The 144179-nt window shown below is 37.5% G+C and overlaps 4 protein-coding genes across 4 annotated transcripts; all 4 read right to left on the bottom strand.

Annotated features, from left to right (window-relative positions):
- Positions 1-20972: 20972 nt before the first annotated feature.
- On the bottom strand, positions 20973-65903 carry LOC140144041 (uncharacterized). The gene is made up of 7 exons (XM_072165865.1): positions 65554-65903; positions 55158-55850; positions 43213-43384; positions 27182-29956; positions 25780-26043; positions 24193-24299; positions 20973-23568 (listed from the first exon to the last, which is right to left on the bottom strand). The coding sequence occupies exons 2-7, from the start codon at positions 55476-55478 to the stop codon at positions 23044-23046; spliced, it is 4164 nt and encodes a 1387-aa protein (XP_072021966.1). The 5' UTR covers positions 55479-55850; positions 65554-65903; the 3' UTR covers positions 20973-23043.
- A 7440-nt stretch (positions 65904-73343) lies between these two features.
- LOC140144027 (uncharacterized) lies at positions 73344-75774 on the bottom strand. Its single transcript, XM_072165855.1, has 3 exons — positions 75573-75774; positions 74841-74985; positions 73344-74089 (listed from the first exon to the last, which is right to left on the bottom strand). The coding sequence occupies exons 1-3, from the start codon at positions 75624-75626 to the stop codon at positions 73920-73922; spliced, it is 369 nt and encodes a 122-aa protein (XP_072021956.1). The 5' UTR covers positions 75627-75774; the 3' UTR covers positions 73344-73919.
- A 21361-nt stretch (positions 75775-97135) lies between these two features.
- LOC140144016 (NADH dehydrogenase [ubiquinone] 1 alpha subcomplex assembly factor 4-like) lies at positions 97136-116909 on the bottom strand. The gene is made up of 5 exons (XM_072165843.1): positions 116721-116909; positions 108964-109032; positions 105836-105942; positions 99886-100050; positions 97136-98293 (listed from the first exon to the last, which is right to left on the bottom strand). Exons 1-5 carry the CDS (start codon positions 116854-116856, stop codon positions 98102-98104), a joined length of 669 nt encoding a protein of 222 aa, XP_072021944.1. The 5' UTR covers positions 116857-116909; the 3' UTR covers positions 97136-98101.
- Positions 116910-122118: 5209 nt separating this feature from the next.
- On the bottom strand, positions 122119-139323 carry LOC140144029 (dehydrodolichyl diphosphate synthase complex subunit Nus1-like). Its single transcript, XM_072165857.1, has 5 exons — positions 138918-139323; positions 128619-128750; positions 125479-125637; positions 124822-124921; positions 122119-123632 (listed from the first exon to the last, which is right to left on the bottom strand). The coding sequence occupies exons 1-5, from the start codon at positions 139198-139200 to the stop codon at positions 123542-123544; spliced, it is 765 nt and encodes a 254-aa protein (XP_072021958.1). The 5' UTR covers positions 139201-139323; the 3' UTR covers positions 122119-123541.
- Between the last annotated feature and the right edge of the window lie 4856 nt (positions 139324-144179).

The following is a 144179-nucleotide window of genomic DNA, read 5'->3' on the forward strand; positions in this document are numbered from 1 at the left end:
TGTTTTGGGCTTGGTTGTACTAGAGGAGGAGGTCCGTCCAAAATTACGGTAGGCCTACATCAGGCCTAACTAGGTAGCCTATAGGGTAAATTGGGGTAAATGGAACGCTTAAGCAATAAATCACTTTCTGTGGTCAGGAGGGTATCCATATATGATTTTTGTTTGTTTCAATAAGTAGATAATATGTTTTTACAACTTGTTTTAACAGATAAACTCCCATTTTATGGCTTTGTTTCTTGTATCGGTCCAAATACATGCATGGTCATGGTGTTCCAGTTACCCCAACAAATTGGGGTAAATGGAACAGTGGGTTGGGTAATTGGAACAAGGGGCATTACTTGCAAGGACCCTACATTCATAGCTATATTTACATTGAAAAGACATCAGAATATTTTATTTAACATATATTTTGTGACTAAACAAAAGATTAACAAAAATAATTTTGTTTTCATGTTTTTTTATAAACATGGTAAAATACCACGTAAAAAACACTTTCTCTCGGTACATAACAGAAAAAAATGGTTTTCAGATTTTTAGAAAATCAATAGGAGGCCTAATCTACCATGAATTAATTATTTGTAGTATATAATTTCATAATAATTAAACCAATTAGTAAAAAAATATTAACATGTTATATATATTTGAAGTCAGTCAACCGTGTTCCATTTACCCCAAGTGGATCTGTTGTGGGGTAAATGGAACACCAAACTAATTAATTAGCTAATTAGCATATTAATTTGCATAATTTCATCATTAAAATCTGCTATTTTATTGTTTAAAACATTTATGTTATTGTAGAAAACAAACATATTGCCAATATTGTAAGACAACTCTCAGCACAACATTCAAATATTTAGGAATCAATACCCTTAAATTAGTAATGTTCACTGAACCGTAGCACCACTTCAAGGTCAGTGACAACATTTGAGATTTTCTTCCACTCAAATACCGAGTAAACCCACGCTTGGGGTATGAAACGAAAGCAGAACGTATGGCGTTGGGGTAAATGGAACAGTCGGTATGATGTTGCCAAATTTTTTTCTTGATTGAGGGAATTGTATTCTCAGCGTTCCATTTACCCCACCGTTCCATTTACCCCAATTTACCCTAATCCGCCACTTATGATACGGGTACTGAGGCCTATGCTCCCCAGGAAAGAAGCTGAAAGACTCACCTTTTTGATTTAGCAGCTCCGAAAGAGCTCCGAAAGACCCCAGTGATTTTGATAATTTCAGCTCTATAAAAGACGGTACCGTATTGCTCATGTTCCGATGGTTTTTCAAACCTTGATTTCGCAGCTCATCAGCAGTACAAAGCTACTTCATCAACACCATATCAGCAGTAGATATAGCTACTTCATCAACACCATATCAGCAGTAGATATAGCTACTTCATCAACACCATATCAGCAGTAGGGGAGAGTGGGGTAAGTTGAGCCAGGGGGTAAGTTGAGCCACCCCCTCTAGAAAGAAAATTAAAAACTTATCTTACTTTGCAGTTCCACTTATTTGTATATGACATAACAGAGGCTTCTCAAGTGTAATATGGAATCACTTGCACATAGGGTAAGAAAGCTGCATTAGAAAGTTCATTTTTTGCACTTTTGTCGAACTTTTGGCAAAAACCAATTTTTTTCATGTTTCACCCAGAAAGAAAAAGGCTAAAATGATAGCATTCTGGATATTGAGGATGTGATATATGAACACTATTTTAGAAAACTATTTAAAACTGTAACAAGTTTTAGTCAGGTGGGAGGTTTGGTTGTTGACAAAAAGGGTCACATGGGGTAAGTTGAGCCACAGGCCATGGGGCAAGTTGAGCATAGGAAAAACCTGCAGAAATTTCCCCAATTTTTTTATTCAAAGTAAAATCTTGTCAGAAATTACTTGTACGCAATATTTAGATCAAACTACTTCTATATCAAACTATTTTTCGAAATAAATACCTGAAAACAACAATTAAAAAAAAGGCAAAATTGAATTTCACAGCTATGGCATATACTGTGCATTTCTATGGTGGCTCAACTTTCCCCCGCGACTGGCTCAACTTACCCCACCGTTGGGGTAAGTTGAGCCAATTTGCAAATGATTTTTGGTGTCTCACTGTGCGAAAGTGCAAAATATTGATTACAATTTTGTGGTATCATAACCAACTTAAACCAAGTAAACATATATGTTTCATTTGCAACACTGCATTTGGGTCCTGCTTTATTTATTTGAGCGTAGTGAAAGTAAATGTAAAAAGTGGCTCAACTTACCCCACTCTCCCCTAGATACGGTAGCTACTTCATCAACACCATATCAGCAGTAGATAGCTACTTCATCAACACCATATCTGCAGTAGATAGCTACTTCATCAACACCATGTCAGCAGTAGATAGCTACTTCATCAACACCATATCAGCAGTAGATAGCTACTTCATCAACACCAGCAGTAGATAGCTACTTCATCAACACCATGATATGCAGTAGATAGCTACTTCATCAACACCATGTCAGTAGTAGATAGCTACTTCATCAACACCATATCAGCAGTATATACTACTTCATCAACACCATATCAGCAGTAGATAGCTACTTCATCAACACCATATCAGCAGTAGATAGCTACTTCATCAACACCATATCTGCAGTAGATAGCTACTTCATCAACACCATGTCAGCAGTAGATAGCTACCGTACTTCATCAACACCATATCAGCAGTAGATAGCTACTTCATCAACACCAGCAGTAGATAGCTACTTCATCAACACCATGATCTGCAGTAGATAGCTACTTCATCAACACCATGTCAGCAGTAGATAGCTACTTCATCAACACCATATCAGCAGTAGATAGCTACTTCATCAACACCATATCAGCAGTAGATAGCTACTTCATCAACACCATATCAGCAGTAGATAGTGTGATGTGCCCTGAGTAATTTGATTTAATTTAATTATTTAACTTTGTTTACAAGCTGAAAGTATTTCATGAGATGGGAAACCCCCTTGTACGTGCAAGATAATGGTGTGGAAAGTCATTTTGGAATTCCCCCAAATTATTGTAAACAAAGTCAGATCTATGTTTGGAACTTGGAAATCCCCAGTTCAGTATATTGCACCATAGTCAGAAAAAAAAAACAGGAAGTGATGTAATGTGAAAGGTGAATGTGTATATAATTAATATTGGGAAATCCCAAGATTGCAGCAATGTTGTGAAAATGTGATTGAAGTAATGGTTTATTAATAGATGATGGGTTTTTTGCATGAGTACTGATATAAAAAGCTGGAGGCTTTTGTTGGGACTTTACAGAATGCCATGGGAGATTGAGATACTCCACATGTGTGTGATGGTCTTCGTGCTTCAAAAAAGAAGTACATTTTAACCAGTTTATATAGCCAATAATTGAGCTAATTTTAATACAGCAACGAAGGAGATAGCGAGCAAACAAATGTGCTCTTCCTCATCGAAGGATTAAAGTTCTTCTGTCGAATTGCTGGAATTTGCTGGTATTTTGAAGACAACGCATCTGTCAAAAACAGCGGAGCTGTGTTAAAGAAACCTGTTCCCTGGAGAAAGAGAGAATGGTGAAAGAAACACCATTTTTGGAGAAAGCAGCGCAAGGAGATATATTTGTGGAGAAAGCAGCGCAAGGAGATATATTTGTGGAGAAAGCAGCGCAAGGAGATATATTTGTGGAGATAGCAGCGCAAAGGAGATTGGAGGAAGCATCATCATTTTCGTATGAGGATTTTATACGCAAGGATTTATAAACGCAAGTGTACACTGGACTTCGCTGGTTTTCGCAGGACAAGTGAATAAGGATATATTACATCAGTCGTCCAGAACATTGCAAGAACTCTAGAATCACCAACAAGAAGACCGCTGGTTAAGTAGGCCCTACCGATAGAATAAAAAATGATTGTGTGATTTTAGTGTATATTGTTGTTATATGTGCCAAGCATACTTTGTTTTCAATTAAAAACTTAGATTGTGTTAGCTTAATCAAACAGTGTATTTGTGTTGTGCATTCGTGTGAGTTCGGGTAAAAGGTGATTTTGGCCTTGAGTCAAGTACGACTCGTAACAATAGCTACTTCATCAACACCATATCAGCAGTAGATAGCTACTTCATCAACACCATATCAGCAGTACAAAGCTACTTCATCAGCACCATATCAGCAGTAGATAGCTACTTCATCAACATTTCAGTGCTATCAGTAGCAGAACGGTAAACTGCATATCCGTCTTTACACGCTTTTCAATGGGAAATGAACTTTGCTGCTTGGATGATGTCACGGTACGCATTTATTTAGCATTTATTCCGTATTGAAAAGCGTGTAAAGACGGATGCAGTCGACCGGCCTCGTAGTCACTGCGTCAGATCAGCTAGGCGTACTTCGTCAACACCCGTATATCAGCAGTGTAGTGACATAATGCTCAAGTTCATCAACACCATATCAGCAGTAGATAGCTACCGTACTTCATGATCAACACCATATAGCTATTTCATTAACACCATTATCATGAGTAGACTGGCGGTCTACTTCATCAACACCATATCAGCAGCAGTAGATAGCTACCCGTAAAATGGGTATAACTGGAGCTTTCAGAGTTTTTAAACCACTGCTTCGCAACAAAAACAATTATTTTTCTAAGTAACTGATATTTAGGACATTAGGGTTCTCCTCTACACCTTGAAGTTGGTGCCCTAGGGGTAAAAATACCCTGACCAAAGTTACCCCGCATTTGGGGCAACTTTGGTCAGAGTATTACATTCCTATGCATGAAAGGGAAAAATACTATTGATCTAATTCGCGCTGTAGCCTATGGGCAAGTTGTTTGTGTGTGTGTGTGTGTGTGTGTGTGACACTTGACCCCTTGCAAAATTAACCGAGCACACATCGATTTTTATTTTTTCTCGAAAAAAAAGTAAAAATGCTAATTTTTTGTCAAAAATCCCAATTATTTATTCAATTTCGAGGAAATTCGACCTGAGAGAAATATAATAACTTTGATTATATCTTAACAAATTGACACCAAATATGACTAAAAACAATATTGCTGCTTGGAAATATGACCCAAAAAAGGGATTTTACAGAACAAAGATACCCGGTACCGGGGTACCCTTTCTGATCGTTCGAAGTTACCCCATTTTACGGTACTTCATCAGCACCATATCAGCAATAGATCGGATGCATTACATAGTGACGGATATGTCAAACCCGGGGTTCGTTACACGAGTGACGGATGTTGATCGCAAATTTATCAAAAATTGGCATGACATCAGAAAAACATCAAGTAGGTGAATTGCATTGGGCAATGTTCAGCAATTCATGTGTCTACAGGGTGTCCCAAAAAAATTACCAAGTGAATAAAATTGAACGTAAGTCGACACATAGACATCAGAATCAAACAATTTAAAATGTATCGCATAGCTTATGTTATTGTGCATCACGTACAAAAATTTTATTTGATTCGGTTGACTGGTTGTGAAGAAATTAACGATTACATAATGCGCGCATCAATGCAGTTCATTCCAAGTTTGATCAACAGGCGCTTTTTTCATACTCACTCAGCGCTTCCTAAAGTTTGTGTATCTCATTAAATTAGTCCACATTATCTATTTTATAATGACGGTGTAATGTTATTCATGCTTTCACTGAAGATAAAATAACAGTTTGTCCGAAAAAACTTTGATTTCTGCAATTGGAAGGTTTTCAACTTTAATTCTTAGGTTGTGCAAATATGTTATCTTTCCAAGAACATTTAAGCCAAACATGACAATGATAAAGTCCTTACAGCTTAACATGTGATTTTTGATAGCATGCAACATTAATGTTGAAGTTTGAAACGATTTTAACTTTGCATTACAATTTATTGGAACATTCCAAAAACATTAATGTGTGTAAGAATTTTTTAAGCCAGATGGAATTCTTTATGCAATAATTCTTTATACAACATTTATATCAACATTAACGAAAAAGGATATTTACAAGTACCGAGCATCATCTTACATGCAAGCTTTTATTTGTTCAATATCGTGCAGGTTGTCAAATTTGAACAAAACCTATTTAAATGTTTTGCAAGAACCAGATTGTTTAGAAAGAACGGAAAGGATTTCACCGAACAAAACATGAAGCCCATTGACGGTGCTTACCACTAGTGCGCGTTGTGTTGAATGATCTTTCTTTCAAACTTGGAATGAAGTGAATTGATGCATGCGTTATGTAATCGCTCATTTCTACGCAATCAGTCAACCAATTCTAGTAAAATTAGCGTATAATATGCACAATAAGATGGGTGACACGCTGATATGTAGATTTTTAGATTCTAATGTCTATTTCTCGACTTACGTCCAAAGTTATTCGTCCGGTAATTTTTTCTGGGACACCCTGTATTAAAAATAGATCTTTAGAAGTTATATTCAAAACGTTAAAATGTTGTAAAATCGTACATCTCACATTATGTTCTACCTAGATTGCCAAAATTATCTGTCACTATGGATTTCAAAAAATTTTTGCGAAAGCCAACATCCGTCACTATGGATTTTAAGCTATTATTGTAAAGTGTAGATCCGTCACTGTAATGCACCCGATACTTCATCAACACCTTATCAGCAGGACTCAATCTGATCCACTCAGGCCAAAGTCGAAAATTTTGAAAATTGAGTTACTATCATTACCATATATACTAACTTGCTCAGTACATACAATTACTGATATTGAATACCCGGGTCTCTTGGATAATGGGTGGCAAGCAGAGTTATGAACCTTTATATGTCTTTCTTATGTTTTTTATTGATTTTCTCCTCACTTTTTGGCTATATCTCAGTTTCATTATTAATTGCCGACTTTAGTCTGATTGGAACAGATCTGCATATCAGCAGTAGATAGCTACTTCAGCAACACCATATCTGCAGTAGATAGCACATCTCACCAAACTTATACTAGTTACCACCATTACTAACTTGCTCAGTCCATACAATTACTGATGTTGAATCTCCGGTTTCTTGAATACTTGATAAGTGGCAAAGTTTATTTGAACATTTTATACCTTTCTTATGTTTTTTATTGGTTTTTTTCCTTACGTTTTGGCTATATATCTCAGTTTCATTATATTGCCGATCGACTTAAGCCTGATTGGACCAGATCTGCACCATATATCTGCAGTAGATACGGTAGCTAGCTATTTCATCAACACCATATCAGCAGTAGATGGCTACTTCATCAACACCATATCAGCAGTAGATAGCTACTTCATCAACACCATATCAGCAGTAGATAGCTACTTCATCAACACCATATCAGCAGTAGATAGCTACTTCATCAACACCATATCAGCAGTAGATAGCTACTTCATCAACACCATATCAGCAGTAGATAGCTATTTCATCAACACCATATCAGCAGTAGATGGCTACTTCATCAACACCATATCAGCAGTAGATAGCTACTTCATCAACACCATTATCAGCAGTAGATAGCTACTTCATCAACACCATATCAGCAGTAGATAGCTACTTCATCAACACCATTATCAGCAGTAGATAGCTACTTCATCAACACCATATCAGCAGTAGATAGCTACTTCATCAACACCATATCAGCAGTAGATAGCTACTTCATCAACACCATATCAGCAGTAGATAGCTACTTCATCAACACCATATCAGCAGTAGATAGCTACTTCATCAACACCATTATCAGCAGTAGATAGCTACTTCATCAGCACCATATCAGCAGTAGATAGCTACTTCATCAGCACCATATCAGCAGTAGATAGCTCCTTCATCAACACCATATCTGCAGTAGATAGCTACTGCATCAGCACAATATCAAGTTCAAGTTCAAGTTTATTTCACCATCATATCATAATTATATACAATTATATACAGTAACAAAAGGTCGAGAAAACGATGGTAGGACAATCACAAGAGCAAAGCTCGAAAGACGTGATTGCCCTCAGTGACAAAAACAAAAAGACGCCTACAGGCAACAGACAAGGACGGGGGTGAAAAACGGCAGACTGAGAGGACTAGTGCAGACAGACAAAGACGTTGGCAATGGCAATGACATAATTATAAAAAGTCAATTGAGAAATGTATAAGTAAGTGTCTTAATTTTCAGTACAATGATACAATTTTATGATACATGGCATTTGTGAATACAATAAATTTATGAATACAAAGAAATCAAGTAATCTTTATAACTGCGTTTAAAAGAATTAGGAGACAGGGCAATTTTGATATCATGGCATTTCAGAGCAATGGACCTTGCCTTCTAATGGTATTTCTAGCCAAATCATATTTGAATATTGCAGGACGAAACAAACTCGATGAACGAGTGGAATAATTGTGGATGGCCATATTTTGAACAAAATAATTGGCAAAATTACAAGGCATGTTGTTAATACTGAAATTATACATAAATAAAGCTTTGGTAAGTTTATGAATATCAAAAATATTCAAGGTATTTAGCTGAGAAAATAAAGGTGATGTGTGGGCCAGCCACGTAGAGTTGGTACGTAACCTGACAATTCTCTTTTGTTTAACAAAAATAGAGTTCAAATTACAATTGTTAGGATCTGCCCAAATTATATTACAGTAGTTTAAATGAGGTAGAACTAATGTATTGTACAAGGTAAATAACGTATTACACTATACCTTGAAACAATATTGGCAACATAAGAATTATGATCATACCATGTCAGAGATTCATCGATAATAACACTCAAAACTCAAAAATTTAGTACGAGTTACTTAATAAGTTCATTGCCATCAATAAACATATGTGTATTGTGATATGTGCGATTATTGCTATGACGATTTTTAAACATAATATAATTCGTTTTTTGAACATTAAGGGACAACTTGTTAGCTTTGAACCAGACATAAATATTAATTAATTCATTATTAACAGAACAGATAAGTTCATCAAGGTTCGAATTGGACATAATAGCATTTGTATCATCTGCATAAACAAAAAAAGACAAATCTTTCGAAGAATATACAATATCATTGAGGAAAATAATAAAAAGAAGGGGAACCAATACAGAACCTAACCTTGGGGAACACCGCAATGAACAGTACTTAAATGAGATTTGCAATTATTGAACACAACATATTGTTTTCTGTTTGTAAGGTAACTCATGAACCACTCCAAGGCCTTTCCACGTACTCCATAATGGCGAAGTTTCTCAATGAGAATATCATGATTGATCGTATCGAAAGCCTTGGAGAGGTCCAGGAATATACCCAATGTATGGTGACCTTTATCAAGATGAGGAACGATCAAATTGTATGCCTCTAAGACAGCCATGTAGGATGAATAATTTGTTCTAAAACCAAATTGACTTTGATGAAGTAATGAATGATATGTTAGAAAATTATAAAGTCTCTTATGAATAACACGCTCAAATATCTTTGAAAACACAGGAAGGATTGAAATTGGGCGATAATTGTTACATAAATTGGAGTCGCCCGCTTTAAAAATAGGAACCACTTTAGCGTGCTTAAGCTCATCTGGAAAAATTCCAGTAGAAATAGACAAATTAAATATGTGAACCAACGGAGAAGCAATCAGGTGTTTAACAGATTTAACAATATCAGGTCTAATTTCATCATAGCCAGGACTAGCACCAGATCTAAGAGAAGCACAGATTTTGATAACTTCATTTGTGTCCGTCGGTGTGAGAAATAGTGAATTCTGTGGAGATGGAATTTTATTCAAAAATTGATCAAAAGGAACGTGTGTAGAAGTAATATTTTTGGCTAACTTAGGACCAATGTTGGTGAAGAAATCATTAAAACCATTGGCAATCATTTTAGGATCAGCAGTAGATAGCTACTTCATCAGCACCATATCTGCAGTAGATAGCTACTTCATCAACACCATATCAGCAGTAGATAGCTACTTCATGAACACCATATCAGCAGTAGATAGCTACTTCATCAACACCATGTCAGCAGTAGATAGCTACTTCATCAACACCATATCAGCAGTAGATAGCTATTTCATCAACACCATATCAGCAGTAGATGGCTACTTCCTCAACACCATATCAGCAGTAGATAGCTACTTCATCAACACCATATCTGCAGTAGATAGCTACTTCATCAACACCATATCAGCAGTAGATAGCTACTTCATCAACACCATATCAGTAGTACTGAGATTGCTACTTCAATACCATATCAGCAGTAGATAGCTACTTCATCAACACCATATCAGGAGTACAAAGCTACTTCATCAACAACATATCAGCAGTTGGATAGCTACTTCATCAACACCATATCAGCAGTTTGATAGCTACTTCATCAACACCTTATCAGCAGTAGATAGTTACTTCGTCAACACCATATCTGCAGTAGATAGCTATTCCATTAACAACTTCATATCAGAAGTAGATAGCTACTTCATTAACACCATATCAGCAGTACAAAGCTACAACATAATATCAGCAGTAGATAGCTACTTCATCAATACCATATTGGAAGTAGATTGCTACTCATCAACACCATATCTGCAGTAGATAGCTACTTCATCAACACCATATCTGCAGTAGATAGCGCATTTCACCAGACTAACTAGAGTAACAAGAGCTCTGAAGGTCCCACGATGATCTGTGATTATTGTTTCATTGGAAAATGGTGATTAAAAATATCTGACATCCTCTCTCTTCAAAGAAACTGGCAGAAATGTAAAGAGAACTAGTGAACATGAACACCTAAGCAACACCAATTCTGGCACCACGCAAAAATCAGCAGTTGCTGAACATGAATGGCAAATCCAAAATTACATTCACTGGGACAATACCAAAATTTTGGACATGAACACCAAGTGGTTTGAAAGTTCTTGGAAGCTTGGCATATCAACTCGACTCCAGACAACTTCACACAAAGGAGTGGACATTTTTCCTGAATGGAATAGATTATTTGTAAGGACTCCTGACCAAAATGCATTGCTCTCCACACAAGAAGTTCCCTTAGGCTGCGATCACATAGAAGTATTCGCTATGATTACCCCTCATTCGATAAGGCCGAGTTCACATATGAGTATACTATGTGAACTCGGCCTGATTGAATGAGCGTTAACGAATACCGTATACTTCTATGTGATCGCAGCCTTACTGACAATTTGCTGTAGCAGTGACGTAATAATCCGATTAACTACCATAGCAATAGATGAAAACAATTTTGAATAGATTGCTGTGCACTACAAGCAGGTTGCTCTCATGACCTGTGTATGTTTGCAATCACAGATTGAATACAATACTGTTCTATTCAAAGATACCAATCTTACAGGTGCGAGTGATTAGCATTTCTTTGGTTCAATGCATAGGTACCATGTGAACGTTGTAGTGCAGGGCAATCTATTCAAAAATTGTATTCATAAAATTGCTATGGTAGCCTTATGTCACTTCTACAGTGAAATCCTGTCAATCATAATTTTTGACATCCTCTTGTGACACTTCCTGTTCATCACTTTAATATTGTCCTCTTGAGTTTCCCGAATTCAGCTGATGCCGGTACAGCGTTCAGACCTGGCGACATTGCGCGAAGTTTCTTTTGTGTACACTCATGCTATTTTTGAGTTTTCTCACGCGGTACCTGACTTCGCGTTGATCCCCATGGCAACATGCCATGTTTCCAAGGTATGACTAAATCCTACTCCTCTTGTATCTACAAACCATAACATGCCAACTGTGGGTGCATGCTAACATCTTGTTCAGCATACAAGAGGTTATCCACTTCACTCATGTGTGACTTCTAACAAAAGGTGCTGATTCCCGTAGTATTCCTCATTCAAACCAATTCAATGCACGACCTCAGAGTTACCTGCATGACTTTGGCGGGCTATTTTGAAACAGTCATGGTTGCGAATGCTGGTACTTCTTTTGAAAGTCCTAAACAAGGTATAGCAGTCGTTGATAGGATATGCAGCTTATAGAACATGGATAACCTCTATATGATGGTATACAAATATTAACTGTCTATGAGTGTGATGGTCGAAATATAATCACGAGGTGAAAGATGGATTGTTCCATTCCACGAGCCGGAACGGCGAGTGGAACGGAACAATACATCTTTCAGCGAGTGATTATATTTCGACCATTACACGAATTTAAGACAGTTAATATTTGTTTTATATCACTGATGCATAAATTCTATTACCAAAATACTATTTAAGGTAGGAAATACATTTTTTCATCAACATAACACATGTTTTGCCGTGATATATTTCACATTTTGGGGTCCACCCCATAACTAAATCGGCGAGTCCAAGAGTCAGCGCACGGCTTGGCGCAGGCGCACTACGGCAGAGCACTATGATAGTAAATACTATCACACGGAGAGGGTGATGGTAAAAATGATAAATGGTAATCAACCAATGAACTGTCTAGAATTTATGTATGAGTGATATAATACAGAATAGCACTTCAGGTCTACATACTTTGACACCAAGTTGTTCGTTCAAAGTTGTTCATTCACTGACACCAAGATATGAAATCACACAAGACACAAAAATGTTCACGTTATTAAACTCAATTTTTAATTATTTTTGCTTGCCCTTGCAGAAACGGCCATTCATTTGAAGAGCGATTCATAATAACAACATAAATCTTTGGACATGCAAAAAAAGGGGAAAAAAAAAAATTTAAAAAAAAGAGAAAAAAAAAAAAAAAATTAGAGTTCTTTAGAACCATCATAAATAAATTTCAATGCCACAGTGATTACTTTTGAACTGTCAATTTCAAGCTTGTGAATATTCATCATGCATATAAATAGTGTGTTCTACAGTTCTACTGTACTAGCTCACAGAAGGAACATTTCACAAATGATCTAACTGCTTCTTGTCTATTTTGCATAGCCCCCTATTGATGCAAATATATGTAGCTGTTAAGCAGCTGTGTGATAGGAAAAATAAAACCGTTACTAGTGATATATCCCCCAAACCCCAAGGTTTACATAGTAATGTCATTATATTTGTAAGCTTTCCTCTTTGTTGAAATATACAAAACTGTTCTTTTCTGATTTGGACTATTCCGGTTGAAATCCATACACCCCATCTATGGAAGATACGACTTAAATCTTCCAAACTGAGAGTGCAAATTTCAAATGGGGTTACCTCAATGGGCGGCTCCATTTGAAATAAAAACCCACGTGTGTGAGATTAAAGTCACGTCTTCCATACGGGGTGTATTGATTTCAACTGAAACGGCCCATTATGTGCAATGCAGCTAGAAATTCTTACATAATAAGCCATGCACAAAAATACACAATTTTCAGAACCCCTTACTTGGTAAAATAAAACGTGTACAAATGCCCTTGAGGGAGAGTCCGAACCAAAAAATATACAATACATTTATACAAACAACTAAAAATACTTAAAAGAGTTGTTGATACATAGTAAACAAAACAGACAGGGTTACATACATGTACAATTTTTTTTAAAGTCTTGTGGTATTAACATTTTTTACAAAATGAAAAACATACAATTTACACTTTTTGGATTTTTCTCGGGTTGCTAATGATAGTTAATAATACAGGGTACTGATATAAAGTATATAGCCAAATTTGGAAGATGCTTAAATATACAATGAACACAGTGAGGACTTGTTGCTTACATACTCATCTTCAACTCTCTTTGAGAACAAGCCAAAAAAATTGATGATGCCCTATAAAGGTGTTTTGTTCATAGCTGACCCCTTCCCTCCCCATCTGAAACCTCAAGTGGGTCAAAATGGTATCAATATTTTTAAGAGCATAACAGAAATATAATCGACATCTACAATTGTACAGAATATTAAATGTCACTGGTGTTTATGGATAACCCACAAGGGGAAATCAATATTTTGCTGGCCTGTTTTCCACTGAAATGCTGGGCTTCCAGCATGCTGGAACAAGGCCAAATTCCAATTTGATATGTCAGACTGCAATTTGAGGTAAACTCTAATGAGTGGTTTTACTGCTTGACAAACACCATCAATCATGGGATTAGAACTAATATTGGATGATGGTGCATCTTAATTGTTTAATTCAACAGCTAAGTTAAAAACCATTTATCAGCAGCCTGCCAAACTAGTATTTTGTCTTTTCTTTATTAATTAGCTGTGGGCTAACTACAACCTTTTGTGAATTTGCCAGCGAAACGTTACATATAATCCGATTATCACTGTCAACTGGACCACGCTTTTGAGTCCTGAATCATGATCAAAATGATCGCAACACAAAGTCTATGACATCATGTACTATCAATTCCAAAAGGTGTGTGATCCAGTTACCAGGGAGTTATGTAATCACTTCGCTGGCGAATTAGTAATTAGCAGTTCCATCATCAACAATACACAACAGTCTCAACATTAAGCACTTTTTCTTTATAAATCCATTGATACAAATTATGATTACTTTATATATCCTACAACATCCTCACTGTGTTTATCGTATAACTCACTAAAAAAAACTTTTTTATATAGCTATTCTATATTGTTACTTCATTCATTTAATACAATTCATATCATTATCATTTGCACGTACACCTACTTTGCACGTACAGTATCCTCAAAACAGGACATATCCTCACATGTTCTCACTCTTATTTTATCAATCAAAATATATATTTAATTTGGAATAACACTTGGATTTACATCTCATTGGCTTTACACTTGTACTTTCTTGGATTTACAAATCTTTTAACTTCTTTTATATAGAACGGTCTCATCATATAACAAATTTGATAGACTAAATACAAACCAGTTTTGGGTCATCACATTTCCTTTGTACATACTGTAGGACTCCATTATATACAAAAGAATGGACCTACTCTCATATTTACCACATGGATAAAATCATTTACAGATTTGACATAAAAATACTTTGAAAAAACTTCTCTTCTCAAAAATATTAGAAACTTTCATGAATTAATGCTTGCTTATATTACACCTAAAACAATGAACACTTACTTATATGAAGGATTCCATTTTAAAACTACAATGGGCAACAACTATCAGACAGTATAGGTCTATTCCAGTTGAAATCCATACATACCCTATGGAAGACATGACCTTAATCTCCCACAAAGGGGGTGTAAATTTTAAATGAAGTCACCCATTCAGGTAACCGCATTTGAAATTCATACTCCATGTGTGGAAGATTAAAGTTGTGTCTTCCATAGGGGGTGTATGGATTTCAATTCGAATCTGGAATAACTAGTACGGTACAAAGGTTGATTATGTGCTTGAAATAAAAACATAATGACATATTCAACAGGCTTTTTCAAGGTGCATTTCAAAAATCATACAAAGTCCCTGTACATGATTAAATGATTATTACCCAAAACCAATATTTTTTGGATTTTCTCCATCCCATTTTTGAATACAACATTATGATGACATTAATTATAGACATGTCATGGCATTGAATAGATTAACTGGTAAACTGATCCCATTATGTTACCCTAACATAAGCAGAACCAGTCAAATTAAGAAATCTGCAACGTTTCAACTTTTTGGAGTCTTTCCCACCTAAAATTCACTTTATCCCCATCCCTCCCCCCAAACAAAAAAATCCCTGGTCGATGTGGCCACTGTCCATCACCCAAATCTTGTGGCCACTGTCCCTCGCCCAAATCTGAACCTGAATACATTGTTCACAGCTGACCATAATAAATAAACCGAGTTACAATTGAATATACAAAATAATGATCAATAATTGAATTTTGAAACCAGAATAAGTCAATAATAAATATTTTTTTATAAAAAGCATTTTTACATTATAACTTTTTTTTAAATATTGAATACTAATACCTGCATGCCAACAAGTTCGATTTCAAGCACATACCAATTCCCTCAAGCACATACCAAGTCCCTTGCAGACAAAAGTTGTAACTTTCACTTATGCTTCCTAGTAAATATTTCCTACATTCTAATTTTCTATCATGTTTACTATGCCATTACATTTGATTTTTTTGCACAAAATGTGTTTCTATTTACTCAAATTCTCAAATATGCATTGCTTTGCTGCAATTCCTAGGGTGTGTATCGCTAAACTTTTAACACAGCACAGTGTTTTTAAACAATTATTGCATTTTAAACGAGGTGACAGGAAAGTAATTACTAGGAAGCTTATCTTATACATCAACTGACTATAGTCGATGCCCATCGTCCTATCACCTCAAATATTCATACTAGGCTATTCCAGTTAAAATCCATACACCCTTAGGAAGACATGACCTTAATCTCCTACACCACACAGGGGGTGAAAATATCCCACACCACACAGGGGGTGAAAATATCAAATGAAGTCACCAATTCAGGCAACCCCATTTGGAATCCACATTCCCTGTGTAGAAGATGTCAAGTCTTCCCTAGGGGTGTATAGATTTCAACTGCAATAGCCCATTTCATTCTTTGGCAAAGTTCTCCTTTGTATTCAATTTACAGAAACTTCATTGGAACAACAAAAACCTGAAGCTGATAAGGAAGGTAAGACTGAATTTGTTGCTGAACATGTATTCAGGATATCATTTAGTTCTGATCCACTTAAAAATATTGCATGAATCCAACCAACATTATACAGATGTAAAGTGTGCTGAGGCTTGTGGATCAACATCTATGCAATGTGCCTGTCTGCAGCGCACTATAAATCACTGCGCTTTTTTATATCATAATTTCAACATTCGGAAGACATTAAATTACAGTATGAAGAGCAGCCCTTTTGGCAAATTTTCATTAAAAAAAGTTTGAATTCCAATTCTGAAAATAACTTCTTTAAAAATCTCTAAATCAGCTCTTGTTTCAACAGAAAAAGAGAACTTTACCAAAGAAGAATACAAATATTTGAAAGTACAATGAATACAACAATGGCCTATTCTAGTTGAAATCCACAATATGGAAGATGTTACCTTAATCCCCCACACAGGGGATATCATGTAGACTTCAAATGGAGTCACCCAGGCAGGTATCCCCATTTAAAATTCATACTAGTGAATGGAAGATTTAAGGTCACATCTTTCAAAGGGGTGTGTATGGATTTCAACTGGATTAGCCCAATAAATGGGGCATTTGCACACATTGTTCCCCTGTTAACACTCACCCACCAAGTTTTCCCCCAATTCCCCCCCGGAAAATAGTGTTATCATTTATCCCACATTTTTATACATACTTTCTTTGTTTTAATTATGTGCAGCAAAATTTTTATATACATATACATACAAAGCACATGCAAATGCTTTTTGTTTCTTTATAATATTCTTTATACACAAAATTATACTCTACCCACAGTAAATTCACTCGATACAGATGTACATAAATGTAAAAAAAATACATGTGTACACTGTTATATATATTAGAGGAAATAGATATTAACTGTTTATTATTTTGTGGATTTCTAAGCAGCTACTGTCAACAAAATACTACGACAAAAAAATAAAAATAAAAAGTGCTTCATTGGCTTTTAGCTGCAGCAAGGTGCGGGCATGCTTTTTTTAAAAGTCAATCCGGCGACATTTTCACTCGCATGCAGTACATCGGCGACATCAACAACGATGAAATAATAATAAAATTAATAAATAATTAAGATGAAGTTTTGTGTGTGCTGTGAACTAAGCACATAGATCAGTATTTGCGGAATTTCAAATGTGTGAAATGCATGGTATTTAGAGGGTGATGAATAGCTGTTGATGGCTCGTATTAAAATTATGGTCATTCCACCTACTAGAAAAATGGAATTTAAATACCGCTGGAATATGACGAGTATTTCTACCGGCATCAAAATGAACCAGCGAAGTGATTATGTTGTGCAATGTATGTCAGCGCCCATCAAATAATCACATTCTTGTTATAAGCTATGGAACACAGGCTACCAGACCATTTTGACAGGCTGTTAGATTCCAATGAACACATTACTACACCATCAAAATCATGCTGTGTTGAAATTGGTCTGTTTGTCTACCTTAATTAGGGTATTCGCTATGTGCGTAATTTACCATTCAATCACGGTTGGCACTGTAAAAGAATCTATTAAAACTAGCACATATGTTCTTCCTTCGCCAAGACCCTAGATTATTTGAGATATATTGTAATGTTGTAAACAAAGCAGTTACCAGTACGTTTCAAATACAAATGCAGCATTTCACACATGAGATCAAATTCCGTAATACATTGGTTCCAAACAAAGATTCTTTTCAATTTTCCGGGTCATATAATAGTTGTGGAACAGCTGCAGTCACTATGAACCAAAATGATCTCATCTCCAATGGCTGAGTTCAATAACCACCATACAATGAGCATAGCTCAGAAGTTGTGGAGCATGAGATTCTGTACCCATTAGACTCATAGGTCATTCTATGAATGTACAAGCCTATTGGGGTTATGGAACTATGTACTGATGGATGAGCATGTTTGAAATCCAAGTGAGTTTACAATTTACTTTTCACACTTCATTTGAGGTCGTCCTAAAACGTCACATTCCTCTTTCTAAAAAAAACAACAACAAAAATCAGTCCATACCATTTTCCATCTTCATAACTGAATTGTGAGGCAAAATATTGACCTACCAGGTATCTAATAAGGTGGTTTCATTCTCAAATGAAGCATGAATTTCTTAAACATGTAATATTGTTAATTACTCTTCAACCAGTTTCTGTCAACACCTGCCATTTTCACCATCAAATTCTAAACATCCCTTTCATGTACAAGCTGATCAAGGAAATCCAGCTGAGTAGAATACAAAAATCCATTCAGGTCAAAGTTCATCAGATGCAATGTTTGTCAGCAAACCTGACTAGTGAAAACAGCAGGAGATCATCTCATCAAGAATTTGAAGTTTCAGATTTTGAAAATAGAAATGGTTAGATTTAGCATATTTGTTAAGTAATGAATGAATTGAAAAAAAGGAAAAGGTCACAGTTCATTGAAACATGCTACGCTGTTATGTAATTTTTAATAAAATCTAAGAAACAATAAGTCATCGTATGGTTTCAAACTTGCAGTCTCGACCAGAAAATGGAGCAATTATACAAGATGCCGAAACAAATCTGTTTTTGAAAATTGCATAATTCACACAGGCTGTCGATAGCCAAATTATGTGAACACAAAATTGAGGAAGACTATGCAAAATCTACCGATTGTGCAAAATGTTGCAAAAAATGAGAGTGAAATTGAACAATGATTTATCCAAAATAAACCTATCTTCTTTCATTTTATTTATCAATATGCATCAGTATAATACTGCCCAATTTTCTAGGAGCAGCACAGCTAGCAAACCATTTAAGGCAAAAGTGGAAACACAAGTCAAATTTCTACTAATTCTTTGGTTTCATTCAAAGTAAGTGTGTGTCAGGAATCAGCTCAAATCCCTCTATGTGTGAGCTATTTAACTTCCTCACACCAAGGGCATGCAGATGGCAACTTTCGCCTTTGCCACTACCCCTTGGAATGATCATGTGACCGACATATGATGCCAGGACAGTGGTCACATACCCAACTTATTGCTCACATATGTCACAATTTCAATAGCAACAACAACAAAAAAAAGCACATGTACAAAAAAAGTACTGAATTATACACATGATTAGTTCCATGCTGGGCATGTAGTGGTATTCAAGTCAAAATATTTCCATCCATTTGTCATCTCTCAAGTCAAAATTATTTCCATCAATTTTTTCTCCAACTTTTCCTTCACCATCAACTCGAGAAGGCACTTTTGTACATTAATACAAAATCTCGTAAGACACAGTTTCTTTTTATTATTATTAAAGCATTTAAGGCAGCATTCTTGGGAGTAGGAAATCGTACGCATGGACACTGAATTATCTACAAACCGGTTCTTTCATTACGAAATCTGTTGCAACAACCAGCTTCTTAAAAAAGCCTTGCTTCACCTTGCCAATGTGCAACCAGCAAACTGAATCAAATGTTCAGGTCATACATAAAATATCGAGTCCATGCTACCAAAATCCTTCCTCCCATACGACTAGCAGCCGACAAAGTGCTCTATGCTACATGTGGTGATACTCTCCTCCCTTGAGTCACAGTTCAGTGCTCTGTAACTTCCCCAGCATGGTAGCTGGGAACAAAAGCTCATACCCAAAAACATCTGGGTGACTTGCTTGTGCCATATTTGCTTCATCTTTTGTATGACACTGAACTATACATGGAAGTATGAGTTGATCCCACCATGTAGCCTCTACTCTAGTACTGGTCTGATGCTTATTTGCTTCTTTTTGCTTTGTTTAATCCACAGCTTGAACTATGTAAATTTTTACACAATACCTACTGTGCATTTCTATTCACAGGCACTTCTTTTGGTCCCTCACAGTGGAACGTTAGTTTTAAAATGGGCAATTCCAGCTGAAATCCATACACCCTGTATGGAAGACATGACCTTACCTCGTCCACAAACGCAGTGTGAATTTCGAATGGGATTACCTGAATGGGCGACTCTATTTGAAATCTACATACACCCCCAGTTAAGATGATACCTTCCAGAGGGTGAATGGATTTCCACTGGACTAGCCCAATAGTCATGTTAGGCATGGCAGGATTATTATTGATTTTCTGTCAAGTTAGTTAATGCCATTTGCAAGATAATCTAGCACTAGTAATATAACATTATTAGGGCAGCACTTTGGAAAGTTAAGTCAGTTCCTTTTTGAGTAGTTGCAAACTTTGACTTACGTCAAGAATCTTGATCATGGTTGACTTTCCATTCCTGGCTAACTTCAATTTGTGATCATACCATTTGATCTTGATTTGCATTATTATATCATCAATGAGCTAAACTGAGTTAACATTGAGTAATTTGACTATAGCTCTATTATACTTAATGATAGATATTTTACCACTTATACTCAAATGATGTTATTACCACTTTCAGGCATCCCTTATTGTTTATGTAATACTAAGTTTTGACTGGCTCATTGCTGAACGTTATAATAAAACTTTTATAAAGTCAGATGGCTTTATGAGGGAATATTCTGCGTGAAGGTGACAAAACAAAACTAGTAAGTACTGACAGGGGTACTTGTTAAAGCTTTTTGTAAAGTACAGAGTTATTTATATTTTACAACTGGTACACAAATTAAAGAGAATATACACTGAAATTGTTTCACATATGTAATGTTGATAAATAAATAACTAAAACCTGACAAGCAAATTTACTTTACAGGATCGTTCAACCCTTACAGCGTCTTTACTGTTAACATTACATAATATCATGTAATTCATGTATGTACTCCATTCTATGACCAAATGTCACATTACATGTATTTTCTGTGGGATTATACAATGTCTATTACCTTAATACAAGGGCTGGTAATGGTTAAGTTACTCTAGTGCTGAATATCACTATGACATTATTGACTGACAGTATAATTATGTCATTTTAGTTGCCATCAGTTTAATTTTTACTAAACATCAAGGGTTTGGAACCAAACTAGCCGTGTCCAACATCTTCAACTAGTTCTGGATCCAAGACCTCAACATTTGCATCTTGTTTAACCCTATGAGCACTACTTCCATTCTTACAGTACCTGTAATTGGTTAATTACATGATATAATCATCTCAGTATCCAATCAAAATAGAGCTCTTAACCTAATCTCCTTCAGCCCTACTGACTATTCTTATCATATCTCTGATTGGTTCAATACATGATATACCCCTCCTTATAACCAATCAAAATAGTTCTTAGAGGCTGATAATTTTGAGTGCCCACGGGGTTTAGGAAGAATAAGATTTGTGTGTCATAATTTGCAAGTGAATTTGTGATCTGTGCAGATTCACAGAACAAAATACAACTTTTTCATTTTCTTTGGAATTTGATTAGATATTGCTGGCTCATTTGATGATAAAATTGGCTAAATGTAATCAGGCGGAGTGATGATGGTTCTTAACATTCACATGTGATGTATCATAGTTTTATAACTTTGTAGAACAGCTGTTACGTGATTTCATTATACTTTTGCTATCACACTGACATTATATGAACAAAATTCTGAGACCAAATATTTCTAAATCAAGACCAGTACTGTTAATTACCGAAATAAGTGCAATAAAAGGCATTTTCTTCATAAAGATTTCAATTGTATAGATGAGTAAGACAATGATGATCAAGTAGCATACATAAACTTGTCTGTAATGGAAGATGATTTCATTATTTTGGTTTACAGCTTTGGCAAATGACCGTCTTGCATCTCTTTCAATGCACAAAATGGTGAATATTTGAAGAGCCAAATATACTGTTAAGAACCATCATCATGCTCTGATTAGTTAGTCGGATGCACTCAAACTAAGCTGATCAAATTCTTAGCACATTTGAAATTCATGTGGTATAAAAATGATACATGATCAGAAACCACATTGTCGATCTATATAAAAATGTTGCGTGTCCATAAAACCCAACAACTGGCAAAAAAGCCAAATCATGTCATGTCCAGTGTGCTTTAAAACATGATCAACTTAGCAACGAATAGCATCTAAAAGAAGTCATATTGGAAGATTATAATTTGTAAGCATTTCAATCGGAGTATCTTATGGCATTATCTTACAGAACAAAGGTGCATCAATGTTTGCGTTAAGAAATATGGTAACCAAAATCGGTATGTCATTCAATTGAAGAACTCACTTTGTTCTCCCATTGCAAAAGAAAACTTTGTTTGGTTAGGAAAATTCTTTATTTCAAAAATTTCACCATGGTTTATAAGGAGTTTCAGCCGGGTGACTGCAAAATTCACTGACTGCGCCTCTATTCTTAAATATTAATCTGTAGAATTGGTACAGCTTTCACAGCTTAATGATCTGTCAACATCTAGCAACAGATAATTATGCATATAAATCCATGATATGCCATAAGATACAAAGATACATGCGTTAGAGAGACTCAAGTCTTGTTTTTATCAAGAGTTGTTACAATATTACTGGCTTACATTGTACAACCTGCATGGCAATTATGTCAAATCCGGTATGTGCATTTCAAATTCTCCGATACCAGATCAACAATCAAGCCGCTGGTGTCATTCCAGCTATACTGTATCATCCATACGGACGATTCAAAGCGATTTGTCATACATAGACTGGCTCTTGCGAGTCGTGACTACTCTCCCTTTCAATCGGCTCTGAGTTCGATCCTAGATCCATCTCGGGATCTGAAGGTAGATCCACATCGACTGGAACTGGATAAGGGTGGCCACCATCGTCAAAGAACCTGCGAAATGTGAATTCAAAGAAAGCGTGTCCATGCTCCGGGTGCTTGCCGTTTTCGAGCCCGTTCTGCTGCCGGCCACGAGGGCCTCCTTCCCAACTGTCGTTGCTCGAGTTGGAATTGTTCCGCACTTTCTCCGGTATAACCGGATCAAAGTTTGACACATCTTCTGGAAAGTGGATGGTGGGTTTGTATGGCGCTTTCACTTTGCGGATATTCTGTGTGAAGTCAATAGGCTTGAAGTACGGATGGCCTTTGATGTCAGAGGCCCCGCTACGGCCAAGTCTTTGATCAGCTGCGGTGCATAGATTGAGGATGAGATCGTTGGCTTCGTTGGAGAGACCTGCGGCTTTGGGGATGCGTAGTGTGTTAGGCCAGTCAATTACCTAGTGAAGGATATGATCAAACATCAAAGATATGCTTTAAGGAAATTCAAAACACCACAAAATATAAATATAGACAATTATTTTCTAACATGATAATTATGACTTCCGTGACCATCAATGACAGCAAATGATTGACCAAATTGTTAGTGCATAACACCTAATTGGCATGGCCATAATTCCTGGCAAGAATTGTATTATTCCCGACACGGTTTACAAAAGTTGCATTTTATAAGTAAGAACTTCGCTTGGAAAAAAAAAGAAGTTTGATCTTCAAGTTGTATTACATCCATAGGTCGGGCCCACAAAATCGCGACTTAGTCTGAATTTCTAAGGAATCATATATACCTTAGTGTTGATATGAATGCATTACAATATATACATTTTCCTAAGAACAAAACAATTATACGTCACCGTATTTGATTTTCAAATTCAAAGATATCCTAGGATACAACCACTGAACTTTGGTTCATCTCAAGTTCAGTAGTGACGTAGGTACATATTTCACTGGTCGCACTTTCACATCGCACGCTTAAAGTTAACTGCGCAGAGCATGTAAGTACAAGGGTGGTTTGTTGGCACGCTTCAACTGATGATCTGAAGAATATCATAACATTTTCTTCTCACCTTTCTTTGGGTTTCTCCTGGTGTGTCTGCGTGGAAGGGTGGCTGACCAACTAACATTTCATAGAGGATGACTCCTACACTCCACCAATCACACAGTTGTGTATAGCCTACAAAAGAATAATGGTTAAGGTAGTTAGAATTAATGTATCAGTGTAAGCCAGCTATGTTGAAGGTTCGCTGTGTCAAAAATTAGGCTTGATATGTCGAATTTGAATTAAGGCTTGATTTGTCGAATATGGAATAAGATTAGCTAGAGTCGGCTCAAGGTTAGCTCAACTTGGCTTTGGCGACATAGCAACTTGTTTCATATTTGACATAACATTATTTTCAACATACATATTGCTAACCTTTGACATTGCAGGCTGAAACCTACATATCTAGGTCATGACTGGTAGTGCTACACTCGTAAGCATTGTTTACTCAGAGGACATATTGAATTTGCCATGTTGTATAAATTACATTTATCCAATTTGTGCCAATTTTAAACATGAATGCTTGATTTGGCGCACTTTATTTCCATAGAGAGTAACACTGCTCACAAATAACTATATCTTGCTGTGGGGATCCCCCACAATCCTACCATACAAACGGTTTGTTTTACACTCTAAACATAATGCCTGTACACATGTATACACCTGGCTGGAGGTCTTGTAATCACGAGTCAAAACCATTACCTCATGCTCTCAATGTCTCACACATGTTTGAAGTAGACCCGCCCCAAATGGAATTTCACTTGATTATGACCAAGTTGCTATTTTGCAGGTTTGTTTTGTTTTTACCTTTCCTCAATTATTCTTCCACAGATAATCACCATTACGGGCGATGTCCCAAATTCCCACCTGTTCATGAGTCATTCCAATTAATGTCTGGAATTTTAAATTGCGACACACTTGACTGACAAATACCACTTAACCAGCTGTAATTGTGCAACTCCCATCAAATTGTAACATTATAATGGATAATTTACATTGGAAAGTGATGACAGCATAACAGTGAGGTATTTCAGAATTTCATAATCTGTTTTCTATCATACATTGAGGCCTACCCTTAAAACCATTCTGTTTGGAACAAATTACGAGTTACATTGCATCAGCAGTTTTGGTGAGATGCAAAAACGTAACACCCATTGGGATGGTCCATGAATTTAGTTTCTGTTGTCGTAACCACATTTTTGTTTGCACCAAAAATGAAACTGATCTTGTACGTTAAATTTTAGTGGAGTAATGAAAAAGATATGAGCTTTCTTCTGATACCAAAATCTGTTTAGATCAGGCAAAATAGAGGATTGATCGGGTCACACATCGTTAAATCAGCCCAAAACTCAAAATCACCTTTTTCAATGTTTTCTTATTTTAAAAAAATTTATCAACATCAATAGTGGACAGTGGCGTAGGAGCCAGGTGGCAACTGTTCCCCCCGCCCTTCCCCCAGCCTCCTATCCCCAGCCCACCTTGCAGTTATAGAGTTGTTTTTTCTGACTTTTTCATCTAACAACTGGGAATTTTTTTTTTTTGGTTTTGGGAACTAAGGTGCCCCTGCACCCTAAAAAATCCCAGCTATGCCACTGACAGTGGACAATATACTTGCCTTCTCTCATGAGGACTTCCGGCGCAATGTAGTTTGGTGTCCCCACTAATGAGTGTGCTTTGCATCTTTCTTGCTGCTGTTTCCGCCGTCTCTCTAACGTCTTCATTCTTGTTCTACCCACTTTGAAGTCAGACACTGTGTTGTTGATGTGTGCGTGATCTTTGTGGTTGTGAGGGTGGTGGTGGTTTTCTGTGCAGTGACAAGCACCTTCAATGATTCCCCACTCCTCGCTTGGCTCCATGCTATCTTGTCGGTAATGGCCCTCTGTAATGAGTGATAACATTTCAGTCAATTAACGGGATACATGTTTAAAGTTTGTTCGGGTTATATAAGGCGGAAATTATTCGGCTTTTGTTACTGCACGTGGCAATAAAGTCCCAACTCATGTTCGCGTAAATTCACATAAGCGTACGCTAGTCACACATTACGCAATGCACACCTATCATAAGCACTGCGCCCAGCAGCGTGCATGCCATTCTATATCAATATTATTTTTTCCGCCTTATATAAGCCGAACGAACTTTAGTACTGTACAGCAGGTTACTTTTACATAGGATCATTTTTTGTCATTTTAACTGTTCTGAGCAGTTTCTTGTATTTGCATTTTTAAACAGCTACACATAAAAGCCTAAAAGCATTCAACTTCACTGCAATGCACACTGCAAAGAATTAAAGTGACTTTTGACCATAATTCCCTGCAGTGTACAGTGCAGCGATTGAATGTACCTAAAACCCTAATGCCCCAGGCCTATTTTGGCGAGAGGAAAGAAGGAAGGAAGAAACAAAGAAAAAGAGAAAACTTTTTTTCTCGGGTGCAGTTTTGAAACAGGGATCCTTTGGGTGGCAGACATGCGCACTTGCCATTGGGGTCTACCTTGGCCGGCCATATGACCATATGATTGTTCGCATGATGACGCAATCGCAACACATGGAGTACCCGCGCTTGCAGATGCTTTGCGAATTGAGGCTTTTTGATGTTTGATTCGGATAGGGTTAAGGGTTAACAATATTTTTGCAGTCTTTTTAATTTTTCGGTTCCGAAATATTTTGGAAGCTTGTTTCCAGGGTCTCAGCCCAGATCCTCACCTAAACTAAATTGGTGCAAATCCAGCAACAAGCTTAGGTTTAAACAGGTGTCTTGTCGGATTGAAAAGGTTGTCACACATTTAGAAATACCAAGCTTGCGTCAGGTGAGACTCAAGACTGTAGTAGTCGCACCTGATGAAAGCTCGACCACCTTTTCAATCCGACAGCACACCTGTTGAGTGTTGAAATATTGTCACTTGTTGTGGATTCTCGTCTTTGCCAAAAGGCCCTGGTCTCATTATTAAACAGTTAAAACTGTTTGATAATGAGACCAGGGCCTTTGGGCAAAGATTCTACTCTTTACAGCGGTACTTACGCTTCTGGTAGTACTTGGAATCGTGCGTCCACCTAAAACCTGTGCAGAGTCCAAAGTCGGTCAGTTTGATGTGTCCGTCTCTGTCAATCAACACATTATCAGGTTTGATGTCCCTGTGGATGAAGCCCATCTTGTGGACACTCTCCACAGCTAAGATCAGTTCAGCGATATAAAATCTCGCCAGATCTTCCTCAAATATTTCTAGTCTGATCAACAGACTCATCAGGTCTCCACCAGGGATGTAATCCATCACAAAATACAAGTTCTCGTCATCTTGGAACGAGTAGTAGAGTTTCACCACCCACTCGTTGTCCGCTTCTGCCAGAATGTCACGCTCCGCTTTGACGTGCGCAATCTGATTTCTTTGGATCACGTCTGATTTCCGCAATGTCTTGATCGCGTAGAGTTGCTTTGTGTCTCGCTTGCGTGCAAGCACAACCTCCCCAAATGCTCCAACACCTAATAGATGGATCTTCTTGAACATAAACTTCTCCATTTTAGCTCTTTTGAGTCGTATGTAATTGGATTCTTTCTGGTTCAACATTCTTCGCATTTGATCTTGTGCCTCCTCCGACAATCCTACACGGGCCATTTCAGCCTCCAATTGCATGCGTCTCTTTTGCCTCGCTTTCACAGACTTCAGTACATTTTCTATATGCTGTTCCATGTAGAACTTGTAAGCTTGAGGAGAGTATGTTTTTACCCGCGGTTCACGTAAGAAATCATTGCGCGCATTTTTGTTCTTTCTCTCAGGTACAGGGGATTCGATCCTCTTCGGTCTTTCGTTTCCCCCGCCGGTGGGAACATATTTCTCACTACCCGTGTCAGAAGCTGCTGATGAAATTGAAATTTCAGAGATGGGAGAATGTGCTCGTAAAGATATAACGGGGGAATCGGATCTAGTGGATGAACTTCTGGTGCTTTGGTTAGATTGCGTACTCTGATTTGATTGAGTGCTTTGAGTACTTTGGGTTGATTGAGTACTTTGGGTTGATTGAGTACTCTGTGTTGATAAAGTACTGATGGTATCTGGCGATGGACCCCGTGCCACAGGCAACTGATCTGGTCCATGAGCAGTTTGTAAGACAGGTTTCTGCACAGCCTGACTCTTGACTGATTGCAACACAGGGGTGTTATAGCCACCTCTCGGTAGGGCAGTTGTTGTGCTTACTGTGGCCGGTACAGGGGTCATCAAGATCTTTGCATGCGGACTTTGAGATGTTATCGAGATTGGAGATTGAGTTCCTTGAGGTGGTCGATACGGAGGTGGAGGCTTGGACGAATCTACTCTTAAGGTTACTATTGCAATTGGTTGCTGTGCATGTGTATTATTGTGCTGCTGTTGTTGCTGCTGCTGCTGCTGATTATTATTATTAGTATACACATGCTGAGGCACACTAACAGTACCAGTGATAGTTGCATGATGTTGCCGGTGTGCGTTATAGTTCTGATATGGATCGCCCGTGTTTCGTGCCATCTGATGCTTCGTCTCCTCGTAACTGGGAGGAGGGGGAGGAGGTGTGTTGTTCTGGTGTACTTCTTGATGATTGTTGACAGCAACATGATTAGGCTGCTGTTGCTGTAGAGCAGAATACCCACTCCCTGGTTGATTTGGTATACCTGTACTTTTTGGTCGATGCTGTGTACTGACTTCATAAGTGGGTGGAGGAAGCTTTTTGTTCATCAAAGCCTGGAGAGCTTGATAGTCTGCGAGCAATTGTGAATCTGCATCAGGCGGTGCGATATCAATGTGGGCCGAGCTTTTATACTGTGCCTCATTATGTAAGCCTTGCTGTTGAAGAGTTCTTAGAGAGGGCATATTTGATTGAGTATAAGTCACATTGGTTAGAGCTTGTTGCTGCTGTGGTGACAACACGGGACTATTGCTACCTTGCGAATAGTAGCCTTGCGTGTTTAAGCTAGGAGAAGTATTAGCAAGCGTTCTTGATGGCGACCTCTGGTGCCCACTATTAGTTATTGATAAGCTACTTGTGTAAGTTGTGGAGGACGTTGTCGAGATTCCATAATAACTTTGCACACTTTCCGTACTGATGGTCTGTCTCCGGAAGCGCAACTCATCCGGCACACCGCCGGCTGTAATGCGCAGGTGAGCGGCGGTTCCATGATAGTATCCGCCGACTCTATCATTTGGTTCTGCCAAATGATTTGAACCCACACCATTGATGGTGTGGGTTTCTTGTGGAGTCCTATCTCCATAGGGTTGCCTGTTCAACAGGCCAGTAGGCGGTCCAATGACCGGTTGTCTTGAGTTTACAAACCCATTCAAATCACTGCTCTGCGTCTGCGACACAGAGGATGCATTTGGATTAACAGATGTTGTTGGTGATCTCTGCGCTTGTGTGGTGGAACCAACGCTCCCGCCAGACTGTATAAATCTGCTAGCGAGTTGCTGCACATATCCCGTTTTAACGGTACCCTGATTTGAAATATTCAGCCTACTAAAGTTTTCACTGGGTGGTGGGGTGTGACCCCTATTGTCTTGACTGAGCAAATGATTTCCTAGAGGAAGAGGTGGGGTCTGTCCCCTAGGTGGAGGAGTTTGTCTCTCCGTGTGCGTCGTGGGGAAGGGGCGTGTCCCGTATGCCGGTGGTTGTTTAACATCACCGAAGGAGTTGTTTCTTGAGACTTGGGGTACCCTCTGCGAGTCTCCAGCTGCGTACGTAGGTCTTCCCTGTTGGTATGTCGGCAACGGCATCTCATAATCGCTGCTCGTTGGGGTGCCTCTGTCAAAACTGGACCTTCTGATAGGGTAGCCTGTGTTGAAAAATGAACAACAAAAAACAGAGTTAATTCATGCATATAAAGTATCTTTCTACATACTATAGACGGTATCAGATACTGCTTCTCTAATCCTCCTTTATACGTATGCATTTTTGTCCACCAGGGCCTCCACGGGGGAATTTGGATGATAATACAATAAAACAGGTGATATGTATGAATGCTTCTTGAATTGAACAGGAAGGGTGGGGTGTATGTACAATGTGTAGGCCTATAGGTACAGTAAAAGAAATTTTTGTGTGAGTAATTTTTTCACACTTGCCAAGTTTAAACTGTTTCACTTGCTTTTAAATTTGATTCTAAATTTTCTTACATTTACCTATATAAACCAAGTAAAAAAATTGCCTGTTGTTATTTTTATGGAAGCAGTTTGGAATGCCAAAAGCACAAAAAATATACACTTTTACATTATTTCTATCACTTCTTGAATAATCTTTAGGCCAAGGGGTCTTAACAGGGACACTTTGTTATCTTCAGTTACTTTTCAAGTGCCAAAGACGCATTATTTCTCCATTCTAAAAATTTCTTTATAAAACATTCTTGGCACTTTCGGACATGAGAACTTCAAAAGAAGAAAATTCTCTTCCACCAAGCTTATCAGGCTTGAATCATCTTGTTTCATATCCATCAGCTGCTAAAGCATCAACAGCAGACATATGAGCACAAACACTGCTATCAAAAATTTAGTAAAACTTTCATGCGCAGATGAACCTAGCCAGCCAGCCAGACCCTCCATGATACGCTAGCTGGATCCTCAAGTCACAGCAGTGCATGTAAGCATGCTGCATGCATGATTGTAGACCATTCCTGGGATGACAGTCACCCTACATATGCCAAAGACCAACTCATCTTCGTGGGCTATTTCAGTTGAAATCCATACACCCCCTGATGGAAGACACGACCTTTAATAATCTCCCACACAGTAGGTGTAGATTTCACATGGAGTCATTCATTCAGATAACTCCACTTGAAATTTACACTCCCTGTGTGCAAGATTAATGGCATGTCTTCCATAGGGGGTGTATGAATTTCAAACGGAATAGTCCAATGTTCATCTTGTCATGACGCAGCTACTAACAAGTTTAGACTGTACCTAAGTTTGCAAAGATAGATCTAGTTTCTGTCTAACTTTGCTTCTTATTTATTCCAAGCTGAAGCGTAAGACTAAATCCTCACTTTCATCAACTGAGAACTACCCCTTCAGGAAACACTTACCGATTCATGTCGTTTCAATCAAAGAGCTGACTGACCAACACTTTGGAGAGCTCTTTGGTAAAATTCAACATATTTAGTGTCCATGAATCAAGGCTAGTGAACAATCTGTCTTTACTTATACCTCACAGATATGTAAAGTGTTTGAATGATCACAATTTTTCACTCAAACCTATGACATACAAACGGTTATTTTCTACTCGATCACGAGACTCGCTGAATATGAATGTACTTCAATTATCCGTCTTTTTGTCTGTGCAATCACACAACACAGGGTTCGTATCTACAACAAGCTTCCACATGTATGTAAAATTTCATCTTTAGTTCTAATTTAATTGAAACTGAACATATGTGCTCACTCACAAAAAATTGGGAGTTCCGAGAAACATGCAAGGGGATACTCTGCAGGAATGTTAAGGTAGACCTAGATGCAGAAGATGCGGAACCAGATTGCTGATCTCTGGGTATACATAATATTCTACATGAATGCAAATTTGTCCAAGCCCAACCATGACATCTTTTGCATGTAGTTGGTCCTATTTCATACATGTACATGGACATGCTGTTTACTTACATATAAACGACAAGTAGAACAAATTAAATGTTCAAAGTGATTAATATCCATTTTTCTTGATTTGAGAATATCTAGGCAAATATAACTCCTCAGAAATAAAGAACATTTCTCATTTGTACTATTTAGTAACAGTACGTTGTGTAGGGTGCCAATTTAAAATTCTTGTATTACTGGGCAAATGGGGCGGGGGCAGCTGCAACCCCTGTGAGATATTGGTCACCCTTATATTTGAAGTTTTGAAGCCCTTTCTTGTGCTTTATAGCCCATCTTTGACAATTTTTTCCAACCCCCCTTGAAAGTTGTCTTACCCCCTTTGCCACCCCCTCTGAAAAGGTCCTGGCTATGCACACCACTGTGGAAGGGAGGGGTATCATCAAGTATGTTAGCTTTTAAATTCAAGACATTTCTACAATATAAACCATTAGGTTTTTAATTTGCTTGTTTAAATCAGGAGCCATTATGATATTCATCACACACAGAACATCAACATCATAGCACTATATTTCAACTAGGTAGGCCTTATATAATAAAACCTGCAGTATTTATTTACAGTGTGTTTCTAAATATAAGATAAATGCTGTGTAGGGATACAGGCATTTAACTATACATGTGTGTGTTTTGCAATAGTGTAATCCATTGGAAGTTTTTAAAATGGCTTATAATTTGTTAAGTGTTTTTATTAAATCAGAATTATAAAACACAATTAGAAATAACAATCTATTACTATGAATGATAATGATAATCGTTTGAATTTTACATAGGGGCCTACAACAAAAGTTACAAGAAAATTTACGGATAATCACTAGAAAAACTACCTCGCTTTACTTTTAATTTTTGACTATATCATAAATTCCAGTGCGTCTACATAGCAAGCATGCACAGCAGGAGCCATAGGCCACAAGAGTTCACATCCTTTCTCTAATCTCATGTGCAGGACTTGCAACAACACAGAGACCACACAGCTCACATTACGATGTGTTAGAAAATCGCATGTCTGTGTAAGAGGTTAACTCCTGTGCAAAAGCGTATTTCTTGAGCAATTTATAGTGCATGAAATTCTTTCTGAAATATATCAATATTGTTTTAATAATTTTATGCAATACATTCTTTCCAGAGTATTCTGTTACAAAATATCACCTGTATAGGGATTTTTTTGCTTTGAACTTGGCAATGTGTATTGCAAAATATGGTACCATAATTATTCTGATGTTTCTGTCTTGTGCTTGTTAAAATTAACACTTGCATAAATTGTGATCATGTATGCTGGGGGGGGGGGGCACTTAACTTGAATGACCATACAGGTATGCTCCCCCCCAGAGACCCCTGTTTTGGACAGCGCAGTTCCCAAAGACCCCTCACTTTCACCAAAACAGACCGCTGAAAGACCCTTGATTTTGATCATTTTCAGCTGTAAAAGACCCCTATAAAATTGACAATTCCTCACTTTTCCATTTTTTTCCAGGCATATTTCAACCAGAAAGCCACAAAGACAATATATTTTGATTGTTTGCAGCTCCGAAAGATACCCTTTTTCCAGCATGCCGTCAGCTCCCAAGCACCCGTCACCTCACAATCAAAATAAATTTCCCCATTTTTACTGAGACAATTTCAACAAGCCACATCAAGGTATAAATTATTTTGAGATCTCATACATTTATAATCAATATTAAATTTCACTTTGCACATCGATTCCTTTTCTGTTTTCCTAAACACAGTTCTTCAATGCTCATTTAATGAACCACACTCCTTCAACTGTGACCTATAAGAAAAATTGATTTTTTTTGTTTCCAATTGTGAATGTTAAGAATTTTATTTAATTAATTTTACTGGTGTGTGTGTATATTATACATGTAGAGCTGTTATGTACCATATTTTTCATCAATTTTTTATATTTGTACAATGTTCATGAAACCATATTGTCAAATCAGTAAGGGAAGTATACGGTGCACAAAAAGTATCTGCACACTTAAGGGCTGGGGTGATGCCTTCTATCACACTCTGAATGAGGGTATTGACTCGTCTTTTCCAACAAAGACTGTCCGACTGCACTCCACTGATAAGCCCTGGATGACGGACAGAGTCAAGAATCTTATTCAGAGAAGGCAGAAAGCATTTGCCTCGGGGACAAATGTATATTTAATAAACTGCGGAATCAAGTCATATATGAAATCAAGAAAGCTAAACATAGTCATAATATAAATAAAGTCAAGTATCTGCAAAAGACTGAACCTGGTAAATGGCACAAAGAAATAAGATCATTTGCCAACATGAATAAATCGAACCCCACTATCCATGTGCCGGTGTAGACCCTGTTGATCATGTTGCTGTTTCTAATGCTATCAACAAACAGCTGGCAAGCTTTTCCCAAGTTCAACAACCCCTCAATTGTGATGAATTGCCTGCCTACCTCCCGAGTAAAGATCCTCCCCCTCAATTCCAGCCATGGGAGATCTATGGTGACTTGAAGAAGGTGTCGGTTTCGAAAGCGGGTGGCCCTGATAACATCCCTCAGAAGGTTTTAAAAGAATTTGCTTACTTAGCTTAGCTCACCTGTCACAGACATCATAAATACTTCTCTTCAAGAAGGTGTAGTGCCATCACAGTGGAAACAAGCAAATGTCATCCCGCTTCCAAAGACGACACCCCCTTCAATTGACAAATTAAGACCAGTGTCACTTACATCAAACTTGGCCAAAATAGCTGAAGGCAAGGTTTCCAAATTTGTTGTTGATTCTATTCAATCCCAGGTCGATGAGAGGCAATATGGCAACCAGAAAGGTATGTCGACTACCCACTGCTTGATAGATGTTTACCACCAGTTGGTCTCGGAGGCTGAGAAATCTGGTACAATCAGTACGTGGGTACTAACAGATTTCTCAAAAGCCTTCGATGTCATCGACCACAGCATTGCTGTTTCAAATCTCCTGAGCATGGGTGTGTCACCATCTATTGTGCAGTGGGTGGCCGACTTCATTTCTGGTAGGCAACAAAGAGTTAAGTATAAAAATAGTCTGTCTGAATGGGAAACGTTATTGGGAGGGGTTCCACAAGGTACAATCTTGGCCCCAATAATATTTTTAAGAGCCAGTCTCCCTTATTATGTACATGAATAAGGGGGGTTGTGAAAAAAAAAAAATAGAATTGTCTCTAAAAAATAATTTTGGTACATATTAGCACCAACAACTCACATGTAAAATATGAGCGTGCACAGCGCCTCGCTCAGCTTTAAAAATTCTTGAAATTTCAGCCTCTCTGAGCCTTACTTGCAAATGGTAAACTTTGGAGGTGCATAACATCGCATACCCATCATCATCCCAACCTGCATTTTGCATTTTTTAAAGTACCAAATGGTTACATTACAAAAACCAAGAAAAAATTGGGATCTTGATGGCGCACAAAATCAGCAAATCCAATGATTTGATGAAAAGCGCCTCGCAAACTTCAAAGCATCATAACGGGCTGCGCCATCAAGATCCCAAGTCCGAACAAGTTTGAAATTAAAGACCTCCATGGCAAGTTTCATTTTTCAGCCAAAAATTTTTGGGATTTCGTTGGCGCACCGAGTTAACAGAGGTCAAAGGTCAAAATTTCCTATTTTCGCACATATTTGCACGCCTGTATTATTAAGCGCCAACGCACCTGACTCTCCGAATAGCATTTCATCAAAGAAGAGGTAATTCTCTGCAAGAACTGAAAAAATTAGCTTGGGATCTCTTGATCTTCATATTTTTCTGATTTTTTATATTTCAGTATGTACATTGTACAATGTTCATGAAACCATATTGTCAAATCAGTAAGGGAAGTATACGGTGCACAAAAAGTATCTGCACACTTAAGGGCTGGGGTGATGCCTTCTATCACACTCTGAATGAGGGTATTGACTCGTCTTTTCCAACAAAGACTGTCCGACTGCACTCCACTGATAAGCCCTGGATGACGGACAGAGTCAAGAATCCTATTCAGAGAAGGCAGAAAGCATTTGCCTCGGGGGACAAATGTATATTTAATAAACTGCGGAATCAAGTCATATATGAAATCAAGAAAGCTAAACATAGTCATAATATAAATAAAGTCAAGTATCTGCAAAAGACTGAACCTGGTAAATGGCACAAAGAAATAAGATCATTTGCCAACATGAATAAATCGAACCCCACTATCCATGTGCCGGTGTAGACCCTGTTGATCATGTTGCTGTTTCTAATGCTATCAACAAACAGCTGGCAAGCTTTTCCCAAGTTCAACAACCCCTCAATTGTGATGAATTGCCTGCCTACCTCCCGAGTAAAGATCCTCCCCCTCAATTCCAGCCATGGGAGATCTATGGTGACTTGAAGAAGGTGTCGGTTTCGAACTCTGGACGACCTGGTCGCAGGCGTTCGGAGGAGCGACGAGAAGGTGCAGAGGGTAGATGTCGGCGGGCGCCGGACCATAAAAATACTTCTCTTCAAGAAGGTGTAGTGCCATCACAGTGAAACAAGCAAATGTCATCCCGCTTCCGAAGACGACACCCCTTCAATTGACAAATTAAGACCAGTGTCACTTACATCAAACTTGGCCAAAATAGCTGAAGGCAAGGTTTCCAAATTTGTTGTTGATTCTATTCAATCCCAGGTCGATGAGAGGCAATATGGCAACCAGAAAGGTATGTCGACTACCCACTGCTTGATAGATGTTTACCACCAGTTGGTCTCGGAGGCTGAGAAATCTGGTACAATCAGTACGTTGGTACTAACAGATTTCTCAAAAGCCTTCGATGTCATCGACCACAGCATTGCTGTTTCAAATCTCCTGAGCATGGGTGTGTCACCATCTATTGTGCAGTGGGTGGCCGACTTCATTTCTGGTAGGCAACAAAGAGTTAAGTATAAAAATAGTCTGTCTGAATGGGAAACGTTATTGGGAGGGGTTCCACAAGGTGCAATCTTGGCCCCAATAATATTTTTAAGAGCCAGTCTCCCTTATTATGTACATGAATAAGGGGGGTTGTGATACAAAAAAAATAGAATTGTCTCTAAAAAATAATTTTGGTACATATTAGCACCAACAACTCACATGTAAAATATGGCGTGCACAGCGCCCTCGTTCAGCTTTAAAAAATTCTTGAAATTTCAGCCTCTCTGAGCCTTACTTGCAAATGGTAAACTTTGGAGGTGCATAACATCGTGCGCCATCATCATCCCAACCTGCATTTTGCATTTTTTTAAAGTACCAAATGGTTACATTACAAAAACCAAGAAAAAAAATTGGGATCTTGATGGCGCACAAAATCAGCAAATCAATGATTTGATGAAAAGCGCCCTCGTGCAAACTTCAAAGCATCATAACGGGCTGCGCCATCAAGATCCCAAGTCCGAACAAGTTTGAAATTAAAGACCTCCATGGCAAGTTTCATTTTTCAGCAAAAAATTTTTGGGATTTCGTTGGCGCAGTTAACAGAGGTCAAAGGTCAAAATTTCCTATTTTCGCACATTGTTGAACTACTGTATAAGTGCGCGCCGACGGCACCGGGCTCTGCGAATAGGGGTTGATGAAAGAAGAGGTAATTCTCTGCAAGAACTGAAAAAAATTAGCTTGGGATCTCTTGATCTTCATATTTTTCTGATTTTTTGAAAATGGACTTAGCCTCATTTTGGAGGTCAATTTGACCTCTTTTTCCCACTCGCTGCACAATGTGGGCTTTTTACTGCATCACAAAAGATCGCCAACAAGATCCCAATTTTATTAGTCATCGTCTAGCTTCTTTGGCGACCAGTAGATAAAACACAAGCAACAGCTAATTGGGATCATGTGGGCGCACTAATATAAAAGAGGTCAAAGGTCAAGCTTTGTGCCAAAGTGATGCATATTTGCCTATGTGCAGCACGAAAGTGGAACTTTGACCCGCATAATAAAAATGTGCGCCAACAAGATCCCATCTTACTTTTTGGATGATTGGATAAAGGGGCTTATGTATAACTGATAACAAGTAAAAAAAGTGGGATCATGTGGGCGCACTAATTCAATAGAGGTCAAAGTTCATACTTTGTGCCGAATTGGCATTATTTTGCCTATGTGCAGCACAAAAGTGGAACTTTGACCTAATAATAAAATGTGCGCCAACAAGATCCCATCTTACTTTTTCGATGATTGGATAAAGGGGCTTATGTATAACTAATAACAAGTAAAAAAAAGTGGGATCATGTGGGCGCACTAATTCAATAGAGGTCAAAGTTCATACTTTGTGCCAATTTTTTTTCAATGGGGATCACCAGACATGTCTCATAGAAACTTGTGTGAGTGCATTTCAGATGATGCCGATTCCATCATGGTAGTTGGTGAGAGTAAAAAAAATTTTTGTCAAAATATTTAGGCTAAAAATTGGTTAATTTTGTATGAAGTATGAACTTTGACCTCTATTGAATTAGTGCGCCCACATGATCCCACTTTTTTTTTTACTTGTTATCAGCTATACATAAGCCCTTTTATCCAATCATCCAAAAAAGTAAGATGGGATCTTGTTGGATGACATTTTTATTATGGTCAAAGTTCTACTTTTGTGCTGCACATAGGCAAAGTAATGCCAATTCAGCACAAAGTATGAACTTGGACCTCTATTGAATTAGTGCTACCACATGATCCCACTTTTTTTTACTTGTTATCAGTTATACATAAGCCCCTTTATCCAATCATCCAAAAAGTAAGATGGGATCTTGTTGGCGCACAATTTTATTGTGGGTCAAAGTTCCACTTTCGTGCTGCACATAGGCAAATATGCATCACTTTGGCACAAAGCGTGACCTTCGACCTCTTTTATATTAGTGCGCCACATGATCCCAATTAGCTGTTGCTTGTTCTTTGTCTACTGGTCGCCAAAGAAGCTAGACGATGAAAAATAAAATTGGGATCTTGTTGGCGCATCTTTTTGTGATGCAGTAAAAAGCCCACATTGTGCAGCGAGTGGGAAAAAGAGGTCAAATTGACCTCCAAAATGAGGCTAAGTCCATTTTCAAAAAATCAGAAAAATATGAAGATCAAGAGATCCCAAGCTAATTTTTTCAGTTCTTGCAGAGAATTACCTCTTCTTTGATGAAATCCTATTCGAGAGTCAGGTGACGCTATGCCAATAAATACAGGCGCAAAAATGTGCGAAAATAGGAAATTTTGACCTTTGACCTCTGTTAACTCTGTGCGCCAACGAAATCCCAAAAAATTTTTGCTGAAAAATGAAACTTGCCATGGAGGTCTTTAATTTCAAACTTGTTCGGACTTGGGATCTTGATGGCGCCGCCCGTTATGATGCTTTGAAGTTTGCACGAGGCGCTTTCATCAAATCATTGATTTGTTGATTTTGTGCGCCATCAAGATCCCAATTTTTTTTTCTTGATTTTTGTAATGTAACCATTTGGTACTTTAAAAAAATGCAAAATGCAGGTTGGGATGATGATGGCGCACGATGTTATGCACCTCCAAAGTTTACCATTTGAAAGTAAGGCTCAGAGAGGCTGAAATTTCAAGAATTTTTTCAAGTTGAACGAGGGCGCTGTGCACGCCATATTTTACATGTGAGTTGTTGGTGCTAATATGTACCAAAATTATTTTTTAGAGACAATTCTATTTTTTTTTTGTATCGCAAACCGCATATAATGGGAGATTGGTTTTAAGTATTATCAACAGTGCCCAAGAGAATGACAAGAAATCGGACATCCACGTATGGAAATATGTCGACTACCTGACCGTAGGTGCAAGGAGGGCCATGGCAAACCTAGTAAGATCCAGAAAAGCCTGGACTCGTTGCGCCAATGGACTGTTGATAATCAGATGATGCTCAATCCTACAAAATGTCAGGTCATGCAAGTCCATTTTGGTAGAAAACCTGCTCCCAACGTGGAAGTCCGTATTTCTAGTCAGAATCTTGTGGTTGTTGATAAGGTCAAACTACTTGGAGTTATCATTGATAAGGATTTGAAGTGGGAGGGTCAGGTAAATACAATGTACACTAAGGCCAACAGAAAGCTGTTCATGCTCAGAAAACTGAAAGGAGCCGGGCTTGACAAAGAAGATCTCCTTACCGTTTACAAAGGTTATGTCCGCCCATGTCTAGAGTATGCTGCACCACTCTGGAGTGCTGGCCTCACTCAGCAGCAGGTGAACCACCTTGAGAAGATTCAGAAGCGTGTATGCCGTTGCATCCTTTCATCAGATTATACAACCTACTCTGATGCATTGGAAGTCCTCAACCTTCAATCTCTTGTGGACCGCAGAATTCATATCTGCAAGGAATTTGCTATCAAAGCTAGCAGCTCTGAAAGATTCTCAAGGTGGTTCCCCTGCTCTAAGTTCAGATCAAGTATGCAACTCCGAAACAAGCAAAATTCAAACCATACCGATTCAAAACTGACCGATTCAAGAACAGCCCACTGCCCTATCTTACCAGTCTTTTAAATGAACTACCCTCCTATACTTCCTAAATTACTAATTTTTGTTGTGCTAGCTGCATTATTTTCATCCGTGTCCTTTAACTTTTATTAAAGTGCAGTTTAATAGCTTGTATATTCTCAGTAAAAACCTTTCACCAAAACAGTGTGCAATATTCATGTATCATTATAAAATTCAATCAATATGAAAGTTTTTTTGTGTGCAATAATTGAGCTCCCTACCAGTGCACTACTCTTACCTCTTTGACTTTTTATGAATTTGATTTAAATTGTGTTTTTATAATTCCTTTTTTTTTTATATATGTTTTTTTGATGTAGTAATATATTACTTTGAAATTGTACATAGATATATATTTTTATGTTGTATTAATTAATGTGTAAATTTTGATGTTTATAAATTGTAAATTGTGTCGCAATTCAGTGTTTTAATACTGCTATGACATTTAATAAAATATACCTGAATATACCTGAAATATTAGTATGAACGTTTGGACAGTATTTATTGTGGGACATTAGAGCACATCAGACATCGAATTGCATTCTGAATACGAAGAATGTCCTTCTGATATATCAAATAATTTTGATTTTTGAAATTAATGTAATACACATTTTATGGCAAATCATTAAAAATTCATATTTTTGATATTTAACAGTACTCGAAGTAAACTTTATAAATCTGATGATTTATACTTAACGTGTATGTAGGTGGAATGAAAAGATGACGATCAATTGAAAATTTTGACCTTTCGTATTGAAGATATGGATTTTTTTTCCCAAAACACCAACAAAAATTAGGTCTTTTTGAGAAAAAATCCATATCTTCAATATGAAAGGTCAAAATTTTCAATTGATCGTCAGCTTTTCCTCCCAGCTACATACACTTTAAGAATATATCATTAGATTTATAAAATTTACTTCAAGGACTGTTATATATCAAAAATTTGAAAAATATCAAATTTTGATAATTTGTCATAAAACTTGTATTATATCGTGATTTTCAAAAAATGAAAATTATTTGATATCAGAAAGACATGCTTCGTATTCAGAATGCAATTCGATATGTCTGAGGTGCTCTCATGTTCCATAAAAAATACTGTCGAAACGCTCATTCCAGATCCCTTAAACAATGGCAATACCTTTAATTTATGTTAAACTAAAATTACCAAAAGGCAATTTTATTTTTGATTGGCGTAACCTGACCGACCCTAAAAGTAGGCCCGACCCTGACTTTTTTGCTTATTTAAAAAAGAAATTTAAATTAAATTAAAAAAAAAGAAAAAAAGTAAAAAAAAATCCCTAACTACCTACCCTAATTTTTATGTTACGCCAATCGAATTTTTTTTTAGGCCTAATCAATAAATGGAGAAATTTGTTCTGTGTATTTTGATACCTCCATTGGCATGATGCAACTCCATTTTCTCAAATTTTATACCAATTTGAATGAAAAAAGAGAGCATTTCAAAAGTGACAAAATTTAAAGACTTCTTTCTCGAAACGAGCTTTATTTTGTTTATGAGCACGGCCAGTGTTGATCTGTCACGCTGTAATGAGGCAGTTAAAATAGCCCATCAGAATCTTCAATGAGGAAATACCGCAATTTGTCACTTTGAAATGCTGTCTTTTTCCATTCAAATTGGTATTTTAGTAATCGCATTGTGCCGAATGAAGTATCAAAATATGCAGAATCTATCTATCTTTTGATTATTTTATTTGGTAATTTACGTTGAGTGTCTGTAAGATAATGCTTTTATTCAAAGTGTATGGATACTTTCCGCGTTCGGTACATAAGATCTAACTAGGCCCCGGCAAAAAACGCAATTTTTAAAGGCAAAAAACGAGATATAAAAAAATAAAAAGCGAGATTTACCCCAAATTTGCTTTAAAAACCGAGATTTTCCCGGAAAATCGCCGCCAAAAATAGAAAAATACCTGAATATTAAAAACAAAATACTGCCCTCTGGAAGTCCAAGCCGTCCAATGTATGTAAACATGTGCCGATTCACCGATCGAAGGATGAAAAACGTAAACAGAAGTTCAAGTATTTCCACCTCAATATGTTGTTTACATAATAAATCCTTTCTCAGTTTAATAAATTTAACTATAAACTACTACAATTTAGTATTCAATTACCTTGACATGACATTTTAGAGACCAATTAAGAACTGAAACTACACACCGGTGAGTGCATTTTAAGCTTACTTGATGACATGAATTGTCAACACGGCATGGAACTCAATGATTTTCGGAAGTTTTTACAGCCTTAAACACCTTGTTTTATTGTTTGTAATTTAGCGAGATAATTACTCAATAGCGAGAATTGCGGCGAGAAAACCGAGATTGCGTTTTTTGCCGGGGCTTAGATCTAACCCAATGCTAATTAAGTACAGCTATCAAATTTCATTGAATCAAGTAAGCTACCCTTTCTCCCGTCCTTTCTGCATTATAGACGGTCAATACAAACACTTCCAACTGCAATAGGAGGTCCCTGGGTCAACCATGTCTAAATTCCACTGGTTTGCCTTCATGGGTTTAAACATCGATTACTATAGGGTAGCGAAAGCGGCCCTCGAATTAACCCACGGCACACATGGCATTTTGCCGTGGGTGCCCAACACCACTGCCGTAATGCCCTCAATATATGTCCTTTACCCAAGGCAGTCACTTGCCGTGCCCTCTAATGAAGTTGCCGTCGGTGCCCCAGCCCTGCCCCTTCATTATAAAATAATCTATCTATGTTTGTGTGTGTTTTCTTCACTTTTGAGAAATTACCTTGGTGCCCTTCTCAAATTTTCAAAAGTTGCCCACTTGAAATATTACAAATTGCTGTGCTGCCTTGCCTTTTCAGTTAAAATCCAAGGCAATTATCAACATGCCCTAAAAAAAGTTGCCGTGCCCCTTCAGATCCTTAATTCGAGGGCTGAGCGAAAGCGAGGTCAAAATGGTATTATAATGATTTTATAATCATGTCATACCCTTCTTGACCTCGCTTTCATTATCTTAATATTTTATATCACCTCTATTCGTGAACCTACCAGAATTTGGAAGCCCTCCATTGAGCATGGGCTTTGCACTGGGTTCGCCGCCATGTTGCTCATGACTGTATGTCGATGAGACGGGGTACACTGGACTGCCGTTGATGTGCGGCTGCAGGTATTTGCTGATGGTACTTCTGGCGACCGCCTGTTGCAAGTTACGGTGCCGGTCCTGTAAAGAAAAAAAATCAACACCGTATTAATTTTAGTAGGCCTATTAGAGAAATATAACAGCAGAAATGGGCTACACGATTCATGGATGGACTTTAACTGAACTAGGGAAAAATGATTATTCCAGGCACATCAAATAAAAGCTTGTTCCTTGGGTACCATAAGATTTTTAACCCTATCTCATAGTAACAGAATATAAATCTTCTTGATATTTCAGCATCCAAATAGGGAACAAATGCATTCCAAACACATTCAGAATTTCACCCTACAATATGTTAAATTATAGAAGTTGTCAATATGAAGTCATTTTTGGCTATCTTGAGGGGGAAATCAATACAATTTACCTTTCAAGCAAAAACAATTATGACAATAAAGGGAAAATTTGTGCAACCATATCAAAGCTCTTTCAAAGCAGGGGTTCAAATTCACAATCAATCAACCTGTTTAAGTTCTCGCGAAGGGCTTTTGCAAGAACCAAAATATTGAGAAAAACAGACAAAATCTTAAGGCTGTCACCACTTTTCCCTCATGTACCTGGCCATAATTATTTTTGCAGTTTTTCTGACAAGACAATGCATGTCGCTTTCACTACCCTTTCATGACAATGCTCTACCTTTAAAAAACTAGTTCTAAGCCCATGGGTTTCCATTCGTGATATGTATACCTTTTTTCCCAACATTTCAGAATTATATTTAAATCATATTTCTGTTGCAAGTAAAAGAGGTAAAATGTAACACAACATACGATCTGAGACCTGGAAGCTTAGGAGGACCAATTTTGGTTCTCGTAGTTGTAATCCAGTGAGAACCTTAAGGAGAACCGGTTCTCAGGTTCTTGTCTAATTCAAATCCCTGAAAAGGCTGACATGTGACGGCCTCTTTAGCTTCTAGAATGCTCAGTTTTTCTGTGTGCACAGTGAGCTGTGAAGCAGTCTAGTCATACTATGCATGGCTGGCTGGTTAGGCCATCTTAATTAAATCCTGTGTCTCAAAGCTTGTGAGAACAAGTATTTTGTGCAAAAAAGTATCAATATTGCAAATGTTGGAATAGTAGACAAATAAAAGTCACTGCAGCTGCTACAAACTATTATTTTTCTCTTTTATTATTTTTGTGTCTAAAATTTGCGATAAAATCAGAAACTTATGATCAAATACAAATTTTGAGTTGGCCTCATACAGGGCTTAAAATAAAGATTTCAGATCCAGGGGCAATTTTGGGTGCTTTTGTGAAAATATTGCCCCTGGACTATACAAATATACACAGTTCTGTTTCAGAACCAGGGGCATTTTGCCTTTTAGCAGGGGGTAAATCTGTCCCTTGCTCCTGCTTATTTCAAGCCCTGGCCTCATCTTCTACGCTCAACAAGAACCACCCCAACTTGTTACAGACAACACACAACCAAGAAAAGCTAGACATATTATGTATAGACAACACACAAACAAGAACACCCGACTTGTCTCAGACAACACACAAACAAGAACAGAGACAGTAGGCCATTCTAAATTGCAAAATCATTATAAATTGTCTGAATTTGTCTGTAAATAAAATGACTCTAAATTATGTCAACAATTACTTCAGCCTTTGCCGACTCTAAGGCCCACATGTATACAGTAGCTGAAATAATGATTACATAATCTAGACCAAAAGGTACAGTAAATATTTGTGTTTATTTTCCTCAGGTAAACACAATTAGCATCTATTTCAATGACTTTATGCATTGTATCTTGATTCGTGATGCAGAGCAAGAAAGCCCAGTAAAGGCAACCCTGACAGTCATCATCAGTCCTTTCATCCTTTCCACCTTCCATCACAATCCATACCCGAAACAAAAGGCCACATAATACTGCCATTCCTCCCAATGAAATTCCACAGCTCAGGCCCAGACATGTTGCAACTATTTATCTGAATAGATTTGCATCAATAATCTAACTACTTCTGTCAATACCAATCCATATGATAAGCAGTTTAAATGGACACTGAACAAAAGCGGGCTTTGATCTCTCTCATAACACTAACTGACCAGTGGGGCCATAATTGACCGAGTGATATCTGGTCAGGAATGTCAGGACTGTTTACTTCCATAAATAGCTTGTTTACACCTGAAATTAATGTAGGCAATGCAATCACTTACATAAATATGGCATGCTTTTATTTTATAGCACCGGTACCTCCCGGATTTCCAAGTACTTACCGCTACAAATATAGGCCTTCATGCTTACACAAGCGCTGTGCTTTGAGGGCTTCAAAGCACTTTATACTATTCTGTGCTACATTTTTGTAGGCATACATTTTGTACTTGTGGCCTACATTAGAGAGATAGGACAGCCTGACTCTAGCGATACATGGTCAATGCAGCTGCTGAATCATTGATGATAAATTAGTAGGCCTACAGTGTACTGTACATTGATTTTCAAATAACCATGGGTATTGGGTAGAATAAAATAAATTCCTATCTTCACCTTTGGACTACATGTTGCCACAAATAACAACTTACTTTTGCATCAGTGACCAACCTGTTCCTAAAAATATGCAACCCCATCATTGATTAGTTTTAAAGAGCAAGCATGCATAAACTTAAACCGCTTATAATTATTGTGACCACCAATTTAGTGCACACAGCTGAGCATGAAGAATGTTACGGTATCCCAGATAGCAGCGATTCATTGCCCTGTATCGATATACACTATACCTACAGTGTTCAGTTCCGAATTCCAGATGGTGACTGCACATTCAACATGCGGAAGATATTCACCTGTACGATTTCCACCTAGCCCTTGAAGTTCCATATTAGACCTAATTAGCACTCTCCCTTTAATAAGAGCCCCCCCCCTACCCCTGAGTGTAAGTTTGGCATTCTCGGGTACCAGTACCCTACCGTGGTTTCACAACCCGAATGGTTAAAGAGTCAGCATTGGGTTACGAGGATTTTTTGCCAAGTTAAATATTTCATTTTTGGTTTCGAGTGTCCATCTAGAGCCTTTTTTTTATTACACTGTACTCAATTTCGGTACCCGATCACCCGCCTCAAAAATGTGTCGGACACCGGTACAAAATAACCCGAGAATGCCAGGCTTACTTGAGTGACATCTATCTAGGCACCTCTTTTCAATGTACCTGTACTTAATTCCACCCAGGGTTCGCAGGTGGAAAAAAACATGGTAGTTGTTTTTTTCTGCTTGGCAAAAGAACTTTTTGCCAGTTTAGCTATCCCACACTTGAAATTTTTGGTGTACAAATTGGCACAATATTTACTGTCCTTTTTGTTTACATGCTTTCAGTACCTTGAACTTACATGTCAAATAACAAGGTTTGTGTAGCCTTTCAGCTCAACTTCAAGGTCCTACAGGTAAACATGTACATGCACAATGTATGCAAAACCATGAACATGATGAACAATCATAATAAGCCAGGGCCAGGCGGGTAAAGGTATTTTGCGAGTTGCGAGTTGCGAGTTCGAGTTGCGAGTTGCGAGATGCGAGTTGAAAATCTGCGAGTTGCGAGTTGAAATTTGCGAGTTGCCAAGGGCAGTTGCGAGTTGATTTGCGAGTTGGTATTTGCGAGTTGCCAGTTGGGAGTTGATTTGCGAGTTGCGAGTTGCCATTTGCGAGTTGAAATTTGCGAGTTCCAAGTTGAAATTTGCAAGTTGCGAGTTGAAATTTGCGAGTTGTGAGTTTACATTTGCGAGTTCTTCCAAGTTGCTAATTTGTCAAATTTTTACAGAAATAGTTTTACCCCTATTGGAACTAGACCTTCATTGCCTGTGCTCTAGTTGCATGCACAACGTTGGACATACGTTGAGAGTTAAAAATACGACCATCATCTATGATTCCCTGTTCAAAGCATACCTCAAGCTCAACCACATTATAGTGTTTGATTATTTTCAATTATATAATGAGATGTAGTGGGGTATCAAAATTTCCAGGCAAAGGGATAGAAAAGTTCAAGCATGTGCTAAGTACTGTAAACATTGCTTAAATTGAACTGACTAATGTGATGTCAATTCCAAACAGTTTTTCTTCTCAAAATTAGACAAAATATAAATGTTCACCAGTTTTGTTACAAAAGAGAGCAGTCCTGAGAGAGTAGTGAGCTTTTTAAACAGAAGAGAAACACACATTGTAGCTGTATACACTAAAAAAAGTAAAAATTAAAAAAAAAAAAAAAATTAAAATAAATAAATGTTGGTGATTTAATGTGTGCTTCAGCTAGGCATGACCTGATGATCAGCACACTTCAACAATTCCGCTAACATAGAATATATCAGAATATTTACGCTTCACCAAGTGCGCAACTGATGCGCAGGTACTGCCAGTGACTTATATTGTGATTACCCCCAGCAGCTCCCCATTTTACACCTGGGTGGAGTAAAGCAATTGGGAATTAAGCTATCTTGTTAAACGAGTCTGGCTTGAACCTGCAATCTTTCGATTATGATGCTCTCACCCGAACCATGGGGTCACTGTGCTTCCCATACACTATACATAAATAGGATTGGTTCAAATTCATCTCTATTTGGAGTCTTTGATATAATGTTCATAACTTTAATTTTGAACATGGGCTCAAACTTGGCTCAGACTTTGGAGTCCGGACTCTGATACAAAAGGACTCAGACTTGGCTCGGACTCAAATTCGAATCGACTCGGCTCGACTCAGACGAGGTAGACTCGGGCACAAGTCTAGGTAATTTATAACCTGTTTGTGCAGATGTGAGAGAATCAATGATGCATGACACCACTAGAGTTCTTTCCTGTTATAGGCCTATATGTAGCACAGGCTCTGTGATGTACTCTGATAGCTATGATGATCCAAGATATATTCTACCAATAGCAGCCCTCGCTAAGCTCGGTGCTCGCTTCACTCACAACCAAGATGAACGCAACCCATCTTGATAGTATACTACTAAAACAACAGAGCCCGAAAGTAGTGCTACACAATGTGTACTTGTAAAACATCACCCCAAAGTCACCTGCAACTTTAACTTCAAAGATATCGGCCTATCATACATGTATCATAAGGAGAAATATTTTCAAAGCAACTGTCAATACACTCATGTGCATGTAGTCTTTAATTAAATGCCCATATAAGTAATCTAATTAAGGTGATGTGATTTCATTTCAGAATGTGAAGAATATTATGTTGACATGTGTTGAATTTGTGAACAACACTGCAAATCATCTCGAAACTCTTCTTAGCAACTCGCAAAATTTCAACTCACAACTCGCAAATTTCAACTCGAACTCGCAAATTTCAACTCGCAAATGTCAACTCGCAACTCGCAAAACCAACTCGCAACTTCCTTTGACAACTCGCAAAATTCCAACTTGCAACTCGCAAATTTCAACTTGCATCACGCAACTCACAAATCCAACTCGCACCCCGCATCTCGCAACTCGCACTCGCAACTCACAACTCGCAACTCGCAACTCGCACATTATCCAAACCCGGGCCAGGCTGGGCCAAACAAGTCAGCATGCTTCACATACCAGAACATTATTTCATAGTCATTTTCCTGTTGACTAGATGCTTTCTACTGGAAAATTATCATGCTGCCTTTCTGCAGGTATTGGTAGGCCTATTCTATGTAATTTCAGGAAATTTCAGGAAATACTTGCAAGTTTGCAGTAAAACTTAAAATTGCTAAATCCATATTAGAAAGAAACATCTTGATGCTAAATATGCAGCTTCCCTATGTGCTATTTCACATCAAAATCAAGTTTGTTTGCAATTGTGCTAACTGTGTTCATGGCCAACATCATGTGTGTACTGGTTAACTGGTACACATATTTATGTTTCAACAGAAACACAAAATAATTCATCCATGTATTTCTACAGAGTTGGATTCATAAATTATGAAAAATTTAAAATCACAATCCATTTTAAGAATATGTGAAGTACTTTAATTTATTATTTGTTTGGTAATTTTTCCCCAATATTTTTGTTGGGTCTGAATCAGTGGTCAAATGCAGGTCAGCCCAGTGATGGCCCCATCAGCAGTGAGTTTGTGATCAACACCATAGGAAAGTGCCCAAAGAATGCAAGCAAGGTGTGATAATCCCTAAAATCCATTTTACAGACACTTCAGGACAATACTTTTTTGTAAGGATTTTCTCCAACTCAATTCTTCCATGGATTTGTAACAGTCAATAGACTTTGTCTCAAGTGGAACTAGCATAAATTCCTTTGAATTTTAGAACCATGAAATATAGAATCCCGCTGAAGATTGACAGGCCCTCCATCTGAAAAATGTAAATAAAAGTTTTCACATCCTACCTTGAATTTATGACAAATATACCTTGGTGACTTGATCTTTAAATTCTTTTTTAAAATGTCAAATTATTATACCTTTGTGAAGGTTGTCATTCATCTAGGTATAATATAATATTAAATTGGAATTATGAAACTGATCAACTAGACTCATGTTTTTGAGAGGCAACACTATCTCGCCAGTGGTCAGTGACCATTTGCCGATAGATCATCAGACAACCTGAAGATGCACCTAGGATAAGGTGCGATACTGTAGCCTCTCAAAAATGTGAGTCCAGTTGATCAGTTTCATAATTCCAAAATAATGTCAAATTATTATAAAATTCATCATTATTTCACCTACCATGCTTTATTTTAATACATGTAGTACTTGGAAAGCCAAAGGCATGCTTGTATCACAAATACCTCACCATACTCACAGTGTATGTGAAAGACTAGCTGCCAACAAGCTTGGAATCTAGGCCAAGAATCCCTGAAGGAACCAAAGGAATTTGACATCCCCCAAATTCCCACTAGGTTTATAAAGAAACATGGGCCACTTAATAATGGACCAAAAGCATCTTATCCAACAATTTGAGTATTTCGAGGGTTTTAACTTCACTGCACTAGAGGTTACATAGGTCACCTATTTTTACACAATGAATACCAACTGCATGTAGCCATAGAATCTATGATATGTAGCTGTAGACTTGGTATGGCAGTAGCCTACTGGTAGTAGGGGAATGCATTGCTGACACCAAGGTTTCTTACCCCAAAGAATGTTTGCTGATCTAAAAAAATGAAGTCCAGGGGAAATTCCTCTGATATTATTAATTAGCTACATGTAGGTCCTATCAGTCAAAGGGTTCAAGCACAGATCCTGCAGGATCTGTGGTTCAAGTCATGGTATGAATTTCAAGTTTTCAACCCCATTGGAAAACATAAAGGTCCGGTCTTCCTCTATTAAAAGGACAAATCTTATATATGATCACCCAAGAACATTGTACAATTTTGAAAGCAACATAACTACTCGCCACATTGCATTTCAAAGTTCCCATCATAAATCTGCTACATTACTATGTTGGTGGAGGCTAGGGGCCATTTTTTATTTATAAAAGTGGTAAACAAAATGTGACTAAGAATGTAATTCATGACCAGTAAGGTTTACTGGTGCTGAGAGCTAGCTACCACAATTTGGTGAACCAGCAAGTTCAATGTTCAGTCACATGTGAGGAACGATCTTGATGACTAATATGGTACCATCTTTCGTTGAAGTTTGATTTATTGTTTAAAAGTCCACTTTCTTGGGCCCCTTGACAGACTCTGAGCCATTGTTTCCGATGTTTTCCCGGTTACAATTACTTGTGGCAAAATATGCTTGAGTTAGCTTTGTTAGCTTTGTCCGACCTTCTCCCTAGTATTAAACTTCTAATTTGACAGTTCTGCCACAAGTCTCGACAGCAGAAAAATGCCTAACACAGGTGGTGAAATGAAGGACTACATGTAGGCCTACCGTCATACATGCACATGTATGCCTACATGTACCAGTTTAGAAATTAGTTAAGGGTATACGAGGTATTGTTGGTCGAAGCAGCAAAAAAAAAAATCATGAAAATATACTTTGAAAACTTGCTTAATTTATTGTTGTTGAGTTATGTACGTTTTACAAAAGTGTTGTTGTTTCAGCCCTCTTTACAACATAACTCAAGAGTCAAGAACCACAGGACCTACAAAAGTATATCTGTGATATTTGCTATGAATTGGGTCGATCCTTCATGTAATTATTTCGTGTAATCTAATCCTAACTCTAACCCTAATCCTAACCCTAATCCTAACCCTAATCCTAACCCTAATCCTAACCCTAACTCTAACCCTAACCCTAATTTTGTGTAAAATTACATGAAGGAATAACCATGAATTGAGCAATGCAATTTTTGCTAAAGCTCACTACCATTCGCAAGATGCTGTGAACTACTTTTTTTCTGCTGCTTCGACCAACAATACTTGTTACAATGCTTGTTACAATGTATTATTCTACCAAATGCAGAGCCTAAGCTACATGAATATTTATGTAGCTATGCATATGTACAAATCTTAGTTCAATACATTCAGCAAAAGTTGTTTGTTTTGAATATAAATTTCTTTTGTGACCACAATAATTCTGATAAAAATGTGATAAGGTGGCGAACTGGCGAGTCTACATATGAAACAAAATGTTAATCAGTAATCAATTTCGACTGGGAATTCTATTAGGTTTTTTACCGTTTTTATGAATATGATTGTACAGTTCACTTCAATATAAATACTGTACAATAGGCCCCACACATTATGTATGCTTCGGTAATAATTACTATATTGACCCGCCGCTTGATTGTACATAGTGTATCAATTTTAAAATCAATTTCTCCGAACTGCTCAATTGAACTCATCACATGATACATTCTGCATTCAACACATTTTGTTTTAATTAAGAACTCATCATCGTTGATTCGTTGTCCTGTCAAGTGTTTACACATCAGTCTGATTACCATGGTACCGCAATATACATGTACAATATTTGCCGCAGGATGACCGGTAAAACAGAAATTTCATCTACATCATCACAGCAATATAACTCGCTAATGGATCACTACCGTGAAAATGGCGATGACTAAACAAATATCATTTATATGTGCAGGCAGGTGCAGTTAAATGAACACAATAATGGCACAGCCGCACAAATCACTTGTCCTTTTTCAATAGTACCGGTACCATTATCACTTGTAGACGTCAGTTACAAATGTACATTGTTCCATTGCATAACATGTGTAGTGATAAGGAAACAAAGATTAAAGAAAATATTTATCAATTTGTTTTTAATTGTTGTCAAATTGTCAAGTTTATATTTTTAATTATAAAATTGTGGTTTATTGGAGGTAAAATATAGACAAGTACAATGTACATACATGTACACCGTAGTAGAACTTTGTCCATGTTCCAATATCTGTGGTTGGACAGCACAAGCACAAGCTTGGTTGGACAGCACAATCTGTGGTTGGACAGCACAAGCCCATGTACATGAGTTTTTAAAAAGCCGACAAAAATGTCAAACACTGCATGATACAGAAAATGACAAGCAGTCAATGACAGTGTAATTTAGTCCACCCACCAATCGAGTGAACAAGGAAATGAAATTGTGTTGTAATTTGAAAGCTATTGCTATAAATGTAACATTTTTTATCATTGCCATACTAAATTATCTCTGGAATGCCAATGAGGCAAACAGATAATGATCACCTGAGATAACGATTGTGACAATGAATAACACTGTTGCGTTTAAACTTGGCCGCTATTCAAAAGCATTGTCTATTGATAAAGGTTTATTTGCACTGCCCCTGTCACTTTTTGCACAGGCCTGGTCTATAATTATTCTATCAATTATCATGTCTGTATATCACTTAGTAAATTTCAAAGGGCATGGTTTTAAAGGGCTTCCTCATGAGCATGTGGTTGTTCTCTTACAACATGTACAGGGGTGAGCTGGTTAGCACAGTGGTTCTGTCCACCCCTTGCACCACTGACTGAGGTCCCGGGTTCTAACCTTGCCCGTTCCTACACAACTTAACAAGCATTTGGTTTCCAGTCCATACTCTTGCAGTGTGTTCTTCGGTTTATGGCTTTCAATATATATTTTTCTGTCTTGTCTCCAGGATAATCAAATAGGTACTGGTACCCATACTGCATGGTGTTTATGGTCTGAATATGTTACCATCACCAAGCGCCAATACATTGTAAATAAATTATCAAAACACCCAACCCGAAATCACAACAGGTTGGGTACATAGTGAATTACTTCAGGCATGGCTGAATTCTGAAAGTGCATCACATGATTCACAATTCCCTACAAGTTTTGAAAACAATTAATAGGCCCTACATCATGTAAATAATGTTTTATTGGGGTGGGGACAAATCCCAATGTCCCCCCTCCCACTTTCTGGGAAAATTACCCTTTTTTTCTTTTCAGCCACTTTTTGACAATTCAGGCCATTAATGTCCCCCAATTTTCAAGATGGATTGATACCGCTGGTTTAAAAACAGACTATTGTGCAACTCACACTGTGCAACATTTGTCATCTTTTTCAGCCATGAACATGATGAATGCCCTACATTGTACTTGTAGTTAGGCAGCTGGGTAGCACTAGGTTTTAAAACCAGGGGTACTGAAAACCTCTGAACCTATAGAAAATCCAAAATATGGGGGCGCAAACCAAAAACCAGGGGCTTTTCATTTTCAATCCTGTTTATCATTTTCATCATGTTTATTTACGCAGAACACAAACCCTTACCAAAACGTAGTCCTGACCTACATTTGTAACCCTAACTCCAGCCTTCACTTCCTACACCCCTACGATAATGTTAATGCCAACCAAACCCTAACCCTGACCCCAAAACTAAAATAATTCAAATCCTTAAAAACATGCAAAGTTCTGAAAAATTACGATCACACCATGAGACTGTGTAAAGTCAATCATTAAATGGTGCAGAATTCAGCAGCCGAAATGTCGGCACTAAGTCGCCCTGTAGTTAGGTTGTGGTAAATTGTTAACTCAACTTAATTACTTCAATGTAAGGGTGTCTCCCCAGTATGAGTCACTCAATTTGACCTTCTAATGTGCCTTTAATCATAATGCCACATACCTGACATACCTTATCGTACTCCACCAGTGTTTGCAATGTCATTCACGACTATGTGTCAAGAAACACTCTAATCAATTTCAACATATTTAAAGGCACACAGAGTATTTATATTGATTGTAGGCTACATTGTACACTTGTAGAGGTACTAATCCCAGAGCTGAACTGATTCAAGGCAAATTATGGATCATCAGGCTGGGAAATACATTTTGTAAGAATCGCGGGACCAGGCCCTGGTTCACGGGGTTTTACAGGGAACCACAGGCTATTTTCAATGAACCAGGGGCTATTCAATGGATGGGAAAATTTGTTAAATTTTGATACCTCACTCAATCAGACTTGTAAAAAAATAGCCCCTGGTTCACAGGGTTGGAACCAGGAGCTATTTTCAATGAACCAGGGGCTAAACGGCCAATGGTGCCCACTTATTTCCCAGCCTGTGGATCATTGTGATTTCACTTCATTTATCCCAGACTGCCTATTATTCAAAATCGTGCTCTCCGATTTGTTTTTCAAAAAAACACATCACGCAAAAGCCCTTTATTCGGCAATAATGGGTTAAGGATTGTACCACATTTTAAAGATAAGCGCTGTCACTTTTGCAAATGATATACCGTACGCGTACTCGCTTTACCTCGATATATAAACAATTAAATATTTTGGGGGAAAAGTGAAATTTTTTCTTTAAATCGCACTATTTTTGCGGTAAAAGAATATACATGTAAAGGTTGCTGCCTTTACACCCAAATGTGTCCTCGGCACAGGCAAGCCAAGGCAGTTCCGAGTCACGGGTGGAATCAAAACGGTGGCAGTGGAGACTATACGAAAGAGACTTCCAGACCTATAGATATACTTACATGGACCTGTGGATCGTTGACAAAGCTGCCATCTCCCACTCCATTCTGCAACTCTTTGTGCGGCGCAAGGCTCTTGCTTATCTCATCCAACTGTTTCTGATGGTTCAAAAAGCGAGCGGCTCCATTTCGCCTACTCAACGCCGGCTGACTTGGGGGTAAAATGGACGGTGCCGCCACGGGGGTACTGTCCACCAAACTATTGAGGGTGTTTGTCGGTTTGTCCGAATTTACATGCAGGTGCTTCAAACTTTCTTTTATATCCAACAACATCTGTTGCTTGTTTCCAACATAGTTCAATGACCCCGTACGTGACTTTTGCATCTCCGGGCGTCACTGCACGGTTGTCGTTGACTTGTGACAGTTTCTCTTGGTCCGATTGCTGGGCCAAGTGTCCCTGACAATATATTCCAAGACATTACATTCAATTACTTTTGTTCAAATTGTCTTGTTTCACCAAGCACTTATTATTCACATCTTCAGTTCCGTAAAAATTCACGTTGGAAAACTTTCTTCCGTTATTATGATCCCAACTTGTTTTGGTAGCACTTGGTTCAGTTATGGTATCACTAGAATTATAAAATACTCTGGTTTATCGTTTCCTGCAGTGCTTAGTTCTATCCATATTATAACGATTACACTTCCAATCACCAATCCCTATAAACCCGTCCCCGTCCTCACCAGACCATCAAGATCCTGCAAAATAAAAGGAAACAAAAGAGAAAATTATGTGACCATTTGGGAATGTGGCAGAATGCGCAGTCGCGCACTGTGAGCACAAAATTTTGCAGCATGTACATTTTGTACGCGGTTGTTTATTATATATCGGAAGCTGAAAATATTTCATTTACAGACAATAATACAGACTCTTATTAGGCGTATAAACTACATTTGTATCTATCACCATGATTACCCAGATCAATCACTAGTGAGACAACTCCTTGTTCACAAGTTTTAAAACTTAAGAACTAAAAAATTTGACAGACAACCAACAACTGCTCCAACCACATTGTTTCTTAAATTGAACATTGCAAGCTGCAGGCATTAATCTGATATAAAGAGCTCAACCCCAACACGCCTAGAGACATTAAAAAAAACAACGAGGATAACCACTGATGTGCATGCATAAAACCCATGTGATGCCATGATGTAACCACTTTTTAAGTGCTCACGGAAATCGCTGGCTGCCACAGCAAAACAACTGTTGCTACCGGTACCGATCGGTGATCCACGGATCGTGTGCTTGGCATGCGAGGGGTCCAAGATTCGAATCCTGAGTGTGCAAAGTGACTCCTCTGTTCATCTTCTCTCCTTTTTCGTTTCTTCTTTAACTTCCGGTAGCAAAAAGCAGTGTCCAGGGTTAATGTAGGACAGAGGGATAGGGAGCGATAAAGGCAGAGGCATGACCCCTCCCTCCACCTTAGTCAGTCAGTTCCATGGCGTCAAGAAAATATTCAGGATGAGTTGGGCAAATTGAACCTGTAATGCGGCGACCTAGCCACTGTGTTGCTGTCTGCCGGCTACATGTTGAATTGAAGGTTCACTACGGTACATTTGTTTTTAAAACTTTATGTTCACTAAAATGCTGATTTGCCAATACTAAGCACCGGAGGTAAACACGATCGCGGTATTGCATTGCGTTTTTTGGGTAAAATTGCGTTTTCATTCTGTTTAATGTTTTGACATTTTTAATACAGTTCTCGAATTAATTTGACTATACCGTACGTACTAATAACAAGGACTAATTTAGGGTCTACATGTATAAGGCCACATAAAATCTAAAATTAGTTTCATGTCCGCAAGATTTTTCGGAATTTGTGAGGGAGGGAGGCGTTTTATTTTGTTGGCAAAATTGACATTGACAGTGCTCAGTTCACGTAAAATTGGGGGAACGGGTCAAATTTGCTTCAAGATTACGATTCTTACTTTTTTAAATGCGAAGTACCGACTGTACCGTACACTCGGTTTCAGAGAAGAATGCCAGTCCCTTGCTCAGATTGATGTGAGTTGTGAGCGCACCAGTGTTAATGAGCGACATACGGAGAGCGCCGACCAACGTTTTGACGCGTAATCGGCCCATCATCGGTAGGCCTATGTTGTTATGATTGTCAGAGATGATTGAATCAGCCAATCAGAACCCCACTTCCGTGTATATACGCTCTGCACACTCTCAAAATGTAAACAACTGCCGTTCTTCTCCGACAGAAACTACATAGTGCCAGGCCCTTTGCACAGATTTCAACATACATGTACATGTATTCATGTAAAAAATGAATCGAAGTGTGTGAAAATATATTGGATAATGGATCCAAAACATTTGAAGATGATAAAATTGGATGCTTTTAATATCACCCAATATTTATTGGTCTCGCTACGAGAAATATATTGGACTAGACTACATCTCATCCAATATTTTAAAACTCACAGCGAGACCAATAAATATATGGGCTCAATCGATCCAATTTTATATCAAACTTGGGCACAAGAAGCACTGACGTAAGCTATTATGGGGGTACTACACCCTCGATAAATTTGTGTCTATTTTTGCATTTTTCTCAAAAACTAATAACACAGTGGTAACAAAGTTATGTATATTATAGGGGCAAGGAATCCAATTACTACACTGGAATTTCAGTGATCCAAGACAAGCGGTTCGTTATTTATGATAAGAAATAAGGTACCGCTAGGATGTACCTCATTTCCGATCATATATACTGAACCGCTTGTCTTGAGTCACTGAAATTTCAGTATCGTAATTAGATTCCTTGCCCCAATAATATACATAACTTTTGTTACCAGTGTATTTTTATTTTTTGAGAAAATGTAAAAATAGTCACAAATTTACCACAGGGCTGTAGTACCCCCTTAAGTTGTACGGCGTACATGTATGATACAGGCAAAGGTCATGTGGTGGTTATTGATAATGCCCTGCGGGGGCAGCGGGGCACCCCAAAATTCCAAAATACCCCCCAGATCAGGGAAAAGCTCCAACGAATCAGGATGAGGTTAATTTTTGGGACGCGTCGGGTTGGTATTTGATTCATTTGAGGAATGCCAGGATCGGGGTGGAAAAAATGTTACCAGTGTGTTATTATTTTTTGAGAAAAATGCAAAAATAGTCACAAATTTATCAAGGAATGTAGTACCTCAAGCTTAGCCAATTTAGCACAGCCTGTGCTAAATTGATGATGATTTGAGAGATTTTCCAACAATAATTATTTCATTTTTTTTGTGTTTTTTTTTTGGAGGATCATCCTTTCTTGCATTTTTTTTTTCCAATTTTTTTTGTTTGCATTTTCCTCCTGTGCTTAGTCAAGGCAATTCTCAAGATTGTGATTGAGAACCTTCCATCATCATTCATCAAACTGCTAAGTCCATGTCCACTCCTCGACCTTCTTTATTACTCAGTGAGCAAAATTATAATTTGGTTGCATTGTTTTGACATGATCAAAACAACATTTGAAGTTCAGGGACTCCAGAGATACCACTCACTTTCACTCAAAAACTTGAAACTGGTGAGAAAGGGCTGAAAATAAATAAAAACACAGGAATTTGGATGCAGAAAAACATGAATTCTGGCCAAAACCTGAAAAGTGGCATCTCTGCAAGTATATGGGAGGGCGAGTTAGCGCAGCGGTAATTCCCTCGCTTTGCACCACTGAGGTCCCGGTTCAAGCCCGGCGCGCCCAAGGACTCATGTGCATTTGGTTTATCCCGATCCATGCTCGCTCTTGCAGGTTTTCTCCGGGATCTCCGGTTTCCTCCTGCTTTCAAAATCGGTAATTAGTTGTTTCGTTATCAAAAACTTCCTTCACCCAATGGAATTTGGGGAGTGGGAGCTGCAGAAAATGGGTGGATGTTACAATCTAAGTGTGGATAGGTTTGCGCCGGGTTCGGCTGCAACTAGCCTAGTTGATGCGATCTGATTGTGATGATTCACCACGCATGAAATTACAGCGCTTTGAATCCTCTGGAAAAAGCGCTATATAAATTCCGAAATTTATTTATAATTTTATTTATTTATATGTATTTTGGTTAAAACTTAGTGATGTCAACAACATCATACACATGCCTGGAAAAAGTGGGGAACTTGGGAACCATGTTCCAGGCCTTGTCTTTTGAGGCGAGTGAGAGTGATTACTCGCCATCACTCGCCTAAAATGAAACTGAGGAGAGCTTTTTATCACCCGCCTACATTTGGTGTAATACCGGGTACTAATAAGGGAATCACTCGCCTGCAGCTCACCTGACAAGTTTTGAGGAGAGTGATTTGTCACTCGCCAGCAATTTTCAAAAGACAAGGCCTGATGTTCCCAGGAAATTTTGCTATTTGGAGGGAAATTTTTGTCTTCTAAACAAAGAAATACCGGTACCGTAAACCGGGGCTACTTTGCCACATTTTTTTGACGTTGTGGTGCGCCCTCTTTTTAAGTTTCCATGCATTGTTCCATAGGTGTTATTAGGAAAGCTGTAGCCCCATGGGTCGGGCTACTTTGCCAGGCCTATTTTGAAGCGAGTTCAACCAATGATTAGGGCTTCTTTGCCACCCTTTGGGTTATTAAAATATGGTACTGATCTGATCTGACCTTTAAAATAATAAGAACTATTAGTATGGATAACTCTGAAACACCCTTTGAACCATCTAACTTATAGATTTCATTCTGGTTTGAAGGTATTCCAGAATTAATCTATAAATCTATTCGAAACAGTCGGCCTAACATATGAATTAGGGTGGCAAAATTGCATTTTTCCCAGCCCTGATCATACATTTATAAATGAATCAGACTTTTTAAAATTCTTTCCTGGTGTGTCTCATATGCGAGCATAGTCATAGACCATGTTGGCTGATCAACAGTAACAACAGGACGGTTGGCCCGTCATCAACAAGACGATCGGCATTGATCATTGGCGCAAGGAATTGGCGTCAATCGCTCATTAGGCACTTGAAACTTGATTCTGAGTTTAGCGTCCCCCGCCCGCGTTATGAATTTTGTGCCGCGTTTGAGATGTAAAATCTGAAAATAATTCATTATTGTGCAAATTGCTACTAAACCAGCAAGAAAATTTGTTCTGAAAATTTTTAAAACCCCTTTCTTTTGTATTTTAAGCCTTCAAAAACTATTAGAAGAATTCATCTAAATATTTGAGCATTGAAAATATACCAATGTTTGACCCTTGCTCTATCCAATTATTTCAATTATGGCCATGCGTTTTGAACTCAACACCCAAAAAGGGTGGTGGCGTCACACTTTTCACTGTGATCATTTTGGTTTTTGAGTGTATCTTTGGAAGAAATATAGGTATGACAGTAAATTTGGTATCAAATGAAGGCTAAGATATTGATTAGTAACTATGGACAGTTTCATTAAGATATCTTGAACATTGGCAGAATGGCACCCAATCCAATTGACCAAGTCAGGGGTGGTGGTGGCAGCGGTGCATGTGGCAGCGGTGCACTCATGTACAAACTCTATGGGTAGTTTGTATCTTAAGTGCACACAATTGTAAAATTGTTCATTATGCACTTCAAATGTGTCCTTATTACTATAAATTTGGTATCAAAAGATAGCTTAGTTGTCCATGTAAACATTTAAATACCTTAACTTTCTTAAAAGAATATAAGAGGACTGGTAGTCACAGGTAAGTCACATGACATACAAATTAGTCCCTATTCTCTACACAGTAAACCCAAATTTTCAACCGCAATATACTGCTAGAGATTACCATCGCTGTATTTTTAAAAGTATACCCCCTAGAATAGCCAAAGTATACATTTTTGGAAAGCTCTTGGCTCAAGGAATCCAAAAATGCACTTGAAAGTAGTGTAGGGTGTTACCCTAAGAAAATATTTTTCAAAATGTACTAGACTGATGAGTTGAATCGGTATAAAATTCCACCAACCATTTTCTGAAATACACATTGGTTTACTATCATAAAGCCCTATATCATCAGAAAGGTAATGGTCTGAACTTTTCAAAACTGCATTAAAAATTGATGGAGGGGTACACATGAATGAAAACCAGTACCCCAAGTAAAATTTATCAAAAATATAAAATGGGCTTGCATCTTTTACATTATTTCTTTTCACATATACCCTACACTAATTCTGATTCCATTTTTAGATTCCTTGGACCAATAGCTTTCCAAAAATGTATACTTTTACTATCATAGGGTGTATAGATTTCAAGATATGACAATTTATACCAAAAAAGGTGCATCGTTACAGAAAAATCAAGGTGTGACGCAAAGTCGGCGAGTTCACGACGCATGGCCTTATACCTTTGGGATACCAGGGTAGACTAAATTTGAACCGAACCTGACCAAATGTTTTCACCAGCAGTGGCATAGATTTCTTTTTGACATGGGGGGGTGGTGGGAAATTTCCCCTAAATAATTTAACTAGAAGATACTATTGAAAGACATGGATATTTTTAACAAATTGGTGACGCTAATAATTATTTCATAATGTTCTGCATGATTTTGTTATTATTATGGCCATGTGTTTTAACCTCGCCGACTTTTCGTCACACACTGATTTTTGAAATTCGCGACACTCTTTCCCCTTCAAATGCCCATATTTTTCAAACCATACCCCCCAGTATAATGAAAGTATACATTTTCTGAAACAAAATTGAACAAGGAATCCAACAAGAGACTCAGAAACACTGTCAGATGTAAGGTTCTAATGCTACATTGATGTGAATGAGACAAAACATCAAATGACAGTGGTACAGGGGTATAATGTCACTAACATTTCTGTGTTACCCCTGCATCTTATTTTATGTCATTTTCTAATAGATCAGAGTATGGGCTTTCCTGCAATATATAAATGTATGGGGCTTATCACTTTCGTAAAATGATACAACCCTTCAAAAAGTGACCAAAATATAATTATTTTTCCTTATCGTCTTGGAGAACATTGGCCTATCATATACACTAAAGCAGCTAACTATTTAAACTTATTTCAAAATAAAAGTATAGATAATAATGTCAGCTTTCTTTTGATACCAAATTTATTGATGAACACTCATTTTTAAGGAAAATAACAACACATTTGCACACCAACTACAAGGCTCCCAAAATGAAAACTTGGCTTACAGTTTTGTGCAGAGTGCCCCGCTACCTCCACCACCCCTGCCTTGGCCAATTGGATTGAGTCCCATTCTATAGATGTTCAAGATATCTTTTTGACACCTTTCCATAATTAATAATTGGTGTTTTAGCTGTCATTTGATACCAAATTTACTATCAAATCTTTTTTTATTCCAATGATACATTAAAAAAACTAAATGACCATAGTGAAAAATGTGACGCCACTCACCCATTTTAGATGTCAAGTTCAAAGCACATGCCCTATCATTAGCTCAAGGGAGTTTATTGTTTCAACTATTTTACAGAATAAAAGTTCAGATAACAATGTCAGCTTTCTTTTGATACCAAATTTATTGACATACACTAGTTTTTAAAGAAAATGCCAACATTTTTGCACTGCGAGGCACCAAAAATTAAATTTCCCATTGAGATTGTACATGGTGAGCCGCTGCCTCATGAGCCGCTGCCTCCACCACCCCTGACTTGGGTCATTGGATTGAATGCCATTCTGCTTCTGTTCAAGATACATTCATGTAACTTTGCATAGTTCATCATTAATATATTAGCTTTTATTTGGTACCAAATTTATTGTCATAGCTCCTTTACTTTCAAAGATATGCTCAAAAAACAAAACGATCATGGTGAAAAGTGTGACACCACCACCCTTTTCGGGTGTTCAGTTCAAAACGCATGGCCTTATATAAATGAGTCACCCCCCCCCCCATTTTCCCCCATCCTCAAATGTATACGGAGAGGTCAGTGGAAATCGGAGACTTGATTTAAAGTTTGGAAAAACAAAAAGCAAGATATATTTTTATGAATGTTATGTGTGTTACTGACATTATATTGGGACCCAAGATACCCAAATAGAATGAACAGAAGCGCATAATAAGCATTGCATTGAGAAAAAGGCCGCCGTTTATTATGAATATAATGAAATCTGGAAAATAATGAATAATGAATAATGAAATAGTTGCCTCATTACGAGCTGAAAAAAATGGGACGCTAAACTCAACATCAAGTTTCATTAGCCTTAGCAATACATGTAGCATGATGCTAGGGCAAGTGGTCAAGTCACTCTACTGTGGAATGACTGGAATCACTCTTTCAGTCATTCGTACCAATTGATATGAAACATGCACTCTCTCTTTCGATTTTCAGGGATTGAGGCTAATCTATTATTATTACAAATTTATTTACGATACATGTAATCTAATACATTGAAAGTGCTGAAACTTGAATGTTGGCCTAAATTGGATTCAATTTTGGGTGATTCACAGCAAGCGATATTTAGTGTCTATCAAGTAGAAACTTGCTCTAAAGTTTGGGACAGTGGTGGCGAGCAAGAGCTATCGCTCGCCTCAAACAGCAAGGCTTTCTCCTTGTTCTCTAATTTAAAGCCCTTTCGCAATTGCAGAATCATGATGCATTAGGCTTATGAAAGTCAATTCCCAGTTTCCCGTTACATTATTTTTCATGACTGTGTAGGTGACCATTGCATTATTCATTATTTTATACCATTTCATTATTGCATCTGTTACAGGTGTAAACCAATAACTACCCATGTATGTGATAAATCACAGTTTGTAGTTTACAGATCGTAGTTTACAACCACATGAAGGTGATTGTACAACTATTATCAAAAGTTCCACCATATTTTTTACGGGATGAGATCAGAGCAGATCAAAAAGTGCGGGACAGAGAATTGAGTAGGTATTCATTAATAATTCATTATTTAATAACCATATTATCATGCTCCTACTGCAAAGAAAATCCCTGAAAATCAACAGAAAGAGATTTATGATATATTTTAAAACCACAATTATTTATTTGTATGTTAAAGTTTGTTAGAAATCAATATTTTATTCAAAATAATGAAATATTTGGCCAGCAAATTGTTTTGAGCGGAGTAGGGTAACGGGAAACTGGGAATCAACTTTCATTAGCCTTATGGGTAATATTTGCAGATTTTTTTTTTTTGAGATGAACACGAGGATGCAGTGCGTTTGCAATGGCGGCGAACTTTGCACATTTCCTTCAAAAACATATTTTTGTAAAACATTTTTTATTCATTCCTACATTAATGTCAATATTTCCTGTGAAATACAATATAAGGAATGAAGACCAAACTGTCACTTTTTTATGCAAACGTCAAAGTTCACCCCATTAAAAATGTAAAAATGTACAGTAGCCTCATTGACATTGTGTTTATAAATTTCCAATACAATCGGCAAATATTACCCATAATGCACCATGATCTGGAATTGCGAACAGGCTTATAAAAACTCATATTCCTAAAATTTTCCTAAATCATTCCAAAGAAATTCTAAAAAATTGAAAAATCTAAAAAATAAATAAATAAAATTGACAAATCCCAGAAATTGAGGGAGGGGACAAGAACCAAAACATTATACAGCCTGTTGCGGATAATAATGCAACCAGTAGTGCAGCGCAGTACATGTACCCTCATTTAGTCGAGATCAGGTGGTTGTAGTACGCACTTGGTGGATGTCATCCGCAGTTTAGTCATAAAATTAAAATAATCTTGAAATTTATACCAGGATTGGCAGGTAACTTTTTAAGTTACAATTTTTTTTTTCAAATTTAAACGAGTGCCCTTTTGTCTTTAGTACCCATTGTCATCAAATCATGTTCATTGTTTACTGACCTGACTCAACTCAAGTCAAGTTCACATTACAAATTACAATGCAAATTATTTGTTGACATGAGTTCAGTTTGACAGACGATTGACAGATGAGATAAAAAAAAAGATTTATGAAATCAGGAGTACGCTTGCAATTATTATACATTTTTATCATCCATGGTTTTATTATTTCCAGAAGATTATAATCCGTTTTCGTGGTGAGACTTGAAGATGATGACTGTCAGCTAGGCATGCAACGCAGCCATGCATTGAGTGTACTTCCTGAATCATGTCAGCCCAGACGATGCAAACAATGCACAAAAGCAACAAAAGCGATGACAAACCAGTAATAAATTATACACGTTCCGCCCACAAATCTTCAATTCGTGGGATACTCCAAAGCAACGATATATTTCCTGGTTCCTTTTACTATCCATGTGAACACAAATTTGTGTCAGGAATTGAATAGAAAATAACAAAATAGAGGAAATTCCATAGATATTTCATCAGGAGATTTGCCGATTCTCGAATCAAAACATAGCCGACTTTACATCATCACACGTGTGTGTGGTTGTTGCCGGCGACGCAACATCATTAACATAAACTTCATCCAAATGATATTCAAAAGACATCATCAATGCAAGGGATGCATGATCAACTTACTGTCCTTTTCTTCCTCTTTCTCCCCCAACTTTGTTCTTTTATGTGCTGAGAACACATAAAATTCATGATTTTCCAGTATCACCACACTGCGTTGTTTGTGTTGAGAAACTTGCGGAAGCCATGATTTTTCGTTGTTGAACAATCAACACTACACAGTAGCAGCAAAGATATAGCAGATGAAAACAAAATATTCCCAGCACTTTGAACACGAAAATCCAGCAGATCTTGATGGTATATATCCTTAAGTATTGTTAACAGTCATGAGGGGTATTTACAAGGCATTGGAGGCCATATTATTGGCCTAAGTTTATACAGTCTACATTGGTAATGTATACCAGCCTCACTACAATACTTTTACACGGTGTTACGCAGAGAACCATGGGAAATTCTATCACTTTGGGAGAATTGATGAAACTGATCATATCAACATCGTCAAATTGGAAGATTAGGGCCACTACCAAAGAATGCATTGTATACGCTGTTGAAGATTTTATTTTTTTTACTTTTTTTGTGACGACAGCAAGCAGTTAGGCCTACACCTTTTTACTTTAAGCTACTTTTAGGTCATAATATTGACTTGAGTATACCGAATGAATGAATGAATGAATGAATGAATGAATGAATGAATGAATGAATGAAGGAAGGAATGAATGAAGGAATGAATTGTCGAATTGTTGAATGAATGAATGAATGAAAGAAAAAAAAACTTTATAAAGCGCAAAATACAATTGTGTAATTCCTAATGTGTTAAACTAAAAACCGATCTCTTCACCGGACCCCCCCAGCAAGAACAATCAATTTGGCAGGGCAAAAAAGGGGACAATTTTGGAGGAAGAGATTTGGATCACAAAGCATGGAATTTCCACAAAATTGCAGCGAAACTGTATATGTTGGAATGTCAGTTACCCCCCGTGACATTGCCGCTATTTCGGCAGTTCACAGACCATCATATTGTTCTAATGCCAAATTATTCCAGTAGGTTGCTTCAAAAGCTCCAAAATTCAGCAGAAAAGAGACAAGCTTGACATCCCCCAGGACAAGAATCCTAATTGTTTTATTATTTTCTAATTGTTTTATTATCCCAATTGTTTGATTATTTTCCCTTTTTTAAATTTTTTTTTTTTTTTTTTTTACTCCGATAGTGTCCAAGGGATACGCCGTCAGATACCAAATGAGTCTTATAAATGCATCAACAAATTTTAAAGAGCTTTTTTGCCTTTAAATATCAGGCAAATTGGAAAACACCTGAAAAGTAGTGGCGGGACGGGGGCCACATATTTTTCTCCCCCTTTCTTTTAACTTTTTCATCATTTTGTTGATCCCCCAAAAAAAAAATCCGGCGCCGCTACTGGTGAAAAGAACCGAATACAAATAAATGAATAAATAAACAAATACATAAATAAATTATTATTAACAAATGAATCAATCGATCAATCAACAATTAATTCAACCCTCATCAATATTTGGCCAAAATAAATAAAACTTCAAGGTCGATGCGAATGCGTTTGATCAGTAACGTTCACAGACCTGGACAAACTAAACTTTTTATTTAAGTGACTGGAACGGTAACCTTTTCCAAGTCTCACTTTGGCTTTACATCCGCATGACGTGAAAAGACAACGTAAAACATGAAAGTAGGCGCAGGCCCCGGGGGGACTTGTATTTCAAGGTGGACACCATGCATGCTCATGTAAAAAAAAACCAAGTAAAAAGGGTTGTTTTTCAGCATTGGGCAAGTACAGCGCTGTAACTGTTTAGGGTGAAAAAAAAAAAAAAAATCAGGAAAAAGGGTACACTGAAAAAAAAAAAAAGGTGTCATTTGACACCACAAGGGGTGTTCAGATTTGGGTCCTCAGGCGAACATCCAAAGGTGTCACAGTGACACCTTTGGAGTGTGGCATGACACCTTAAGGGTGTCTATTTGCTCTTGACACCTTTGGATGATCACCTGAGGACCCATTTTTAAGGGTGTCAAATGACACCTCTAGAGGTGTAATGATTAACCTTTTAGGGTGTCCATTTGCTCTTGACACCTTTAGATGTTCGCCTCAGGACCCATTTGCAAGGGTGTCAAATGACACCTCAAGAGGTGTTATGGATAACCCTTTAGGGCATCAATTAACTATTGACACCTTTGGATGTTCACGGAGGACTCACAGGGGTTTTGGATGTTGGCTCGAGGACCCATTTTGGAGGTTTCAAAATAGACGACTTGAAGGTGCACAAAAGGTGGATGTTTGCATCCATTTTGTGATTTGCAGCCTATCTATATACCTATAATGAAGGGTATAAGGCATGTTTCACATGAATGTTACCAAAAGGCATTGTTTTATTGTAGAGAAAAACTATAAATTGATTGATTTGATACTTGTAATCAAGAAATAAAAAAAAAACTGTGTTGTTTTGAATTCTATCTTTAAAAAGTGTTTCTAGGTTCAAATGTGTTGGTAATGTTACTATTTTTGGACAGAGTATGGGAAAGTTCTGTCCAAAAAATATTACCCTTAGCAATATATTCTACATGTACTAGGGATTTAATTTTATCTGACAGAAGGACAGTGTGTTGAACACCACTTTCTGTGATACATTGACATGTAGTTTAATATCCAATTACTGACTTTGTACATTAATTTCTGATAAAAACAATAATTTATGATGAAGATGACTGCTAATGTTACTTCTTGGACAGAAGTTCCCAAAAGTGGGTAAAATACTGTGAAACATGCCATAACTATTTCCACACGACACTGAAAATAATCAGACACACAGTTAATTTATATTGCTGATGAGTACAATGTGTATTTCATTGCCAATTAAACTCTTCAGAAGTAATGTCCTTAGGTCAGAGAATAAATGTAGCTGCTGCCATGCATTCGTCTCAGTATAACACAGGCGCTACATTTCTTTTGAGCGGAACCCAAGAGCGTCACATGAAATTGTATTTAGGGGTGAGACAGCCTGAAAAGTGGACCTAACCCTCTTGACCCCAAAAAAGCTGACTATAGAAGTGAACCTTATGGCTGATTTGGGAAGGTGCTGTTGTGTACCCGTTAAAACCACTAAGTGAAAGCCGAGTGACTCAATGACAAAGATAATGGTATTGCGTGTTGCATATGAAACAATGCATGGCAGAGGCTGAAAACAATTCTTATTGTTAAATTTAAATTCATAGTCCATAGTAAGCTGTAACAGTGTTATTTGTCTAATACCTCACTGCTGGAAAACCATTGCAATAAGATTTCAGTAACTTTCTCAAGTACTTAAGAATAGTCAATGTACTTCTATTCAAAAACCCTCCTCCACTGAGTCATAACAGCAAATTACTTAAAATGATTACAACTGAAGTATTTTTACTTTTATTATAATTAAAAGTTTTAGAATGATTAGGTAAAAACAACAACAAAACAGTTTGTTACAGCTTCCCGCACGCATAGCTTTAGAAATCAGATTTTGAGCGCATCGCTCTTATTTTCCAGGATTTTGTGTTTTTATTTTTATTTGCCTTTTTACTAAAAAAAATTCATAGCGCTTAGGGTTTTTGACTAAAGGCTCAGTCACAACCGGCGCACGTCCTCTCGTCTTTCATTGGAACGCCTTTTGCAAGTCTTTCTGATGACTTCTCTACGACCTCCATGACCACCTTCCACCCAAAAGACGTAGAGGACGTCCGCCCAGTTGTCACCAAGCCATAAGGAAAGCTGAGACAAACTTTTTTGTTTTACTTGGCCTTCATCAAGCACAATTGCGGAATGGTGATAATCTCCACAAAAGATGTGTACAGGTGCAATAATTCTGACCGAAAGGCTCATAAAAAGAGAAATCCTAATTTAAAATATGAATAATATTGTGACTTATGTTCAACTGTCAACTTCTAATCCCATCAATAATTGTAATGGGTGATTGGAATGTCCATAGGTGCATTTAGACAAATAATCCATAAATATTGAACAAGCACGATCATAACTTCTGTTCAATACTTATAGTAGAAAATGCTATGCATGACTTCAAGAAATATTTTTTTACCAGATAGTAAGTTGAGACTGATCAGAACAAGGGCAATTAATACAAAGCAACTTTGGATACAATTTAACAGTTAATATACATTATAAACTAAAGTGGGCCATACACGATCAATTTTATTGAGGCAATACTCCCAACGGGGGCCATCTCATAATTAATGTGTCGTCACTTTTGGGCATTGAGAAATCCAGCGGAAAGGGTATCTGTTTTACACATTCTGAGTGGCCATCTCGGAGTATTGCCTCAATAACATTGATCATGGGCCTCTTAAGTAGTAAGTACTTCCAAGTTTCAACAAATTAGTGATACAAATTACAATTTTACTTCAGCTTATTTTTATCCTTGTTAATAAACATTCTTCAACAGGCAAGACAATGGACTATTCCATTTGAAATCCCCCCCTCTTGATGTTATTTGTACCTCAATTCTAGTTGAGATACACAGAGTCTAGATGGAAATATCCTCATGTGTCATCTCAATCTGAACTTCCAGTTGAACACTGTGCAATTTTCACATTTACCTGCATTCCGGACGATGCCCTATGAATAAAGTATCTTTGAATTAAAAAAAAAGTTGGGAACATTTGAATTCCACCGGAAAGTATGGATTTCAAATTGATAAAGTTTGGATTTTGTTGGATCTGTAATGACTTAAACTGACAATTTGGATGGAATTCCACAATCTTATACAGGGAGGTGTGGATTTCAAATGGAATAGCCCAATTTGAACAAATAACTATAAGGTCAAACTTTTGTACACTTGCCCCTCCGATTTTGCACTTTTTCTCAATTGCTAATTGCAAATGATTATGTTAATAAAGCCAGCTATTTATATTGCAATAAGAACTTTCAAGTTTCATTCAAATTGAAGTGACATTCAAATTTCAATTTTATTTCAGCTAAATTTATCAGAGTTAATACACACACTCTTGAGGTCTACAGCCAATCCATTTGAAGAAATGAAGTTGCTTGACATGATTCACAACATCATCCCCACACTTCTTGTTGTTGGTTTGTTTTCTGTTTGTTTTTTGTTTTTGGGTTTTTTAAACATATTGTGATTTTGGTAACAAAATGTTGAGTTTTATTAAAATTCTGTGGTGAAATGGGTGCAAAAATCTCATGTATGTTAGGAGAAATCATCCAAAACACCCCAGCAAAAACACTGCTTGAAAATGAGAAAGTGTGGCCACCACACTTTAAACAAAATGATAACTCAGTCTGCCGCCTGGACAACCAATTCTTTAGAAATGCTTAGTCGCGCTAAAAGTCGATCGATACATGTAAAAATCAGCACAGTTCAGAGATACACCTTTTTGCTATGAAATTAATTTTCTCGGTCAAATATAAAGCAATATTTTTTCTTTTCTTCAGTAATGTCAGTTAAAAACTTGGTGCTTGGATATACATTTTTTTTAAATCCTGGTGTTAAAATTAAGCATCAAATTGTGTCTTTTAGTGTGATATTTTGATTTTTATAGGCCTTGAATTAAGCCTCGACAGCTTTTTACGGAATTCATGTTTTAGCGTCTCAAACTAACATAGTTTGCTAAAGAAAGATATTTCCCACCTCTGTAAAGCACATCGTGTGGGTCTATATGTTATAGTTTTGTCAGAATTTCCGTTTTTGTTTTACCCTTTTTCCATTCAGTCTCCGAAAATGTCAAACTAAGTAAAAGTAGGCAATGGTGAGTACTTTTATCTCGAGAGCAACCATCAGAAATAGTCGATATTTCCTTTGTTGTTATCCAGGTCAATTTTTCATTGAAAGCAAATTGCCCGACCAGCGATTAAATCCCCAATTGGGTGTTCTGGTTAAACATGATCAGTAGGAGCGCTATAGGTCTGGGAATTTCTTTGCTAAATTGAAGTTCTGGCAACACTATAGCCATGCCGGTATTCATATTAAACCCAGGGATATCGATCCACAATGCTAGTACTAGCCTTTAGATTTCACGTGTTGATTTAGACATTTTTTTTCAGCCGACAGTGAAAGATGGTGAAATCAAAAGCGGAAATTCTGACAAAACTATGATATATAGCTCACGGTGATGTGCTTTAGAAAGTTGGGGAAAATCCTTCATTAGCGAACTATATTACTTTGAAAAGCTAAAAGGTTGATCCAAGAAAAAGCTCATGGGCGAGCTGAAGCCTATAAAAATCGAATATCTTACACTAAATGACTGAATTTCAGGCCTAAGTTTAACACCAGGATTTAAAAAAAAAATCAGTATCAAGCATTATAGTTTTTCCAGCCATTTACTGAAAAAATGAAAATTATTGCTTTTCATTTGGCTGAGAAAACAATTTTACACTGAAAAGGTGTAACTCAAAATTTTCTCATTTCAATACCAATTTCGATCGTTTGTATTGCTTCATTAAATGACTGAGTGAGCCTTGCAGAACAAAAGAATCGGTTGTGCAGGTAGCTGACTGAACTGTCCGCATCAAAACGATGCAGTTGTTGGCTGGCACATATAACTGCTTTTTATAGTAACAGCCATGAAAATCATCTATCCACATTATCCTTTTTATTGTTGAAGGGAATATTGAGAACATATTGCCATTATCAATAGAAAGGTTATACAAGTATGGGCTTTGCTTACCATCTCAAGTGGGGACTAACTAACTGGTAACAATGAGCTTCACACCTCATTGACGTCAATGCCTCGGAGTCGCCACTCATATGATGGGTTTGCATTTTAACAGTCAAAATGGGGAACATTTGCCAGTAGACAACTGTATCTTTTTGATATGGAAAATAACATAAGCATAATGTTCTGTTATTACTTCAAAGCAAGTTACAAGTTTGCAATTTTTTTTTTCACTTTGAATGAGACATTTATAATTAGATGAAAACTGACTTTATCTGAAAGTTTTAACAAAATTCATTTTCCAAAAGTTTCATGTCACCTGTAAGTTCAACTTTTGTACACTCAATACAAAATGTCACATTATGTTCATAAAAGACATTCAACAGTGCCAAAGGGCACAGTCAGTGGAATGAAATATTAGTTCACAGTTCGCACAAATATATCTGTCCAGTGTCCATGCATATGTTACAGGTATAGCTTTGTTATTATGCAGTGCAGTCACTGGTTTGGCATCTGAACAACCTTAAATTCTAAAAATTCTCTCATAGTATACCAAACAGATGCAAGCTCCATCATGCTAGAAAGCAGCAACAATAATGTGTAAACACCACAAAATAAGAAAATTCTGTACATTTTGCTTCACACATTAACACAACTGTTTAAATTTTAGACTCCTTTGATATTTGCAATAGTGGATGTTACATGTATCTCCTACTTGAAAAAAAAACCCTTGTAAAGGTGCATGTTCTGATTTTTGCACATGGTGTTTCCTACTTTACATTGAGGCCCATCGCCAAAACAGTCATTCCAAATTTTGAGTGAAATCGCCCCAGTGGTATTCATACTATCCGCAAAAATGTGTACTTTGCTGTCCCATAGTAGAAGACTGTGGGAATCGAAAGTGTGGTAACCACATTTTTGTGGTAATTAGCCACTTTTTTGTTCATAACATCCAAATTAAACAGAATTTGGGCCTAAAATTTCACCACGGTAATGAGAAAAATACAAGCTTTCTACTGATACCCAAATCTCAATTTTCATGGGAGAAAGTTGAAGATGATTTTAGTGATCTGGTCAAGCACCTTTAACTATTGCTTAAGCAATACATCTACACTTAACTGCAATATTCTGGAAAATGGTAATTCCAAAATTTCAAACTATTAAAATTCTTAAGAACTTTGTTGCATAATAAAAGATGTGTACAGGCAAGCAAAGCCATAAATTGAATTCTATTTGATATTATTTTTCCATAAAGATGCAGCACATTCAAAGGGCCCACTATTATAGTGAACACAACTTGTCTCTGCAGATTTACTCAAAACAGAATTTTCCAGGCTTAAAAAAATGAACCTTGTTTTCAAAAATTGATCAAGGCATTCATTTCTTTTTTATATACTTTGATCTCTTTTAAAATTTTTAAAGGCTCACTGACTAACATTGAAAATCGTAACATTGAAACATCGTTAATTAATACGATCAACTTTTATTACCTGACGCGAGGGATCAAAACCTCTTAGCTATACAGCAAGACTTTTTAATTTTCATCCATAAGTAAACCCTAATCCTGCTAAATTACTGTGCTTTGGTCCACAAATTCAGAACACTATCAGGTGTCCTGGTGCGGTCAACCAATTTGGCAATAAACTTCTGCATAAAGATTAATGTCTTAGAGTACTGTGGAGGGTAGCTAAGATGAAAGACATAGTGTACCCCAAGAGCCCCATGTATGCTTTATCAAGGGAATACCACTCCCCTATTTTGACCTTCTCCACAAATATCTGGTATGTTGATTTGGACATATCCTTATCCCGTCCTTATCATTTACCAGAATAACAGCCGATGCACTTGCTGGTGATGTGGAGAACTGCATAAAGCTGCTGATATCTTCATTCAAATGGCCTGGTAAGGCTAGCAATGCAGTGTCTGTAAATTGTAAAATTATAGAAGATAAAAACTTAATAATAAAGCAAATGTTAGGTTTCCCACAAATACATGCTGAAATGGCCACAAAGCAACAAGAACAGTATTGGTTTTACTACCACTGTGCCGCTATCGTATACAATTCAATCCTGTCTTAAATTTCCACATTCTAGCCTGTAATTTTTGCCTTATGAACTAGAATTGAAACTACGGGTATTCAGGCACATGTCAGAGGGACTTCAAAAGTAGTGTTCAGCATCACATCCACTTAGCATCTGAAGCCATGTTATATCATCTCATATAACACGGCTAGGAACCAATGAAATTTTAAGAACTGTCTAAAGTGTTTAAAAATTCTGCATATACATGTACTAAGGTTGGAATCTGAATTTCAACCACGGTATAGAGGCCCTGCATGAAATTATCGATTGGCTCCAAACAAAGGATTTGAGCCGGTGTCCTTCACCGTAGTTATGGCGGAGTGCAGTCCATTCAATCAAATGTTGTCATCAACCTATTTGATCATAGTGCAGGGTTATGTGTGTGAGACGAACTGTCACGGTAGATTGCAATCATGCTTTTGTTGAATGCATTCGAGTAGTCCGCCATATTTACGGGATGATACGTCACATGCAAGGCCTGGATATCAAAAAATTGAATTTGATTGATTTAAATTATGAAAATGTTCTGTCAATTAGGTCTTTTGCACTCCCATTTGTGTATAAGTTTTATTTAACAGAATGTTCAGCCTTACCCTGTTTACTGTCCTGTTTCATCCATCCTGGAGATTTTGTTGGCTGCCGCATCTGTGATATGCTGTGAAGAACTTCTTTAATGTCCGGTTCCTCTATGGTTTCATATAGGTTCACTTCAGTAAGCCTGTGAAATTCTGCCATGATCTGCAAACAAAATTATTATAGAATTCTATCTTATCTTCTATGACTGGGGACGATCCGTTAGGGGGTGGTAACCCCTCTGGTTTTACAAGGGTTACATAAACTCTTCATCCTTAACATTTACATTCTTACTTATTGTGACAATCCCTTATGGGGACTAAGGCTGTTGTCGACATGCCGTTTGTCGACATGGCCTGACATGTCAATATAATTTCCTTCAATTCAACAAAAGCAAACATGTCATAATGGGCTTGACAAGCTGAAGGAAAACAGCGGCAACTAGGACTCCAAAAAGAAGTAATTTACAGTTTGATTACAGTATATAAGGTCCCATTGTCAAAAAGTTTAAAACCACATGTTTTACTTTGTGTATTTGTAAACAGGTAAGCTTAACCTAAAACATACATATGAACTATTTAAATCGAAGTTTATAATTTTTAGAGCATGTTTTTTACAAACCAAAATTTGAAATATGTCGACAACTCCACATACATGTAGACATTATGCATCGAGATAAATTGATACCGACATGTTGACATGAAAAACATTTGCCGACAACAGCCTTAATATATGAGACCCATTGTACATACCTCATCTGCACAAAACAGCAATGGATACTTCTCTTTCACGTCTTTAATCGACATAGCTCCATCCACTACATCAACCCTACGCTACCGGAAAGTTTTCTCCATGCTGGTTCGAGTCAAGATGGGATCTTGCTGCTTCTTCTTCTTTGCATGACTAGCTTGCATTTGCTTGGTGAGAATGTTGATGCTAGTAGCATCTTCCCCTGCCCCCAATTCGGTTTAAAATTCTTAACGCACCATCGCTCATTTCTTTTTCCTTTGCCGCCTTGCCATCTTCTGTTGGCTTCTTCCTCTTGTTAGGAATGTCCTCTTCTTTGTCACTTTCGTGCCTTCTTATATTGTTATTGAACTTCTCACGAAGTTTGGTTTTGTAGAAACCCTGCAAGTAAAGAAAGTGCACGAGAAATAGTCAGGACACCTTAATTAATATAAATTGGGATAAACACTTATTACATTAATGCTAAACTCAGTTTCGAAATAGAGGGGTTTAATTTACATGCACAAATGCATGTAAAGTTTGCTATGTGCATGCACATTTGGAGTGTGCACTGATATACATTTTGTGGGGTTTAGCCACTTTTTGATGGAAAAGGTTCAGTTGTGCATGTAACTTTTATTTTCTATTATTGATCACTGAAATCATTAAATCTAAATCATGTAATTATCAACATTGTGACCTCTCAAGTTAGTCCCCTGCTCCTAATAACATGGAGAGTGAAACTTCATAGATGGGGATGGGGTATTATACCCCTGCCCAGCAAAAAATTTGAATGCAAAACAAGTGGAACACATATTTTCGCAATGCGTAAAATATCTGCATGGCAGTAATCCCCACATGTACACCTGCTGTCCTTCCATTAAAATCCATCAAAGCTAGTACAGGTATGTTGATGTAGCAACCAATATCCTAATTGCATACTTGACTATATTTCACTATTGTGTCCAAGTTCCATGAAAATCCATCAACGTATGTTGATGCAGCAACCAATTCGCCGGTGAAGTGGTTACGTGAACTCCCTGGTAACTGGATCACGCTTTCTTCATAACAACAATAAAGGCCATATATACTTTGCACAGCAATCACATTGATCGTGGTTCAGAATTCGGAAAGCGTGATCCAGTTGACACGCAGATAAGACGCTTGCACGTAACACTTCAATGGTGAATTATGAAACAGAGGGTTAATATTTTTGTCACATACAAACAAACATATGTGTCATACGGTGCACGATTTATAGTCCCCTTTCCGAATTACTTCAGCATGGATGACAAGACCTGGTGATTTTGTACAAAAGGAAGAAAACCATGACTTCAAAAAATTGTCTCACTTACACTTGCATCCTGTCCCGCCATACCTCTCCCAAGATATGGGAATGTTGAGAGGAGTGCAGAAACCATTTGATCATACTGACTTGAATTTGGATATCTGAAAAAGAGGTTTACAAATATCTGTGACTATTTCTTGATTTTCAATTTGGAAAAATAATAAACAACATGATAAAATGCAAAATTATGGTTATTATGGTTAAATTATTATTTAAACCTCTGCTCAACAATATGTGACATGATCAAGGGGAATGAGTCACATGTCGACCCTGGTCAAAAATGAGTTTTACACATGTTTCCAAAAAGGACATTTAGAGCTCTCAGAAACTGAAAACCCCATGTTGATCCAACTTTTCTTTGCAAAGTTATGTCAATTTATCAATCGCTGAAAACAATATAAAATAAAAGAATTTTAACACTTTCTTTGCTAATATCTCAAAATCAATAATAGCGACATCCGACTCATTCCCCTTGTCACATATATTCTTTTCCCGCTTTCTCTCTCTTCTTGGAATGTTTAGGTAGTTTCAGATTCCAAATTTAGATTCTATCGCACTAAGGGCAAAATTAAATTCTAGTGCACAAACCGAAAGATTGAAGACCTTTCAAAAAATAAATAATATTAGCTTGGTAGAGTTAAAAACAAAACATGCAGTACATTAAAAACCTCAGTCCTGTAAATGTTGGACAGAAACATATGTGTTGAATGCAGAGGATGATTCAACACCGGTCCCTGTCATGCGATCGATGTCCCAACCCAGAGTGGGTCAGCGCTGTACTTAGCACCCGCCCGAGCGCTCGCGGGGGGCCGATTTTGCGGCGGGCGCCCTAATTTCAAGAAGGACCCGTCCGACTGGCCAGTAAGAATTTTGAGTGCTGTTAATTTTAGTATTTCGGGCTAGTACATTGTACGCATCGAATCGGGCTGGTAAGTTTTGCATGTTACCGGCCCGACTGGCTATAATTGTGGGTAAAAGAATAAGTACAGTGCTGACCACGGTCAATGTGTACCCTACACGTAACTCTATGCACAAAATGTGAATGTATACAATTTTGGAAACCGTATTTTCACCATAAAAAAGTGAGGCGATTCCAGATTCATCTTGACAGACGAGTACTTATGACTGTGAAGCTTATTCCCATGTAGTCAAAAGTGTATTCGCCTCTCAAAATTGACAAGTTTATTTCAGTTTCAAAACTCTTCCCACGGTTTTCAATGGCTGTTGCTCGCTGCTACATTTGTACAACGGTTGAAATTTATACCACTAGTTTACGCAATGCATGACGGACAGGTCTTGATACATCCTGTGTGTTTAATGTGTCTCTGCTAAAACAATTTACAGCCACATATTCAGAAGTGGTCAAAGTTGAAAGGCCCTACCCAATGTAATCTGAATATATTTTACTTACAAAGTGTACTTAGTTGCTTCTTCATATAAGCTTTCTAGTACTTTTGATCGGTCATGTCTGGTCAGTTTTTCTTGCTCCTTTAGTTTACTGAAGATAGCAGTTGAAAACATAGTTGATTTGCACCTGAAAGGGTATGGCCACTCACACACTCTGCAATGATCAAACAGAAATGTAACTTATTTTAAAAACTTGATATATTCCAGCTTCAAGTAAAGCCCTCCCTGTACTGTATGGCGCATAGGGCGGTGCCTATCGCCAATTCCATAATCCCGGCTAGGCAACAGGTCTGCTGAAAGCAGTTGAAGACTCAAAGAGAGGGGTGCACTTTTATGTGTCATGTGCCTGTCAAACTACCCCTTATTTTTGGCAAATCCTACACCCATCGAGTCATTGACCTTGTTTTTTCACCATTTTTATGTTCAAAGTGCATTCTTTAATAATAATAGCATTAATTTGTAAAAAAAAAAGTCTTAAAATGTTTAAACAGCCAAGGTTCCGCCTCTCCATCAATATGCAAATTTTGAACATTATCAGAAAGTTGCGGATCTTACTCTAGAAACTATCAATTGCTAACTTACACAGGCAATTTGAATCAAGGACTTTCATATGTTACACTTGATTGAAGTGCACATTTTGAATTTCCTGACTGCAGCCAGTACTGTATTAATCCCATAGAGAAACTGGCCACACTAAAATTGCTTGGGTGTGACTACCCCTACTTAAAATGAGGCTGTTGGGAATGCAAATTCCAGATCATATTGCATTCTGGTGGATATACATTCTTATTAAAATCCTCCTCTGTATATAAATAACCTTTATTCCACCTAATCACCACACTCTTTAAAAAACTTGATAATTTGTTATCATCTCTGTTGATACAGTTACTGTAAAATCAAGTCAAACAACCAAGTAGAAGAATCCAAAAGATCAATATAGTCCTTAAATGAAATGTGGTTCTGGTTTGTTTGAGATAGAGGTTTAATTTATTAAGTTTATGGGGAACATTTAAGAATTGCATTACTGGCAGGTCAGATGAGAAATAACCAGTTCATGTATTAAGGACTTGATTGATTTTTGCATTGTTTCTTTGCTGCAAATTACAAGAACCATGCACTTACTTTTCTTTTGCTGGGATGGTTGATTTAGCATCACCCTCACCACTGGTCTTCAGGTCTTCAAACTCATCATCACTCACTGTGACAGGCTCGAGTGCTAGCTCACCATTTTCCATCTCTACACCTGCGTCTGTAACTTCAGACAGGTCTTGTTCACACACTGGCTCTCCATTTTTCATCTCTTCACTTGCATTTCCAACTTCAGACTTCTCCAATTTCAGTTCTTCATCCCGGTAACTATGACAACTGGCACAGTTGTAACCATTCTCAATTTCAGCGCGAGGTGGAACCACTCCATCGATTTCGACATCAAGAAAGTCATTTATCCAGCCAGATTCAAATATTTGGAATATTACATCATGTACTATTCCAAAATGTTCCTTTGCTTTCTTAAAGACGCCCATCCAGCACACATCATCACCTTCCACGCCTATCAACTTGTTTGAATTGCCAAATGTGACATAAAACAGGTACTTTGCCATAACTGGTAAAGAAAATAACACTTGAAATATTAATTTCTGGTCAATAACAAACTGAAGTGTCATGTAAGTTCTCAGTCTCTATCAGCACTTACAAAGTGTTTCAGGACAATCAGTGACATGTTGTCCTTTTCATATATACCGAGTGGATGGTAATCAAGAAGCTTCTCTACTTCAACTAGCAGTGATGTTGGGGATTCCTCAACTTGATGTGCATGGTAGTGTCTTACATATGTTAAAGTCTGCAGAACTGTGCAATGGAGGAGGTCCTTTCCATTCACATGAAATACAGATCGAATTTTACCAAATTGATACTGGTCATTGTTATATGATAATAAAACTGCACATCCACATGAGTACTTGACTCCACATTTAGTGCAACTGGCAGCTTTGAAGATATATTGTGCACCTGTGAGTACTGGTTGAAGCTGGGCTTGTTCATCATCATGAGCGCTTGAACTCGAACTGCATTTCCCTTTACATACTCGACATCTGCTTCAAGTAGTTGGTCCTTTTCAAACTGTAGGTATTGCTTGAACTGATGTCCGTTGCCAATGTAAGGCATATGTTCTTTCTATTTTTGCTTCTGTTCGCTATTTGTTTAAATTCATTGTGCTTTCTTTCCCATAAATTAGTACTAAATGCACTAAGTGGTCCAAAAAGCTTTGTCTGCTTCAAGTAATGTAGAGTAGAGGGGTCCTCTGCCCGCAAAGCACCCTCAAAAACTTCGTGAAATGATTCATGGAACTCTACAATTTTCTCTCCCATGTATTCAATTTCCCCACATTCATAAGATTTGGCACATATACACTCAACCATGTCTGCTAATTTCAAGTACAACTCCCACACATCGTTGCCCTCAGGTACCTTATCTCCTATTAACAATGGCAGCATGCGCATTAGGAGCCAAGTTTCAGCAATGGTTGATTTGATCTTAAATTGTGCTATCTGTTCTGGCATGGGAGGGATAGGGTTGCTTCTATCACAAGATGCATATTCAAATTGTTCAATCCTTTCATTCAGTAGTTTCAGACTGAAATGGCGATCTTGGACAAGTGAGCAGACAATAATGGCAAGTCTAACTGAAACTACTCCACCTTCAAAAAGGTCATGCGCTATATCTGAAGGTAATGAGCATACAACATGGAAGTTTTCCAATTGATTAAGTGGTGAACGCCGTTTCACGCCGTATACTGATGATAGATGTGGATGAACTTCAACTGTGTTCGCCTGTTCATTGTATCCCTCTTGATTTCTCCATGTAAAATCATCTTCTCTCAAACTCGTCTTCACTAACTCATTTGTACCAGTGCAGAACCTACACAATCTCAGTGAGGTGGAAAAGTTCTCTGGGAAACCTCCCATAAAATGTTGGGCCAAATTGTCTCCCACCACCAGTGCGAGAGTTCCATGAAAATGGAATTTCCGTCCATCATGATAGAATTCTATACCATCCGCTTCCAATGTCTTCAGGTCTGAGATAAGTCTTGCCAAGATGACTTCCAACCCATAGTGTTTTAAGTCTGTTACTTTGCACAAGCAAGCAAGCTGTACAATGTGCTGTTTTGACCTATATTTGGGTTCCAAGTTCCCTAGAAGGAAATAAAATCCTCCTAGTTTATATTCTCCACGATTTGAAGGGGTTTGCAACTTTAAATTCGCCAAAATAAAGATATATTTGAAGTGCTTTAGGGTATCTTTTAAAGAATTCATGGTCATTATAAAGCTGAGCATCTGTGAATGAAGAAATTCTTCCAGTTCCACATTGGTGTCCTTGGAAAACCTGAGCAAGGATATCATCATGTTGTAAAAGTGCCTTCAGACTTTGCAATATGGGTACATATTGGTAAGTATCTTCGGTCCTTTGACTTTCATTTTTCATTCCTAGCACAACTTTTTCTGGCACAACAAAGTGTGTGCTATTTCTTTTTATATAGTTCTCAAAGTTATATTGAGTATTGTACTTTCCTACTGCTTCAGCCAGGGGATCATTAAACTCGCTGATAATGTCATGAAGCTCTGGCACATCAATACCTTCTCTTCTACAGACAGTAGATACTTGAGAAGATAAATCACGCAACCTTTTTTCCATCATTTTTCTAACTTCTAGACCAATAAATTCACAGGCCTTGCCAGAAACCTTGTACTTTTCCCGAGCCTCCACAAATAAGTGTGAAACCAAATGTTTGTAATCAATTTGGTACTCTTCTGGTAATATCTGCGGCTCTTCTTCCTCTTCTTCCAGTTCCTGATGATCAGAATCTCCATCATTTGACTGGTCACCATTGCCAGGTAAATTCTGCAGATTTCTCCTGAGTGGCAAATGTTGATCAGCAAAATCTTTATGTTTGCTCCTAATATGATTGACCAGTTTTCAACCATTTTATAAGTTCTTCGCACTCATTGACACCACATGTAATTTTGAAATCACGGTTAAGAACATGGTTATGTTTTAAATGTTTGATTAACTTATAGAAATGTCTGGATTCATAATCACAAAACTGACAGCCAAAAGCATCTTCCTGTTGATTGTCCATGGATTGAGTTCATTGCTTTAATGGTGTTCAGCTACTGAACCAACAATGTGTACACACTGTGAGACTAACAGCAACTGACCTGCTGCCCGACCTGCTGAAAGATTGGCTACAAGTCACCAACACCAACACCATCCACTGTACATGCAGACCTGGAAAATGAAGAAGAAAGATATAGGACTACTATATTGTATAAAGCATTTTGCTGTTAATGCTGGAGTTAAGAATTTAAGATTAACCATCTCAACCTGTTTTCCTTCTGATTTTCGGATAGGCCTGTAGGTTGACAAGTTCATTATACATGTTTTAAATATTTTATTCTTAAAAGTTAAACATTGTTATCCTAAACTTTGTTCAACATAGATATGGACGTGATTGTGGTGTCATTTCCGGTATAGATTGCATTTTGTAATGATAAACTTTAAACACGCCAGCGTATTACGCGCGATTCCAAGCGCCTTATTGTTACTCGCTTGAAGTACATAACCTCGGGAAGTGACATCACGTCCAATCTCTATTATTTTTTTCAAAAACGAATTCTAGATAAATGCTGATGAATGTAAAAAATGTGTTTTTTTGCACTTTAATCAAATCCACTGCCAAAATATGCAAAAGTGTTTTTTGCTGACGGACTCTGAACATTGATTGTGTAATACGCTCGCTTGTATTACGCAAATAAGTGCGGACAGTTGGCGGTGCGTACTACAATTTTCTTTGACCCTGCATGCACAAAAGATACTGCTAAGGTATTCAATTTTTTAAACTTTAAATGTGTAGTTTGCATGTTGATAATCTCCAGTGAAAAAATTTAAACATATTTACAGTAAAAAAATAGTGGTCTGTATTGGGTATGCAGGCTGCCGGGCTAAAGCATCGCCTTATGTACGCTCCTATACGCTTCGTATTATATGCATAATACATGTACAAGCATGACATGAAACTTTCAATTTTTTTTGTATTGTATGAGTTGTAGATCTACTTGTGACCGATGAACGCATGATCAACGCACTGTGTTTACTTGTTTGTGTCTGAAATTTTATAAATAGGGTTATACTAGTTGTTGCTTTAAATGGTCGATTTTGAGTCATTCTCATGATTTGTGCATCTCATGGTAGGTGGATGAGGGAGCCAACATTGCGTGCACGGTGCAAAATTCATGAAAAATTAAAAAGTCGCCCACAACAACAGACAATCGATCACGCCGGCAGCAAATCAGGGCCCATCCTGGTGCATGCAAAGCAGTGAAATACGCTGTATAGTTAAGTCGCGCTACAGAAATTGATTATAGTGTGCCAGTAGTAGTAAAACAATGATTTTATTTTTAGCAGGATCAGGATAGCGGACAAAACTTAGAATTTCACACCACAAATCATGAAAATGACTCAAAATCAACAATTTAAAGCAACAACTATAACCCTATTTATAAAATTTCAGACACAAACAAGTAAACACAGCGCGCTCATCAGTCACAAGTAGATACAAAATCATACAATACAAAAAAAATTAAAACTTGTCAGAATGACTTGCTGTTAGGCTCATTGGAAAGAGCTCATCAAACTTAGAACTAAAGGAAGAAAAATGTTTGTGTTTTAAAATTTATGTCAGGTGGTCTGTAGCTTACATGTATTTGCTTCTCGAGAAATAGCGATTTCCTAAAAAAGTATTTTAAATGTATAAGCCAGTTCGCAAATTCAGAATCATGACACATGGGAAATATTTGCGGATTTTTGGTAGATAAGGCCAAAAAAACATTGTTTGTTTGTCCACGTCCGACCGACCGTGTACCCTGGTCCCGACCCCAGACAAACAAGTACCTAGACCAATGGCTTTGGTGCGCGTAGTGAAGCCGACACGGCTTAGCAAGGACTTTGACAAGGACGCAAGCAAGCAGATATGTTCGCGCTCACGGAACATGTCGCATTTGACGCGACGATAATGGCGCAAATGAGCGCGCCTTTCTCTCCAGACATGAACGCTTATTTCTCCGTGTCCGACCACCGACCAAAATCACCTTGGATACGGGGCTTCACCTCCCGCTGTGCGCTGTGGTAAGTGATGGGCAGTCATAGGTCTAGGTGGTATTTTTTTGAATTTTTTTTTTTTTTGATTTTTTTGTTTTTTTTTTGAATTTTTTTTTGGCATCGATGGGACATCATATAAAACAGTGGTTAGTATAAATTTTAAAAAAGAAAATGTAAAGAAAGTGAACAGTATAACATGCAGAACCATCTCAAGAGATAAACCAGTAAAGTGCTGTGTGTTTTGACTTATTTACCAGTCTTCAAATTGTCAGTTTCAAGTGCAATATCTGTTAAAAAAACATTTTTTTTTTTGGCCTAAACAAGAGGAAGCTACTGCAGTTTCAATTACAGCAAACTTTGCACTTTCCTCAAAAATATATTTCAGAAAATTGCTTGATATCATCAGTTCCTACATTATGTATAATATTTCCTGTAAAATATAAGACCATCGTTGGCATTTAAGACCAAACTGTCTGCAAAATTCAAGAACAACTTCACCAACAGGATGTTTTTTATGGAAACGGCAAAGTTCATCACATTGTAAATGTACAGCATCGATCGGTAAATATTACCTACAATGCATCATGATTCTGAATTTGCGAACTTAGGGCTTATTGTAAACTAACAGACTGGAATCAGAAAAACCTTTCTTGTTACCATACACAAAAGGCTAGAGCAAATATTGTACCGTCCAAAAAGGATTGTCAAGATGCAAGTCTTACAAAATGGCATTTCCTGAAAGACGTAAAAGTTTGTCGAAATTGGCCTACTTGGGCCAGCTTACGTGAGACCGGTAGTGTGAGCCGTTAACCCTCTCCTATTATGGGTCGTTGCCGAGTTCCTACGGGAAGATCATTTAAAACAAACAAACTAGAGGTGAAGGGAAAACATATGGGAAATTACATGTAAAGAAATCAAATGAAGGAATGACGAACAAATGAATGAAGGAAGCAGGGAACAACAAAAGGATGCACGAAGGAACGAATGACAAAAGAACAACAAAAAAGAATGAATGAACAAAATGATGAACGAGAAAACAAATGTATAAAGGAACGATGAACAAACCTCAAACAAATGACAAATGAAGGAATGAACGACAAAAGAACTAACAAAACAAGAACGAACGAACAAATGATGAACGAAAAAACAAATATAAATAAATACCCCCACCCATGACACACACACAGTACACCCCCCTACAGTACACAAGAAAACTATACTAAGCTAAAATAATAGTTTCTCGATCATGAGAGCTCAATAGGCACGCATAGCGCCTACCACACACGCTTTGGGTAGCGCTGCATTTCCTGTGCGTGCACAATTGATCGCGCTTTTGTGTCATTCCACTAAACTTCCGACATTACGCAGTGCACGCAGTACCTTCATTCTCTCATGATCGAGAAACTATTACTTTAGCCTAAATGAGTCAGGATATAAATTAAAAAATTAGGCCTAAAAAAATAAATAATATTTTAAAAAGGTGATAATTGGTATGCATAACACCAACAAATAGTACTACTACACACATACGGTACATCAACAAACACATTATTGATTGGATCACACGTCATTCGTTCACAACACCGGTCATGGCATGCATGCATGCATGATTTACTTACGACAGCCGCCATCTTGGATTTCTAGCAATCATGGCGATACTGTATTTTGATACCTTGGCAACGCAACTATAGCCAAAATAACAAATTCTCGATCATGAGAGGACGTACCTTCTGCGTCAGCGTATTACGCGATCTCGCGACCTGCATGCCCGAACCTTGACCTTGCCTAACAACGATCGGGTGATTGGTCAATTCTCAAAAGCTGTGTTTGCGCAGTAAGCGCCGGTCTTTGCGTAGTACGCTCGACGCAAATAACTGTGCATACCCAAATTGGCTTTCATGATCGAGAATTTAATATTTTGGCTATACCTATAGCAGGAATTCCAATTGAATGAATGTACGCAGCTTTCAATAGCGTGACAAATTATTAAGTATACAGTGCAATGCACGCCAGCATGTGCAACTGTTCGCATGTAACGCGTAAGTGAATCCAACCATGCCAACACACTGCACTGGTTAGCATTGTATCCAAGGTCGTATGCGTTCACGTTAGTACGCGATATACGATCGCGGATGGATCGAAAGTGCAGCTGTTGAAAGCTGCGTTCATTCAATTGGAATTCCTACTATAACTTCCAGATCACCATGTTCCAATTTCAGTAAGAAATGATAGGCCTACATAATACAAAGACACTTTTTATGTGCTGAGAAAGGTTTATAATTTCATCGGAAGCAAAAATTAAATTCGGTGAACTTGCCTTTTCAGTTAATTTGTGCAGTAAAAGTCGGCAATGGCGCTGCGCTGTAGCACTTGTTTCATTAGATTTCATTAGATTAAAAACGTGCTTTATTGACCGTAGGCCCTACCTTAGCTTTGCAACAGTGCACAAACAATCATCAATTATGATGGGGATTTCAGATTTATGTTAGTCTTGACAAGGACTTGATAATGATACTAGTACTATATAGCTATATCAATCAACCTGATTGGATGAGAGAACAATTTTCGCTTGTGGTATTGCTACGTGGTGAGGTAAGCTTAAAAAGTGTAATTTACCGAATGATCAAACACATGCTCATATGCCTGTCACCACTTACCACAATCTCAAAATAATTGATGATTGTTATCTTTGGCACTGTATCTTTCTTAAAATACAATAAAAATGCAAGATTGAAACTTACTGCCGCTGAAAAACAGTTTTTCTTCTTCGTCCCGACTCGCATGAGATCGCTGATCATGCCGCCTCTCCTGATTGCAGACGAAAATGGAATTATATGGAACTCACGTGACAGCTGCGGGCGCGAAATTTGAGCACGCAAAGGTGTAATTGAATGGCACCTTTGGGGTTTAGAGTCTCGCGGAGAAATTTCAGGGACACCCTTTGAGTGTAATTTGACACCTAGATAGTATTTATGACACCTTTGCATTATCAAAACTTGTAGTTACGCCCTAGAGGTGTCATAAGTAGTATTCTAGATTCTCAGGAGCTATCAGAGTGGGGACTATTGACTCTTCAGAAGGTGTCTATTGACACTTAACGAGTGGCATTTTTGTCAGTATCTCTAAAGGTGTCAAATGACACCCAATATTTTTTTCAGTGTATACTTTTCCAAGCAAAATACTTGCTTAGGGTACCAAAGTTAAATGACAAAATAAAAACGGGTGAAATAGGCTATGTTTGGCTTCTATCAGAAACATATGGTAGGGTAAAATATTAAGAAACATCAAACTACTAATATTAAACAAGAACCTGCATGAACATGAATTTTTACTTTCTAGTAGCGTTAAAAAAATGGCAAAATACTTGTTTAGGGTATGTTTTGCATGCGCTGAGTAATACTTGTTTAGGGTGCGTTTCAAGAGTCCATACATGAGCATGGTGTCCATCACGTAATGTAAGTGCCCCCCGGCGCAGGCCCAGGGCGCAGGCATAGCATGAGCAGTTCAACTTCAAAAGCAGAATTTCTGCACTATACGTACAAAAATAAAATTCATTGTCAAAACTCATTTCATCAAACTTTTTACCCAGGGCTTTGCCTCCCCCCCACCCTTAGGGGAGTGTTGGAAAAGTTGGAACCTCGGACCTCCATGCTTGGACATCAAAACGTTTTTGATCCCCTGAAACAGGTGGATTTTACCCCCCCCTTTTATGGTCTAAATTGTTTTGACCCCCCCATGTCCTAAAAAGAAACCTAAAATATAACTAAAGATATACCGTTTGGAGTTATTACTCATTGCGAGTCATAGTAGTAGGGCCTATAGGCCTAATAATAATACACCCCTATTTTGCGCAAATGTTCAATTTGAAGCTTGAGAGTACACAATTGAAATACTTGTAAACATTCAAAAACTTGGAATGTGCATACCTTGTCGTACTGCGTACGCCCCGCCCCCGGACTTTTCCCATCAAATTTTTTTGATCCTCCTCTTTAGGACCCAAGTTTTTTTTGATCCCCATATTTTCCAACCCCCCTACCAAAGTATTAAATTGTGAACACTTCCTAAAAGACTTATAAACATGGAACATACCTAAATCTTTGGTCAAGTCTAGTTGACAACATTCCATACACCTGTTGACGTATCCGTTGATCATTTCAGCAATTCTCCCCACATGTTCTCCAGTAAGCAGGTCAATGAATTCGGAAGATTGAGGAATGTCGATGCTGCACTCAGTCATCATTGTCAACTTGATGCTGAGCCGGGAGGAGGATGTGCGAAAAGGGGGGGAAAAGGCAACTTCGAAGGGGGGGGGGGGGTCCAAAATCAGTTCCAAAGTACAAAAAAGCCAAAAAAATATCAGGGTGGCCAGCATCCCGGGCCATCCCCAACCCGATTGGGGGGGGGGGACTGAGGAGTTCTCACTGGTTGAAGGTAAGGGACCGTTCAGAAACACTTATGGGGGGGCTAATGCAAAAGGGGTCCTGAAATTTGTTGACCCTCCTAAGGGGGCCCTGAAAAAAAATGACCAAAAATTTTCCTAGGAAAATTGAGTTTATATGCTTTTCGCGATGATTTTTTTTTTGCATTGTCCCCCCTAACAAGTGTTTGTGAACGGTCCCTAAACGGGGAGGGTTTATAGGACGGAGGCCGGGGGGCACTTCAATTTGAAATGGATATAGGTGTAGGGCTGGCACTTTCGCACCGGGGGCATTCGGTGAGAGCAAAATGTAAAAAATATGGGGTCATTGGGTGAGAGCATGATTTTTGGCATTCGGTGAGAGCAAAATGTAAAAAATATGGGGTCAAAAAAAAAGGTCATGTTCTCACCCAATGATGAGAATATGACCTTTTTTAAATGGAATCTTTGGGTGAGAACCGAAACAGCGCTACAGAAACCTCGAAATCAAATTTCTAGTTCTGAATGGCTTCAAATGTCTTTGTTTTTTTTTCTTCAAAATAAGTAACAAAATCAGTGATAAATGAAATTTGCTGTTCAAATTGAACTTGTAAAGGTCTTTGGGTGACAGGTCAAATGGAAAAATAGGGGGTCTTCGGGTGACAGAGCATGTGTTCGTAAAAAATATGGGGTCTTTGGGTGACAGCGATGCTGAAAAAAAATTCCTGGCGCCGCCACTAAGTTCAATGCACCCCTTGGAGGCCCGGCGTAGCCCAGGTAGGCCTATAGAAAGAGAAAGTCAGCATCTGAAAATATGTGTGCACATCCCCGTATAAAATTTTTCGAAGACCCCCAAAGCTAGGGAAGAGGGGGTGGGGGCAACTTGACTTAACCGGGGAGGGGGCTACCTGTACCCCCGGCTCTGCCACAAATTGTGCTGCTGAAAAAAGGGAACATTTAGTTTCCTTCCATGTTCTACATGGCCCCACCTTTTAAAAGCCTGGGCCTCCCATTTCAGATTTTCATGAATTGACGAGGGCCCAAATAAAAGGCCAGTCACCGCCATTGCGCGAAAGTCAGTGGACCTAAATCCTCTACAAATATCGCTTTTTTAAAGACTTTTTGAGGCCTTATCACCTGAAAGTGGACTTTTTGACTTACTTTTCCGACTTATTAATATTATGAAGAAAATAGCAAAAAGTAGAAGTTTGTGGATCATGGGGTGCCCCCGCATTCCCCAAATCAGGGGCGGCGCCAGGGTATATTTTGATAGGGTGATGCAATTTCAAATTTTGTAAAGGTAGTTATGGCCTAATGTGCGGCGAGGGGGCGCGGCCGCAGGGGTGTCTGAGGGGATGTGCCCACTTAATTTGGAAATATGACCGAACAAAATGGCAAATGTATATTGTAGAAATCATCTTTTGTCTTATATATAATTTATAAATTGCTATCTTCAGTAGATAGTCAAAGCAAACAAACAAAAACATTAAACATAAAGGAAAAAAAAAGATATGAGGGGGTATCAAAAAGTTCTAAGCCTCAACAAGAAGGCTTGTTATAGTATAGACTCATGGTTCCAATCTATTGTTCTACATATAGTTCCCCTTGACCTCAATGCACTTTGCAATGGTGTTCCAGCATTCTGAAGCCCTCATGGAAGAACGCTAATTCTTTGGACCTCCAAGTAGGACTCCACGGCCTCAGTGACATCATTATCTGACTCATAATGGCATCCACGAATTTCGGATTTGAGTTTTGGAAACAGGTAGAAGTCAGATGGTGCTGGTATGGTGAATAAGGTGTAATGGGACAACTTGAATTCAAAGCCACACTAGGCACTCAGCCACTGCCAGTGGCGTAACTCCTATGGGCTCTGGGGGGTCGCGCCCCCGGGCACCCGGCTAAGGGGCACCCAAGCCTGGATAGCCTTTGACACGATAATACTTTGTTATAGGAAAGAAGTGGAAACCTTTACCCACCATGCATAGAATTACTCTTCATTTGGGTGCCCTTCAACAGAAAATTTTTCACGCGCTTCGCGCGCATTGAAACATAAATTGGCATTTTAAAGACCTAAATTCAACTTGATTTAATACCAAATTAGTGGTATTTATGCACATTTTCGCACGCCCGCACGCAATTGTTTTAGGAAGAGGGGGTATTTTGTATTCTTGCCCCTGTGCGCCACAATCACTAGCTACGTCACTGCAGCTAGTGACGAGTTTTCAAAAGTAAAGACAAAGAGAATATGAAAACATTTTGTTTTATTAACATGAACTGCATTAGCTTGCATTGAAAGATGAAATAAATGTAATCCAAAAGTGATTAGCTTTGCACCATGCACACCCTTGGTTAGGGGCACCCGAACTACTTTCGCCCCCGGGCACCCTAACCCAAAGTTACGCCACTGGCCACTGCAACTTGCGCTCATGGAAGAAAGCTTCTTTTGGGCCTCCAAGTACTCCTCCACGGCCTCAATGACATCATTATCTGACTCATAATGGCGTCCGCGAGTTTCGGATTTGAGTTTTGGAAACAGGTATAGAAGTCAGATGGTGCTTGATGATCTGGTGAATAAGATGGGTGAACTTGAATTCAAAGCTACACTTGGCACTCAGCCACTGCAACTTGCGCTCTATGGACAGGGCTAGGCTAGGGGCATTGTCCTGCAGCAGAAAGACCCCAGTCCGCAACTTTCCTCTGCGTTTTTCTTTAATGTCTTCTTTTAGCTGCTGCAATTATGACGCGTATGGAAGTATAGACAATCATGACACCCTTGCTATCCCAAGACGGGCCATGCCGGTAAGCCGGGCCGGTAAGTTTCTGATCTGTGGAGTCAGCATTCTCGGCACCCATCTTGCGGACAGCTTGCTCATGCCCAAGGTGTCAGTTAAAACACTTTGCACTGAACCGTAACTAGCCTACCCCAGTGGCGTACCGTGGCCGCCCCAACCCCGGGGGGCTGAAGAAGAAACAATTTTGCCGCCCCTTCCTTAACAGCCCGAAAAGGTTGACCCAATTTTTTTCACGGTCGTTTGAAAAAGTGAAGAGCAAAAAAAAAAAAAAGGGATTTGAGGCGCTAGCGCCCAAAAAGCAACCTTTTTCAAATTTTTTTATGCTTTTTCAATTTTTTGCGCCCTTTTTTCTTTGCTAATTCGTTTTGCCGCCCCCTTCATTTTTGCCGCCCCTTCGTTTTTGCCGCCCCTACTTTGACCCGGGGGGGCTATGCCCCAAAGCCCCCCCCAAAAAAATACGCGCATGTACCCGGTACCCATCTGCATCTTGTTAGCTATTTGTTGGATAGTCAAGCATCTGTCCTCCAGTACCATCCGGTGAATGACATCCATTTGATCTGCTATTGTTGAAGATCTTGGGCGACCGGACCTTGGATCATCTTCCAAACTCTCACTCCCTCGCTTGAATTGCAGCCCCTTTCTTTACGGTCGAATATAGCTATAGGAGAGCTTATCACCAAGTGTGCTGACTATACCTTCATGGATGGCCTTGGGTGTCATGCCCTTTTTATGAAGATGTTTAATCACTGCACAAGCTTCTTTTTTATCCATTTTTGGACCTTTACTGAATCTGAAGACTTTCAAAGGACCTCACCGGAAATAATAAATGACAGATATATGAATGTCGGTGCATACTCTTTTAAGACAACAGGCTTTTTAATTACAATGTAAATTTGGAGATGCTGCTATGCCTTCTAGGTGAGGCTTAGATGTTTTTAACAGATTCCGCTGGATGTATTCATTATTTTCTTTGTAGGCTCCAAATGCTATCTTCAGAAGAAAGAAAGCAAAGCAAAAAACATGAAAAAATAATATTCCAAAAAAAACATTGCTCTATAGGCCTACACGTGCTCTAACTGATGGTTCAGTACGCTTCGCGGCTCTACTATTTAATTGAACGCGCGCTTATAAAAAAAATACAAAGCTATAAAGAAATGCTAAAATGACGAAGCTGACCAAAATTTAACACAGCAATTATAAAGCAAAGATTATTGTCAGGAACGTGAGTGTGAAGAACAAAAATAAGAAACAAAAATGAAAAACATGAATGATATTTTAAAATTGACCGATCAAAATGATAAATGTAGAAATTATCAGTCGTGTCTTATATAAACCCGCCTTGTTCTGCTATCTTCAGTAGATAGTAAGAAAATCATTAAACATTCAGAAATAATATACATACGCAAAGATGTTTTTAACAGATTCGCTGGAGGTATTCATTTTTTTCTTAGTAGGCCCTAAATGCTATCTTCAGAGGATAGCAAGCAAAGCAAAAAAACATAAAAAATAATAATATTAAAAAAAACTTTAAAAAAAAACCCTTTCCTAACACGCGGTCTCGATGATGATTGCAACAGAATCCATATTTCGCATGCGCCCATCTCCCAAAAGCTAACATAAAAACATAAAAGTCCCCAAAAATCCAAAAGTAACAGTGCCTAATTTGCATAGATCCAAAATGGCCGCTTATGCAGGGGATGAAATTTCAAATTTGGTCAAATCTTGCTAAACACCATACCAATGTATTCCTCTCGTCATAAGGATTCAGCAAAAGTATAGTTTGACCTATCTCCGATGTACATTTCTTGAGTTATAGGGGAAAAGGTCAAATGTCAAAATTTGGACTCTGCAGGGGGGCAAAAAATGAAAAATTCTCCGATTTTGATTTTAAAAAATGGTCTCATATTGTTCCGCTTGCAAACGCATATCTCAAGTGATTTGTTACCTTAGTAACATGGCAGAGAAGATCAAATTCAACAGAGCCGTATTGACCTTGACCTATTTTGTGATGTTACCCCGGGGGTGGGGCACTTGTATTTCAAGGTGGACACCATGCTCGGGTACAGCAGTAAAAAGGGTTGTTTTTCAGCATTGGGCAAGTACAGCGCGCTGTACCTGTTTAGGGTGTCAAAAACGCCAAAAATCAGGAAAAGGGGTATATTATTATACTTTTCCAAGCAAAATACTCGCCTAGGGCACCAAAGTTTAATGGCAAAATAAAAAAGGGTGAAATAGGCTATGTTTGGCTTCTATCAGAACACATCGTAGGGTAAAACATTAAGAAACATCAAACAACTTATGTTAAACAAGAACCTGAACATGCATTTTTACTTTCTTAGTGTTAAAAAAATGGCAAAATACTTATTGTTTAGGGTATGTTTTGCACGCGCTGAGTAATACTCATTTAGGGTGTGTTTCGAGAGTCCATACCTGAGCATGGTGTCCAATGTAAGTCCCCCCGGGTGATGTTACCTATGTAACAAAACATCCAAAACAATGCAACTTTTCGCATCTTGATTTCTTTTTGTCAAAGGAACAATTTGAGACCAGTTGGATTAAAATTGGAGCATATTTCCATTGTAAACGAGTGTGGACCCAATAGTTGCCCTTTGACCTTTTTGCCTATAACTCAAGAACTCATGTCGGAGATTGGTCAAACTATACCTTTTCTGTATCCTTATGATGAGAGAAAGATATTGGTATGATTTTTAACAAGATTTTACCAACTTTGAAATTTCACCCCTGCATAAGCGGCCATTTTGGATTTATGCAAATTAGGCACTGTTCCACTACTTGGACTTCTGGTATTTTCCTTTAATATACTTTTCTGAAATGAATGGTGATTATAAATGGTTTCTGTTGCAATTAGTGGTGGGTTAAGCCATGATTTTCCATAATTTGACTGGCTTAGGCCTAATACTAACTTCACCGCGCGCTTAAAAAAGAAAAGAAAGAAATACTAAAATGATGAAGCTGACCAAAATTCAAAACGGTAAATAGCAAAGCAAACAAACAAAAATCATTAAACAAAGAAAAATATACTGCATATGAAAAGAAAAGATGTTTTTAACAGATTCCAATGGAGGTATATATTATTTTCTTCGTAAGCCCTAAATGCTATCTTCAGAAGATAGCAAGCAAAGCAAAACACGTGAAAAATAATAATATTTAAAAAAACAAAAACAAAAAAAAAAACATTGCCTAGCGGTCTAGATGATTCAATACTCTTCGCGGCTATAATTGACCGAAAATAAATTTATATAAATTAAAACAATAGCATATCATAGAAAAACACAGTTAAATCTCAGTATTTGGTGAATAAATTGTTTTATTTTGGGGTTTTTGCATTCTGCAATTCAATAAAATATATTCTATAATATTTAAAGGAAGATGGTCGAATATCAGATTTTTCATCCAACCGATTCCACCTCGGTCGAATTACATATTACTTTGATTCTGGTATTTCAATCCCTTATGATATGGGAACCAAAATGTGAATTATAACCTCGTTTGACCAGCGGCGGCACTACGAGGGGGGGGGGATATTTTTTCTTGCCTCCCAGCTTTGAAGTAAAATATTCAAAATCACACAAATTTCCACTTTTTGCAGCAAATTTGTGCAAAATTGGTTGATTATGCCCCCCCCCCCCCTAAAATTCACTTCGCCCGAAGAAAATCCCTGGTGCCGCCACTGAGTTTGACGCAATGAGAAAATATGGGGTTTCCACTGATACAACAATTTCTAAGGATGATATTGCCCGGGTGAGGTTGTTGATCGGACTATCTTTTTTATTATACTTCAGCACTGTCTGTGCTCTCCACCCAGTCCATTAGCAGTCTGAAGGGTTATTAGTCCAAAATTGGTTAATGTTACAGAGTTTAGGGCATTTATGTTGGGATTAGGGTTAATAATAGAATTAGCATCAGTGGGGTGCCACAGGGCACAGGTTTAGGGCATTTTAAGTTGGGATTAGGGTTAGCATCAGTGGGGTTGCCACAGGGCACAGGGTTAACATTAGGTTTAGGGATATAGGTTAGGGTAATGATTAGAGTTTATAATACTTTTATTGGTTTTCAGAATAATGACTCTTTGGACTATTAATCAGTGCTGTACGGTGCGACCAATTTAGGCGCATTGGCGACTAGATTTTTTCTGATGCGACTAAACCTTTAATCCTTGGCGCCAATGGCGACCAACTGTTGAAGCTTTTATTCGCCAGCAAATGCAAAACGTGTAAATAATGTAGTGTTCAATAGTACAAATGTACAGCTATGAATATCATGACATCTCAATCTATAGGCCTACACTGTACATGCTGTGTGTGGAGTATGTTGATTGAGTACAGCAGCTATGATTCATTCAACGCAACATGTGGCTGTGACAGGGAAACCCCCTTAAAATTGAACGTAGATATAAACATTGTGGCAGAATGACTTCGAGAAAAGTTGGAATACGGTGCGTTGATGCCTCAGTTTTTTTACTTGGGAGCAAAATTTGGGCGCCTAAATTTATAAAGTTAGGAGCCATTGGCTCCTCAATCAGTTTTTGCACCGTACAGCACTGCTATTAATCTGTAACCGCAATATTTAAAGCATACCTTCTCACAAGATCTGTGTTTGACACAATGATATCAATGCAAGTATGCCACATTCAGATTTTAAGATTATGTTCTCAAAAGTTGCTAATCCTAACATCAAATTGATTATAAGCATAATTAGGCAAATAAAAAGAAGTGGAAAAATCATTTTTGATATTCTACAGTTTTTTTAATTTAAATGAATGTAAGTGATTGGGTGATTTGATAATTGAGTAGCATGATTGCATTGTCCCAATTGTAGCATCAAAATGTGCAGATCAAAATGAAACCACTTAAAGCCATAATGTACGATCTTATACTATGAAATTGGTTAATTTTTTTCAAACCTGATTTTTTTCTAAATGGAATCGGCCAAATTTGTTGTCTTTGTAGGTCAACAGAGCAAAGTTCGACATATTATCATAATTTAGAAATTATGATAATATGTCCTCCCATAGAACTATCTGTTAAATAGCCAGTGGTGTTTCTTTCACATTACCTTGTTATTTCAACCTAAAAAGTAAAATGGACAGAAACCCTTCCCGCCAGTTATTACTAATATTATTTCAACAATTTGAATAAAGAATAACAAAATCAAAATTTGACGGAAATCGTACATTAAGTCTTTAAGGGTGGTTTTAACCCTGGAATTGAGGAAACTTTTGGGCCTCACATAACTGCTAAATTGTTGGTCTAAAGTATATAAAAGTATACATATTTAGAATGGCAAAGACTCGTTGAATTCATATCTGTGAGGTCAAATTTGGGCAAAAATACTCATTTGTGACACGATCAAGGGAAATGAGTCGGTTGTCGCTAATATTGATTTTGAGATATTGGCAAAGAAAGTGTTCAAATTCTTTTGTTTTATATTGTTTTCAGCGATTGATAAATTGACATAACTTTGCAAAGAATGGGGTTTTCAGTTTCTGAAAGCTCTAAGCGTCCTCTTTAGAATCATATGTAAACTCCTTTTCGAGCAGGGTCGACATGTGACTCATTCCTCTTGATCGTGTCAGTGTCACATTTGTGGAGAAAATCCCAAAAAACATTTGTTTTATTTAAATGTTTGTTTTCACTGATCACATTATCCCCTTTTAATTTTGAGCCAAACAAATTAGGTATAATGAAGAAAATTGCGATTCATTCCAACCTCTACAATGCGTGTACTACGCTCGCCGATCGTATTACATGTAACTGCACGGAGCACCACGCTCGACGTGTGTACACACAAGTTGACATCCACGGTACATGTTAGCAAGTACTCGATCGCTGAACTCTGAATAAAACCGGGTCAACCCGGTTTTAATACAAAAAGTTAAACTTTGCTGTTATTAAAGCACTTCAGGCTTAGTCTTTTACGAGGTATTTTAGTATACCACTGGGTATTATAATTATGCAAAAAGTAGAAATCCGAGTAAAATTGAGGGCGTCGCTGTGAAGCAAATCACACATTATGGCTTTAAATAAAAAATCATATTTTCTGATTATGTTATACGTAGACAGTGCTTTTTTATACCTTGTGTATGCACAGTGGCGGCACTATGGGGGATGGCAGAACTCTTGCCCCCACCTCTGATAAATGTTTTTGGTGCCGCGACTGTGCATGTATGTATGTGGTGGTATGTAACGTATGACACTTGCATCATGATACTATGTAATTATTTGGGGGGGCTTGGCCATGAATAGTGGCCTTTAAATGTATTTGAAGATGTACTAATAGTAAGTACACACGGGCTGAAAATGTTCACTTCACACAGTTTACGGACTTCACAGTGATGAATTTGTTAAACACATCAATGAAGGCTTTGACTACATCATAAATGAAAATCATCCATTGTCGTATTACATGTATTTTCTTAAGGCAAATCCTTTGTCATCAACTTTTATATGGTCCTGATTCCAATTTGCCCGTTGCATGTCCTTCAATTTGTTCTTGTTCTTTCAGTTTTTCTACATCTTCTTCGGATAATAAGGGAACCACTTTCAAAGTTCTGAAATATTCTAAAATGTTCTTTGTATCTTTAAGATCCAATGTATAGTCCTTTGCTATCCGTTCTGCATTGTATTCCTGCATGTATAGAAAAGAAAAACAATACATGTATATAATAATTTCATGCGAATACAATTTTGCACAAAAACAAGAGATGTTGTGAAGAAAAAGAGGTAAAAATGGTGTACCTACACTACTGGAAGTACACCACATACCAGGGGTAGCGCTAACTATTGCTAAAGGGTCATTTTAGGCGCTTATTTCTATTATTTCGGACCCATAGTTTAAAAAAAATTGCACATTTTTGACCCCTTGTCTGAAAACCTAGCGCTACCCCTAGTACATACCATTCTATATGGCATTGTTTCAACACATTTTTATGCATCCACCGGAGGTAAATATGTTTCCTGGTTGTCCGTTATTCCCGGTCCCCGCACTCCGTGCATCCGCGGGTATTCATGCTCGTCGAAAATTTCGCGAAATAAGGGGTGTTTTCAGATGAAGAAACAGGATTCGAGAAACACAAAAAAGGGGTGTTTTTTCAAACCACGTGTTCGCGAAATTGAAAAAAAAAGGGTATTTTCATGGAGCAGCCTACGCGTTTTTGCCAGAAAAGGGCATATTAAAAATATTGTTTGTGTTTTAGCGAAAATAGGGGTATTTTCGAAGGGCAAATAATTCGCGAAATCGCTAAAAAAAGGGGTGATTTTCCCTAAAACTTGCTAAATGAGATGCAAAAGGGGTGTTTTTAAAGTTCACCGACAAGCATGAATACCCGCGGATGCAAGGAGTGCGGGGACCGGGCCGTCATTCCATCTGTTCGAGCTTGTGAGTGCAATTTCTCAGAACTGATAAGGAGTATTGTGATGTGATTTGGTGGAGGGTGGCAATTAACAGTCTCCAAATTCTATTAGGTTTTCATTGCAAAATATGCTAATTTAGTAGCTGATTTGCATATATTTGCATAAATGTCCCCAAGGGCAATTTATCGGAACTGGTAAGGTGTATAGTGATGTGCCTTGGTGGAGGGGTGGCAATTGGTGGTCTTTAAATTCCACCAGGTTTTTCTCACAAAATATGCTAAGTTGGTAGCTCATTTGCATAAATTTGAATTGGATTTTAAAGATTTTTTTACCACAGCTCCAAGTGAAATCACCCTAGTTCAAATGATGCGTGTCAAGGTGGAGGCATTGCGACCGACGCTTTGCATTAAGAACCACGCAACTTGAGAACCACAAAATTCTAGTTGCTTCTAATAAGATATGATAGGAAGAAAAATAAATTATGTTTATAAATACAAAATTCCCATCGATCACGCCACTGTTTTTCCATGTTATATTTCCTCTACAGGGAGGATGGCAATTTATTTCTTGCATTTATGGCCCTAGCTGCTATGGGCTACTTGTGGGGAGGAGATAAGTTTAAGCGGCCGCTTATAGGTTCAAATTGCATCCAGCCTTATCACAAAGCTCCCGTGGCCAAGTGGTTAAGGCACAAGTCTTGTAAACCTGAGGTCCTGGGTTCGATTCCCAGACAGGATCACTTTTTCTACTTGTCTCCTTTATTATTTGCGATGGCGAACCTGGTGAAAAATTATGTTTATTATATTATAAAGATAATACCCTATATGGTCAAAAGCGATATATTTGAGATTATTCCGGATTCCTTACCTGTGGATTCAGCTTATTTTTAGCAAGTAGTTCCTGCACCATGTATACAGACAGTCTTCCTGGCGGCACCAGTGCCATACTCTGGCTGGCTACTTCTGACAAAGGTTCTGGTATAGGTCTTCTATCCTGAGGTAGCACACGTCTACTATGACTACCATCTGGTGTCTGTGTATAATTTGGAGGAAAATAAGGGTTCCACTTTACAAAAAATACAGTATTACATATCAATATACCTAAACTTTGATCGGACCCCATGACACTGGCTATAATGATGTTATGCAATGCATCACTTGATTTTTTCTGTGTTTGTTTTATTGGATGTATACCCCCTGCACTTTTACTTTTAGATTTCCCAGTCAAATTTGAATATCAATCATCCACATCTGCAATATGTCATTGTCAGAGTTTGAATCAGTCCAACATATTGACATTTTAAGTTAAAAAAAATGTTGACACCAGAATTCCCACGTATCCCACCAGATCGCGTTTGCCAAAACAACTCCCAGAAATCGGCCCGACCACGCCCTCGTGGATTTTATGCTTCATAACAGTTGATTGACAGGTGGGCTTAAACTGCTCTTTTAAGATTACAGAATGAACTCCAATTGATATGTGATAACACGAACAGTAAACACCAACTTTAAGCGCTGCAGACAAGAGACATATTAGGCACTTGAAACTTGATTCTGAGTTTAGCGTCCACCGCCCGCGTTATGAATTTTGTGCCGCGTTTGAGATGTAAAATCTGAAAATAATTCATTATTTTGCAAATTACTACTAATAGTCCTGGCCCTAGCTAGAACCCGCCTACACGGATAGGGCAGAGATTTTGACACTTGATTTGGGTTATTGGACCTTTGAGGTTAACGAATCACAGAGGTGCTTTTATGAAAGCGGCTGCATGAATTCGAGAAATCCAAGATGGCAGCCGCGGCCATTTTGAAAATTTTAAATTTTAGTTTTCACTCAATATTCATGTGTAATACATCATTCTATAGGTTTTTGCATACAAGGAATCAATTTCTGACATTATTTTTATGATTGAAGGTCAGTATAACATGTTTACATTCAAAATGGCCGCCAAATGGTTGCCAAAAGATGGGGTTTTCATTAAAATGTATTTAGAATTCAATATTTTAACTTATTTGATGTTAAAAATAACCATGGGTTGCTGATATTATGGTCAGTTGTCTATGTCATTTCTATCATCTCCTGGATATGTTTAAAATCAAAATGGCTGCCAAAATGGCCGCCAAAATCGTCTTTTTTTCATTAAAATGTGTTACAGGAGTATTATGAAGTACCAGATTTACAATGAAATGGTGCCAAACATTGTGTTCTTTTGTATTCAAAGTATCTCTCTGGTAAAGGGTAACAATATGACATCAGCATCAATTAATATGATCTCATGGGCATGTAAACATTCAAAATGGCCGCCAAAATGGCTGCAAAAACATGATTTTTTCATTAAAATGATATTTAAAACAGCATTTTAATAGATGTTGTGTTAAATATTTTCATTGAACGCTGATATAATGTTAAAGGAGTATTTCTATCCAAATTTCTTCCTGCTCATGTGTTTTTACATTCATGAAAGAAACCTAAACCCAAATTTTCATGCAAATCGGACATTCAGTTGGCGAATTATGGGCTATAACATATATTTCAATGGTCCATAGGATTGTGTGTGATACTTTCGTTGTCGACAGAATGAAATTCAAAATCGAACATTTCGCCCGCTTTCTCTAGATATAAATTATAAATTTATAAGATAAATTTGCAAGATTCCTTTTGCACATGATAATTATGCACCTAGTAAGGGAGACCGGGGCAGGTTGGCCCCTTTTTCCCCACTTATCTGGAGAGCTCAGTTTGTGGGTTAGGAGGCTCTCAATTTGATACTTGAGAGCTGTTTACTCTAGGTAAATGCTAACAAATTTATATGGCTCTGTGACTTATACAAAAGTTATAGTAGTTGTAGGAGAGAGCGAAAAGAAAATTAACCAGGCAGGCAGGTTGGCCCACCAAACGGGCAGGTTGGCCCTCTATGCACAACCGTGTGTTATTGCCATATTTCTTTCCAATAAAACATTCTAAAGTTACAACTGCGGTAAGATATCACCTATCATAGTTCCAAGATAATCAAAAATAAAATTCATTTTAGCCATCATGGGTCATTCTTGAGGAAATAGCTAAAATCAAGGAAATAACGTTAACCAATCATCTTATAAAACCCATAACGAAAAACTGAAAGGCTGTGGATAACAATTGTAATTGACTTTTTTTTCATTATTAACTATTCTGAGTGATGAATTACTTTTTATGTACAAATTCCCAATTATAAAGAAATATGATATTGAAATATTGCTATTTCCAGTCAAAAAGTGCTCAAATAGGACAACAATATAGATTTTTTTGTTTTTTTTCTCCGCCTTTGAACAATTTTATCCATGGAACTGACTAGTGTTGGTGTGTAAATTGTATTTTGCTTCATTTGACACAAAATGGGTGAAAATGGAGAAAGTATGCATAACTCTTGCCCATAAACACAATGGGGGGCAACATGCCCCAGCACAAGTGGGCCAACCTGCCCCATAGTCTATTTTTGTTTTCCATCAAATTCCATAAAACAGAAACAGGATGGAAAGCTTTCAACTATATGGCATTTTAAGCAAGACCCATACCTTCCAGCAACTTACAATTTACATAATGTATTATGTGCAACAATAGTGCTTTCTTTCCTTTCTTTTTTCTCCAAAATGACCATGCAAGTAGTTTTAAATTGATAATATTATGTCTCAACAACATGTAATTTATCTGATTTTTTAAGGAAATGGTGCCACATGAGTGCTTTCTTGAGATCCAAAAATATCTTTGTGGCAGAAGGGTAACGTAAAATATGTCATTCAAAATTATCCCATGGGTAAGTTCAAAGAAATAAAAGTGACTCCCAAAATGGCCACCAAAATATTATTTTTCATCAAAATCTGTTACAGCGACACTAGGTATCTGGTTTTCAAGGGATGGTGCCATAAAAGGAGAGTATTTTCCCACATAATCATTATAGCATAGCAGTAATAGGAAAACAGCATGGACTTATGGGTAATTGGGCATGTTTAAAATTCAACTTGGCCACCAAAATAATATTTTGGATGTTGGTGTAACAGTCATTTAAAAGAGTATATTATATTCTTTAAATGACTGTTACACCAACTTTCAAGATACCAGTTTTTTACAGGAGATGTCATTTTTTCAGCTTCATGGCATATGGTTAACATTCTGTCGTAAAATGATTCTGCCGGCATGCTCATACCAACGGGACCCCTTATATACTAGGTGCATAATGATCATGTGCAAGAGGAATCTTGCAAATGGCCATGCGTTTTGAGTTGGGCCGGTAATGCGTTACATGTTTTCGCGAGATGAAAATTGCATGTTTTTCGTTTAGATATGAATATCTTTCACACATTATACCCAACATATATAAAAGTATACATTTTCTGGCTGCAAATGAACCAAAAAAACCAAAAATGCACTTTAAAATGACACAGGGTGTAACACTAAGGAGTTATGAAACTGAAAATACCAAATATTTTTGGGAAAAAAGGTAAAATTTGACAAATTAAAACAAAATGTTAGCTTCACCCCACATATTTAAAAGTTCCATATTTGAATTCCTCTCAGTCAGAGCTTTAAATACATATATAACATCATAGGGTTCAATAAAATTAAAATGATTTTGCGCCAGCTTCTTTCAAGGCATATTTTCCCATTGACTTCAATGTGTAACCTGAACGGAAAATAAAATATGCAAAATTGCTTCTCAAAGCAAATTAAATTACCTGGAATATGATTGTATGGTGTTATAGTATGCAGTTTAAAGTGAATTGTAAAAATGTGAAAAAAGAAATGGACCTCTTGCATCATATGACCCTGGGGTCACTTTTTATTAAATTTGCTCCTCCTGATCCTCCTCCTCCTGATCCTCCTCCACCCCGCACATTATGCTAATTGGAGGCTAATTATTCAAATGTTAATAACTTTTTACAACTTTTATAAGGTTTACTGTATTGGTCTCATCACAAGCTTTAATTTGACACCAAATTTAACTACATAGGCTACATATTAACTGAGAAAATTAAAAAGATGAACCCTAAAATGCCGCGCGCATGTAACATCTCCACCTATTTACTGGCCCAACTCAAAACGCATGGCCAAATATATTCCCTTTCCAGAGAAACCGGCCAACATGTTCGATTTTGAATTTTATTCTGTCGCCAACGAAAGTATAACACACAATCCTATGGACCATTGAAATATACGGTATGTTATAGTCCATAATTCGCCAACGGAATGTCCGATTTGCATGAAATTTAGGATTTAAGATTCTTTTATGAATGTAAAAACACATGAGCAGGAAGAAATTGGGATAGAAATATCCCTTTAACATTATATCAGCGTTCCCATGGAAATATTTAACACAACATCTATTAAAATGCTGTTTTAAATACCATTTTAATGAAAAAATCATGTTTTGCAGCCATTTTGGCGGCCATTTTGAATGTTTACATGCCCATATGAGATAATATTAATTGATGCCGATGTCATATTGTTACCCCTTTACCAGAGGGATACTTTGAATACAAAAGAACACAATGTTTGGCACCATTTCATTGTAAATCTGGTACTTTATAATACTCCTGTAACACATTTTAATGAAAAAAGACTATTTTGGCGGCCATTTTGGCAGCCATTTTGAAATTTAAACATATCCAGGAGATGATAGAAATGACATAGACGACTTATGCTTTGTTGTCACCATAATATCAGCATCCCATGGTTATTTTTAACATCAAATAAGTTAAAATATTGAATTCTAAATGCATTTTAATGAAAACCCCATCTTTTGGCAACCATTCAAGTGGCCATTTTGAATGTAAACATGTTATACTGACCTTCAATCATAAAAATAATGTCAGAAATTGATTCCTTGTATGCAAAAACCTATAGAATGATGTATTACACATGAATATTGAGTGAAAACTAAAATTTAAAATTTTCAAAATGGCACTTGGCGTGCCATCTTGAACTCTCGAATTAGCAGCCGCTTTAAAAAGCACCTCCGTGATTCTTTAACCTCAAAGGTCCAATAACCCAAATCAAGTGTCAAAATCTCTGCCCTATCCGGTGTAGGCCGGGTTCTAGCTAGGGCCTGGACTATAAACCAGAAAGAAAATTTGTTCTGCAAAATTTTTAAACCCCTTTTTTTGTATTTGAACCCTTCAAAAACTATAGAAAGCCTTGAGAACTATATTAGATGAATCCATCTAAATATTTTAGCATTAAAAATATACAGGTTTTTGACCCTTGCTCTATCCAATTATTTCAATTATACCTTTGGGATACCAGGGTAGACTAGAAGAAAACTTAACCTAGCCAAAATGTTTTTACCAGATTGTTGATGTTGTAAATAATTTATCTCTAGGAAAGACCTAGTTTTGACAAATTGGTGCCAACAATTTATTTCATAATGTTCCGCATGATTGTTATTTTTGTATTTAATAAGTCACCCTCCCCCCATTTCCCCCTATCCTCAAATGTATACGGAGAGGTTAGTACAAAGTGGAGTGAAGAAGACTGGCATGGTAATACTTCGGAATACATTTAGTTTGTTTTAAAACTTGAAAAACAAAAGGCAAGATAATTATACTTTTATAAATGTTTATGTGTGTTTGTGACATTATAATTTTATATTGCGACTGGCGATACCCAAGTAGAATGAACAAAAGCGCACAAGCATTGGTAAAAGGCCGCTGATAATGAAACCTTGAAAATAATGAATAATGAAATAGTTGCCTCATTATGAGCTGAAAAAAATGGGACGCTAAACTCAACATCAAGTTTCAATAGCCTTATGCATTTTAGTGAAGACTTGTCTAACATTAATTACCTTTGGCAATGGATCTGTTGACTCTACCCTTACATCCTGCAGCATTCCTACCAGACGACTATCCTTCTGGTGCAACTTGGACTTTGCTTCTGTCATTGATACACCTTCTGTAAAGTATACACAATAAATACAAATAATATTAGTCATGCATTGATCTGGGACATACTGAAAAACAAATTGTGGACTATTTTATCTAGATGTATTTGCCTATCTACAATGTATGATCACCTAGCACCACATTGACATATTATACTGATGAGGAGAGAGGTTAATTAGTTTTTCATCTAGACTAATACTTTATGTGCACAGTGCTGAAACTTGGGAAGAGCTAAGTTTTAGTTGCTTTTGATGAATTAATTTAAAATGCTCATTTTTTTCTCTTTTTTTAGCAATAGTGTTTTGTCATGTACCGTATACAATGTATTAGTATTAATGTATTGACTTTAAATGGGGATCTAAATGTTGGAGTTTAATATGCAGACCTGCCAAAGTACTTTGAAACAATTAACAAATGTGATCAAATCGATCATTCATGGTGTTTAATCAATTGGACCAAAAAAACTTTGGGCGGGCAGTTTCAGGATCCTGGCTAACACCCTGGCGGCTGGCCGCAATCATCCAGGGATGAAAACAAGCACTGACATAATTTCCTGAAACTGCTTTAACATTTCCTGAAAATGCGTATACATTTGGGAATTTCCATAACCTGACCACCTTTTCTGACCACCTTTTCTGACTACCTTTTCTGACCAGCTTTTAGAGTGAGCCCTGTGATATTTGATGCTTACACCATAATAAGTGCTGGGTGATAATTTGCAAGCTTTTCTCTGGGACTTGTTAATAGATAAACAAAATTTTTAAGGGTATGTGGTTGTTATATCTTTCTCACTTTCGATTATTTATTTGTATCTTTTGCTTGTCACCCTAAGTGTTAAATGCTCACGGAATTGCTGCCCGGGGCAGCGTTACCCGTGTAGCTACCTGTCCGTGATCGTGTACTTGGCATGCGGGGGGTCTAAGGTTCGAATCCCGGGGGTGCCAAGTGACTTCTTTGTTCATCTTCTCTCCTTTATCGTATCTTCTTTAACTTCTGATATCAAAAAGCAGGGTTGGGTGTTAGGGTTAATACAATTTTGTTTGTATATTTAATGTCTTGAATGCACCATCGGATAGATGAGTGCCACTGATGTAAAAGCAATTTCCAAATAAAAACCTGAAACTTAAAAACTACAACACTTTCATGGTACATGAAAGTATTTAAAACAAATAAATAAACACATCCAATTTTCCTGACTTCATATTTCGAACGAGTGCTCCTTCAATCTTCAGAACAGGGAAATGCCGCTAGCCTAGTGTTTACCCCCAACACTTCCCTGTTCAGACTTTCTGTTTGTCTGTCTGATAGACAATTAAACCAGTGTTGCCAAAACTTTTCAGCGTCAAGGCGCCGCGCGGCGCATTGACCAGCCAGGCCGCGGTAAAGGATTCTCAAGTAGCCCAATTTCTAACCTTCCAAAAAAAGCGCCCAATACCGGATATTTGGGCGGATTTACCCGAATTTAGAACGCAAAACACCCAATTGGGCGGAAAAGCACTTGACTTTTAAACTTCCGGTACTTACTGGGAAGTTACCGACCGATCAATAAATGGTCACAAAACCCATTGTAATTGCAATTTGGAGCTTAAAAAACTCAAAACCTTTATAAATCGCCGAAAATCGGCTAAATTGAAAGAAAAATACATCAAATTGCTGCCGCGGCCTGAGGCTGAGACTGACAAAAGTAGCCCAATTTTAGGCAAGTAGCGGCATGCTTTTTTGAGTAGCGGCAAGTGATCGCCAAGTAGCCCCATTGTGCGCCTAAGGCGCGGCGTTGGCATCACTGAATTAAACCCATCATGCTGCACCCTTAATATACCAGGGCATGTATGACAAATATCATGAATATGACCTTGTGAAGTGGTAATTGTGTTTACTTTATTGATTATTGACCCAGCACCTGAAATGACAATTGCCTCCTCTCTAAACTGAGAAGTTAACTGCCCTGTGAAAAACAAAACAAATTGAACTTGATAATTTCAATTTTATGTCACTTAAAGGAGTATTTCGTGATCCTAGCATCCTCTATTTATGTCATTTTTCATTAGATATCCACGAAAAAAACCTATTCCCAAAATTTCAGTTGATTCCGATTTTGCGTTCGCGAGTTATGCATGATTGTACGTACATGTATTACACTGCTCCATAGACAATGCGTTGTAATTTCGTTCTGGTGCACCAGAACGAAATTCAAATTCCACGATATCTTTGCTAAACGAATTAATCTGCAAGAAATATTTTGTACATAAACATTATGTAGCCAGAGGTTTCCAGTGATATAAAAATCTCAACTTTTTTGAGAAAAGTGGGGGATGAGGCTGTGGATCACGAAATGCCCTTTTAACATCCAGAATGGTACAACATTATTGTGCAAAGTGTAAAGATAATAAAAATGAAGCAAACATCAAAATAATGTCAAAAAAGATGGTCAAAAAAGATGGTCAGAAAAGGTGGTCAGAAAAGGTAGTCAGAAAAGGTGGTCAGGTTATGGAAACACCCTATACATGTACATTTCCCAGCAGGCGACAGGGAAGATCTAAGCAAAATTTCCTGAAATCAGGAAATTTCCTGAAGATTTACATCCCAGATCCTAGCAGAACGACAGTACCCACAAGATGCTTCGTCTAGACGAGGTCCGGGCATAATACGTATGTGTATGTATTGCCATATCTTTTCTGGGCAAATGTGTAGGCCTACTCCCTGGCGTGGCGTGGTGAATTCCAAAAATTGTCTGTCATTAGTGTCAAAAATCGCTCCAGTTACCGGTTACCCCCTCCCGATCCCCCCACCCGGGCCCCAGCTTTGCTTTGGCCATCTCCGCAATGCCAAAAAATCTTTGCCCTCCTAGTTTGCAACGGCCACGCAAATTTAAAAAAAACGGGCAAAACAGACACATCATTTATCGGTATGACATTTTCGTATTGGTGCTGCCCTATTTGTGCAGAGCTACTACGGTATGGGTTCCCTGTACTATCTTTGCCCTAGCATGCTAGGTAGAGGGAGCAAAATTCGGAAGACATGACACAGTTACCTTTCTCCAATTCTTTCATTTTCTTGATAGTAGTAGGATGTAATGGAGATCTGGGCAGTTTGCCCGTATCTATTTAATGGTGCGCTCTATTTTCTACATTGAAATTAGTTGTAGGGGCCTACTCTCCTCAAACTAGCGCTCCCCATATCGAAATTACGGACTTCTCTGCTTTGGCCCTCCTTAGCTCGAAATACTCTAGCTAAAATACAGGTTTACATACTATCTTACATTATCTTGCTGTATTTCAGCTAGAGCGCCAGACGACAATCTTCCGGGTTTTTTTGGAGAACAATACTATTACGTAAGACCAAGGGTAGCGCTAGGCTGCTTTTTGGGGTCCCGGACTCACCAAAATACAGTTCGGACCCCCTATTTTAAAATTTTCTGCGAGTTCAGGGGTCCCTGCAGACCCCCAGCTTTTCAATCTAGTGCTACCGCAGACATACTATTTATGCTGCATTTGTGCAACTCGGACTCGCCAAACTAGACTACGGACCCCCTACTTTCAGAATTTCGGCAAGTTCGGGGGTCCCTGCGGACTCTGGAGCGCTTTGTTCTAGCGCTACCCCTGCGTAAGACGAAGAAGAAACCCGCCTCGGAGCCCGCCCTACTCATTATTTCATTGTACTTATTGCAATTTGCCTCCACACATTACGTAATCAACACAAAGCTTTTGTGAGGATTAGTGAGTGGATAAGAAATTGACAGCGGAGGATACGAAGGACATGCCGATTGTTAGTTGTCAATCATGAATTGCCGCAACGTTTTACTTTTAGTATTTTACTGCATGCCATGGCATTCCGCAAGCACCAAGACAAATTATGCCGTATTTTTCCAAAGATCATCTCATTTATAAAGTAAGCTGAATGCGATCTGTACTTTTGTTACATTCCGATCCCTTTTGATCACCTATAGTATTATCGGCGAATTTGCTTGAAAACATGTGACTGTGAGTTCATGTTGTGTAAACATAATTAGCATAGACACAAATGAAACTAGAGGCAAATGGTGGTCATAGACCACAAACCTAGCTGGGGCATGTTGGTGTTGTGGAGGTATCTGACCCCTGCAAAATGTTCCAAAAATGTTCCCCTGTCATGAGGTTTGTTGTCACCGAGTTTTGAGTCCTGTACTCCTCACAGATGTCCAGAAAATGCAATTCTAAGATTTGACCCAGATGACCTTTGACCAGACCCCTGCAAGATGTTCCATAATTCACTCCTGGTCATGAGTTGTCACCGAGTTTGAGCCCTGTACCTCTTACAGATGTCCAGATAACGCAATTCTAAGATTTGGCCCCAGAACTTAGTGATGTCTTTTGAGCTGACCCGTGCAAAATGTTCCAATATGTTCCCCAGGTCAATTGCAAATCCACAGTAGGGTTGCAAATATACCATATGTCACTCGGAGTGCGACAATTTGTACAGATAAATTTATCACAGGTATTTTTTTATTAATTTGACCATTCGTCTGCATATTACCAAATATAACCCATTTTGGGCTACCGTTTTTCCGCGAAGGTCATTTATGTCGACAAATTGTTCACAAATCCACAGTAGGGTTGCAAATATACCATATGTCACTCGTAGTGTGACAATTTGTACAGATAAATTTATCACAGGTATTTTTCTATTAATTTGGCCATTCGTCTGCATATTACCAAAAATAACGCATTTTGGGCCACCGTTTCTCCGCGAACATCATTATGTCGACAAATTGTTCGCAAATCCACCACAGGGTTGCAAATATACCATACGTCACTCAGAGTGCGACAATGTGTACAGATAAATTTATCACAGGTATTTTTCTATTAATTTGACCATTCGTCTGCATATTACCAAATATAACCCATTTTGGGCTACCGTTTTTCCATGAAGGTCATTTATGTCGACAAATTGTTTGCCAATCCACAGTAGGGTTGCAAATATACCATATGTCACTCGTAGTGTGACAATTTGTACAGATAAATTTATCACAGCTATTTTTCTATTAATTTGGCCATTCGTCTGCATATTACCAAAAATAACGCATTTTGGGCCACCTTTTCTCCGCGAACATCATTATGTCGACAAATTGTTCGCAAATCCACCACAGGGTTGCAAATATACTATACGTCACTCGGAGTGCGACAATGTGTACAGATAAATTTATCACTGGTATTTTTCTATTAATTTGACCATTCGTCTGCATATTATGAAATATAACCCATTTTGGGCTACCGTTTCTCCGGGAAGGTCATTTATGTCGACAAATTGTTCGCAAATCCACCGGTTACTTTTAAGGATATTAATACATGGCATAAAATGTGACAATTTATCAAAATAATTTTATAATGAACGCTTTTATGGATATTTGCCAATACAATATACCGTACATCTGACATGTACATGGTATATTAGGTATGCTAGGTGAATTCAAATTTGCCATCAAACTGCATCATTTTATATATCAAATTAAAGCTCTTGAGTCTTGAGTAAACAAAGCCAAAACTGAAAACCTTTTTTCATAGCACTTTCCGTAGCAAAGTTACATCTTGTCAAAGATTGACTTTCATCAAAAAGATTCAGCTAGCAAAATTCCCCAAAACGGCATTTCGGGGTGTTTCTAGATCTTAGTCTCATTATGATAGCAGCTTTTTTTTAATGGAACTGCTATCAAAATCCTCTAAAATTCCTTGTGCGATTGTCTTATCACCATAAAAAATCATATATTTGGGTCAAGTGAAGTATAGAAAACATATTTATGTAGGTTTCCTTCTTCGCCAGTTGTTTTAAATTTCTATGTAAATATGCACATAGATGAACTCCTGGATGGGGCAGCTTTAATTAGCATGAGGCCACATTGATATGTAAATAGCGTATTGTTATTTAAATTTGTGCCCAGACGTATTGAGGGCGACAGTCATGTTACCCAGACGGAGAATGGCTGCATATGCCAGGCATGTCAATTTGCTGAGTGAAGGCTGATAATCACCTTTCTGTATAGGTAATAAGCTAGTATATTTCGTGTACCAGTTGGTTATAACAAAAATTAGTATCATATTAAATATATTAAATGTATAAACGTTGAAATATACATGAATTTGAAAAGCAGAGCTTCGAAATCTAGCTAAGTCAGGTGATGTGAAATTCTGCTGCGTGACCCCCTCTGCGTGGTAGAATTATATTCATAAAACATTGAATTTAACAGATATCATGGGCAGCCAACCACGATTTATCAGCATTTAAAATATATGTTAATTAACAAAGATAAATAATAAAGAGTACAAATGGCAATTAACTAGTAAACAAGCCTGAAATCTTAAAATGTTGCCACGTGATTTCCCGAACACATGATATTTCAACATGTGACCACTATTCAGATTTACCGTCAATATTTGGAGTATGCTTGCACATCATGCACATACACTGTGCATTTCTATACCTCCGTATAAAATCAATAATTCATGCTGGGAGCCAAGTAACATTGTCTACTCAGTGCAGATTGGTATTTTATTTTACTTGAGAGCATAATAGAAATACATAAGACGAATAAGGCGCCATGATGGAAGGTCAGGTCGGGTATCAAAGGTTATTATAACTTAAATACTACTTGTATTTCCCACATTGCCTCTGTCACATATTTCCTTCATATTATTGCCAGCAAGTCCTAATTTTGACTTTGCAAATTGCAAAATGTCATTTCATATCAAATTAGTAGACTTTCTTTGAAAAAAACATATCACTGGTGCCTGATGGGAATACCCGTCCGCCATTTCATTAAACTGGATCGTTTTAGCCTGGTTTGTGCCCAGATGTATTGAGGCGCGCTATACTCTCATTGAACAGGCAAAGTTCGCAAAACTAACAACGTTGTTATTTGCGAAACTCAATTAACATGATCCAAGGGTCGAACATGAATTATTCATAACGAGCTATAACGGATCGATAACTGGCCTCACTTTCTAGCTAGTAAACCAGCTGAATTTTTCATAGATTTTATGCTTGCTAATAGAACAACCGTGAATTTAGTGTCACCCCTTGATTTGCATTTTGTCGGCGAATTTGGCTGACTAGCAAATGTGTTAACTAAGGTTTGCCTGGGATGAGTACATCATCAGGTTGTAGTAAGCTACAAATTTCAAATGTTTGAGGACTTGTTCTCATTGCTTACCTGTGTTTTCACATCATATTTTGTGGTCAAAATGATTACAAATGTGTAATTTGCCGGGGTAATTTGCAATCATTTCCGACTGGCTAAGTAAGATGGCCTTGAACAGGGATCTCTGATTTGAATGCACACTAACCAGGGCCGTGACACTCGTATTCAATCCCTGTATATCAGTAAGCTTAAAGACTAAATACCTAGGGAAACTGGGGAAAAGTGGAAAAAATTTTTTGTCCAGCCCAAACAGGATTACTGAAGCAAGGCAAGGCAAAACTTATTAAGGTTTACAAGATACATATTTGGTGCATACGCACCGATATGAACCTCAGCGCCAATCAGGCCGTCTTCACGTACTAGAGGTAAAGTTTGACATATCAGATATCGCACGACTCTGTGGTATATTTGGTTAACAAGATAGATTGTTAAGTACACAAAGTACAAAAAAGTGACTATATCTCATTTACCAATGATCCTACAGAGATGTGACCACTAACTTTTTTGTTCTTTATAAGCAGAGGAAAAGTTTGACATATCGCACGACTCTGTGGGATATTTGGTTAAAAAGATAGAGGGTTTGGTGCATAAAGTACAAAAAAGTGACTATATCTCATTAACCAATGATCCTACAGAGATGTGACCACTGACTTTTTGTTCCTTATGACCAGAGGAAAAGTTTGACATATCGCACAACTCTGTGGGATATTTGGTTAAAAAGATAGAGGGTTAAGTATGTACACAAAGTACAAAAAAGTGACTATATCTCATTAACCAATGATCCTACAGAGATGTGACCACTGACTTTTTCGTTCTTTATGACCAGAGGAAAAGTTTGACATATCGCACGACTCTGTGGGATATTTGGATAAAAAGATAGAGGGTTTGGTGCATAAAGTACAAAGAAGTGACTATATCTCATTAACCAATGATCCTACAGAGATGTGACCACTGACTTTTTGTGGCGCCCTCTACGGAGGGGCCACATATAGGCATGTACTTTGTGAAAGGCTTCTAATTTCACTCTTGCTAGATTTACTCCTTAATTGTTTTGCTAAAATTATGCCCAGCTCAGAAATAAAACCACAATATGCTAGGATTTTATTTTATTATTGTTTTCTGATATGCACGGGATAAAATGATGTGTGCATATTCTTTGTTTAAAATACAAAATTAATGGACTTATAAAAACACCAAATAACCCGTGACCTTTGTATGGTTTAAACCAGTTTACCGCCTCTTAGAACCCGATAGACGGTGACATTTGACCATTCTAATTATGTATGTTTTGAACATGTTTGCACATGAACTAGTTGTTTGTGCATTCATTGAATGACCTTTGAAAATGTGAGTACAAAAACTCATACTTTGCAAATTAAGGTCAAATTTTGCACTATGATTGTTTAATTAAGGTTATTGATATTATAGTGATTGCACACAGTGCACCTAATCCTTAAACCAACACCAATTAATTATAGTTGACCAACACAACCACTGACCAAACATGAAATCACTAATGGTTTATGTGCTTGAATACAGCTCAGTATCTTTGTGGTGACTATCTCTGATAAAAAACAAAACATTAATTAACGAAAATCAATCCTGGTCAGCAGAGAAAGGAATAAATTTGGAAGACATGACTGTGTTGAAGGTCAGAAGTTTATTTGCAAAAATAATATTTATTGTAATATGCCTAACTGCTGGGAAGGGTTCCTAGCAATGTAAAGTGAAAGAAACCCCAATGGCTATTTTGTCTGTTTAAAATAGAGTTCTATGGCCGACTTAAAGTCATAATTATGACGTAATTTTGTTATTTATTAATTAATTTTAGCAGAATTAATAACATAAAATGGGCTGTGCCCGTTCATGAAGAATAACGATCGATCTTACCCTTGATTTAACAGGCCTGTCAATTTCTTGGTATTGTTTGATATGAAAGGAGGGTATGATTGTTTTGTATTAGTTTAAGTATTTCCTAGCCTCTCTTAGCCACATGGTTGGCTACAAAAGACACAGAGTAGCCTATACCTTAGGATAAACTGGCATGAGTGCGCCGACCCCAAGTTTTCAACATTTCAGGATTGTTTCTGGACGGAGGTCGGGTGAAAAACGAAATTACGTTTACATGACTTTGTCGAAATTAAATCAGTGTGACAAGAATGAGTGTATAGATGACTAGGGGAAGCTTACTTATTTGTGTCTTCTAGTTATCCATCATATACCCTAGGCCCTGATAACGAAATTCAACAATATTCAATATCCAAAGCAATATCCTCACTACAACGGCCCCCAAAACAGAACTCCCACCCCACATAATCGCAAATTGACAAAAGCTTCATTCCATGAAGCATTTCTCTCAGATTTGATCATCTTCTACTCTTCCCTAAAAAAATCATTATAATACCAAATCTAATCACCATGGAATTCACCATATCCCGTCCAGCTCACATTGGGCGCCACATTCCTTTTTAAAGGAATTTTTATTTGTTCCTTATGACCAGAGGAAAAGTTTGACATATCGCACAACTCTGTGGGATATTTGGTTAAAAAGATAGAGGTTAAGTACACAAAGTACAAAAGTCACTATATCTCATTAACCAATGATCCTACAGAGATGTGACCACTGACTTTTTCGTTCTTTATGACCAGAGGAAAAGTTTGACATATCGCATGCGACTCTGTGGGATATTTGGTTAAAAAGATAGAGGGTAAGTACACAAAGTACAAAAAGTGACTATATCTCATTAACCAATGATCCTACAGAGATGTGACCACTGACTTTTTTGTTCCTTATGACCAGAGGAAAAGTTTGACATATCGCACAACTCTGTGGGATATTTGGTTAAAAAGATAGAGGGTTAAGTACACAAAGTACAAAAAAGTGACTATATCTCATTAACCAATGATCCTACAGCGATGTGACCACTGACTTTTTCGTTCTTTATGACCAGAGGAAAAGTTTGACATATCGCACGACTCTGTGGGATATTTGGTTAAAAAGATAGAGGGTTTGGTGCATAAAGTACAAAAAAGTGACTATATCTCATTAACCAATGATCCTACAGAGATGTGACCACTGACTTTTTTGTTCCTTATGACCAGAGGAAAAGTTTGACATATCGCACAACTCTGTGGGATATTTGGTTAAAAAGATAGAGGGTTTGGTGCATAAAGTACAAAAACATGTGCAATTTCACTTAGTTGCCAGCGGAAGAAAACGGGAAGATTACAGTGGTTTGTTGCCAGCGGAAGAACCCGAACGATTACAATACCTAGCTGGGGGGTGTAAACCCCCCAGCTAGGTAATTACGATGCAATACAATGCAATTTGAATGCGCAACAGATCTACATGTAGTATAGAAATAACGTGGCCCGGTTTTATGCAGAATTAGATGACCACGTCTGGCCCTCCTACTACTAGTTTGCAACGCCAACGGCCACGCAAATTTAAAAAAACGGGCAAAACAGACACATCATTTATCGGTATGACATTTTCGTATTGGTCCTGCCCTATTTGTGCAGAGCTACTACGGTATGGGTTCCCTGTACTATCTTCGCCCTAGCATGCGCATGCTAGGTCGAGGGAGCAAAATTCGGAAGACATGACACACAGTTACCTTTCTCCAATTCTTTCATTTTCTTGATAGTAGTAGGATGTAATGGAGATCTGGGCAGTTTACCCTTATCTATTAAACGGTGCGCTCTATTTTCTACATTGAAATTAGTTGTAGCTCTCCTCAAAGCGCTCCCCATATTGAAATTACGGACTTTTCGGTAACTTCAACGAGCAGAATTCGTCACTTACGAAAGTCTTTGTAAATTGGCGAATTTAAGCCTTTATGAATATTGATGAGGTGACGTCATTCAAAAACTTTGTTTGAAAAAGGAGAATCCCAGGGAGAATCAAAGTTAATATCCCATATAAAAGTTTTCCCCAGGAAGTTTTAAAACAGTTCAAAACATTTTTTAAGTATTTATAAAAGCTACTGTTTTTCTATATCAAAAAGGCACTTGTGTGTGTATCGCTTTTGCCCAGTGGGGGGGGGGGGGCAGGCATGACCAAACGGGTAGGCTCCCCCGGAAAGACCCCCCTTTTTGGATTTTGCAGCTTCGAAAGACCCTCTATATTTGACCAAAATAGAGCTCCGAAAGACCTTTGATTTTGATCATTTCAGCTCTAAAAGACCCACAAATTGCTCAGTCCACATATTTCTGGAGTTTTCAACCAAAAAGCTAAGAAAGACCCTTGATTTTCGATTCAAAGCTCCGAAAGTCCCCATTTTACTTGTTCGCAGCCCAATTCGCAGCTGCAAAAGACCCCTTTTTACTGGTACACCGTCAGCTCCCAAAAGACGGCACCTCAAAATTCCGGGGGACATACCATCAAATATTTTTGATGTGCCCCCTCGGAAGGATGACGCCCTCATCCGCATAGTTCAGAAAGAGTATGGGGAGGGAGAGGAGGAGGTAACAGGGGTCTTTTGGTGAAAGATTTATTGAGAGACCTAGAAGCGGTAGCTCCCGGGGGCAGCTCCTAAAATGAAGACCTGGACATTGAATGAGCAGGCCCATAAAATTTAGCCATTTTAGAGTAAAAATTGTACCTTGGATAGACCCCAGTTTAGGGCCCAAGCGGTGATCTTCTTAGAAGTGAGAGATCCAGGTGCTTCCACTGAATGGACTCATAACAAATTTAAGTTCATTTGTTCAAGTTGATTAATTCCAATGCATGTCGTATCACATTTAAAATTTGTCTCCATCCTCAATGTACCTGATTCTGCCACCTGGTATCCGTGAATCTTGTATACAAAAAAGGTATGGATTTCCCCAATATCAATGGATTTACATTGAAACAGGTATCATATTTTGTGGCTATTATTTATTATCAAGAACTTAATAAAATAAATTTCGGATTTATATAGTTCCAGATCTTGGATGATTCAAAGTGTTCAATGCCAGCAACCATGTCTGTCATTATATAGTGGTGATATCAGTGGGTTTTTTGGACCTTGGTGATCTTCAAGTTCAAGGGTGACGTTTCCATCCTTGAACTTTAATGAACAGCAAGTGCCATAATGTACGATTTCCATCAAATTTTTTTTATTCTTTACCCAAAATGCAGAAAAAAATATTAGTAATTACTGCTGGGAAGGGTTTCTGTTCATTTTAAAGCCAAAATGACAAGGTAAAGTGAAAGAGCCAATTCCATTACGGTATAAGTTGGGACATGTGTAACGTTACAAATATGCCAAAAAATAAGGTTAAACACAATTGACCAATTTCATATTACAAGATCGTACATTATGGCTTTAACATTTGTTAATGTTACCTGTATCCTAAAATGTATATCCTCAATTCATAGTCAGTGGCATAACTAGGATTTTTCTAGGAAGTAAAGACAACTAAGAGAAGAATTTGATGAAAATTGCCAACAATTGCCAAAAAGGCCTAAAAATCAAAAATATTATGGCGGCCAGAGTTCCCATGCACAAGGAGCCAGATGTGCCACTGGTTATTGTCCCTGGGGTTATTGTGTTATAAATGTGGATCGGTTTATTAATGGAAACCACCAAACACCCATTTTGAAGCAAGTACAAATTTCCTCCAAAACTTGATGTTTTTAAAGAACAAGCAGAATAAACTAACAAATAACTAAAAATGATTCTATAAAAGTTTCATTTTATTATCATTTCTGATTCACATTTCCTTGAAGTTTGACATTTGGTACAAATCTTATCTGCCTGACCCTTAACCCTACATCTAATTTACTGTTCTTCATGTTGCTACTTGTCCCAATAAAACAAGCAATAAGGTTTCAGCGGGCCAATTGGAAATAAGTTGTCCAGCTTTCGTCAGACTCGGATCAGTATTGTTTAACCATACTAAGAAATAACCTAGTATCAAGACAGGGATTGTACAGCTTATGCATTAAGGCCAAAAAAACAAATGTTTGTCACAAAGCTCGCACGTGCATTTGTAAAATCGTGAGATTTGAAAAAAAAAAAGAAATGCAGAATTTTTTTTTTTATTTAAAATTTTTTTTTTAAGTTTTTCCGGAAAAATTTGGCGAAAATCTGATTTTTTTCTCACAATACCATAAAAAAAGTCGGGAATAAAAAATAAAATTCATTTCGCATTTGTTTTCAAACCCCCCCTGAGCTTTGAGACAAACCTACATTTTTTTTTGCCTAATGAAGTCTCGACTATCACTGAGCTGTTACGATGTTCAAAAAAACATTGACCATTGGCACTAAAATAAAAACATAATGGAAAACATCCGACTACATTGAATATTTGTGAGATCTTATTTGAGCTTGACAACTTCACCTGTTGAAACCTTATTGTTTGTTATAAATTATATTTATACAAAATCTAGACAGCTCATTGGTCAGTAACATATGATATTTTTACCATCAACCACTGCTGTTTGATAGTGTTTACCATCCCAATGATATGATCACAGACTAATACAGACCATTCCCAACCAGTCAAAATCCCTGTGCTTTGTATGCTGTGAATTTTCGCATATTCATGAGAAACAATCATGATTCATTTGATTGTGCCATATCTAACAATCACGCCAGTGCTGTGTGCCTTCGAAAGACCATAAAAAATATGCTGTAAGTGCATAGCAGTTTCGCCTGTCGCATTTCATGGAACAATTATTGCCTCATTATCGGGTGGTGCTGAAGCTTGGACTGTTTGGAGTTTGTCTGTTATCTCTTTCGTCTATAGCAGTCTGCCCAGGCCTCGAAATAAAGAGGGCCCTCGGCCCGTAATTTTTTTTTACCATTTTCTCACTTTTTGTGGGGTTCATAGGTTGAAACCAATGGCCCAAATTCGAGCCCACAATAATTTGTGAGGGCCCTCAAACATTTAAGATCGAGGGCCCAAACGGGGCTTAATTCTGGCTTATTTCGAGGCCTGAGTCTGCCTTTGTGTTACCTTATGGACTTGCCTATTAAGTTGCAGGTAAATTTGGAACGCAAAATTGCAATGAATTAAGCCATAGTATAACTTGGGTTTTGTGTTGTCAAATATGAAATATTATTGATTTTATGTGTGTGATATAATAAATATAAACTGTATGTGTAATTATCAAAATCTAATCACTTGAAAAAAGATGTATTATTTTATTCCACTTGATTTGTGATTATTTTTCGATCATCATACTCATAAACAGTTAATATTCTATACCATTGTGCATGTGAAAGCCTCTACTCAATAATCAAACTACATGAAAGTACTCTAATAATTACCCAGCCAAACAAGTACATAGAATAAACAATTTAACATAATTTGCAACTGATAAACAAGGTTCTTTGTTTCTGATCCAGTAATTACACATACCTGTATGTTTCAGCAACCACTGCTGCCTTTACCAACACTTGATGAGAGCTGAACTTGAAGTGACTACTAGTACTACTGGCAACCGACACTAGAGAATTTCCAGCGCTGATCTTAAGGGTTGTCAGTTGTTTTTTCTCCTGGGGAGTTTCTGCAACATGGATTAAGAAAATCTGGAGAAGAAAAACCAACTGGCAACTCATAAGATCAGTGCTGGAAATCCCTCTCGCGTTGGTTGCCAGTAGCAGTCACTCCAATTCTCATCAAGTGTTGGTAAAGGCAACAGTGATAGCTGAAACATACAATAACTGAAGTGCAATTACTGGATCAGAAACAAAGAACATTGTTTATCGGTGAAGGACGGTAAACATGATATTTTTTTTACTTGGCCTAAAACGATGTTGGCCAAATTTAGCTTTGAAATGAAATTTAGACGCAGAAAAAGTAACAAAAAAACATTAAAATTATAAACTAAAAACAAACGAACAAATTTTTTAAAAAAGGGACGACCCTGATTTTGGCCAATTTCGGGTCGGTCGGTGGATGGCAAGCAAACAAATTTTTTGGCCTTATAGTATATATGTAGCAAGTTGCTGACATCAAAAAGCTCAATTTTGGTCCTGATCAGATTTGTTGAAGTGTTACATGTACATTGCACAATTACATTGATTGCCAAAATGGTGAGGGTGGCTAATCCAGATGCTATTGCCTCACTTGCTATGAATTATGGTTCCTGTAGAAACTTTGCAGTCACCTCCACAGTGAAATGAAAGGATGATGGGGCTGATAGAAATCTCCAGGCCTGTACGTAGCCAGGGGTGTGTGCAAGGGTGCGATGCACCCCCCCCCCCAAAAAGGCCCCAAAAGTCCCCTTTTTTGACCCAAAAAGTACCATTTGCAAGCAAAACGAGCGAAAAAATAGAGGTTTTTTATGCCTTTTTGGTCTATAAATGTCCAAATCCGCCCCACCAGTCCAAATTTGTGGGAAGCACGATGGTCCAATGGTTAGGGCACGAGCTTCATAATCGAAAGGTTGTGGGTTCGAACCCCCACCGCGGCGAGTGTGTTGCGTCCTTGGGCAAGACGGCTTAATTCCCAATTGCTTCACTCCACCCAGGTGTAAAATGGGGAGCTGCTGGGGTAATCACAATCTAAGTCAGCTGAGAGTACCTGCGCATCAGTTGCGGACTTGTGGAAGCGGAAATGATTCTGATATATCCTAATGGCAGCGGAATAATTGTTGAAGTGTGCTGGTACTTAGGTGTAGCGCACGTTAAATCACCGACATTTATTTATTTAATTGATAAAAGGCATAAAGAGAGGCAAAAACAACATAATATTGTGAGAAAATTGGGAATGTAAAGCATATAACATTATGAGGAAGCTGTACTGTTTCGTTCTTAACTTGGGTCTTGCCAGTTGACGTCATAATCATAATATGCTATAATTATATAGATTCAAGATCAGGGTTGTAGCTATGGTGGGTGGCAGTGGGTGCTGGAGTCCACCTCTCAAAGAACATGTGAATTTTAATCAATTTATCGCAACGGTGTCCAGTATTGGTGACATTTTGGTAAACATTAAGTTTCTAATTTACAAATTGGTCGGTTTATCATTGTGTTACACAATGGGTAATTTTGAGTCAGAACTTTTTGCATAAAGTCTCTTTGGAAGTACTACTAACACCAGCATATGAAAGAGTGTACAGGTTTGAGCATTGTGCACTCAACGTCTTGATTATTTTTAGCACATTCATTAAATTCAAACACCTCTGACTTTAAATTTAGGTGGTGTGGCAATGCTATTTGTAATCAGAGATGCCAGTCTAAAGGAAAGTTCTTGATTTCAGAAACTTCTGCTCAGATCACTCTGTACTAAAGTATAGGATATTTTCAGCCATTTCAGGATATTTTTTGACAGTTCACCGAATTGCATCTGTACATGATACTAGTCTGGATCCAACTTACAATGTGGGGGTTATATTGCTATTCATCTTTCTTCGAGATTACCAATGCATATCATTTTCTCCTTCAAAAATGCCACAGCACCCACACATCAGAAAACTTTCAGGCCTAATGTCCTCCTTCAATCCCTTTGAGCTTGTTGTCAGTCTATCCATCACGCAAGCCTACATAAAGTTAGTCTATTGTCAAGACTTTCATTGAGGGATTATACAGCTTCATTCCGTAAGCTGTATAATCCCTGTCTTTGATACTAGGCTAACTCTTGAGTATGCTTACATGAACTTGGTAATACCTGGTTGTGTACAACCAGTGACCAGCAAGCATCATAATGGATTACCAGACTTCTCTTGGATGCCCTGGCTGTATGCAGTGTTCGAAATAAGCACTTATCCTCTTGTCCAAAAATCACTGGGGACAACCATATTGAGCTATGTACTTATCCCCTGGACAACCACTATTTTACCTCCAAAATTATAAAACTTGACATTAAGTTTTGACATGTCATATTTGATTGTAATTTGTATCCTCTTAAAAGAGAGATCTATGGACCACTGCTAGCACATAGTATTACAATATGCTGTGATGTCCACTTATTCAGCATGTCCAGTTCTGAATATTTTTAATAACTGTAACCATTTCACTGAGCTACCCAATGGTGCCACCAGTGCTTGACATCCGCATGATCAGAATGACAAATTTTGAAGCTTGCACAGGTTTACCAATTTGTGGCTATGAATTTTCCAGAGCAAAAGACATGAAACAAATTTGATTTTTGCACTCAAAAATATCACACATTTTGGGGACAACCAAAATGTTTTGAGGACAAGCAGAATTTATGCTTTAGTTGTCCTCGGGACAACCTCCATATTTTCCTTATTTCGGACAACTTGCTGTAGGACCCATTTCTATCATAGCAACTGCATGGCTGTCATGTTCCAACACCTGTCATTATTACACCAAACATCAACCTCTATTCCATCATCAGTCCAAAGGTATTTCCCTTCAATATGAAAGACCTTCAACCACTTCATCAATTTTTAAAAAATATCAATTATTTTTTGGTTATACTTATACACATTATTTTGCACACATTCAAAGTTGAATTGGCTAGTACCATCAGTTGGTTCTCATTTTCCAAATCTCTGTTGTGTACCAGCATAGTTGTGTAAAACATTCATAAAACTCTTGTAATCGATGCTCCAATGGGTGGGTATAGACCTGCAGTACGCAAAAAAAAGAAAAATGAGACCAGAGATTGATATACACATTACACACATACAACAATGTGGCATGGAAGTAGTGAGGAACACCCTACCGTTGTGTCCTTTCTCATATGTGACACGATCAAGAGGAATGAGTCACATGTCGACCCTGCTCGAAAAGGAGTTTACATATGATTCTAAAGAGGACGCTTAGAGCTTTCAGAAACTGAAAACCCCATGTTGATATGACTTTTCTTTGCAAAGTTATGTCAATTTATCAATCGCTGAAAACAATATAAAACAAAAGAATTTGAACACTTTCTTTGCCAATACCTCAAAATCAATATTAGCGACAACCGACTCATTTCCCTTGATCGTGTCACATATGGGTGTCTATCACGCTATGGCGGGGAATGATCATGCACATTTCGCAATTAGCGAGTGCTGGTCCACACAAATCAATGGACACCCCAAAAGGAAATCGCAGAGTGAATATATCAATGGATTCAATACAACTTGTCATAATATATGAGTATACACATACCGTACCTAAGAACTTTTTAGAAGTAGTATGCTGCTTCAGTTTTCCAAATTTAGATAATTTTCAATGAAAAATTCAAAATTTGAGTACAAGCCATAATAATTTCTAACAAGGCATCGACTAAGGTCACATGATCGCATAGTCTTCAACGCAGCCAGTTTGGTTCAGGGCTTGAAATAAGGATTTCAGATCCAGGAGCAATTTGGGGTGTTTTTGTGTAAATATTGCCCCTGGTCTATACAAATACACACAGTTCTGTTTCAGAACCAGGGGCATTTTGCCTTTTAGCAGGGGTAAATTTGCCCCTTGCTCCTGCTTATTTCAAGCCCTGGTTTGGTTCCACTCCATCTGCCTGTTTGTGTGGAGAGAGTGGATCCAAACTGGCTGCGGAGAGACTACTTCGACTTATCTATGGGAAAATCGTAGTTTTGCTAGTGCCGTAGACTTCATAGGACCGTATTTCTTTTTCAAAATCCTATTTGCAAGGATTTTTTTTGGATTTTTTAAAAACAAATAGAATCAGATGATGTTTAAAATGTAGGAAAGGAAAATGGAATCTGAAATTTGTTATTGAATTTGTACTACATGATTTACGATGCCTTATTGTCCACCTTTGAAGAGAGTAGTATTCCCAGGGATGAAAGTCCCCCATATTTTCACTTACAATATTTCTGTAAGTCTGATTTGCCATGGCAAGTATCCCAGCAGGCTACTGGTAGTACCAAATCTAATCAGTAAGTCTGGATCTGGAAAACCACTGGTTGCTGTGAAACAAAAAAGACAGTTTGACTGGTATTAAAAAAATGTGCACATGTGGGTGGTGTGTGGCCACTGGCAGTGGGGTGCGTGCAGTGGTGTAGATTGAGTCATTCCATGTGTGTGTGGGGGGGGGGCCAATTTTCAATGGGATTGTTCAAAATTGTCTCTTCAATTGTTGGGGGGGCATGACTGTGCTCTCCCTTGACCCTCCACCCCACACACACTTCTGTTCTATTCATCTGAGGATGACTTTTCAAAGTTTAAAATTTAAACACGTTGTTATTTGGGGTTCTTGTATTAACCAAAATGTAGTATGGTTGCATGAAATAAGAGCTACTAAAGCTACCTGTTGCGGAAGGTTCCAAGGTGTAAAACATATGACCACACAAAAACATGGATTGAACAACAGCCATGTTACACACATTTTACACAAATCTCATTCAATGGGAAGTTTTGGCACAGATCCTAAAAAAGAAACAACAGCTTTGAAAACATACATGTACATTAAAGGTATCAAAGTTCAACACATGACTTGCTGTAACCAACCATTGTTTGACCTTACCTTGTAAAAGTGAATCAATAAGTCCAACATCTACGGCGTTACTTTTAGTGAGTTGCTCATACACTTGCTGACAGTACCCCTTAGCAGCCTGTACTATGTCTGGTCTACCATCTTGGGCAGATAAAAGTAATATGTGTGACTTCTTTTTGCTTTCTGTAACTAAATGGGGAAAGAATTGGGAAAACAAACAAACAACAGAATATTAACCTAAGTCTTAATTAGTCTTTTGTTACAAAAGCTTTGTTTTTAAGGAGGCTGGGTCTATTTTATCATATACTGGATTCCCTTTGGTTGACTGACTTTGACCCCTCCTCCTCACCGATAAAGTTGCACCAATTCACGAGAGCCACAATTGTGCATTTGAAGGCCTGATTAAGGTTAAATGCAATTGATTTTCAAAGCTTGATTCCAGAGGGGCGTAAGTTAATAATGGAAACAGCTATGCAGAAAAGAATGAACTCACGCATACAATAGTGTATCAATCTGAACTAGGGCCACGGACAAACCGCTGCTCGTGTGTTGCAGGGATAGGGAAGGGCGACCAAGATAGGACCATATGGGCTGATTGGGGGGGGGGGGAAAGTGGGCAGCCGTTTTCGGCAAATTTCCTTTGGATTTTCTAAATTTTCAATTTTTAAAATTATCCTGGATGATATCTGTCGTGAAAAAAATCAATGCTTCTATAGGCTATAATAGGCCTAGTATGCCTATTTATACCCTGATTATGCAATATATAGGCCTACAACAATAACTACAACAACAGTAACAAAACCAACAACCAATATTTTGTTAATCTAATTTGTAAAAATATATTCATAGGCGCGCCTATTAGACTAGTATAGCCTAAAAATTCCTGAATGAAAAAATGAAAAAAAACCGGGCAAAAACAATCAATCGCTGCAGTCAGAAAGAAAGAAACGAACAAGAAAAAAGAAAAAAGTGAGAGAAAAATAAAATAAAATAGATGGAATGGACCACATAGGGACTCGAACACGTACCAAAGTTTTCCAGCTCAAAACTATAGTATTATATAGTCGAACGTGAGTTCGGCGCGCTAACCGATTGAGCTACTGAGTGACCTGTGAAATCGATTGATCTCAAACTGACTATTATGGAATAGTGCATACCAGGCTCTTATGATAAACAATGTCATCACCGCTGTAAATGTCGGAGGTATCGATGGCGAAAAACCTCGATTTTTGCAAAAGTAGCTTAAATTTGGAGTGAAATTCAAATGGTAAAGGAATCGACATACTTTTGAGAAATAATGTAGGCAGTTAGAAATCAAAATTAACATTCCACAATCCAGATATCGATAATGTAACATAACAGTGTTTTGTGGTATAAGATTCTCGAAAATTGTTCCCAAAAACAGACTAATAAAATTTAATCAGTACTGTATTTGGTTCTTCCCCATGGCAACATTATTTCTTTGGTCGATTTGTAGTACAATACAAAAAGGAGAAAACAATCACTTTCGGCGTGGTTTTATACGGAGCGAATATTTGAAAAAACTGCATGGAACATGTTTTTGATCTTGTGAACATGGTGCGTAAAAATGATTTAAACGAAGGATTTACAAACGGATTCTAAAAATTTGTATAAACACACAAAAATAATGTTAAGATACATCCATGCACCAACATTTGACTCACTGCGATATTTGATTGCTGAGAAAACGCGGTTTTAGAGAACAACTTTATACGTCTTTTATACGCTTTTTATACGTTTCTTCGTGTAACCTTAAACAGTGTGTGATGATAAATGAGTTAACCCAGTTACATGTAGGCACCCTTTGGCTTACAAAATCCATAGAAAACATAATTCAGCCTTAATTCAGGGTTTACTATGAGAAAAAAAATTTAACTTTTCACTGATAACAAAATCTCAATTTAGAGAAAATGTGGGAATCAGGCTCTACTGTTGATAAGACCATTCTCCCAAATCACAAATGGATTTATGGTTCCAGAGATACAGTAATTCTAGTGTTGCTCAGAAATCAGAACAATTAGATACAAGGAATTGAGGACTTTTATGGGCTATATCTGAAATTAATATTAAAAAAATAAATTTAGCTTGATCACATCACATTTCATCACAACTTGTGAGCTGTGTAAGTGGAAGTATGGTACCGTAACTAAAAACAATGATAATGTATTGCCCTTTGTATGCAAATTGAATACTGTCAGTATGTTAGCTTCATTTCCAAGGTCAATACTCATTACGCAACTTAGCCAAAGTTAGCCCACAGAGCCGATCCCCCATACATAAAGATACTGATTTAGTGAATAACAGAAACAATGATCTGATGATCTTTAACCTAATATTGTTTGTATTATGGCAAAAGATAAAGAACTTGACAATTTGACAACCATGTGGTAATATTAGGCCTACCCTGGTACTGCACGTAGGATAAAAATATTGTCAATGAGCAGGTCTGAAAAAGAAAGTTTAAATAGGGGTTTTAATGCCTTTTTGGTCAAAAAAGGTCCAAATTTTGAACAAATACAAATTGACTTTTTCAAAATCTGCCTCTCCATCCAAAAAGGTCCAAATTTTGAAAAATATGTCCACTTTTTCAAAATCAGGCCCCCCCCAAAAAATATCCTGGTTACGGGCCTGATATCCCTATGGGATGGAAAAACAAATATATTGTACACACAAGCACTCTCTCTCCCTCTTTCTCCACCACTTAAATATCTTTAGAGTACAGGTAGGCAATTTTACTTCATCAATGCCCCTACATGTAGTGCAAAATTGCTGTATACCGTATTGTTTGTAATAAACGCCCCGGGGGTGTTGCATTTTTTCCAAAAGGGGGCGTTTATTGCAAGTGAATTGTCAGTGAAACGCCCACGGAAAATGATATTTTCGTGGGAAATACAGCAAACTTACACCTGTAAGTACATGGAATTAGTGAAATTCTACCATAATTAGGCAATGAAATGGATGGGAGTTGAGTCATCATACGTTTTGTCTTTTCAATTTAGCGATCGTGACTGACATGACTGATGCAAGTTTTAAGCTTACCTACACGATATGGCATTGAAATGTTTGTATTTTTTCAATTTTTCACAGAAAAATTGGAGGGGGGCGTTTATTAGAGGGGGAGCGTTTATTACAAACAATACGGTACTCACTTTGATCTGTTTTTGATGTTGCTAAAGAATGGTGAAGTTGATAGGTGAATTTTTCCTTCTCATGTCCTAAAACATCATCACGTTTCTTTTCTATTTCACTACTCAAGGAGGAATGACTTTTCTTCAAAATACCTGCAACAGTGAACAGAAAAAATATTTTGGGTAATTTTATTACATATTAACATATAGCATAGTATAACAACAATTATTTTTATGCGCCTTTGCCTAGGGATTCAAGGCGCAAGAGAAAAGAAAAACAAAAAATTCAAAAATACAGAAAGCAATATGGCAGCAAAAATTTTAAAGGACATTTAGTGAGTTTTGATCAATGACCTAACCCTAATGCCCCAGGGGCTTTTTGGCGACGGGAAGGAATAAAGAGAGAAAAGAGAGAAAAGAAAGAAAGAAGTTGTTTACTCTGGGTGGGATTCGAACATGAGACCCCTCGCATGCCAAGCACTAGGTCGCCGCAGGTCTTGGTCTTCGCTGACTAGCCTATATTGAGTTTCGATAGTGGTCACCTAGTGACCTAGCCCTAACGCCCCAGGGGCTTTTTGACGACGGGAAGGGAGAGAAGGATGGAATAAAGAGAGAATAAGTAAGAAAGAAGTTGTTTGCTCTGGGTGGGATTCGAACCCGAGACCCCTCGCATGCTAAGCACTAAGTCGGTGACACTTTGCCATGGGTCTTGGGCCTTCGCTGGCCAGCGAAACCGTGCCTATATCACTTAGGGCAATTGCGTCACCACACCACGTGGGATGCATGCACGAACAGCGCATAGTATTTTGTAGTACCTGGCTGTTTTAGGGTTTAATGAATCCAGGCTGATGGCATTCTTGATTGTAGCAGGTCAAAATTCGACCCTAATATCCTATGTGAGCCCCCCGGGGGAGGCCATACCGTACTCCAAATATATCTTTAGAATAAGTATGGTACCTAATACATGTACTATTAATAGTCAGAATCAAGAATCAAGATCGGACCTATATATATATCAGTCATCTAAAGGCAGAACCTCCAATACAAAAGTCATCTCTGAGCCTTTGCATTTAAAATTTTTTTGCAGTCCACCATGTCAAAAGCTGCTGAAAGATCTACCATCAGTTCCAGTAAGGTCATGCGCCATTAATTGGGGTACCGTATAGGAAAAGGTGGCGGTGTTACATTTTTTTATTTTTTCCCAAGTACATTTTGTCACAGATCTCAAGAATGGATAAGGGTACTGAACTGGTTTTGGTCTTATTTTCTTGCTAATTTATCTGGCTAAAATTTTTCCACCCTATATGACATTTGCAGCACCATGTATATTGACCAATTGTTTGTATGTGTGTATTCCTGGTACGGTACTCTAAGCTTGACAGTGATATATAGTTTTATAGGATTTTGATGAACAGTTTATGAATTAGATCAGTTTAAGTACAAACACATATGGTCATTTTCACGGTAAAGGGTGTAACTTTGGATTTTTAACATTTTAATCCGTAGTGTTCTAATAAAGCCACAGAATTCCATGATTTTTGGCCACATAAGTCATCTAGTTAGCAGCTACCTTGGGTAGCATAATCAGCTTTGGGAGTTACTGCGTTCAGTTTTAGCAGGCTTAAATGTACTTAATATTGCCATTTTGAAAAACTATAAAAACAGTAACATTTTTGTAAAACCCTGTGTTTTCTTCAGTTAGTTCATGGATAATTTTTCTTATCCTGAAAGTACAGTCATATGTTCAGTAAACACTGCCACATTAGATTTAATTGTGAACGGCCCTGTATTTTTGAGAACCGGACTTGATATTTGTCGCTTCGAGGCTTCATTTTCCGTTAACAATTGTTAACAAACTTTGTGGGTGTAGCTTTGGTTCATAATTCTTGGTTATTTCTTCACTTCTTCTTGATTCATAACAGTTGTTATCTTAACTTGAAATGGGTAACAAAAATTAGCCGATTTGCAAGCTTTTAAAATTTTATAAAATCTTGACTTCAAATAGCCGTTTTTCCGTTAACTTTTTGAAGCCTCCAAACAAACTGTTCAGCAAGCTTGTGCAAATATAAATAAAAGAGCTCATCCAATCTATTTATCAAAATGTAGCAAAGTAGATCCTCAAGTCACATGTTTTTAAATCGTGGAGATATATATCACCGTTTGAAAATGGGACCCAATACAAACTTTCCGTTAACAATTGAAGCCTCCGAAACAAATGAAGCCTCCGAAACAACAATAAACTTAATTATCATCTATGCATATCTAAATTGGTGTGTTTCATACTGATATCTGCATTGTAATTATTACTTGATATGTGCAGAATGTCATAAATTAAAAAAAAATTGACATTATGGTTAATGTTTGAAAAATATACTGATACCTTAAAAAGCCTGTTTTGGAGGCTTCACATGCAAAAAACACCATACTTAACAAATGGGTGAAAAAATTAATGTGTGATAAATCTACAATATCTGCCGCATAGAATCATTGATTCAATACACACAAGAAAATAACAGCTTAGATGATCCCAACACTGTTGTTTTCAAAAAACTACTTCTGCAATGTTTAACAATTGTTAACATGAAGCCTCCAAACAAAAAAAAAAAATGACTTGCTGTGATAATTTAATTTTTGTCACAACTGAAATTCAATACTTAGAAGCAAAGCATGAAAATTGGTAATTGTGATATTTTTTACCTATTTTTTATGTCAACTTGTAGTAGTTAGCTAAATATTTTACTTTTATGATCACCTGTGTTGTTAACTGAAGCCTCCGAAACACAAATCGCTTGAATTGCCAATTCTAAAAAATAACTCCAATTTCTGTGAAACTTGGCTGGGAGGTTCCTTTCATCAAGTAGTATTTGTACATGAAGTTAGACATTCAAATTATTTTAGGAACCCAATTAAAACTTAAAAAATATGTTTAAGGTTTGGAAATTTCCATTGTAAATGACACTTGATGTTAAAAATTTTCAAAACTGCAATTACAAACATAGCAAAACATGGTATAAAATTTAACTTATATCTGTTGACTTACTTTGGAATGGAATTTCACATGTATTCCAGCTTTCATGTCAAAATTTTCCGAGGTTATGTAAAATACATTTTTTCTTAGATTTTAACCAAAATGTTATGCAAATGTCAAATTTTTTATTTGAAATCAAAAGGTTTAAGCCTTGAAACATTATTTTACTGGAATTTAAGTTGCTTCTATGCATGATTTCAGTAAACAGAAACATATTTAAGTGGTTTGAAATTTTGACCCTAAAATCAAAAGTTACACCCTTTACCGTGAAAATGACCATATATGTATGTAAATTGTTCAATTTTTTAGTATGTACCGGTAACGCATTTGGCCCCCATTTCACGGCGCACGACCGTAAGTGTTGCTTCTACAGACTGCATCTAGGCTCAGAAAGGTTATTGCACGGGTAACACTAGAACAAAGCGCTCTGGCAGAGTCCGCAGGGACCCCCGAACTTGCAGAAAATCTGAAAGTAGGGGTCCGTAATACAGTTTGGAGAGTCAGAGTCGCACAAATGCAGCATAAATCTGGTTACCGAGTTATTAGCCCGAGGTACTCGCACCTCCGTCACTACGATTTCCACTGTCCTTCTCCGTACGAAGGTCTGAGACTCCTGAGCATATCTGGTCCAGGGTACACATAAAATACCACTTTTTCTCATAAATACCACTTCCTACCATTCCTCACGTGAAGATGAGACTTTTACAAAACATATTTGGTGCATGTTCGTAAATTTTGAGCACATTTGAGGATGTAAAAGACCAGACTTTTGACTGTTATCGTCGCTGTGTTTTGAATTCTTCCTATAAATAGATGCCGTCAGTGTGACGTCATCACCGCTGACGTGAGTTCACGGTGCCCCGCTTTTACGTGACGTATGGCATTCATGGCCCTAGTGAGGAAGGAACAGGGCCATGATGTTTCGGGCTACCGAGTTATGAGCAATTTATGGCTGAAAACAATAAAACAAAATGAAAGAATTTGAATTCTGTTTTTGCCAATATCTCAGAAACAATATTAATAGCGACATCCGACTCATTCCCCTTGAACATGTCACATACATGTATTGTTAAAAGATGCCCTTTTCAGAACAGGGGTAACATTGGATGTTTTAAGAATCATCAGGGTACATGCCAGTATACATGGTATACAATGTATAAGTCAAAGAATACTATAGAAAAAATATTAAATTTGTGTACATCGTGGAACATTCAACTACGCTTGCTACTCCGCGACTAATCATGCTAACTTAGGCCTGCTAAGATTACGCGATTTTGGAGGCCAAAAAACGCACCCCGATTTTCCAAAAAACGCAAAAATCCGCGATTTCCCGCCAAAAAAAAATCTAAAAAAAAAAAAAAAAAAGTTTTTCATGATTTGGAGAGTCCCTTGGCCTAAAATCAAGTGCTAACATCATTAAAAAAAATTTGAAAAAAATTAAGAAAATAAAAAAATAAAAAATTGTGTTTTAAAAAAAATATTTTGCGGATTTAGAGAGTCCCTTGACCTACATGTAGAGTGAGGTACTGCAATCATTTGTGGTTGATTTGAAAAAAATTGGAAAAAAGATACAAAAAAATTACAAGTTTGTATCCAAATGGGACCGATTTGCAACTTGTGTTCACTGCATAGTCTATTGAAGATATAACTAGAGCGATAACCGCACCATAGCTGAACCATGTGGCTTCGGCAGTATATTGTGGTAGGCCTATGGCCCATTTCACGGTTAGGCGCCACTTTTGGTGAAAAAAACTCGAAATTTTCAAAATGGATTAAATTTCATTTAATGAGGGTTTTCTTTTCCAAATTAGACCAGATTTTCATAAAAATATCATTTCCCAGCTTAAATCTCTCTACTTCTTGAAGAAAATTATGATTTATTATCTCATGTTATGTAATTTTTTAACAAATTGGATAAATATTGAGAAGTGAATATTTATACTTTGACTGTCCAATACATATTTAATAGATATTTAAAATAAACAAGGGTGTCATAGGCTCTCTTCTGACCAAATTTGGACAACTTCTGTTGTGTAATGACAAATTTATGGCCACTTAAATGTAATTTTTGTGGTAAAAAAGGGAAATTGACATGAAAAGGTTTACTCAACAATTTTAATAATCAAGGAATGACTCTGATATTCCACAGCTTTGAAGGTCATAATATGGGTAATGTTCACAAATAATATCAGCCATTTTGAAAACACAGGTCAAATTCAAGATTCTGATGTTTGTTCAATTTTGGATGTGACTGATGTCAATGTGAACGGAAACCACACACTGTAAAGCAGAGTATATTTCAGAAAATAATGCTTCAACGAGTTTTCACACCCCCAGTAAATTAAATGGGATATACTGAAACATATCAACCTGTGTTAGTGTTCATTTTAAAACATTGTTTACAATTTATAGAAGCGGATGTGACATTTTCAATTGTGAACAGAATATTTCATTATTACAAACAGTTTGCTTGTCAAAAATATAAGCTTTAAGCACTTCTAACACATATATTTTGTGAGATTCTATTGAATTGAGCAATGCTAAAATGTTTTTCCTGACCATTTATATTTTTGACAAGCAAAATGTTTATAATACTGAAATATTCCGTTCACAATTGAAAATGTCACATCCGCTTCTGTAAATTGTATACAAAACTGTCCCCTAAAGACAATCAACAAAGCCATGAAATAATCATATGTGACATGTATGAAATAATAAACCTATTTTAGAAAGTCAAATATCATGTTGTTTAAGTATTTTGATCTAAAAACTACTAATTTTGAGGATGTGACATGTGAACGGAAATTGAAGCTTTTTGAGTCCCCTGTCACAATTAAAGAAGGCATACTGAATTAAAGATTTGTTGTGCCTTTTGATCCCCCACAAACCTGTAATGAAATAACTTCAAACTGGCATCCTAGTCCCATTCCTGTCTTAGTTCTTTGAAGAAACTATTTTGGATGTGACAGGTACCATGGATGTGACACATGTGAACGGAAACTTTGAAATGACATCTGTAAGCTAAGTTGATGAAGGAGTTTTCATTAAATGGTGTCATTAGATAGCTTGTAGCAGGAGATTTTTTTTTTTTTTTTTTAACAAATTCTGCCACTTATTTGTTAATAAATTATACTATTTGGAAAATTAATCGGATGTGACAGAACTGTGAACGGAATTTGTTGGCAAAAATTCAAAATATCGCTGTATCTACATATTAAGAGCAACAAGTGTAATTTGTTCAACAAATAGTAACAAGCCTCTGAACTTTACTAAAACACACTAGTTTGCCATTCATGTAAATTATTAGTTGATCTATTCCACATTGAATAAGGTACATAGATGTGAACGGAAAATGTCACATCCAAATTCAGAAATTTAAATGGTTCTCATGCTAGTTTAACTGACAACTACTACTTTGTTCATGTATGGCTGTATAGTGCAACTTGTTCACTACATAAAAACAACAAAAAGCAGCTGGTAGGCTCAACATAGTTAAAAGTGGCAGCATTGGAAAATAAATGTCTGTTTTTAGGTTGCTAGTAAAATGTGGTTTTTGACCACTTCTGACCCCTGTGAGCCCTGAAAGATAAAAGCAGAAAGGCCGATTAAGCTAGTGGAGGTAGGCCATACAGAGACAATGAAAAATCACCAACAGTCAATTCTGTAACCCCATTATTTTTTACACACCAGGCCAGATATGTTGAAAATCAAAAAGTGGCGCCTAACCGTGAAATGGGCCCTATACCTACAATTGAAGCATTTTGAAAACTTGACCTTTGACCCCTTTATTGCCCCTTAATGACCTTAAATGAATTTTAAAATATTTGCAACATGTTTAGAATGTCATAAGAATCATTGCCTTTAAATTTCAGCTCAATCGGAGCATTTTGTAAAACTTGACCTTTGACCCTTTATGACCCCTCAATGACCTTAAATGATTCTTAAAATGTTTTTAAAATGTTTAGCATGTCATAAGGATCATTGCATATAAATTTCAGCTCAATTGGAGCATTTTGAAAAACTTGACCTTTGACCCCTTAATGACCTTAAATGAATTTTACAATATTTGCAACATGTTTAGAATGTCATAAGGATCATTATGTTTAAATTTCAGCTCAATTGGAGCATTTTGAACAACTTGACCTTTGACCCCTTTATGACCCCTTAATGACCTTAAATGAATTTTACACTATTTGCAACATGTTTAGGATGTCATAAGGATCATTGCATTTAAATTTAAGCTCAATCGAGCATTTTTGGTTTAAATGACCTTTTTGACCCCTGTGACCCCTGGATGACCTCTGACGTTTGGAAATATTTTTATTATATTCCTTATGTTTTCCTCTTTCATATGACACCACTCATGGGGTCATACCTTTTGTGGCATTTAGAGATATGTCCATTTCAGACCAAATGGTTAGTTAGTAACCTAGTAACATACACACTTATAGGCTGATACCATTTCATGGTTCAACAAAAATGCATTGGTTTTGTACACAAGTCTATATCTTATTAGGCCAATTACAATTGATTCTTAGTTTCCTGTTTCCCGCCCACGTCCAAAGTAGAGAATTGCAAAATATTTAATTATTGCTGAACCATGAAATGGTATCAGCCTATAAGTGTGAATGTTACTAGCTTACTTACTAGCTTACTTACTAGCTTACTTACTAGCTTACTAACTAACCATTTGGTCTGAAATGGACATATCTCTAAATGCCACGAAGGTATGACCCCATGAGTGGTGTCATATGAAAGAGGAAAACATAAAGAATATAATAAAAAATATTTCCAAACGTCGGAGGTCATCCAGGGGTCACAGGGGTCAAAAAAGGTCATTGTAACTGAAAATGCTCCGATTGAGCTTAAATTTAAATGCAATGATCCTTGTGACATTCTAAACATGTTCAAAACATTTAAAAATGTATTTAAGGTCATTAAGGGGTCATAAAGGGTCAAAGGTCAAGGTTGTCAAAATGCTCCAATTGAGCTGAAATTTAAATGCAATGATCCTTATGACATTCTAAACATTTAAAAATATTTTAAAATTCATTTAAGGTCATTAAGGGGTCATAAAGGGTCAAAGGTCAAGTTTTAAAATGCTCCAATTGAGCTGAAATTTAAACGCAATGATCCTTATGACATTCTAAACATGTTGAAAATATTTTAATTCATTTAAGGTCATTAAGGGGCAATAAAGGGGTCATAAGTCAAGTTTTCAAAATGCCAGCTTCTCACGATCAAGGTATATTAAAACGGCAATTAATGAAACAGTCTTATTAAAATTAATACTATCCTGCACAGTATTGCTGCTTGATCAGATCGTCGCAGTCATCCGCCTAACTAATATGGTACCTCGTGCCCTTGCAAAGCTGCACAGTATTGCTGCTTGATCAGTTCTTCACATTTATCCGCCTAACTGATGGTACCTCGTGCCCTTGCAAAGGCACAGTTGCTCTAGTTCATTGTATATTCTTTACTTTTCCTCTTTCATTAACACCACTCGGGCGGTCATACCTTCGTAGCATTTCGAGATTATGTCCATTACAGACTCCGGGTGACAGTGGTATAGGCCTACCACAATATACTGCCGAAGCCACATGGTTCAGCTATGGTGCGGTTATCGCTCTAGTTTTATTTGTATTTTGTATTTTCTCTTTAAAAATAACTTTTAATGACTACCATTTGCTACTTTCTGACTTTGATCATATCATCTATAATGATGAATAAACATAGAAGTACCTAATTGTACCATTACTTATGTATAAAATCAAACATACATGTAGTAGTAAAATAATTAAATGCATGCTCCTTGTCAAAATGGTTTGATGTAGGTTGCGACCACTTATTTTAAAATAAAGAAAATAAAAGATAATAATTAATAATTAAAAGTCGCCTCATCCCTGGTTTTCAACCATGAAACAGGAAACTAAGAATTAATTGTGAAGGGCCTTAGATAGATTTTGAAGTGAACACAAGTTACAAATTGGTCCCATTTGATCTTTTTTTCCATTTTTTTTTTTTAATTTTTTTTTTTTAATGATGGTAGCACTTGATGTTAGGTCCAGGGACTCTCCAAATTTTTTTTTCTTTTTTTTTTTTTTAAGCCTTTTTTTGTTATAAAAAAAATTTTTTTTTTTTTATTTTTTAGAAAAATTTTAAAAACGTAATTGGAGCCAAAGTACACAAATTGCGGCGCAAATAACGCAATTGCGTATTCTTAGCAGCCCTATGCTAACTACACGCACGTACAACGCTACTCTACACGTCCGTTTGAGCGAGGCTATCTGCATGTACAACTGCTTACAACGCACAGCCACGCAAAGAGTATGTTCCACGATGTACATGTACACAAATTTGATAATTTTATACACAATGTGGGAAACAAAACAAGCCAGTGGGCATTTATACATTACAACCGTAATTTCTCAAGTAAGCATGGACATAAAATTAGTCCTCAAACGTTTGAAATTTGTATTGTAGTTACTACAACTGGACTGGATGCAATTTACATGTACACCCTGTTGCAAAAATGTCAACACTGATAGTCTGCTTGACTTGACCTAAAAATGATAGTGGAATCTAGCATTTTTTTATATTGAGGAACTACTTCAGCTTCATATATAATTAATTATTATATTGGCTGGACTCCAAGGAGTATTTGTATTAAAGCCAAGCTTGTGCTGGGGGGGGGGGGTTATTGCTGCTTATACTATAGTGGGAATTCCAATTGAATGAACGCAGCTTTCAATAGCTGTACTCGATCCAACCGCGATCATATATCGCGTATTTCAAACTACAACGCTAACGCATACGACCTTGGATACAATGCTAACCAATCACGAGTGCGTTGGCATGGTTAGATTCACTTCCTCGTTGCTCACGCACAGTTGCACACGCTGGCGATATCGCGGAGTGTACGCAAATATTCGTCATGTTATTGAAAGCTGCGTTCATTCAATTGGAATTCCCACCATAGTGACCTTTGAAGGCTTGAACAGATGAGTGCAGTCTTCCTCACTTCCTGCAGTATTCCAATCAATTATAGTTCTTGGGGAAAAGGATTTGTTGTGGCTGCTAAGTCTAAGAAGACAGGGTTGATGTTGTAGGAAACTTTTTGTGTTGTTACACTATCATGTATAAATTCAAAGCTAGAGTTCTTGAGTAAAAAAAGTGCATGCAATGCATTAAATTTGTATGAATTTAATATGATGACGATGTCATGATCATGATGATTTGATTTTATAAAAATTAAAACATGATGATATTAACCCAACTCAAGTTAAGCTTACCTCTTGTATCATACACACTTATATAAGATATTCCCACAGCCATGCACCAAACAACTAAATTTGCAATATCTACATATGATATTTGATTTTCAGCAATAACAAGTCCCAAATGAATTGGAATTTTCTGAAGTAATTTGGAATCGTTGCAACATCTCGAATAAGCAACTTTTCTGTACTGAGTCTCGACTGGTTTCCACGTACGGAAAAGCCATGTAAAAAGCAGTGTTTTTAGTGTTAAAATGGTGTGGACACACCACAACACAATGCCATCATAGAATGCCATTCTGCGTAAGCTTAAATATCATATCTTTGAGGAAATGTCTGGAAATTACAGCATAAAGTCATGGCAAAAAAAGCACTAATAATTGTACTTAACGGCGAATCCGCACGCCCCACGCACACTCGATTGCAGCAACCATTTATAACGCATGTTGTGTGTAAATTTGAATATAGCACTTTCAAACATTAAATGATCAAGTATTATATTCAATTTTATTCAACAAAAGCCAAGTTACAGTAAATTTAAATATTTTTACAGATATATAGCTACTAATTTTGATCAAATAAGGATACGTTTTAAAAATATAAATACTAGAAGCCTTTATATATAAGATATATGTCATCAACGCCTCGTGACTTTTCATCAATAGATTGCCAACGTGACCCATTACTCTCGTCCCCGATACACCCTTTATCGATACCGTAACGACACAATTGCGTGTAAAATATGAATGGTGCATTAGGATGAGAGTGAAATTATAATTGATTGACCCCAGTAAGGGTTCTTCTTGAAAGGCTCATAATTGCATCAGCCGAAACTTTAGTGATCAGGGGCTGTGCAATAATTATGAGCCCTGGTGCTGGTGGGACGGTAAAATCCCGGGGTAAAATTGGGGGAAGGGAATTGTTGAGCCGAAACGGGGGTGGGTGGGGCAAGACATTTTTGGCAAGCCGAGGGGGGGGGGGGCAAGCGATTTTTTTGCCACAAATTCATGGGGCGCCTTTTTAATAAGCCTATAGGCCTAACGCTTTAGGTCCGTATGCAAATTTTAGCTCGCTGCGCTCACAACATGTATGTAGGCCCTAGATCCCAAAAGTTTGGCATGTGCAAAGGGGGAGCAAAATATTTTTTGGCAGGCCAAGAGGCTGGGCCCGGAGGCTGGGGCAAGCAGTACCTGGGGGGGGCACCTTTTGGCACTCTGTTAGGATGTCCCTGGGGCTATTGTACCCCTCAAAAGAAGAAGAAAAGTCCTAGAGTAAAAACATAAAAAATGATGCAACAAAATATTCGAAACTAACTCAGATTACCTGGCACTCTGCAAAGGAAAAAAAATTACACTGGCCCGGGTACACTGGGATAGTGATCATGTGTACCTCCGGGGTGGTCAATTAAAGTTTGTTCGGCTTATATAAGGCGGAGAAAATAAGACTCATAACACTGTGTATTGATATAGAATGGGCTATTCCAGATAAAACATGCACCCCCCCTATAGAGGGCAAATTTTTTTTTCTAAAATGTCTGGAATTCCAAAGCATACTTGAGGAAGAAACCTGGATTTCCGGCCCTGTTTAGTGCATGTAAAATCTGGAAATCCATGGAGGGTATAGAGGGTTTTTTAAAAAAATGTCAAAAAAAAAGTTGGAATTTTCAATTGACTTACCAAAAAAATCTGAATTCCATTGCCCTCTATAGAGGGTTTCTAAAGATACCCAAATAAAATGTTGGAATTTTTCAATTGACTAGCAAAAAAGTCTGGAATTCCATGGAGGGGTATAGAGGGTTTTTAATTATTATCAAAAAAAGTTGGAATTTTCAATTGACTTACCAAAAAAATCTGAATTCCATCGCCCTCTATAGAGGGTATCTAAAATTACACAAATAAGTTGGAATTTTTCAATTGACTACCAAAAAGTCTTGAATTCCATGTTAGGGTTTTTAGAGTTATTTTAGGCGTGTATAGGTATTTATTGTTGTAATTAAGGTTACATTATATTTGCTTTATCTGCATTTATTCCAAGTCATCTATGATGTTTTACATGTATAGGCCTAATATAGGCCCACCACCAAGGCGTGTGTTTGGCAGTAACCAGGCCCGTACGCAGGGGGGGGGGGGGGTGTGCGGGGGGGCGACTGCACCCCCCAAATTTGCAAAAGTATACAAAAAGTCCCAAAATTGAAGCATTTGCGAGTGTAGCTAGCAAAAAATTCAGGTTTTTATGTTTTTTTGGTCAAAAAAGGTCCAAATTCAGGGGTCTCGATTCTCTGACTGTTTTAAAATTTAATAACTAATTCCCCAGTTTCCGGCCCCGATTGGGTGCATTATTTCCCCGAACTTTTTGACAAAAGTGGGGGGGGGGGGGCACATCCCCCTGTCCCCTTTGCGCACGCTACTGGTGTTGGTATCCTAGGTAACCACTAAAATTAAGCTTCTCGTTTGTGAAGGGTTGCTGCTCTCCTTACAGGTTTTCAATAACAATATGTGGTATGTAGGCCTACTAGTTTCTATATTAGGCCTAAAAAATGTTTGATTGGCGTGACATAATTTTAACATTCTTGTTAAACCGGGTCTTTAGGTCCATGAACTGAACCACACAAAGGGATGCATACTCTGTCGGCAGCACACATTTCGAACTATAAAAGGATTGTATTGTGAAACTCAGTTTCTTGCTTCAGCTCTTTCTAAAAATTAATTAGGGCAAAATTCTTTCTTTATGTCCTTATTCTTTATTTATTCCTGTTCTTTCTTTCTTGAGGCCTAGATCTTTTTACCCTACTTTACAACACGAATATTGTTGTATTGTCAATGGAAGTCCGCAGAACGTTCGCCTAATGGCGCTATGGGCCCCTTTGGTATTTTAGACACAAACTTAAAGCGCCCTCCCACAAAATTCCCACCAGCAAATAAGGGCATGCACACACCCTTAATTCTTGTTGTGATATTTAGAGGAGCCTAGCTCTCTCTTTGTACATGAAATTTACCCCAAGGCAAAGGAGCCATGTGCGCCATTAGGATCTATTAGGCGAACGTTTACGGTACATAAGAATTCAAACTTTCTTACTTTGGTTTGAGCTGAGACTAAAATACCTAAAGCCTCAAATGTTGTTTTTATATTAAATACATACCTGTAATTGAATGAAATAGATATATTTATAATAGGCTGCATGATAAATACATGAAGCCACATCAAGTAGAACGAGTGCAACCTTGCTGCAGTACCTTGTACTACGCAGGTGCTCCTTTGTTAAAAGGGAATTCCCTGATTGGGGAGTGGACATCAAAGAGCTCATATCTAAATTCGTTGGGGACTGTTACTTTTTAAAGTTTCAACGTCCGTATACATACGACATGTAGCCTATGAATAAAATACGACATGAATCAAGTAATAATAAAGTGACCTAGTTCTTTCCTTGCCCTGTTATAGCTATTATTATAAGATGAGCTCAAAGTGTATATTTCTACATTTTGAGCTCAAAATATTTAATCAATGATAATAGGGATATCATATGTCTATACTGTGATGCGCATGCGTTGTGTGTGGGGTGTGGGCTGTGGGAGTGAGTGTGATGCTGTTTTAAACAAATAGGCCTATAAAACAAAATCTTCGCACAAGCTAGAATGAAGAGTGAAGACCCAAGTCGGGCTGGGGATCACCATTGCAGGGGATGAACCTATCGACCCACAGCACTCTTCGTCATACATACATTCCCCCAGCCACATTTCCCTAACATAATATGAAATTTAAAAAAAAGGAAATTTAGTTCGGCAGAGGTGGGGCTCGAACCCACGCTGCACCGCTATCATGTATACAGTATCGACATATTACCAGCGCCTGTACCCTGTTTACCGCTCGGCCAACTGACTGGGGCCATCTTGAAAATTTGAACATATAATCACAACTTCAATTACTTCATTACTTCAACATACCACGTGACAAGCAAAGACAGAAAACGTCATACTGCAGTTACTGTCCATTTTCCTATACACAATACACAGTGTTCTTACCATTGACGCGTAACCTCTACAAATAGCGTACGTTAGAAGTATGGGTAATTGCCTAGTTAACGTCGGTGTGTGAAAAATAACCGGCCAATTCTAGAAAATATAGTTTTGTAACATGTCCTAAATTTTTAGCTAATTTAGATGTTTGGAAATATTCGTACTTTGGTGTTTTAGGAAGGATATGTAAACGACAGATAACACCAAAAAATATGAAGAAATTATTTCCAACCCGTGTTAAGTCTGCAAACCACCATGCTTCTCATTTTCAAGAACGCTGGTTAACAATAAAAAGAGTGTTGTCTCATTTCGTAAACAAAAGCCCACACAGAATTGTTCTCTAGCGTTCGCTTTATAATCGTTCACCCAACTGAAACTATAATACCAGCTCATTGCTCCATTGTACATGTAAAGCAGAAACATATGTTGTGTGTATTTAACCAGAGAAGATATGATTTAATCAGTTGAGCTGTTTTCAATGAGTGTTATCTTGGTTTAATAGCTTTTAATGGGGTTTAAGTCCTGCAAAGGTCGTGGTGAATTCCACTGTAGACATGACTGCATCATGTACCATATTTTGGAATTTTATCTGCTTAAAAACATTAATGTGTAGAGCTACCATTAGGCCTATTAATATTGTTGAATTCTCAGGCGCATACAAACAATACGAGGGGCCTATGATACATACACAATTCATTTCGTGCATGCACGTGCCCTGCAAGGTAGGGAGCCTAGCCTACCATTTTTCTTGTAAGACGGTCTGGATTCGTAGTCCACGTGGGTCCCCAAAGTTCTTTCAGATATTAAAAGATTAAATTCCCATAAAGACGAAACAGTAATCTTTAATGGGGACCTACGTAAATTTTACATAAAATTTCCGCCATCAATTCAGTGTTAAGTTTTATTATTCAGAAAATATTTTGGCGTATATAAAATTGAAATAAATTCTCTGCTTCCTAAACCACATAAACTGAAGCATGATTGGGTATCACGAATCGCTATATATGATGTACACTTAATATTCAAATATTCTTTTACACATTATGATGCTTCAGTTTTTACACAAACAAGAATTTGTCTTTAAAAAAGATAAGTTCACGGATCAGGTGTATAGTACATATACTTTGAGCTACTTTGGTCTAACATTTAATATTCATATCTAACCTACTCTGCACTTATTCGACAATAAATAAGTGATATGAGGCTTAATAATGATACCTGTGTCTTGACTCTGAAAAACAATATTTTTTTTAAACCTCATTTT

This window comes from Amphiura filiformis, unplaced genomic scaffold, assembly GCF_039555335.1.
Source record: "Amphiura filiformis unplaced genomic scaffold, Afil_fr2py scaffold_37, whole genome shotgun sequence".
In the NCBI taxonomy this organism is placed as follows: domain Eukaryota; kingdom Metazoa; phylum Echinodermata; class Ophiuroidea; order Amphilepidida; family Amphiuridae; genus Amphiura; species Amphiura filiformis.

Excerpts from the sequence above, each read along its gene's own strand:
- LOC140144016 (XM_072165843.1), bottom strand. The coding sequence starts at position 116,856 with ATGGGGAGCGCTTTGAGGAGAGCTACAACTAATTTCAATGTAGAAAAT. Across the intron at positions 109,033-116,720 it reads AATGAAAGAATTGGAGAAAG|ATACGGGCAAACTGCCCAGA; the intron begins GTAACTGTGTGT and ends ACCATTAAATAG. Across the intron at positions 100,051-105,835 it reads CAACAGATCCATTGCCAAAG|ACACCAGATGGTAGTCATAG; the intron begins GTAATTAATGTT and ends AATTATACACAG.
- LOC140144041 (XM_072165865.1), bottom strand. The coding sequence starts at position 55,478 with ATGCAAAAGTCACGTACGGGGTCATTGAACTATGTTGGAAACAAGCAA. Across the intron at positions 24,300-25,779 it reads GGAAGTCCTCATGAGAGAAG|GCTATACACAACTGTGTGAT; the intron begins GCAAGTATATTG and ends ATTCTTTTGTAG. Across the intron at positions 23,569-24,192 it reads CAGGAGAAACCCAAAGAAAG|GTAATTGACTGGCCTAACAC; the intron begins GTGAGAAGAAAA and ends ATCCTTCACTAG.
- LOC140144029 (XM_072165857.1), bottom strand. The coding sequence starts at position 139,200 with ATGGCATTCTATGATGGCATTGTGTTGTGGTGTGTCCACACCATTTTA. Across the intron at positions 128,751-138,917 it reads AAGTGTGTATGATACAAGAG|GTATTTTGAAGAAAAGTCAT; the intron begins GTAAGCTTAACT and ends TCACTGTTGCAG. Across the intron at positions 124,922-125,478 it reads TATTGATTCACTTTTACAAG|CAACCAGTGGTTTTCCAGAT; the intron begins GTAAGGTCAAAC and ends TTTGTTTCACAG.
- LOC140144027 (XM_072165855.1), bottom strand. The coding sequence starts at position 75,626 with ATGTCGATTAAAGACGTGAAAGAGAAGTATCCATTGCTGTTTTGTGCA. Across the intron at positions 74,986-75,572 it reads TGCTGTTTTGTGCAGATGAG|ATCATGGCAGAATTTCACAG; the intron begins GTATGTACAATG and ends TTTTGTTTGCAG. Across the intron at positions 74,090-74,840 it reads GAAACAGGACAGTAAACAGG|ACACTGCATTGCTAGCCTTA; the intron begins GTAAGGCTGAAC and ends TACAATTTACAG.